Source organism: Peromyscus californicus, unplaced genomic scaffold (assembly GCF_007827085.1).
Source record: "Peromyscus californicus insignis strain IS unplaced genomic scaffold, ASM782708v3 Scaffold_4__1_contigs__length_199733344, whole genome shotgun sequence".
In the NCBI taxonomy this organism is placed as follows: domain Eukaryota; kingdom Metazoa; phylum Chordata; class Mammalia; order Rodentia; family Cricetidae; genus Peromyscus; species Peromyscus californicus.
In genome coordinates this window covers 153,387,443-153,531,621 of record NW_026294562.1, presented here as the reverse complement: position 1 = coordinate 153,531,621, position 144,179 = coordinate 153,387,443, and the positions used below count along the sequence as shown (strand labels likewise).

General features: G+C 41.2%; 5 protein-coding genes across 5 annotated transcripts; all 5 read right to left on the bottom strand.

Annotated features, from left to right (window-relative positions):
- Positions 1 to 11,119: 11,119 nt before the first annotated feature.
- LOC128095308 (mas-related G-protein coupled receptor member X2-like) lies at positions 11,120 to 12,013 on the bottom strand. The gene has a single exon (XM_052714166.1). The coding sequence runs from the start codon at positions 12,011 to 12,013 to the stop codon at positions 11,120 to 11,122; it is 894 nt and encodes a 297-aa protein (XP_052570126.1).
- A 21,629-nt stretch (positions 12,014 to 33,642) lies between these two features.
- On the bottom strand, positions 33,643 to 34,536 carry LOC128095218 (mas-related G-protein coupled receptor member X2-like). Its single transcript, XM_052714011.1, has one exon. It carries the CDS (start codon positions 34,534 to 34,536, stop codon positions 33,643 to 33,645), a length of 894 nt encoding a protein of 297 aa, XP_052569971.1.
- A 39,664-nt stretch (positions 34,537 to 74,200) lies between these two features.
- LOC128095273 (mas-related G-protein coupled receptor member B1-like) lies at positions 74,201 to 75,037 on the bottom strand. Its single transcript, XM_052714101.1, has one exon. It carries the CDS (start codon positions 75,035 to 75,037, stop codon positions 74,201 to 74,203), a length of 837 nt encoding a protein of 278 aa, XP_052570061.1.
- A 13,494-nt stretch (positions 75,038 to 88,531) lies between these two features.
- Positions 88,532 to 93,752, bottom strand: LOC128123979 (mas-related G-protein coupled receptor member B2-like). Its single transcript, XM_052760228.1, has 2 exons — positions 93,742 to 93,752; positions 88,532 to 89,534 (listed from the first exon to the last, which is right to left on the bottom strand). Exons 1-2 carry the CDS (start codon positions 93,750 to 93,752, stop codon positions 88,532 to 88,534), a joined length of 1,014 nt encoding a protein of 337 aa, XP_052616188.1.
- Positions 93,753 to 110,697: 16,945 nt separating this feature from the next.
- LOC128095204 (mas-related G-protein coupled receptor member X2-like) lies at positions 110,698 to 117,889 on the bottom strand. The gene is made up of 2 exons (XM_052713997.1): positions 117,879 to 117,889; positions 110,698 to 111,706 (listed from the first exon to the last, which is right to left on the bottom strand). Exons 1-2 carry the CDS (start codon positions 117,887 to 117,889, stop codon positions 110,698 to 110,700), a joined length of 1,020 nt encoding a protein of 339 aa, XP_052569957.1.
- Positions 117,890 to 144,179: the final 26,290 nt, after the last annotated feature.

Here is a 144,179-nt window from a genome sequence, read left to right as displayed (position 1 = left end):
GATGTAATGCAGACACTAAGAGACCATGGATGTCAGCCTAGACTAATATACCCAGCAAAACTTTCAATCACCATAGATGGAGTGAACAAGACATTCCATGACAAAGCCAGATTTAAACAATACTTATCCACAAACCCAGCCCTACAGAAAGCACTAGAAGGAAAATTCCAACCTAAGGAAGTCAGATACACCCTCGAAAACACAGGCAACAGATAAAGCCACAGCAGTAAACCCCAACGTATAGAAGTACCCACACATCACCACCAAAAAATAACAGGAATGAACAATCACTGGTCATTAATTTCCCTCAATATCAATGGACTTAATTCACCTATAAAAAGACATAGGCTTACAGAATGGATACGAAAGCAGGACCCATCTTTCTGCTGCATACAAGAAACACATCTCAAATTCAAAGATAGACACTACCTAAAAATAAAAGGCTGGGAAAAGACTTTCCAATCAAACGGTCTTAAGAAACAAGCGGGTGTAGCCATCCTGATATCCAGCAAAATAGACTTCAAACTAAAATCAATCAAAAGAGATCAAGAAGGGCATTACATACTCATCACAGGAAAGATCCACCAAGATGAAGTCTCAATTCTGAATATTTATGCCCCAAACACAAGGGCACCCACATATGTAAAAGAAACATTACTAAAGCTTAAATCACATATAAAATCCCACACATTAATAGTGGGAGACCTCAACACCCCACTTTCACCACTGGACAGATCTCCCAAATTGAAACTTAACAGAGAAATAAAGGACTTAACTGATGTCATGACTCAAATGGACTTAATCGATATCTACAGAACATTCCATCCTAACAAAAAAGAATATACCTTCTTCTCAGCACCCCATGGAACCTTCTCTAAAATTGACCACATACTTGGCCACAAAACAAATCTAAACAGATACAAAACAATTGGAATAACCTCCTGTGTTCTATCAGACCACCATGGTCTAAAGTTGGATTTCAACAACAACAAAAACTACAGAAAACCTGCAATCTCATGGAAACTGAATAATACCCAACTGAATCACCAATGGGTTAAGGAAGAAATAAAGAAAGAAATTAAAGACTTCCTAGAGATCAATGAAAATGAAGACACCACATATCCAAATTTATGGGACACTATGAAAGCAGTACTAAGAGGGAAATTCATAGCACTAAATGCCCACATAAATAAGTTGGAGAAATCTCACACTAGAGACTTAACAGCATACCTGAAAGCTCTAGAACTAGAAGAAGCACAGTCTCCCAGGAAAAATAGACGCCAGGAAATTATCAAAGTGAGAGCTGAAATCAATAAAATAGAAACAAAGAGAACAATACAAAAAATTAATGAAACAAAGAGTTGGTTCTTTGAGAAAATCAACAAGATAGACAAGCCCTTATCCAAACTAACCAAAAGACAGAGAGAGAGCATCCAAATCAACAAAATCAGAAATGAAAAGGGGGACATAACAACAGACATTGAGGAAATCCAGAGAATCATCAGGTCATACTTCAAAAACCTCTATTCGACAAAACTGGAAAACCTAAAAGAAATGGATAACTTTCTGGATAGGTACCACATACCTAAGTTAAATCAAGACCAGATAAACTATTTAAATAGTCCAATAACCCCTAATGAAATAGAAACAGTCATTAAAAGTCTCCCAACCAAAAAAAGCCCAGGACCAGATGGTTTCAGCGCAGAATTCTACCAGATCTTCAAAGAAGAGTTAATACCAATACTCTCTAAATTGTTCCACACAATAGAAACAGAAGGAACATTACCAAACTCCTTCTACGAGGCTACAATTACCCTAATTCCTAAACCAAACAAGGATACAACAAAGAAAGAGAACTACAGACCGATCTCCCTCATGAACATTGATGCAAAAATACTCAATAAAATACTGGCAAACAGACTCCAAGAACACATCAAAACAATTATCCACCATGATCAAGTAGGATTTATTCCAGGGATGCAAGGGTGGTTCAACATACGAAAGTCCGTCAATATAATACACCATATAAACAAACTCAAAGAAAAAAACCATATGATCATCTCACTGGATGCAGAAAAGGCATTTGACAAAATCCAACACCCCTTCATGATAAAGGTATTAGAGCGATCAGGAATACAGGGAACATACCTAAACATAATAAAGACAATTTACAGCAAGCCAACAGCCAACATCAAATTAAATGGAGAGAAACTCAAAGCAATTCCACTAAAATCAGGAACGAGGCAAGGCTGTCCACTCTCCCCATACTTATTCAATATAGTACTTGAAGTTCTAGCCAGAGCAATAAGACAACATAAGGAGATTAAGGGGATACAAATTGGAAAGGAAGAAGTCAAGCTTTCCCTATTTGCAGATGACATGATAGTATACTTGAGCGACTCCAAAGATTCCACCAAGGAACTGATACAGCTTATAAACACCTTCAGCAACATAGCAGGATACAAGATCAACTCAAAAAAATCAGTAGCTCTCCTATATACAATGGACAAAGAAGTGGAGAAGGAAATCAGAGATACATCTCCCTTTACTATAGCCACAAATGGCATAAAATACCTTGGGGTAACACTAACCAAGCAAGTGAAGGACCTATTTGACAAGAACTTTAAGTCCCTGAAAAAAGAAATTGAAGAAGATGTCAGAAAGTGGAAAGATCTCCCATGCTCATGGATAGGCAGGACTAACATAGTAAAAATGGCAATCTTACCAAAAGCAATCTACAGATTCAATGCAATCCCCATCAAAATACCAACACAATTCTTCACAGACCTGGAAAGAATAATACTCAAATTCATATGGAAAAACAAAAAACCCAGGATAGCCAAAGGAATCCTGTACAATAACACAACTTCTGGAGGCATCACGATCCCTGACTTCAAGCTCTACTATAGAGCTACAGTAATAAAAACAGCTTGGTACTGGCATAGAAACCGACATGTGGACCAATGGAATCGAATTGAAGACCCTGACATTAATCCGCACACCTATGAACATATAATTTTTGACAAAGAAGCCAAAAGTGCACAATGGAAAAAAGAAAGCATCTTCAACAAATGGTGCTGGCAAAACTGGATATCAACATGTAGAAGGCTGCAAATAGATCCATATCTATCACCGTGCACAAAACTTAAGTCCAAGTGGATCAAGGACCTCAACATAAATCCAGCTACTCTGAACCTGCTAGAAGAGAAAGTAGGAAGTAGTCTTGAACGCATTGGCATTGGAGACTACTTCCTAAATAGAACACCAGTAGCACAGACTCTGAGAGAAACAATCAATCAATGGGACCTTTTGAAACTGAGAAGCTTTTGTAGAGCAAAGGATACGGTCAACAAGGCAAAGCGACAGCCTACAGAATGGGAAAAGATCTTCACCAACCCCACATCTGACAGAGGACTGATATCCAGAATATATAAGGAACTCAAGAAATTAGACATCAAAATGCCCAACAGTCCAATTAAGAAATGGGCTATAGAACTAAACAGAGAATTCTCAACAGAGGAAACTCAAATGGCCGAAAGACATTTAAGGAATTGCTCAACATCCCTAATCATCAGGGAAATGCAAATCAAAACAACTCTGAGATACCACCTTACGCCTGTCAGAATGGCTAAGATCAAAAACACTGAAGACACCTTATGCTGGAGAGGATGTGGAGCTAGGGGAACTCTCCTCCACTGCTGGTGGGAATGCAAGCTTGTACAACCACTTTGGAAATCAATATGGCGCTTTCTTAGAAAATTGGGAATCAATCTCCCCCAAGATCCAGCTATACCACTCTTGGGCATATACCCAAGAAATGCTCAACCACACCATAAGAGCACTTGTTCAGCTATGTTCATATCAGCATTGTTTGTAATAGCCAGAACATGGAAACAACCCAGATGCCCTTCAACTGAAGAATGGATAAACAAAATGTGGTACATATACACAATGGAATACTACTCAGCAGAAAAAAACAATGGCATCATGAGGTTTGCAGACAAATGGATGGATCTAGAAAAAATCATCCTGAGTGAGGTAACCCAGACTCAGAAAGACAAACATGGTATGTACTCACTCATAGCAGGATACTAGACATGAAACAAGGATGAATTGTCTGCTACTCACATCACCAGGGAGGCTACCCGGAAAACAGGACCCCAAGAGAGACACAGGGATCGCCCAATGACAGAGAAATGGAATGAGATCTACATGAACAGCCTGGACATGAGTGGGGGTAATGAAAGGCGAGGGTCGAGGGAAAGAGAGCTTGGGGGAGCGGGAGATCCCAGCTGGATCAACAACAGAGAGGATGAACAAGGAATAGGAGACCATGGTAAATGAAGACCACATGAGAACAGGAAGAAGCAAAGTGCTAGAGAGGCCCACAGAAATCCACAAAGATACCCACACAACAGACTGCTGGCAATGGTCGAGAGACAGCCCGAACTGACCTACTCTGGTGATGGGATGGCCAAACACCCTAATTGTTGTGCTAGAAACCTCATCCAACTACTGAGGGATCTGGATGCAGAGATCCATGACTAGGCCCTGGGTGGATCTCTGGGAGTCCAATTAACGAGAATGAGGAGGGTTTATATGAGCGAGAATTGTTGAGACCAAGGTTGGATAAAGCACAGGGACAAATAGCCAAATGAATGGAAACACATGAACTATGAACCAATGGCTGAGGGGTCCACACTGGATCAGGCCCTCCGAATGGGTGAGACAGTTGATTGGCTTGATCTGTTTGGGAGGCATCCAGGCAGTGGGACCAGATCTTGTGCTCATTGCATGAGTTGGCTGTTTGAAACCTGGGGCCTATGCAGGATTGTTTGGCTCGGCCTGGGAGGAGGGGACTAGACCTACCTGGACTGAGTCTACCAGGTTGACCTCAGTCTGTGGGGAAGGCTTTGCCCTGGAGGAGATGGGAATGTGGGGGGGGGGCGTTGGGGGGAAGGTGAGGGGTACAGGAAGGGGGAGAACAAGGGAACCCGTGACCGATATGTAGAACTGAATTGTATTGCAAAATAAATTAAAATAAATTTAAAAAAAAAAAAAAAAAAAAAAAAAAAAAAAAAAAAAAAGAAATAACACTTAGTTATTTGTAGTAGTACATGGCAAGAAATTAATCAATCTCAGGACTGAAATCAATAAAATATGAAATAAAACAATAAAGGGATCAGTGAAATGAAGAGTTGGTTCTTCAAGAAATTCAGTAAGATTGTAAACCCTTAGCCAAACTAACTAAAAGGCAAAGAGAGAAGATCCAAATTAACAAAACTAGACACAAAAGTGGGGGTATCACAACAGATATGAGGAAATCCAGAGAATAATTATGACATATTTTTAAAATATATACTCCACCAAATTAGAAAACCTAAAAGAAATTGGTAGATTTTTTTTTAATATACCCCTACCATAGTTAAATCAGGATCAGATAAGCAATTTAAACAGATCTGTAGCCCCTAAAGCAATAGCAGCAGTAATTAAAAGTTTCCCAAACAAAAAATATTTCACAACCAAATGGATACAATATAGAACTCTACAAGATTTTCAAAGAAGAATTAATAGCAATATTCTCCATATTATCCCCAAAGTAGAAACAGAAGGAACATTGTCTAATTCTTTTTATGAGGCCACAGTTTCCTGCTTTCCAAACAACACTAAGACCCAACAAAGACAATTACAGACCAATTTCCCATATGAACACAGATTCAAAAATATTCACTAAATTTCTTGTAAACTGAATCCAAGAAAACATCAAAAAGATCATCTACCATGATCAAGTAGGCTTCATCCCAGAGATTCAGGGCTTATTATATGAAATGAAATTATATTCTATATTAAATGAAATTATATTCATGGCTTATTATATGAAAAATCAATAAATGTCATCCATCATAAAAAAGATGAAAGAAAAAACACACAATCATCTCATTAGCAGGAGAAAAGGCTTTTTAACAAAATCCAGTAACCTTCATTGTATCTCTTGGAGAGACTAGATATACAAGGGACATACCTTTAAATAATACAGGCAATTTACAGCAAGCACACAGTCAACATCCACTAGAACACAGAGAAACTCCTAACATTTCCACTAAAATCTCATAATGCTTTGTCTAGAAACATTTTTTTCTGTTTTCCTTATAAGTCTTTTCTTATGTATTATGGCTTCTGATTTTACATTTTTATTGGAATTCCTGTGTGTGTCAATGTGTGTATCTCTGCACACAACTGTAGGCATTCTTGAGCTTTTTCTTTGGCTCTTTCTGTTTGTTTGTTTTGTCCTACTATGGTTTGTTTGTTTATTTGTTTTTGCTGTTTATTTGTTTTTCTGTTAAGAGAGAGAAAAGATACAGACTTGGATAGATGAGGTGGAAATAATTTGGAACAAGCTGGGGTAGGGACCCATGATCAAAATATATTGTATGAAAAATCTACCTTTAATAAAAGAAAAGTAGGTTAAAAAGACTGGATTGTATAAAACAAATCTATTAAAAAGCAACAAAAAATAAAAACAAAGACAGGATCAGAAAACCAGGCATGATCTATTTAACTGTGGCTGGAGGAAATGGGCAATTCATTGCTAGCTGGAGGTGAAGAACAGCCACAGCTTCACAAGAGAGAAGAGGCAGATGTCAGGACTGGAGGAGGGCAGAAGAAAAAGAGACTATATCGTGAGCACATTGGTCCACTGTCTCTGAATTAAGGGGCCCATTCATCCATGAGACATCATGTAATCATCTGGTTTTACTGAAATGTGGAGCCTTTTCCTACCAGAGGACAGCGCATGGCTTCTATGATGACTAAGAACACCAGACAAGACAGCCTCCTCTTTAAGGCTTTCCCCAGGCTGGAGGCTAGAAGTTCGTTTTAGATTCAAGCAATGGTCTCCTCCTTCCAGGCAGCTCAGAGCTGATGTTGTGAAGCAAGTTCCATCTAACTGAAGCAAGTTCCTTCTAACTGAAGCAGTCCCTCCTAGTGGAAGGAAGGAGGCTCTGGGGCTCTCTCACCAGCTAAGGCTGCCTGGAGAAGACTCAGAATGAACATGTCCTACTGCCTTTAGTTCAACAGGGAGCTCCAAGACTGCAGCTTTTGTGAGTTGTCATCCTTGCTCCTGTAAGGAACCCTTCATCTACACTCCACAAGTAATTCATCACTCATAATCCTATAAGACAGTCCAGTAAACTAATTGGTTCACTAAACTGAACTTTGGTAGAATTCTTACTTTGCTCTTCATGGGTTTCCTGGGTAAGTAGATCTTTATTCACATCTCCTCTGAAAAGTCACACAGCTGCTTGGTGTCCAAACATGTCCATCAGAATCAAAGAAGAGTTTGACAGCAGGGTGCAATGGCCTTGCTATGAACAAAACTGAATGCATCTGACATTCTGAAAAGCACATGAACATCTAGGTTCAAGAGCAGAATATTAGGTTTGAGCAGGAAAAACATTCTACAGGTTTACATGCTTTAAATGCTTCCTCTCCAGGTGCTGGAGCTACTTGGGGAGACTGCAGGAACTTTAGAAGCCAGAATGTACTAAAGAAGTAAGTCACTGGGAGGAATGACTTGTCCTTCCTGTCACAGTCTGCATCCTGTCTTCCAGAGTGAGACCTTCATCTTCTGCTCTGTGATCTCATTTCCATTGTATTCTGCTCAGAATCCTTGTAACATAAAATAAGTAAACTTTTCTTCTCCAGTTATTCTGTAAAATATTTGATCATAGTGAAGCAAAAACTAATCAAGCACATTTACTCCTCAGCATATGCTGAAGCATCTTTGTTCTACAATAATTTGTGATTATTGTAGTGAATAATCTTTCTAGGGTAACATTTGTAGGAGACACAGAGGTTCTTGTGCTCACAGATAAGCACCAGCAAAAAAGGACTATTAAACACATATGTTTTTCTTTTTAAAGGGAGAAAACAGTAATGTGTTATCTACCAGAAGGCAAGGAGAGGATGTGGTTAGTAGCCTGGTGACTTTTGTGCTTTCTATAAGACAAAGACCACACAGGATCCTCCACTACACCCTTAGCATGAGCTTGGTTTTTCATCAGTCAATCTATAGAACCCATCTGTATGGAAGATGTCGCATGTTCTGTCAAAAGACTTTCTATGTAGTCATGTCTTAAGCTTTATTGTGAAGATTGGATTGAATAATCACCAGAAAACTTTTTTCTCAAAGTGTTCCATGCTTAAATATGCTTAAAATAAACTACCCAGTGTCAGATTCTCACAGTGTGTACCAACATGTGCTACTGAATCATGTTAAACTAAATTTCCTACATGCCTCCCCTGGTTTGACAATCTGCTGGACATGGTGTTTGAAGAGCCCCCACCCAAAGTCTCTAACCATTGGATTTGCTTTACTGTTATTTTTTTGAAGATTTTTGCAAGTGTTTTCTTCAAAGATATTGGTCTGTAGTTCTTCATGGAACTCATGTCTGTTCCTCACTAATTGTTAGGTGAAACTCAACAGCGATCTGTGTGATTCTGAGGTTTTCTTGGACTGACTTTTAATTTTGGATTTGGGATCATTTTTGTGGGGGGGATCATTGTTTGTTTTAATATTTCATTTTATATATAAATCTGTGTGTGTCTGTATAATTGCGTGGGAGGGTGATATTTCTGGCTCTCATGGAAGCCAGAAGCGTGATATTCTTTTGGAACAGAAGTTTTGGGTAGCTGTGAGCTACATGGTATGGATGCTGGAACCTACTCTAGTCCTCCACAAGAGGAGTGTGTGCTTTTAACTTTTGAGTCACATCTTCAGCTTCATCACTAATTTGTGTCTTCATGAATGTATCATAGTGAGTGGTGATGTATACATCTGCAGGTCTGTCCATTTCTACTAGGCTACCAATCTTTTATCATCTATATGCTCATAAGAATCTCTAGCATTGTTCTCCCTCTCTGTTATTGATCCAGGTGGGATCTCCCACTCCCCTAAGCTCTCTTTCCCTCAACCCTTGCCCTTCATTACCCCCCACACATCCAGTTTGCTCATGTACATCTCATCCATTTCTCTGTCATTGGGCAATCCCTGTGTCTTTCTTAGGGTCCTCTTTTCTAGGTAGCCTCCCTGGAGTTGTGAGTCTAGTCATCCTTTGTTTTACATCTAGTATCCACCTATGAGTGAGTACATACCATGTTTGTCTTTCTGAGTCTGGGTTAACTCACTCAGGGTGATTTTTTTTCTAGATCCATCCATTTGCCTGCAAACCTCATGATGTCACTGTTTTTCTCTGCTGAGTAGTACTCCAAGGAAAAAGAGACCACAATAAATGAAGACCCCATGGGAATAGGAAGAAGGAAAGTGCTAGAGAGGTCCCCAGAAATAAACAAAGATACCTCCACAATAGACTACTGGCAATGGTCAAGAGAAAGCCCCAACTGACCTACTCCAGTGATCGGACGGCCAAACACCCTGTCGTTCTAGAACTCTCATCCAATGACTGATGGAAGCAGATACAGAGATCCATGGCCAGGCCCCAGGTGGAGTTCTGGGAGTCCAATCGGTGAGAAAGAGGATGGATTGTATGAGCGAGAGATGTTGAGACCATGATTGGAAAAAGCACAGGGACAAATAGCCAAACTAGTGGAAACACATGAACTATGAACCAATAGCTGAGGAGCCCCCTTCTGGATCAGGCCCTCTGGATAAGTGAGACAGTTGATTAGCTTGAACTGTTTGGGAAGCCCCCAGGTGGTAGGAGCGGGACCTGTCCTTAGTGCATGAGCTGGCTGTTTGGAGCCTGGGTCCTATACAGGGACACTTTGCTCAGCCTGGGTAAAGGGAGGAGGGGACTGGACCTGCCTGGACTGAATCTACCAGGCTGAGCTGATTCCCCAGGGGAGTCCTTGCCCTGGAGGAGATGGGAATGGGGTGTGGGGTGGGGAAAGGTAGGGGGCAGGAAGAGGAAGGAGAGGGGAATCCGTGACTGATATGTAAAATTAAATTAAATTATAAAATAAAATTTTTTTTAAAAAATCTCTAATATTCTTTTGCATTTCATTGGTATCAGCCCTGAAGACTTTTCACCAATGATAGTATGTATTTGAGTCCTATACCACTTTTTCTGTTAGTCTAAGTAAAAGCTTTTCAATTCAGTTTCCCTTTTTAATCTGGAGTCAGGCAAGCTACCACATCACTAATTGTTTTTTTTAATTTGTTTTGTTTATCGTTTTGTTTGAATCTTTACTTCACTCATGTCTTCTGTGATCTTCAGTACTTATTCTCTTCTACTAATATTGATTTTGGTTTTTCTATCTTGTTTTTTTGGACATCCTTGAGATGTCCAGATAATTTTTCATTATTTGCTTATTTGAAAAATGCATTAAGTCCAACTTGAAAAGTCCTCATAGTCTTTCACAGTCCCAACACAGTTTAAAAGTCCAAAATCTCTTCTGAAACTTCAGTTGTACATGGATGTTAATGGACCTCATTACAAAACCTGACCACACTCATCCTACGCTAAAAGTGGAAGACACAGTGAACTTGAAGGTAAGGACTTCATTGAGTGAATAAAGATTTAACACAGACTTCTCTTGAGAATGCATATTTGTTTAATTAGAAATTTATATAAGAAAAACATTTCTCCATAAATTCTCTAAAATCTACAAAAAATAATAGGGACTTGGATTATAATATTTTACAATAATATAGTATTATATTATAAACATAATCAGTATTTAACACTTCAAACATTGAGAAAAGGGTTGGTTTAAAAAAGGAAAATTTGCAAAATATAAGATAGATTTAACTACTGTCAAGTTCAGTGACCAAAAATATGCAACTCTTTACTTCATTTCCTTGACCCTTCTGCAGATGGAGGGATTTGTCAGTAGTGGTCAACAGCTCTCCAGGACCCCAGAAGGCTCCAAGGAGTCCCATCAAAAGGAGATGATGAAGCCCTGAGCAAGACAGCTCCAGAAATACTGCAGTCTGTATTTGTATAACAAGTCCAGTATCAATCAACTTCCACAAGATTGACTACTTCCCCAAATGATTTAACTTCAGATCACCACTAAACAAGGTTATAAAAATGCCATGAAGTGATAAGGACAAAGTTGTTTCTCAATGCTACTCCTGAATGATCAGAGCAGCTTGTAGTCACTGCAAGACTGTTTTCATTTCCCTAGATCTTCCTGAAGAATCCCCCTCTCCACTTTCTTCCTCCACAGGAGTGTCCTGCATGGCTCTCTGCAGAAGTAGCTTGATAGTGTTTCTCCGGAACCTACGATGCCTGATAGAGCCAACAAGGAAGTAAATGATGGGATTGGCACAGCTGTTAAAACAGGACAGACATATTGTCACTGGATAAAAATTACAAAGCATTACAGATTGAAAATTGTCAATCCATGATAAGAGGAACCAGAAGATCCCATAGGGCAAACCAAAGAGCAGGAAGACCAGCACTGTGCACACAATGGTCACATACAGCCTAGTCACAGGAATCCTCTGTGAGCCACAGAAGATAGTAACCATTAAGGCCAGACTGGACCCCAAGAGAACCACAAATAAAACAATTAACCATGTAGCAGTGATGAAATCAAATGTCATACACCAACCAGGGCCAAGACTATCAAATAACAAGCCACATTCTTTCCCTTCCAGGAGGTTTAACAGCAGGGACAAAAACCAAAGCAGGGTACATATGACAGCTGATGTGTGCCTTGGGCGATGGCAGCGATACCAGATGGGCCACATGACAGACAGGCACCTTTCAATGCTAATGACACTGAGCATGCTCAGGCCACAAAGATAAGCAGAGTTTGACACAACAAAAGAAAAGAGAGGCAAGTCAATGGTCTTGGAGTTGAAGAAATACAAAATAATATGAATACAATATACAATTTGAAAGCAGAGGAAGAAGAAGTCAGCCCCAGCCAGGTTGAGGATATAGACAGAGAAGGCATTCCTGTGCATGTGGAATCCCAGAAACCACAGCACTATGGCATTTCCAACCAGCCCAACCAGGGCAATGATGAGGGAAAGGAAAAGCATGGTACAGGACAAGATTTCACAAAATGAAAGTCCAGTGTAGTTGCTTCCATTCACTGCTGTGACGTTAGTGCCCCAGTCTGGGGTGTTTGAATTCACACTTAGGAGATCTTCAATGCTGTAACTAGAAAGAAAAAGAAGATATGAGCACCTGCTTATAATCTTTGATGGTCAGGATATCTTGCTCTGTGTGAATGACTGACCTGGCTCATAAAGAGAAGGAAACAGAATTGTAGAGACTGAGTAATTTATCAAAACCAATAAATATGGAGCCTTAATTTAAATCCAGTTTGTATTTCTTTCAGCTACCTACAAACCAGGTACTATATGGATATGAGAGTAATTTGTGGCCCTAATACAGAAACTCAGTGTCTTGGGCTGTGTCAGAAAGAAATAGAACTCTGAACCCAATTTTTTTTCTGTTGTTAGGCTGGTTCTCTGCTGCAGAAACTTGGAAGCCAGAAGCCTGACCAACAGCTGCTCTTAGTCCTGGCAGGGGAAGGCTATCAACTTGGAAAAAATTAACACCTGAATGAGAGTCACAAAGGGAATGACAAATCTTACCAAGACCAGTATGACAAGAACCATAACTGCAGACTGAAGTCAGTCTTCATTTCAGATTTGAAACTAGAAAGCAGGAAAGCCTTTGAGGACATTAGAAACTTTTCTGTTGTCTGTTGCTTTATCATAAGTGTCCATCTCTTTGTAGGAGCACACTGAGTAGGTGAGAATTTTCACTAAACAATTGAATACATGAATCGTAAACCCAACAGTAGATGGACATATTTTAGAGCAAGTTTAGTACCAAAAAAATGCATAGAAAATGAAGAAAATATCATTGCTGATGAGTCTGTGAGTGGGACTCAGTCTCTAGTGTACTTGGAAGAATGGCATATGGTGCAGAGATGGCTAACAATGGCCTTTGTCATTTTCCAATCTGGGAATGTCCAATTATTAGCTGTAATGAGGAGAACCTAGAACAGCAGTTCTCAAATTGTGGGTTGTGACACTTTGGGGTAAAATTGTAACAACAAAAAGATATCCTGCATATTGGATATTTATATTACATTTCATAAGAGTAGCAAATTTACAATTATGAAGTAGCAACAAAAATAATTTTATGATTGGGGGGTCACTATAACCTGAGGAACTGTATTAAAGAGAAGGAGCATTAGGAAGGATGAGAACCTCTGACCTTGAAGAATTAGGCATAGGATTCTGAGATGAACTGAATTTATAGCACTCTTCAGGAGGTAAAAATTTAATATGGGGAAACAGAGAGAGAAGAAAAGAAGTGGAAACTGTACTAAGTAGATGGTATTGTAACACAGAATCATCTGCAGGGCTTGAAAACAGAAAAAATCGCTAGGAGGGGGATAGAAACTCCCCTACCAGCCATGTTAGCTTACTTGTGGAATATCAACACTCTAGTGGCTAAGGCAGCAAGAATTCCATGAATTCAAAAACAGTATGAGCTACATAGTGAGTCAAAAAAGTCTGAGCTGTGAGAAAAAGCATGCGAGAAAAATATAATGTGAGACTCAATTTGGAGACCTAACCTACAAATCCTATGTTCAAAGGATAGGAATGAGACCCAGACTAAAGCACGTAAAAGAAATTCCATGAACTAGAACATGGGTTTTCCTTGATCTAAAGTAGGATATGGTTATTCAAACCGAGGAGGTGTTCCAAATGGACATGACAAGAAATGAGCCCATACACAGCAAGCTATAGTGATGAATGTCAAGGGCAGATGGTACATGAAGAATGCTGGTGTAAAAGACTGAAGGGTCATGTGGCACTTTACTTGCAAAATGAAACCTGTGAAAAACAGTAGATGTCTGAAGCTGAGAGACCATGGTCTCCACGTCCTGAGAGCAAATGACTGCCAATCAAGCTGCACAGCCTTCCTGGAATGAAACATCTAGCACTTTTCTCTTGTTTGTTGTTACACTATAAACAAAACCAAAAGTAATGAATCTGGAAAAGGGTCTAGTACAGATGAAGGAAGATATTGAAAAGGATGAAATGGATGTAAGAGCAGGGAGGGGAGGGGAATCAGAGTACATTGAATACAGAAATCAAATTATCAAATAACAAAATTAATAAATGAATAAAATTAGTTTGTATATCTAGGGAAGCACAACTACACCTACATCCACAGTAACACCAAGCTCATGGTTCAGATGACTATTACTGTTGATACGCTCCATGTGGTCTTCTAAGATTTGAGTTGTGTTTAACATTTTCTGTAATATTCCCTAAATATGTACATTACTGATAAATTATACTTAACTCTGCTCTTCTCAGTTGCTCATTTTTTAGATCATCATTTTTCTACTGAGAGAAATACAAAGGGATGGAAACTTTCCATTGCAGGAAACACAGATGACTAAGTTTATGACAGAACTGTACTTTTAGAGACAAAACCTGTACCTGTACAAATCCATGTCAAGGAAAGCAGCGGAATTCTCACAATAACAGAACATTTGCATAGTTGAGATGAGAGCAGAAAAGGAGACTTTACAAGAAGTGGGCACTGCCTTGATTTACAGGATTCTAATCTCCCAAAATCAAGTCTGCCTGTCCACACTGCCAAAGAATGACTTTTGTACTTCCTATGTCTTTAGGAACACCTGAGACTCCTTGGCTTCTCCACCTCAAGGTGTAGCTATACGGTCACAGACGAAGAAAAATAGATAAAAATTTGGGGGAAAGGGTTTCCAAAAGCCTCTTACCTTTCCTCCATTTTCTTATGGGAAATGGTGAGCTGGTCGGTGGCAAACTGAAGGGTCCCCTGAGTAAGCTGTCAACATGAAACACTTCTGTCACCCAGAGAGTGCTGTGAGCCTGGTGCTTGAGGAAGGGTGATCTAGATGGCAGAGAGATCTGTGGTTTCCCGTGCTTGGATCTGCTGGCATATGAGCATCACCCCTTTGAATCATGCTCTTCACGAGGCTGTTCTGGGCAGTTGGCCTGGCTCCTATCTATCATTCTCTGGTTATGCCAACCACTGTGACCCCCCTACCCTGTTAGTTTCTGTTGAAACAAGAGCCTTGCTATTAAGGTAGTCTAGGTATCCATCTTTCCCCAGGGACTCCCAAGGGCTGGGGCTACAGGCAGGCCATAACCAGCATCAATGTGGGTAGTAGTAACTTGAGCTCAGGTCATTACAATTTCAGGGCAAGTTCTGTACTCACTGAGCCAACTCCAGGACTATCTAAGAATATTTTTGTAAAGGAGGAAATCCAATTCAGCTCCTCCATCTTTTTAATATGAAAGATTTTTTAAGGAAAAAGATTATTCCCTGAGTTTGCATGTTAGTGTGCTAGGATGATTGGCTGGTTGGTTGTCTTCCTTGATAACCAGGAAACAGCAGAACACGAATTAAAGGAGAATTTCATTATCTCCTGCTTCAGCTTTACATTTCATAGGGTAAACAGGTTAAATTTCTCATTCAACAAATCAATGCACACTGAGGTTAAACTGAAATTCAAGCACTACATTTACCATGTCTAAAATACTTTAAATTATTTCTATCCCCATGTGACATTTTAGTAGATTTGCTTCCTAAGTACAGTCACTGCTTGATCTTTGCTCTGTCAGAACTATGTGAACTTTATGCCTTTGGTTGTGGTATCACGTTTTCCTGATTTTGTTAAAGGGATATGAAAGAAAATGTGAGTATGTGTTATATATGATAGAAAACTGTGAATTGGTGAGACTTATGTAAAATTGTGTCAGTACTTGGAAGTAATGGCACTTAAGGAAAATCTCCTCTGAATGTGAAAGTGAAAAATTCCTGAGGTAACTTGACAAGAATTATAGGAGATGGCTCTTTAGATTTTTGGTGCTGAATTAATTAACAGGTCTCCGCATATATCTATCAAATTGCAGTCATGAAAAAAATATATCAGTGCTCTTTAAATTACTTACATCACTTATTGAAGTAACATTTATTAGCTGGAGGTGTGCTGCAAGGGCTGCCTACACCCTTTGTGGAGACATTCAAAATGAAATCATTAGTTTTAATGAGACAGAAATTAGAATAAATTAAAAGAAGCTCATTAGAAATAGGACAGTTGTTCTGTGTCTATTAAGTGCTGTGCCCTAAGGAAACTGGGCATTTTCTGCACTGCTTTCAGGATTCTCCAGGAGAGGAAATTGTCCAATAGTAGGGACAGTGGAAGACACAAGAGTTGGTGATGCTCACATAGGATTGAGGTGAAGCCATAATAAGATGATTCTAGGGACACTGAAGTCACATTTAATCAATCAACAATCCTTGTCTTCTTTAAAACTCATATGTTTTATTTCATCTCTTATATGAGATCAGGGAGCAAGGAGGAGAGAAAGTAAGAAAATCCTCCAAATTGATGAGGGCATTGTCTCTCAAAGCATATCTGTCTACCAAAAGCAGAGACCACTCCACTGCTTCCATACCTCTCCAGGGTTCCTTAAGAAGAACATCTCCACATTCACACTCTATAGGAGTGTCCTACAAAGGCCTCTGGAGAAAAGATCTCAGCTAGGTCTGTCACTGATGAGGTGATGACATAGAGTTAAGAGTCAACACAGAAATAACTGATGCTGTTGGCACATCTGTTGACAGAAAATAAAATAGACATGAAGTACAACCAAAGCATTTGCTCAAATTATACTGAACCTAGAAGAGTAGGGCACAAGAAATGCTGAGAGGCCTCTGTAGAAGAGAAAGAGCAGCATCTTGAGCATGAGGGTCACATAAAGCCTGTCATGCATTTCTACCTTGAACCTCAATGGTCCTGACTGGCAAAGGCTGCCAAAACCCAGAGAACTAATAAAATAATCAGCCACAGGGTTGTGATGAAATAATTAGACAGATGTGATTCATAGCCAAGTGTTTTAAGTAGCCAGCCATATCAGGCTCTTACAGGATGCTAAAAAGTAGAGCTATAATGCAAAACAGAGTAAATACTACCTGACCAGTGTTTTAGATAGAATTAGTAATCCAAGAGGGGATAAAAGACGGACAGGCAATTATTGGTGAAATTATTAAGGCCACTCCACATAGTTAAAAGGGAGGTTTATTTAGTGGCATAACTTACAAGTGAAGGGATAGGTAGGTTGCAGGGTCTGGGAAAGGTGTGTCACAGTCCAGCATTGTTCTCTGGAGAACTCTGCTCGGTCTACCTCCAGCGTCCAGGGCCCAGGAACCAAGAGAGCCGGCGCATCCAGATCTCAGGTCTTCAGGGTCATCTCTTGGCCCCACCTTGCAGGTGTGACAGTTACCAAAGCCTCAATGGGGGTTGGAACTTCCAGATCAAGGTTGGAATGGCACCCAATACAGGCAATGCTCAGAGATAATGACACTGAGCATACTCAGGCCTAGAGTATAGGGAGAGACACACAGGAAGTGAATCTAGAGATGAAGACAAGGTGATGGCAAATTTATATAATGAGACCACATGAGGTAGAAGTCAGCCATTGATCATTTTTAGACATAGAAGACACCCTTGCCTATGCAGAATCTCAGTAGCAGAGAACAGTCTATTTCCTCCCAGCCCCACCACGGTATTCCATTATCATCAAGACAATAAATACAATTTCCTTATCCTGGACTCCCCTATACTTTGACAAAAATCTTCTAATGACAATAGAATGTTCAATAGTCCCAATATTCTAACCACATATCCTAAGCCACATTATGTCTTGAAAGCAGGACAAAATTCTGAGCATGCTGAATGCAGCAGGGATATAACTCTGGCCTCATCTATGCTACTGTCATGGAACAGGGGCAGAAAAACTGAAACTCTCAGTAATGATTAATGGCCACTCTGACTGAGAAGGTCCATCTAAGATATAATAAGGAAATCATGATTGAGATTAATGAAGGTAATAGCACCTCTTGCTAAGACAGAGGGAGAGATAGCCATACTTCATGAGTGTGGAATGGCTATGCATACAGGAAGATGTTTTACATATTGTGTACTACAAGAGCCTATTTCTATGTACACGTTAGAGTGAATAGTCATGAAATATAGACTCAACAAATAAATAATGGAAGAAGGAAAGGAAGGAAGGAAGGATAGAATTCATAAAGGAAGGAAGGAAGGAAGGAAGGAAGGAAGGAAGGAAGGAAAGAGGGAAGTGGGAAGGAGGAATTAAGATGAAGTCTTATTGCAGTTGAGAATTTGAGGCAACATCACAGAAATATTTTCATTAATACATTTAGTTCTTTGAGAAGTGTTGTCAAAAGTTTCTGTCCCACAGCAGCTCCCAAATAAACACACTGAGGCTTATATTAATTAGAAATGCTCTGCCAGTAGCTCAGGCTTATTACTAACTAGCTCTTACAACTTAAATCAACCCATATTTCTTATTTAAGTTCTATCACATGGCTCATGGCTTGTTACCTCATCTTGTACATGTTCAGCTTCTTTGATGTCTGCTGGCATCTCCCCTGACTCTGACCTTCTTCATCTCAGCATCCTTAGTTTGGTTGTCCCACTAATACTTCCTGCCTGGCTACCAGCCAGTCAGATTTTTATTAAACCAATTTGAGTGACAAATCTTTACAGTGTACAAAAGAATTATTTCACAGCAGAGAAGGTCATACGCAGATGACCATTCTTGTTATGGTCCTTTCCAACCCTCTATATCTTCCCTCTCATCCTTGCCAGTCTCACTTCTTCCTCACAGACTTCTTTTTCATATTCATGATTTGTTTTGTTTTATGTTTCAGAGTTTGCAACTAGCCATCTCAGCTAGACAACTAGATACAATAATTTCCCTTCTTCAAAATCTGATGTCTGCAATAGTTCAGCGGCAAGTGGGAGGGCCATGTAAGCCACTTCTCTATCCAAAGCTGACTGTTCAGAGGCCTCAACTTGTGGAGGTACAGTGTCAGTAGACCCAAATTCTGTGAGTTTATGATTTACATCTACATGTCATGCTTACAGGATGGCATTCCATAGCCCTTCTCTCTACAGTTCCTATATTATTTCAACCTCCTCTTTATGACATTCCCTGAGCCTTATAAAGGTAATAAAATGTCTTGTTTAGGACTAAGTCCTGCATCATACTTTTTCTAAATAACTTGGAGAAATTTCTAAGATTAATGCTGAGAGTAGCATTTTTCTTAGTTGGTGACTATAAATATTTGAAGATGTTTTGATACTATGTTAAAGGAGATAGAAAAGAGTAGTTGGTTCCTATCAAGGGATCAAGATCTCCTCCATAATTGATTCTTGCCCTGTGCATGGATCTCTATTTTAGAAAGGCCTCAATTCCAACCAGGGAGCAGTTAGTTACTCACATAACAGTCATGCCACAATTGCACCAATAGACACATCTTGCCTGGCAGTTTGAGATTATTTTTCATGCAATTTTTAACTGGGTAAATAAACCACTCCTCATGATTCCTTCAGTGCAGAGTTCTTGTTCTGTGTACAGAGTTCCTCCTGTTTACAGATCTGTAGCTGATAGTTTACCTGTGTCCTGCCTGGTCCACAGCCACTCAGACCCAAGTAAACACACAGAGGCTTATATTAATTAAAACTAATCAGCCATTAGCTCAGGATTACTGCTATACAGATCTGGCTAATATTGGTTATGGGCAGGTCTACCAAGTGGGGAGATGCAGTAGAATGTGCTAGAGAGAATCTAAGGTAATAGTTTATTAATGTGTTCAATAATTAACTGTGTTTCTGCCACTATTGAGGTATTTAAAGTAAATGTGGAGAAGCTGGCCTATGAAGGTGAGGCAAGGTAGTGTCAGGGTAATTATTTACTGATTTCTATAAGGTCTTATTATAAACCAGCCATTACTTTCTCTAGGTAAATGTAGTGAGGTTTTATTCCTAATTTAAATATTGGGAAGGAGAATTCATTAAGGAAACTACTGGGAATGAAAAATAGGCCTATTGGTAAGCTGAGAAATACTATTAGAGACAAGATAAGCATTCACAAGAAACAAGAGTTTCAGACTGGTAAGAGTAATGAGACTTTTGATTTGCATTTCCCTGATGACTACCGATGTTGAGCAATTCCTTAAATGTCTTTTGGCCATTTGAGATTCTTCTGTTGAGAATTCTCTGTTTAGCTCTGTGGACCATTTTTTAACTGGATTGTTCAATATTTTAATGTCTAGTATCTTGAATTCTTTATATATTTTGGAGATCAGCCCTCTGTCAGATGTGTGGTTGCTGAAGATCTTTTCCCATTCTGTATGCCATTGTTTTGTCTTTTTGACCGTGTCCTTTGTCCCACAAAAGCTTCTCAGTTTCAAGAGATCCCATTTCTTAATTGTTGTTCTCAGTGTCTGTGCTATGGGTATTATATTTAGGAACTGGTCTCCTGTGCTAATGTGTTCAAGACTACTTCCTACTTTCTCTTCTATCAAGTTCAGTGTAATTGGATTTATGTTGAGGTCTTTGATCCACTTGCACTTGAGTTTTGTGCATGGAGATAGATATAGATATATTTGCAATCCTCTACATGTTTTGACATCCAGTTATGCCAGCACCACTTGTTGAAGATGCTTTCTTTTTTTCATTGTATAGTTTTGGCTTCTTCATCAAAAATCAGGTGTTCATAGGTGTATGGTTAATATCAAGGTCTTCAATTTGATTCCATTGGTCCACATGCTGATTTTATGTCAATACCAAGTTGTTTTTATTACTATAGCTTTATAGTAGAGCTTGAGGTCAGTGTTGGAGATGTATTCAGAGGTGGCCTTATTGTACAGGATTGTTTTTAGCTATCTGAGTTTTTTGTTTTTACATATGTAGGTAGGTATTGTTCTTTCCAATTCCATGAAGAATTGTGTTGGGATTTTGTCTTGGGATTGCATTGAATCTGTAGATTGCTTTTTGTAAAATTACCATTTTTACAATGTTAATCCTATGTATCCATGAGTATGGGAGATCTTCTCATTTTCTGATAGTTTCTTCAATTTCTTTCTTCAGAGACTTAAAATTCTTGTCATACAATTTTTTTCACTTGCTTAGTTAAAGTTACTCCAAGGTATTTTATATTATTTGTGGCTATTGTAAAGTGGGTGTTTCTTTACTTCCTTTCTCAGCCCATTAATCTTTTGTATTTGGGAGGGCTAATGATTTCTTTTTAGTTAATCTTGTATCCTGCCATACTACTGAAGGTGTTTATCAGCTGTAGGAGTTTCCCTGGTAGAATTTTTGCAGTAACATGTATATTATCATATCATCTCCAAATACTAAAAGTTTAACTTCTTCTTCTCTTACATGTGTCAGAATGGCTAAGATCAAAAACACTTATAACAGCTTATGTTGGAGAAGATGTGGAGCAAAGCGACCACTCCTCCACTGTTGGTGGGTGTGAAAACTTATACAGAAACTTTGGAAATCAGTATGGCATTTTCTTAGAAAATAGGGTATCAATCTTCCTCAAGACCCAGCTATAACACTCTTGGGCATATACCCAAGGAATGCTCAACCATACCACAAGGACACATGTTCTACTACGTTCATAGCAGCATTATTCATAATAGCCAGTTTTACATATCAGCCATGGATTCCCCTGTCCTCCCCTCCCCCCAGCCCATGCCCCATTCCCTTCTCCTCCAGGGCAAGGACTCCCCTGGGGATTCAGCTCCACATGGTAGATTCAGTCTAGGCAGGTCCAGTCCCCTCCTCCCAGGCTGAGCAAAGTGTCCCAGCATAGGCCCCAGGTTCCAAACAGCCAGCTCATGCACTAAGGACAGGTCCTGGTCCCACTGCCTGGGTGCCTCCCAAACAGTTCAAGCTAATCAACTGTCTCAGTTATCCAGAGGGCCTGATCCAGTTGGGGGCTCCTCAGCTATTGGTTCATAGTTCATGTGTTTCCACTAGTTTGGCTATTTGTCCCTGTGTTTTTTCCAATCTTGGTCTCAACAATTCTCGCTCATACAATTCCTCCTCTTTCTCACTGATTGGATTCCTGGAGCTCCACCTGGGGCCTGGCCATGGCTCTCTGCAACCACTTCCATAATAGCCAGAACCTGGAAACAACCTAGATACCCCTCAACTGAAAAACGGATGAAGAAAATGTGGCACATATACACAATGGACTACTACTCAGCAGTAAAATAAATGACATCATGAAATTCACAGGCAAATGGATGGAACTAGAAAATATGATTCTGAGTAAGGTAACCCAGACTCAGAAGAACAAACATGGTATGTACTCACTCATAAGTGGATAATAGATGTAACGTGAAAAATAACCAGACTACAACCCACCACTCCAAAGAAGCTAGGTAACAAGGAGAACCCTAAAAGGGATGCATGGATTGCCTAGGAAGGGGAAATATATCAGATCTTCATGAGCAAACTGGGGGTGGTGGGAGGCAATGAAGGGTAGATGGAGGATGAGAACATAAGGAAACAGGACTGTCAAGCTGGAACAGGGACAGAGTGGGAGAGCAAGGAAAGAGATGCCTTGATAAAGGGAGACATCATGGGAACAGGGAGAAACAGAGTGCTAGGGAAGTTCCCAAGAATCCACAAGGATGACCCCACCTTAGACTACTAGCAATAGTGGAGAGGGTACCTGAACTGACCTACTCCAGTAATCAGATTGGTGAATACCCTAACTGTCATCACAGTGCCTCCATCCAGTAACTGATGGAAGCAGAGATCCACAGCCAAAACCAGGCCAAGTTTGAGCAGCCCAGTTGAAGAGAGGGAAGAGGGATTCTATGAGCAAGGGACATCAAGATCATGATGGGGAATCATACAGAGACAATCAAATCAAATGAGTGGGAACTCATGAACTGTGGACCAATAGCTATGGAGCCTCCATGGGACCGGACTAGGCCCTCTGCATAGGTTAGGCAGTTGTTTAGCTTGACCTGCTTAAGAGGCCCCTAGAAGTGGGACCAGGATTCATCCCTGCTGCATGAGTGGTCTTTTTGGAACCCAGTGCCTATGGTGGGACACCTTACACAGCCTTGGTTCAGGAGGAAGGGCTTGGACCTTCCTCAAGTGAATGTACCAGGCTCTGCTGACTCCCCATGGAAGGCATTGACTTGGAGGAGATTGGAATGGGGGTTGGGTTGGGGAGAAAAATTGGGAGGTAGGAGGAGGGAGGAGAGGGGCATCTGTGGTTGGTATGTAATATAAGCAGAAATTTCTTAATAATTAAAAAAAGAAAAAGAGTGATGAGTCAATATGTGTATTGGAAGCTAAATGAGTGTTTCCCAAAGCCCATGAGCTGACTACTGGTCTTATTCTCATTTTACTGGTAAGAAGGTAAGGAGAAAAGCTTGAAGACATGTTCCATAAACTTGTGTCCATGGGGCTGGGTCACTTTGTTAGTCCTGTAGATCCAATAACTCAGTATCTTGGCCAACTACACACAGAGAGGCAGACAGCAAGAACGAATGAGCCAGTCAAATCCAACACATGTGTTTTTCAACAGATGTCTGAAATCAAGGATGAGGATGCAATTAAATGAGTGGAGGAAATGCAAATGGAGCCAACTGATGTAGGAAGCTGAATGCATGAGCTCTTCCTTGCTTCAGAAAAGGCAGTCTTCAGTCATCCACATTGCTAAGGACTCACCCGGCAGGCAGAGTCTAAGTGGAGAGAGGTGGCATATGCTATTAGAGAGGAGAATAGCATCAGACTGAGGCATTCATCACATGCTCCTCCAATCCTGCACTGTGGCTGCTTAATGAGTTGAAGGAAAACCACAAGATCTCTTTTTCTTTCTCAGGTCATCTTTGTCTTTTTATTGTCTGCAGTGAATGCACTTTGCATTTCTATTTATTAATGTGGTTTTGTTCCTGCCCCTTTCTTTAAACTCAATGCACTATAAACTCTAGACTTCTCTGGTGTTTGTGGCTGTAACAAAACCCTCTAGTACTTGTGCATTAGAGAATCCCAGGCTTGATGTACAGTAATGTTGCTGAGATCACAAGGTCTAGAGCAGGTTCAAAAACAGCTTCAGTAAACAGGATCCCTGTTCTAAATTTACCCATTAGAGAGCTATGAGAAATGTTACCTTGCTGTGTTCCTGAGAAGAACTTTCACATGTGTGTAGAAGGTCACTGTCAATCAGGTGGTTATAGACACTCTCAATATCCCATCAACATCTGTCTTCTACTGCAACATGATGATTTTTAAAGGTTACACTCTGTAAATGGTCACAGTTCTCACCCTCTCTTCAAACTGAATGACAGCATTTGACTTGATGCTGAAATAGAGGTGGATAGAGGTTTTTTTTCAAATATCCCCTGGGTGCTGGTCACTGTGTGAGGATCACAGATTCCTCTTTCTCAAACCAGAATGCTGATCCATTTCAGAGTCAGGTGGAGCCAGGGAGATGAGAGAAGTTCTCGCCAGATGTGTCAAGGCCTAACAAACTTCTTCTCTCCTTTTAGTCCCTATTCATATATACAGAAACATACCTCATGGTGTAATTAATTCAAAACACAAATACCTATGTACTCCCATCTTATTCACTTCCTTCCATTCTCAAGGTAGCTATGGTGGCAGTAAGATCATTCCACAGAAGTGGCAATTTGTAAGAAGCACATGCTATCTTGTAGAAGATAATAGGAAAAGCAAGTTTGTCAACTGTGGTAGAGAAAGTTCTTGTAAATACACACTTTATCAAGGCTCCAGAAAGACATAAAATATTTCATTTTCTATTAGTATCTTACATTTTCTCTTCACACTCTTCAGCATCCTGAGAAAAGTTATCACTGGGCCTTGTCACAGTCAAGGTTGAATTCTCACTTTACATAGGTACAGGCACACATTGACAGTAGTCAGGAAGAGAGCAGCTTGGTGTTGCATATACTGTTTTCTTTGCTTTACTATTAATTCTCTTTTTGTCTCAGTTTCACTCTGTCTGATTTTGTCTATCTGACTGTCTCTCTTTTTCTCCTCTCTCTCTCTGTCCCTCTCTCTCTCTCTGTCTCTCTCTCTCTCTGTCTCTCTCTCCGTCTCTCTCTCTGTCTCTCTCTCTGTCTCTCTGTCTCTCTCTCTGTCTCTCTGTCTCTCTCTCTGTCTCTCTCTCTGTCTCTCTCTCTCTCTCTCTCTCTCTCTCTCTCTCTCTCTCTCTCGTGTGTGTGTGTGTGTGTGTGTGTGTGTGTGTGTGTGTGTTTGTTAGGCTGTGAATTGACAGAGCCATAGAAACCCTGCCTGAGTAAAGCAACACTGCCTTCCCAATGGCCTGATCCCACAACCACGGGTATCTACAAACAATTCTGAATTCTTATAGCTTCTCTCCATTCCTTCAGTCCTGGTAATAGTAATGCTTCTCTGCTAAAATATGCTACCTGTTTCTCTCAGGCCTCCCTGTATCATAGTAAAGAGACTGCATTGAAGACATCTCAGTTACCCTTTTGTTTCCTGCCTTCTCTTTCTGGAAGTGATTACAGATATGAGGCATGTCATGGTAAATAGCAGTTAATAACAAGAAAATCAAAGAAGCCTAAGGTCATTACAAAAGTAGAAGTTTGACTTCTGTGACCTCATCTCCTCTTAAAACCAGACATGGCTGGATTAACTGTGGACAGTCTCATGTAGCTGGAGGAAATGGAGCGATTTGTTTAAGCTTCCTAGCTGGAGGTGAAGAAAAGCAACAGCTTCACAGAAGGAGAGAACAGGCAGATGTGGAGACTAGAGAAGCAGGAGATAAAAAAAGAAACCATGTCATGAGCACATGGGAACACTATCTCTTAATAAGATGCCCAGGGCATCACATGGGCATCAGGCTCTTACTGAGTAAGAAACCCTTCACAAACAGAACAGCACATGGTCTTCTGTTGTGCCTGAGGACACCAGATAAGACAGCGTCTTTCTTAGGGTTGTCCAAACTCAGAAGACAGAAGTTCATTTTAGGGTCAAGTAATGGCTCCTATTTTCAAGCAGCTCTGGGTTGTGAAGCAAGATCCTTCTAACTGAAGCAGTCCCTCTTGTAGGAAGGAAGGAGGCTCCTGAGGCTTTCTGACCTTCTGACGCTGCCTGGAGAAGACTCTCCAAATTAACAAGTCTTACTACTTTCAGGTCCTGCAGAGAACACCGAGACTTCAGCTTTCATGAGTTGTCATCCATGCTGGGGTGGCCTTTTTAAGGTGCACATGTCCCTGTGTTATCCATGCTCCTATAAGGCCCTTCATCCACACTCTGCTAGTAATCTCTCACCCATACTGCTGTAAAGTCACTCCAGTGAAGCAATTGTTTCACCACACAGAACTTTGGTAGAATTCTTACTTTGCTCTTCATGGGTTTCCTGGGTAAGTAGATCTTTATCCACATCACCCCTGAAAAATCAGTTATTTGGTGTCCAAGCGTGGCCAAGAAAATCAAAGAGGGATTTGAGAAGAGGGTGCATGGGCCCTGCTATGAACATAAATGAACACATCTGGCATTCTGAAAAGCACATGACCCTCTAGTGTCAAGAGCAGAATGTTAAGGTTTGAGTATGGAAAACACTCTATAGGTTTACATGCTTTAAATGCTTCCTCTCCAAAGGCAGGAGCTAGTTGGGGAGATCACAGGAACTTTAGAAGCCAGAATATACTAAAAACGTAAGTCACTGGGAAGAATGACTTGTCCTTCCTGTTACAGTCTGCATCCTGTCTTCCAGAGTGTGACCTTCATCTTCTGCTCTGTGCTGTCATTTCCAATATATTCTGCTCATGTGCATGGACCAAAACCTCATAACATAATATGAGTAAACCATTCCTGTAGATGTAACCAACCTTCTTATTAAATAAGAAACACAGAACCAATGCAAAGAAGAAAGCCAAGAGGTCAGAGCTAAGAGCTAAAACCTTACCCTTCCTCCTGCAGTGGTCCTACCTCTCCAAACCAGAGCTACCCCTGTGTTAAAGTCTTTATATAGAGTTCCTGTTCTGCCTTCTCATTGGTTGTAAACCCAACCACATGACTGCCTCGTCACGGCCTGTCTGTATAGGCCTCCAGGTTTTCCATGATTGGTATTGAGATTAAAGGCATGTGTATCCAATAATGGCTGTATCCCTGAACACACAGAAACTTACCCAGCTCTGCCTACCAAGTGCTGGGATTACAAGCGTACGCCACCACTGCCCTGCTTTCCTATGGCTTGCTAATAGCTCTGACCCCCAGGCAACTTTATTTATTAACATACAAGTAACATTTTAATACAAATAAACTATCACTATACATTCCTCTCTAGTTATTCTGTAAAATATTGATCATAGTGAAGCAAAAATTGATCCAGCACATTTATTTACTCCTCAGCATATGCTGAAGTACCTTTGTTCTACAAATACCTACGATTATTGTAGTGAATAATCTTTCTAGGACAACATTTGTAGGAGACACAAAGGTTCTTGTGATCACAGATAAAACCAGGAATATTTCTTTTTCACTTTTCCATTTCTGTTTATTTGAAAGAAATGTTTCTGATTGCACTGGAGATCTTTGAAAGAAAGAAATGAAGAATTATTTACTTAACATGAAAACGAATATCCCCTAGTTCTGTTGCTCATCTTATCATTATCGCTTTGTTCTAGGATGAGTGTATATTTTGCTTTTAGAGTTTATGAATATGTGGTTATTTATTGGAGGTTATTTAAATGCAGAGGAGGTCAGAGAACAACAATAACAATGAATTTAGTTGATGATACCGAGGGCTTGCTAGGGCCAGTTTCAGAAACAGAGCATTGATCTGTCTGGTTCACATATGAGTAACTCAAGGGCAATTGCCAAGTGTCCTTGAGTTTGACTGATACAAAGCTTTGGATTGTAAAAACACCAGTAGCATAGGCACTGAAAGAAACAATCAATCAATGGGACCTCTTGAAACGGAGAAGCTTTTGTAGAGCAAAGTACACGGTCAACAAGACAAAATGACAGCCTACAGAATGGGAAAGGATCTTCACCAACCCCACATCTAACAGAGGGCTGATATCCTGAATATATAAAGAACTCTAGAAACTAGACATCAAAATACCCAACAGTCCAATTAAGAAATGGGTTATAGAGCTAAACAGAGAATTCTCAACAGAGGAAGCTCAAATGGCTGAAAGACATTTAAGGAATTGCTCAACATCCCTAATCATCAGGGAAATGCAAATCAAAATGACTCTGAGATATCACCTTACACCCGTCAGAATGGCTAAGATCAAAAACACTGAAGACAGCTTATGCTGGAGAGGATGTGGAGCAAGGGGAACACTCCTCCACTGTTGGTGGGAATGCAAGCTTGTACAACCACTTTGGAAATCAATATGGTGCTTTCTTAGAAAATTGGGAATCAATCTTCCCCAAGACCCAGCTACACCACTCTTGGGCATATCCCCAAGGAATGCTCAATCATACCACAAGGGCACATGCTCAGCTATGTTCATAGCAGCATTGTTTGTAATAGCCAGAACCTGATGCCCTTCAACTGAAGAATGGATAAATAAAATGTGATACATATACACAATGGAGTACTACTCAGCAAAGGAAAACAATGACATCATGAGGTTTGCAGGCAAATGGATGGATCTAGAAAAAAATCATCCTGAGTGAGGTAATTCAGACTCAGAAAGACAAACATGGTATGTACTCACTCATAGGAGGATACTAAATATAAAACAAAGGATGACTAGACTCCTACTCACAACTCCAGGGACAGGGAGGCTACCTAGAAAACAGGACCCTAAGAAAGACAGAGGGATCTCCCAATGACAGAGAAATGAATGAGATCTACATGACCAAACCAGATGTGGGGGGGGGGGGTAATGAAGGGCAAGGGTTGAGGGAAAGAGAGCTTAGGGGAGAGGGAGACCCCATCTGGATCAAGAACAGAGAGGGAGAACAAGGAAAAAAGACCATGATAAATGAAGACTCCATGAGAATAGGAAGAAGGAAAGTGTTAGAGAGGTCCCCAGAAATCCATAAAGATACCTCCACAATAGACTGCTGGCAATGGTTGAGAGAAATCCCGAACTGACCTACTCTGGTGACAGGATGGCCAAACACCCTAACTGTCATGCTAGAAATCTCAACCAATGACTGATGGAAGTAGATGCAGAGATCCACTGCCAGGCCCCAGGTGGAGCTCCAGGAGTCCAATCGGTGAGAAAGAGGAGGAATTGTATGAGCGAGAATTGTTGAGACCAAGATTGGAAAAAACACAGGGACAAATAGCCAAACTAGTGGAAACACATGAACTATGAACCAATAGCTGAGGAGCCCCCAACTGGATCAGGCCCTCTGGATAACTGAGACAGTTGATTAGCTTGAACTGTTTGGGAGGCACCCAGGCAGTGGGACCAGGACCTGTCCTTAGTGCATGAGCTGGCTGTTTGGAACCTGGGGCCTATGCTGGGACACTTTGCTCAGCCTGGGAGGAGGGGACTGGACCTGCCTGGACTGAATCTACCATGTGGAGCTGAATCCCCAGGGGAGTCCTTGCCCTGGAGGAGATGAGAATAGGGGGTGGATTGGGGGGAGGGGGGGGATGGCGAGAGGAGGTAGGACAGGGGAATCCATGGCTGATATGTAATATTAAATCAAATTATAAAAAATAAATAAATAAAATTTAAAAAACTTAAAAAGTAAAAATAAAAGAAATTTTAAAAAAATAGATTGATCTGACCCAGTGTCATTTGTTATTTATGAAAGTATCAATTTTTATTTAGCTGCAAGGCTTTTACTTAGAAGTGAGATAGTCGATTAGCTTGAACTGTTTGGGAGGCCCTTAGTGCATGAGCTGGCTTTTGGAGCCTGGGGCCTATGCTGGGACACTTTGCTCAGCCTGGGTGAAGGGAGGAGGGGACTGGACCTGCCTTGACTGAATCTATGAGGCTGAGCTGAATCCCCAGGTGAGTCCATGCCCTGGAGGAGATGGGAATGGCAGGTGGGGAGGACAGGGGAATCCATGGCTGAAAAAAAATAAAAAATAAATAAATGAAAAAAACAGGAATATTAAACACATATGATTTTCTTCTTAAAGGGAAAAAAACAGCAATGTGTTATCTACCAGAAGGCTGGCAGAGGATGTGGTTAGTAGCCTGGTGACTTTTGTGCTTTCTGTAAGACAAAGTCTACACAGGAGCCTCCACTACACCCTTAGCATGAGCTTGGTTTTTCCTTAGTCAATCTATAGAACCCATCTGTATGAAAGATGTCACAGGTTCTGTCAAAAGACTTTCTATGTAGTCACGTCTTAAGCTTTATTGTGAAGATAGAATTGAATTAATTACCACCAGGGAACTTCTTTCCCAAATTGTTTCATGTTTAAATGTGCCTAAAATAAACTACCCAGTGTCAGACTATCACAGTTTGTGCTACTGAGTCATGTTAAACTGAAATTCCTACTTGCCTCCCCTAGTTTGACAATCTGATGGCCATGATGTTTGAAGAGCCCCCACCCACAGTCACTAACCATTGGATTTGCTTTACTGTTATTTTCTTGAAGATTTTTGCAAGTGTTTTCTTCAAAGATATTGATCTGTAGTTCTTCATGGAATTCATGTCTGGTCCTCCCTAATTATTAGATGGAACTGACAGTGATCTGTGTGATTCTTAGTTTTTCTGGGACTAAGACTTTTAATTTTGGATTCAGGATCATTTTGTTGTAATTTTTGTTTTAATATTTCATTTTATGTGTGTGTCTGTGTATCTGTATAACTGTTTAGGGGGTGGTATCTGGCCCTCATGGAAGCCATAGGCATGATATTCTTTTGGAACCGGAGTGACAGGTGGCTGTGAGCTACCTGGTATGGATGCTGGAACCTACCCTAGTCCTCAGCAAGAGTAGCGTGTGATTTTAACTTCTGAGTCACATCTCCAGCCTCATCACTAATATATGTCTCCATGAACATATCATGGTGAGTGGTGACGTATACATCTCCAGGTCTGTCCATTTCTACTAGGCTACCAATCTTTTATCATCTATATGCTTGTAAGAATCTCAAGTATCCTTTTGCATTTCACTGGTATCAGCCCTGAAGACTTTTTCACCAATGACAATATGTATTTGAGTCCTACACAACTTTTTCTAAGTTAGTCTAAGTGAAAGCTTTTCAATAGAGTTTCTCTTTTTAATCTGGCATCACGCAAGCTACCATGTGCCACATGGCCACTAGTTCTTATTTTTAAGAAGCAGTTCTTTGTTTTGTTCATCATTGTTTTGTTTGGATCTTTACTTCACTCATGTCTTCTCCAATATTTATTACTTATTCTCTTCTACTAATATTTATTTAGGTTTTCTATCATGTTTCCTAGCTCCTTGAGAAGTTCAAATAATTTTTCATTACATGCTTAATTAGAAAATACATTAAGTCCTACTTGAAAAGTCCTCATAGTCTTTAATAGTTCCAACACAGTTTAAAAGTCCAAAATCTCTTCTGAGACTCTAGGCAATCTCCTAATTGTAAACCTTTCATCAAATCAAAATGCAAATTATATATTCCAACATGCAAAGTCAGATAGCATTCATTATCATTACAGATAGGAGATATGGGAGCATAAAATACTGGGAAAAAGAAAAATTAAAATTCAGCAGGGAAAACTCCAAATCCTGTAGCTCCACATCTTGATGTCAGAAGGCTGAGATGGCTCTGCCCTTTCAGCTTTGATGACTGCAGCACTCTTCTCTCTCTAGGACTGGTTTCCCTCACTCTATGTAGCTCCTCTTGACAGGTATCCCACAGTTCTGGCAGCTCCAACATCTTGGGGTCTCCAGCTAAATCTAGGGTTCACTTTCACAGCTTCACACAATGTCCTCTCCAGGACTCAATGCAGGGGATCCCCTGCCACATGCATGGCTTCAGTGGCTCTCCTTAACCATGAAAGAAGATTCCATGACCACTTTACTCCTGATTCCTTCTTGATTCAAAGGCCAGAACCACATGGCTGAATCTGCTAAGTTTTGTATTCTGCTTAGAATGGAACCTGATCTCTTCCTTGAATTACATTTACATAAGCTTTAATTTGTTGCTTTCATTTGTTGAATATCTTTTCTTTTGTTTTAGGAGAGACTTTAGACACTGGATTTTTTGCCAGTTAGAAGTTTAGCTGAATACATTCTTGCTCTGAGAGCAGCACTCCCTTTATTCCATGGCACATCAGGCCTTTCTTTCAACTACTATCTCTTTGAGCACAAGACTTGTTTCCAACATTAAATTTCCTGGTTATCTTTTTTTTTTCATTTTCCTTTTTGTATTTCTTTTTGTCCTGCTTAATCTTTTTCATTGTACACCTAACATCCTTTGCCAACAAAAGTGGTCCCTAAATCTTTCATTTAGACTCAGGCAGATACTTAGGACAAGAACAAAAAGCAGCGATATTCTTTGCAAAATATCACAAGATTAGTCACTAACACAGATGCTGATTAGGAGAGGTAAGAGAGTGTTTTGTGTCTTGATTGGATTCTGAGTCCTGTATTCATAGGAACTTAAGAAAGTTGGTTGATGTGTTTCCTTTGATCTGTGCATATTGTGCTCTCTTAACTGCACTTCAACTGAAATTATCACATATGTCATCTTTAGAATTGAAATAATATTCTATAAAAGTGTTACCAAAATAAGCATAATTCAAGTAGTAAATGCTGTGGCCTCTTGGGAATGGCATAAATTTAAAATAGGTTTGATTTCAAGGGAACCTAGTTATACTCGTTGGAACCTCATTGGAAATTTGTCATGAGAGATTATAAGGCAGAGAGAGGGCAAATCATGGCAAAAACAAGAGAGGAAAGAGAGAAGACTTATCATGGAATTCTAAGCAAGGAATTGTGGAAGGACCCAGTGGAGGACAGTCTCTCTCCCCCTTCAGTTGTACATGGATGTTAATGGACCTCATTACAAATCCTGACTGCACTCATCCTATGCGAAAAGTGGAAGACACAGTGAACTTGAAGGTAAGGACTTCATTGAGTGAATAGAGATTTAACACAGACTTCTCTTGAGAATGTATATTTGTTTACTTATAAATTTATATAAGAAAGACATTTCTCCATAAATTCTCTAAAATCTATAAAAATTAATAAGCATTTTGGTTATTAGATTTTTTTTTTTTTTTGGTTTTTCGAGACAGGGTTTCTCTGTGTAGCTTTGCGCCTTTCCGGGATCTCGCTCTGTAGACCAGGCTGGCCTCGAACTCACAGAGATCCGCCTGCCTCTGCCTCCCGAGTGCTGGGATTAAAGGCGTGCGCCACCACCGCCCGGCAGTTATTAGATTTTATAATATAATTAGGTCATATTATAAATATATTCAATATTTGACACTTCAAACATTGAGGAAAAAAGTTCTTTAAAACAGGAAATATTTGCAAAATATAGCATGGATTTAAGTACTGTCAAGTTCAGTGACCAAAAAAATGCAACTCTTTACTCCATTTCCTTGACCCTTCTGCAGATGGAGGGATTTGTCAGTAGTGGTCAACAGCTCTCCAGGACCCCAGAAGGCTCCAAGGAGTCCCATCAAAAGGAGATGATGAAGCCCTGAGCAAGACAGCTCCAGAAATACTGCAGTCTGTATTTGTATAACAAGTCCAGTATCAATCAACTTCCACAAGATTGACTACTTCCCCAAATGATTTAACCTCAGATCATCACTAAACAAAATTATAAAAATGCCATGAGGTGATAAGGACAAAGTTGTTTCTCAATGCTACTTCTGATTGATCAGAGCAGCTTGTAGTCACTGCAAGACTGGTTTCATTTCCCTAGATCTTCCTGAAGAATCCCCTTTTCCACTTTCTTCCTCCACAGGAGTGTCCTGCATGGCTCTCTGCAGAAGGAGCTTGAGAGTGTTTCTCTGGAACCTACGATGCCTGATAGAGCCAACAAGGAAGTAAATGATGGGATTGGCACAGCTGTTAAAACAGGACAGACATATTGACACTGGATACAAATTACAAAGCACTACAGATTGAAAATTGTCAATCCATGCTAAGAGGAACCAGTAGATCCCATAGGGCAAACCAAAAAGCAGGAAGACCAGCACTGTGCACACAATGGTCACATACAGCCTAGTCACAGGAATCCTCTGTGAGCCACAGAAGATAGTAACCATTAAGGCCAGACTGGACCCCACGAGAACCACAAATAAAACAATTAGCCATGCAGCAGTGATGAAATCAAATGCTTGACACCAACTAGGGCCAAGACTATTAAATAGGAAGCCACATTCCTTCCCTTCCAGGACGCTCAACAACAGGGACAGAAACCAAAGCAGGGTACATATGACAGCTGATGTGTGCCTTGGGCGATAGCAACGATACCAGATAGGCCACATGACAGACAGGCTTCGTTCAAAGCTAATGGCACTGAGGATGCTCAGGCCACAAAGATAAGCAAAGTTTAACACAACAAAACCAAAAGGAGGCATGTCAATGGTCTTGGAGTAGAAGATGTTCAAAATAATATGAAGACAAAGTACAATTTGAAAGCATATGAAAAGAAAGTCAGCCACAGCCAGGTTGAGGATGTAGACAGAGAAGGCATTCCTGTGCATGTGGAATCCCAAAAACCACAGCACTATTGTATTTCCAACCAGCCCAACTAGGCCAATGATGAGGGAAAGAGAAGTCATGGTGCAGGATAAGATGTCACAAAATGAAATTCCAGTGTGGTTGCTTCCATTCAGTGTCGTGAAGTTAATCTGCAAGTCTGGGAAGTTTAAATCACTAACTCTTAGGAGCTCTTCAGTCCTGTAAATGGAAAGAAAAAGAAGATATGAGCACATGCTGTATATTCTTTGAATCTCATGACATCCTGCTCTGTTGAATGACTGACCTTGCTCATTAGGAGAAGAAACAGAATTGTAGAGACTGAGTAATTTATCAAAACTAACATATATGGAGCATTAATTTAAGTTCAGTTTGTATTTTTTTCAGCTATCTACAAACCATGTTCTGTACTGATATGAGACTAGTTGGTGGCCCCAATATAGACACTCAGTGTCTTGGTCTGTGTCAGAAAGAAATAGAACTCTGAAGGCAACTTTCTTTCTGTCATTAGGCTGGTTCCTCTCCTTTGAAGGAACCTGGAAGCCAGAAGCCTGACCGACAGCTGCTCTTAGTTCTGGCAGGGGAAGTCTATAAACTGGGAAAATATAGAAATTGTGAATGAGAGTCATGGAGAGAAGGCCAAGTCCTACTAACACTAGTATGAAAAGACCCTAACCTAAAGGCTAATTTGACTCAGTCACAATTTCAGATTTGAAACTAGAAAGCAGGAAAGCCTTTGAGGCCATTAAGCACTTTTCTGTTGTCTGTTGCTATATCACAAGTGTCTATCTCTCCACAGGGGCTCAGTGACTAGGTGGGAATTTTCACTAAACAATTGAATAAATGAGTCATAAACCAAACAATGACTTAAATATTTTAGAGCAAGTTTAGTACCAAAAAATGCACAGAAAGTGTCATTGCTGATGAATCTGTCAGTGGGAATCTGTCTCTAGTGTACTTGGAAGAATGGCACATGGTGCAGAGATGGCTAACAATGACCTTTGTCATTCTCCAACATGGGAATGTCAAATTATTAGTTGTAATGAGAACCCACAACAGTGGTTTTCAACCTGTGGGTTGTGACCCTTTGGGGTAAATTTGTAACAATGAAAACATATCCTGCATATCAGATATTTACATTACATTTCATGACAATAGCAAGCTTACAGTTATAAAGTAGCAACAAAGATAATTTTATCATAGGGGAGGGACTACAGCATGAGGAATTATGTTAAAGGGCAGCAGCATTAGGAAGGCTGAGAACCTCTGACCTTGAAGAATTAGGCATAGGATTATGAGATGAATTGAATGTATAGCATGCCTCACAAGTTAAAAATTTAACAGGGAGTAACATAGAGAGAAGAAAAGAAGTAGAAACGGTGCTAAGTAGAGAGTATTGTGACACAGAATCATCTACAGGGCTTGAAGACAAAAACGGTCTCTAGGAGGGTAATAGAAACTCCACTACCAGCCATGTTGGCTTATCTTGTAGAATATCAGCACTCTAGAGGCTAAGACAGAAAGAATTCCATGAATTAAAAATAGTCTGAGCTACTTAGTAAGTCCAAAAAAGCTTGAGTTGTGAGAAAAGGAAGCATGAAAAAAGAGAAAAATATAATAAATGTGAGACTCAATTTGGAGACCTAACCTATGAATGCTATGTTCAAATGATAGGAATGAGATGCAGACTAAATCACATAAAAGAAATTCCATGAACTAGAACATGGGTTTTCCTTGATCTAAAGGAAGATATGGTTATTCAAACCGAGGAGGTGTTCCAAATGGACATGACAAGAAATGAACCCATACACAACAAACTGTCCTGACAAGTGTCAGGAATAGATGACCAATGAAGTATGCTGGTATTGACTTTTGAAGTGGCATGGGGCACTTTACTTGCAAAATGAAACCTTTCAGAAAAACAACAGATTTCCAAAGCTGGGAGACCGTGGAAAGGTGTGTTCCACATCCTGAGAAGAAACAACTGCCAATCAAGCTGCCCCCCCTTCTTGGGATGAAACATTAGGAACTTTTCTCTTATCTGTTGCTATATTACAAACAAAACCAAAAAATGATGAACTGGGAAAGGATCTAGTAGGGATGGAGGAGTTGAAGTTGAAGAGGATGAGATGGATGCAAGAGAGGGGAGGGGAGGGTAATCACCATACATTGAATACAGAAATCAAATTATCAAATAACAAAATTAATAAATGAATAAAATTAGTTGTATGTCTCGGGCAGCACAACTACACCTGCATACAAAGTAATATGCAGCACTTGTTTCAAATGAATATTACTGTTGATACATCTCCACCCTCTATGTGCTCTTCTTGCATTAGAGTTGGGTTAACATCTTGGGTAACATTCCCTAAATATGTACATTACTGATAAATTATACTTAACTCTGTTCTTCTCAGTTGCTCATTTTTCAGACCATCATTTTCCTACTGAGAGAAATAAAAAAGGATGAAAGCAATCCATTGCAAGAAACACAGGTGCCTGAGGTTCTGACAAAACTATTCTTTAGAGACAGAGCCTGTGCCCATATGCATGCCATGTCAAGGAAAGTGGCAGGATTCTCACAATGACAGAACACTTGCATGGTTGAGATGAAAGCAGAATAAGGAGAATTTACAAGAAGTGGGCACTGCCTTGATTTACAGGATTCTAATCTCCCAAAATCAAGTCTGCCTGTTGAGACTGCTAAAGAATGGCATGTGTACTTCCTGTGTCTTTAGGAACACCTGAGACTCCTTGGCTTCTCCACCTCAAGGTGTAGCTATATGGTCACAGACAAAGAAAAACAGATAAAAATTTGGGGGAAAGGGTTTCCAAAAGCCTCTTACCTTTCCTCCATTTTCTTATGGGAAATAGTAAACTGGTCTGTGACAAAGTGAAGGAACCCCTGAGCAATCTGTCACATGAACAGCTTGCTGTGTCCTCTGGAGAATGCTGTGAGCCTGGTGCCTGATGAAGGGTAATCTAGATGGCAGAGAGATCTGTGGTTTCCCGTGCTTGGATCTGCTGGCATATGAGCATCACCCCTTTGAGTCATGCTCTTCACGAGGCTGTTCTGGGCAGTTGGCCTAGCTCCTATCTATCATTCTCTGGTTATGCCAACCACTGTGACCCCCCTACACTGTTAGTTTCAGTTGAAACAAGAGCCTCGCTATTAAGGTATTCTAGGTATTCATCTTTCCCCAGGGACTCCCAAGGGCTGGGGCTACAGGCAGGCCATAACCAGCATCAATGTGGGTAATAGTGACTTGAGCTCAGGTCATCACAATTTCAGGGCAAGTTCTGTACTCACTGAGCCAACTCCAGGACTATCTAAGAATATTTTTATAAAGGAGGAAATCCAATTCAGTTCCTCCATCTTTTTAATATGAAAGATTTTTTAAGGAAAAAGATTATTCCCTGAGTTTGCATGTTAGTGTGCTAGGATGATTGGCTGGTTGGTTGTCTTCCTTGATAACCAGGAAACAGCAGGACATGAATTAAAGGAGAATTTCATTATCTCCTGTTTCAGCTTTACATTTCATAGGGTAAACAGGTTAAATTTCTCATTCAACAAAATCAATGCACACTAAGGTTAAACTGAAATTCAAGCACTACATTTACCATGTCTAAAATACTTTAAATTATTTCTATCCCCATGTGACATTTTAGTAGATTTGCTTCCTAAGTACAGTCACTGCTTGATCTTTGCTCTGTCAGAACTATGTGAACTTTATGCCTTTGGTTGTGGTATCACATTTTCCTGATTTTGTTAAAGGGATATGAAAGAAAATGTGAGTATGTGTTATATATGATAGAAAACTGTGAATTGGTGAGACTTATGTAAAATTGTGTCAGTACTTGGAAGTAATGGCACTTAAGGAAAATCTCCTCTGAATGTGAAAGTGAAAAATTCCTGAGGTAACTTGACAAGAATTATAGGAGATGGCTCTTTAGATTTTTGGTGCTGAATTAATTGACAGGTCTCTGCATATATCTATCAAATTGCAGTCATGAAAAAAATGCATCAGTGTTCTTTAAATTACTTACTTCACTTATTCAAGTAACATTTATTCACTGGAGGTGTGCTGCAAGGGCTGCCTACACCCTTTGTGGAGACATACACAATGAAATCATTAATTTTAATGAGACAGAAATTAGAATAAATTAAAAGAAGCTCATTAGAAACAGGGCAGTTGTTCTGTGTCTATAAAGTGCTGTGCCCTAAGGAAACTGGCATTTTCTGCACTGCTTTCAGGATTCTCCAGGAGAGGAAATTGTCCAATAGTAGGGACAGTGGAAGACACAAGAGTTGGTGATGCTCACACAGGATTGATGTGAAGCCATAATAAGATGATTCTAGGGACACTGGAGTCACATTTAATCAACAATCCTTGTCTTCTTTAAAGCTAATATGTTTTATCTCATCTCTTATATGAGATCAGGGAGCAAGGAGGAGAGAAAGTAAGAAAATCCTCCAAATTGATGAGGGCATTGTCTCTCAAAGCATATCTGTCTACCAAAAGCAGAGACTTTACCACCACTCCACTGCTTCCATGCGCTTCAGGGTTCCCTAAGAAGACCATCTCTACATTCACACTCTATAGGAGTGTCCTACAAAGGCCTCTGGAGAATCAACTAGGTCTGTCACTGATGAGGTGATGACATAGAGTTAAGAACCAACACAGAAATAACTGATGCTGTTGGCACATCTGTTGACAGAAAATAGAATGGACATGATGAACAACCAAAGAATTTGACCAAATCAGACTCAACCTAGAAGACTGGGGCACAACAGATGCATGAGAGCCCTCTGCAGATGAGGAAGAGCAGCATCCTGAGCATGAGGGTCACATAAATCCTGTCATGCATTTCTACCTGTAACATCAATGGTCCTGATCAGCAGAGGCTGCCAAAACCCAAGAACTAATAAAATAATCAGCCACAGGTTTGTGATGAAATAATTAGACAGATGCAATTCATAGCCAAGTGTTTTAAGCAGCCAGCCATATCAGGCTCTTACAGGATGCTAAAAAGTAGAGCTATAATGCAGAGCAGAGTAAATGCTACCTGACCAGTGTTTTAGATAGAATTGGTAATCCAAGAGGGGATAAAAGATGGATGGGATAAAAGATGGACAGGCAATGCTCAGAGATAATGACACTGAGCATACTCAGGCCTGCAGTATAGGGAGAGACACACAGGAAATGAATCTAGAGATGAAGACACGGTGGTGGCAAATTTATATAATGAGACCACATGAGGTGGAAGTCAGCCATTGATCATTTTTAGACATAGAAGACACCCTTGCCTATGCAGAATCTCAGTAGCAGAGAACAGTCTATTTCCTCCCAGCCCCACCACGGTATTCCATTATCATCAAGACAATAATTACAATTTCCTTATCCTGGACTCCCTATACTTTGACAAAAATCTTCTAATGACAATAGAATGTTCAGTATTGGTGAAATTATTAAGGCCACTCCACGTAGATAAAAGGAGATTTATTTAATGGCGTAACTTACAAATTAAGGGATAGGTAGGTCGCGGAGTCTGGGGAAGGTGTATCGCAGTCCAGCGGTGTTCTCTGGAGCTCTGCTTGGTACACCTCTCTAGTCCAGGGTCCCGCAACAGAGAGAGCGCCAGCCGATCCAGATCTCGGGTCCCCAGGCGCCTCCTTTCGCCCCGCCTTGTAGGCATGACAGTTGCCGAAGTCTCAATGGGGGTTGGAACTTACAGATCAAAGCTGGAATGGCTACCCACTACAGTTCAGTAGTCCCAATACTCTATCCACATATCCTAAGCCACATTATGTCTTGAAAGCAGGACAAAATTCTGAGCATGCTGAATGCAGGAGGGATACAACTCTGGCCTCATCTATGCTACTGTCATGGAACAGGGGCAGAAAAACTGAAACTCTCAGTAATGATTAATGGCCACTCTGACCAGGAAGGTCCATCTAAGATGCAATAAGGAAATCATGATTGAGATTCATAAAGGTAATAGCACCTCTTGCTAAGACAGAGGGAGAGATAGCCATACTTCATGAGCGTGGAATGGCTATGCATACAGGAAGATGTTTTACATATTGTGTACTACAAGAGCCTATTTCTATGTACATGTTAGAGTGAATAGTCATGAAATATAAACTCAAAAAATGAATAATGGAAGAAGGGAAGACCTGAATAATAGAATTGCAGAAGGAGGGAAGGAAGGAAGAAAGGAAGAAAGGAGGGTGTGAAGGAACAAGATGGAGTCTTATTGCAGTTGAAAATCTGAAACAATATCATAGAAATATTTTGTTAATAAATTTAGTTCTTTGAGAAGTGTTAAGTTTGTGAACTACTAGCAGCACCCAAATAAACACACTGAGGTTTATATTAATTATAAGTGCATGACCAATACCTCAGACTTATTACTAACTAGCTCTTACAACTTAAATCAATCCATATTTCTTATTTAAGTTCTACCACATGGCTCATGGCTTGTTACCTCATCTTGTACATGTTCAGCTTCTTTGATGTCTGCTGGCATCTCCCCTGACTCTGCCCTTCTTTATCTCAGCATTCTTAGTTCGGTTGTCCCACTAATATTTCCTGCCTGGCTACCAGCCAGTCAGATTTTTATTAAACCAATTTGAGTGACAAATCTTTACAGTGTACAAAAGAATTATTCCACAGCAGAGAAGGTCATACACAGATGACCATTCTTGTTATGGTCCTTTCCAACCCTCTATTTCTTCCCTCTCATACTTGCCAGTCTCACTTCTTCCTCACAGACTTCTTTTTCATATTCATGACTTTTTGTTTTGTTTCATGTTTCAGAGTTAAACTAGGATAATTTGTGTGACCACTTGTTTGAAACTAGTCATGTCAGCCTAGTTGGCTCCAAGGAGATAGACAACTAGATACAATAATTTCCCTGCTTCAGAATCTGATGTCTGCAATAGTTCAGCAGCAAGTGACCGGGCCATGTAAGCCCCTTCTCTATCCAAAGCTGACTGTTCAGTGGTCCCAACTTGTGGAGGTACAGTGCCAGTAGACACAAATGGCAAGAGTTTATGACTTACATCTCCTTGTCAGGCTTATAGGATGTCATGTAAGCACAGCCCTTCTCTCTATCTTCTGTTCTTATATTATTTCAGCTTTCTCTTTGTGACATTCTCTGAGCCTATGGGGGTAGTAAAATGCCTTGTTTAGGACTGAGCCCTACATCATTCTTTATTCTGAATAACTTGGAGCTGCTTCTCAGATTAAGACTGGGAGTAGCATTTGTCTGAATTGATAAACATCAATATTTGAAAGTGTTTTGATACTATGTCAAAGGAGATAAGAAAGAGTAGTTGGTTCACACCAAGAGATCAAGACCTCCTCCATCATGGATTCTTGTGCTGATTCACAGGACTGTGTCTGGATCTCTATTTTGGAAAGACCTCAAATCCAACCAGGGAGCAGTTGGTTACTCAGAAAACAGTCATACCATTATTGCATAAACAGGCACATCTTGCCTGGCAGTGTGGGATTATATTTCATAGAATTTATAACTGAGTAATTAAGCCACTCCTCATGATTCCTTCAGTGCAGAGTTCTTGTTCTGTGTACAGAGTTCTTCCTGTTTGCAGATGTGGCTAATATTGGTCATGAGCATGGCTACCAAGCAGTGAGATGCAGTAGATGGTGCTCTGAGAATCTAAGGTCATAGTTTATGAATATGTTCAGTAATTAACTGTGATTCTGCCACTATTGAGGTATTTTAAGCAAATGTGTATAAGTTGATCTATGAAGGTGAGGCAAGCCATGTCAGGGGTAATTATTTACTTATTTCTATAAGGTCTTATTATAAACCAGCCTTTACTTTCCCTAGGTGAACTGAGTGGGATTTTACTCCCAATTTAAATATTGGGGAGGAGAATTCATTACAGAAATTAGGGGAAATAAAAAATGGGCCCATTGGTATGCTGAGAAATACTCTTAGAGACAAGATAAACATTCATAAGAAACAATAGTTTCAGCCTGTTAAGTGTAAAGAGTCCCTTAAATGTGTGTATTGGAAGCTAAGTTAGTGTTTCTGAAAGCCCATGAGGTGACTACTGCTCATATTCTCATTTTACTGGTAAGGAGAAACGGTTGAAGACACCTTCCATAAACACGTGTTCGTGGAGCTATGTCACTTTGTTAGCCCTGCAGATCCAAAATCCAGGTATCTTGGCCAACTGCACATGGAGGGGGAGACATCAAGAAGAAATGACCAAGTCAAATCCAAAACATGATTTTTTTCTGCCAATTTCTGAAATCAAGGAAGAGGATGCAATCAAATCAGTGGAGGAAATGCAAATGGAGCCAACTGATATAGGCAGCTCTTGTATAATATTTGAGGGACCAGCCTCAATATTATATATCCCAGAGGCTCAGGAGAGAGAACTACTAATGGTGAGAACTATTTTTGGGAAATAGAATCTCAGCACATGGAGCTCTATAATCAACTTGCTTTAATTCCTCTGGCATAACATCCTTTATACACAGCTTCAGTTCTGTTCTCGTGCCTAGCTCCTTTCTTGTCTGATTTCTCTCTATATTTATCTACTGCTCCCTCTAAGTTCTGTCTTAATTCTCTCATCTTAACTCTTCCTCGTCTAGGTCCTTTTCATCTTGTTCTTACCCAGTTAGTACTTACACATCTGACTCTTCCTCATCTTCCATCTCGTTCCTCTAGTACTCTCTTCTAGCCCTTCAATCTAGATCTTCACCATCTCAGTTTGTTCCTCTCAAGTTCTTACCCATCTAGTTCTTCCATTCTCTTTTCTCTTCTCTCTCTCTCATGACCTGGAAGTCCCGGTATATAAAGGGAGGGTCTGAGCCAAGTTGTGTAAAGCTATTACTTAACGTCCTCCTGACCTAGGCAGTGTCTCCTTGTGGAATTTACCTTAAGTCAGGAGACTTGCACGTGGGCTGTTATCACTGTTATCCTCAGAAGTTGGGCACCCACCTGGGTGGTGTCTCCTTGTGGAATTTACCTTAAGTCAGGAGACTTGCACGTGGGCTGTTATCACTGTTATCCTCGGAAGTTGGGCACCCACCTGGGCGGTGTTTCCTGTAGTCCTTGAAAGTATCTAAGGGAGATATCTGATTCCAGAGAAAGCCTTTCCTGAGGCTGTTTTCCAAATACCTGGAATGTGTATGTCCAGAGAGTGATCAGTCCACACTGTTAGCCCTTCTTAGGGAAAAGTCTATTGGGAAAACTATGAAGACACACACGATTTTCATAACAGAATACAGCTGATATATAACAAGCCAAATAACACCAAAATCTCCTTGGAATTTGGCTTCCTCTGGAGGAATTCCTTGATCCTTCCAGGTCGTGACTTTGCCATAACCAGCTGAGTTCTTATGTTATATTCCTGTGGCCTGCAGCAGGCAGCTGAATGCATGAGCTCTTCCTTGCTTCAGAAAAGACAATTTTCACTCTTCCACACTGCTGAGGACTGACCTGGCAAGCAGAATCTAAGTGGAGAGAAGTGGCATACTCTATCAGAGATGGGAATAGCATCGGACTGAGGCATTCATCACATGCTCCTCCAGTCCTGCACTGTTGCTGCTTAATGAGTTGAAGAAAAACAACAAGATCTCTTTTTCTCTCTTGGGTCATCTTTGTCTTTTTATTCTCTGCAGTGAATGCACTGTGCATTTCTATTGATGAATGTGGTTTTGTTCCTGCCTCTTTTATTAAACTCAATGCACTATAAACTCTAGACTTCTCTGGTGTTTGTGGCTGTAACAAAACCCTCTAGCACTTGTGCATTAGAGAATCCCAGGCTTAACGTACAGTAATGTTGCTGAGATCACAAAGTCTAGATCAGGTTCATTAACAGCTTCAGTCACCTGGATCCATGTTCCAAATTTATCCATTATAGAGCTATGAGAAATGTTACCTTGCTGTGTTCCTGAGAAGAACTTTCACATGTGTGTAGAAGGTCACTGTCAATCAAGTGGTTATAGACACTCTCAATTTCCCATCAACATCTGCCTTCTACTGCAACATAATGATTCTTAAAGGTTACACTCTGTAAATGGTCACAGTTCTCACCCTCTCTTCAAACTGAATGACAGCATTTGACTTGATGCTGAAATAGAGGTGGATAGAGGTTTTTTTTCAAATATCCCCTGGGTGCTGGTCACTGTGTGAGGATCACAGATTCCTCTTTCTCAAACCAGAATGCTGATCCATTTCAGAGTCAGGTGGAGCCAAGGAGATGAGAGAAGTTCTCGCCAGATGTGTCAAGGCCTAACAAACTTCTTCTCTCCTTTTAGTCCCTATTCATATATACAGAAACATACCTCATGGTGTAATTAATTCAAAACACAAATACCTATGTACTCCCATCTTATTCACTTCCTTCCATTCTCAAGGTAGCTATGGTGGCAGTAAGATCATTCCACAAAAGTGACAATTCATAAGAAGACACAGCAAACTGGTAGAAGATAATAGGAAAAGCAAGTTTGTCAACTGTGGTAGAGAAAGTTTTTGTAAATACACACTTTGTCAAGGCTCCAGAAAGACATAAAATATTTCATTTTCTATTAGTATCTTACATTTTCTCTTCACACTCATCTACATCCTGGCAGAAGTTATCACTATGCCTTGTCAGTGGATTCTCAGTCAGTCTGAATTCTCGTTTGACATGGATAAAGCCACACATTGACAGTAGTCAGAGAGCAGCTTGGTGTTGTATATATTGTTTTATTTGCTTTACTTTTAATTCTCTCTCTTTTTCTCTCAATCTCACTCTGTCTCTGTCTGATTATGTCCACCTGTCTGCTCTCTCTCTCTCTCTCTCTCTCTCTCTCTCTCTCTCTCTCTCTGTGTGTGTGTGTGTGTGTGTGTGTGTGTGTGTGTGTGTGTGTGTGTGTGTCTGTCTGTCTGTCTGTCTGTCTGTCCATCTGTCTGTTAGGCTGTGAATTGACAGTGCCATGTAAACCCTGCCTTAGTAAAGCAGCACTATCTTCCCAATGGCCTGATCCCAGAACCATGGGTGCCTACAAGCAATTCTGAATTCTTATAGCTTCTCTCCATTCCTTAGGTTCTGGTAATAGTAATGCTTCTCTGCTAAAATATGCCACCTGTTTCTGTCAGGTCTCCCTACATCTTGGTAAAGAGACTGCATTGAAGATATCTCAGTTACCCTTTTATTTCCTGCCTTCTCTTTCTGGAGGAGATTACAGATATGATGCATATCATGGAAAATAGCAGTGAATAACAAGAAAATCAAAGAAGCCTAAGGACATTACAGCAGTAGAAGTTTAACTTCTGTGACCTCATCTCCTCCTAAAACCAGGCATGGCCAGATTAACTGTGCACAGTCTCATGCAGCTGGAGGAAATGGAGCAATTTGTTTAAGCTTCCTAGCTGAAGGCGAAGAAGAGTCACAGCTTCACAGAAGAAGAGAAGAGGCATATGTGGAGACTAGAGAAGCAGGAGATAAAAAAAGAAACCATGTCATGAGCACATGAGCTGCACTATCTCTTAATAAGATGCCCAGGGCATCAGGCTCTTACTGAGTATGGAACCCTTCATAAACAGGACAGTACATGAGCTTCTGTGGTGCCTGAGGACACCAGATAACACAGTGTCTTCCTTAGGGCTGTCCTCACTAAGAAGATAGAAGTCTATTTTAGGATCAAGTAATGGCTCCTATTTCCAGGCAGCTCAGAGCTGCTCCTGTGAAGCAAGTTCCTGCTAACTGAAGCATCCCTCCTAGAGGAAGGAGGAGGCTCCTGAGACTCTGTCACCAGCTGATGCTGTCTGGAGAAGACTCAGAATGAACATGTCCTTCGGCCTTCAGTTCAGCAGGGAGCTCCAAGACTGCACCTTTCATGAGTTGTCATCCATGCTGGGATGGCCTTTTTAAGGTGCAGATGTCCCTCTGTCACCCATGCTCCTGTGAGGCCCTTCTTCCACACTCTACTATTACTAATCCTTCACTCCAATAAACTAGTTGGCTCACCAAACTGAACTTTGGTAGAATTCTTTCTTTGCTCTTCACAGGTTTCTTGGGTAAGTAGGTGTTTAATCTCATTTCCTCTGAAATGTGACAAAGCTGCTTGGTGTCCAAACATGACCAACTAATCAAAGAGGAGTTTGAGAGAAGGGCCTGCTATGCATGGGCCCTGCTGTGAACATAACTGAACACATCTGACATTCTGAAATGCACATGACCCTCGAGGGTCAAAAGCAGAATGTTAAGGTTTGAGTATGGAAGACACTCTATAGGTTTACATGCTTTAAATGCTTCCTCTCCAGATGCTGGAGCTACTTGGGGAGATCACAGGAACTTTAGAAGCCAGAATGTACTAAATAAGTAAGTCACTGGGAGGAATGACCTGTCCTTCCTGTCACAGTCTGCATCCTGTCTTCCAGAGTGAGACCTTCATCTTCTGCTCTGTGCTCTCACTTCCATTATATTCTGCTCATGTGCATGGGCCAAACCCTCACAGCATAAATATAAGTAAACCATTCCTCTCTAATTATTCTCTAAAGTATTTGGTCACAGTGAAGCAAAAACTAACCCTGCACAGTTTCTGCCCAGCCTGTGCTGAAGCACCTTTGTAATGCAATGAGCTGCAAATATTGTGGTGAATAATCTCTCTAAGGAATTGTTGGATTTGCTTTACTGTTATTTTTGTTAATGTTTTGGCAAGTGCTTTTTTTTCAAAGATATTAGTCTATGGTATTTCATGGGACACACGTCTGTCCTCTTTAAATGTTAGATGGAACTGACAAGTGAACTGTGTACTTCAGAGTTTTTCTTACACTGATAATTAAATTATAGACTCAGTATCACTGTTTTTACTAAGATTTCATTTCAGGTATAATTCTGTGTGTGTGTGTGTGTGTGTGTGTGTGTGTGTGTGTGTGTGTGTGTGTGTATCCCTATATCAGTATCTGTGTGGTGGTAAAGCATGTGCTTAAGGAGACCAGAGTCCTTCCTTGCCCCAGACCCCATCCCTGGGCACCAGCCACTCCAGGGAAGACCTGCCCAACTTGGCCCCAGGTTCTGGCCACCGGGCAGGTTCCCTGCTAGCCCCACCGGGAAGGATCCCCTTCTCCAAGACCCCTGGCAGACCCTGCAGTCTCCACGCCCTGCCCCCACTCCCATCCCCCTGAGCCCCAAGCCTCTTCCTGAGACTTAGAGGCCGGCCCCCAGCTCCCATCTTGCTCCGGACTTCCCTTTTGGAAAACTGGTGAGTGCCCTTCCTTGCCCCGGACCCCATCCCTGGGCACCAGCCACTCCAGGGAAGACCTGCCCAACTTGACCCCAGGTTCTGGCCACCGGGCAGGATCCCTGCTAGCCCCACCGGGAAGGATCCCCTTCTCCAAGACCCCTGGCAGGCCCTGCAGTCTCCACGCCCTGCCCCCATGCCCATCCGCCTGAGCCCCAAGCCTCTTCCTGAGACTTAGAGGCCGGCCCCCAGCTCCCATCTTGCTCCGGACTTCCCTTTTGGAAAACTGGTGAGTACCCTTCCTTGCCCCAGACCCCATCCCTGGGCACCAGCCACTCCAGGGAAGACCTGCCCAACTTGGCCCCAGGTTCTGGCCACCGGGCAGGTTCCCTGCTAGCCCCACCAGGAAGGATCCCCTTCTCCAAGACCCCTGGCAGACCCTGCAGTCTCCACGCCCTGCCCCCACTCCCATCCCCCTGAGCCCCAAGCCTCTTCCTGAGACTTAGAGGCCGGCCCCCAGCTCCCATCTTGCTCCGGACTTCCCTTTTGGAAAACTGGTGAGTGCCCTTCCTTGCCCCGGACCCCATCCCTGGGCACCAGCCACTCCAGGGAAGACCTGCCCAACTTGGCCCCAGGTTCTGGCCACCGGGCAGGTTCCCTGCTAGCCCCACCGGGAAGGATCCCCTTCTCCAAGACCCCTGGCAGGCCCTGCAGTCTCCAAGCCCTGCCCCCACGCCCATCCGCCTGAGCCCCAAGCCTCTTCCTAAGACTTAGAGGCCGGCCCCCAGCTCCCATGTTGCTCCGGACTTCCCTTTTGGAAAACTGGTGAGTACCCTTCCTTGCCCCAGACCCCATCCCTGGGCACCAGCCACTCCAGGGAAGACCTGCCCAACTTGGCCCTAGGTTCTGGCCACCGGGCAGGTTCCCTGCTAGCCCCACCGGGAAGGATCCCCTTCTCCAAGACCCCTGGCAGGCCCTGCAGTCTCCACGCCCTGCCCCCACGCCCATCCGCCTGAGCCCCAAGCCTCTTCCTGAGACTTAGAGGCCGGCCCCCAGCTCCCATCTTGCTCCGGACTTCCCTTTTGGAACACTGGTCTGTCTGAACCAAGTGTGCGGATAAGGCCAAGAACGAACCACAAGGAGATGGGCAGACGTCAAGGCAGAAACATATACAACAAAATGAATAGCAATACAGCATCACCAGGCCCTAGCCCTCCTCCAACACCTAGACCTGAACATCAGAAATTGGAAGAAGCAGAAGAAAACAGCCTTATGAATGACATCATGAAGAAGCTAGAGGCTTGTGTAGAGGAAAAGACAAAAAAATGTGAAGAACGCTGTAAACAACTAGAGGAAAGGGCAAACAAATTAGAAGAAATCAATAAAGTCCTGGAAGAAAACAATAAAATACTGAGAGAAAATCAAGAAAAATCAATGAAACAAATGAAGGAAACAGTCCAAGACCTGAAAAGGGAAATAGAAAAAATGAAGAAGACACAAACAGAGGGAATGCTGGAAATAGAAAATCTGAGAAAACGATTGGGAACTTCAGATGCAAGTATAATCAACAGAATGCAAGAGATGGAAGAGAGGATCTCTAGCGTTGAAGATACAGTAGAAGAAATACATTCATCAGTCAAAGAAAACACTAAAGCCAACAAAGTCATGAACCAAAATGTCCAAGAAATTTGGGACACCATGAAAAGACCAAACCTAAGAATAATAGGGGTCGAAGAAGGAGAAGAATACCAACTCAAGGGCACAGAAAATATATTCAACAAGATCATAGAAGAAAACTTTCCCAACTTAAAGAAGGAAATGCCTATGAAGATACAAGAAGCTTATAGAACACCAAACAGACTAGACCCCCAAAAAAAGTTCCCTCGCCACATAATAGTTAAACAACTAAACGTACAGAATAAAGAAAGAATATTAAGAGCAGCAAAGGAAAAAGGCCAAGTGACATATAAAGGCAAACCCATCAGAATAACACCCGATTTCTCAATGGAGACTTTGAAAGCCAGAAGAACCTGGACAGATGTAATGCAGACACTAAGAGACCATGGATGTCAGCCTAGACTAATATACCCAGCAAAACTTTCAATCACCATAGATGGAGTGAACAAGACATTCCATGACAAAGCCAGATTTAAACAATACTTATCCACAAACCCAGCCCTACAGAAAGCACTAGAAGGAAAATTCCAACCTAAGGAAGTCAGATACACCCTCGAAAACACAGGCAACAGATAAAGCCACAGCAGTAAACCCCAACGTATAGAAGTACCCACACATCACCACCAAAAAATAACAGGAATGAACAATCACTGGTCATTAATTTCCCTCAATATCAATGGACTTAACTCACCTATAAAAAGACATAGGCTTACAGAATGGATACGAAAGCAGGACCCATCTTTCTGCTGCATACAAGAAACACATCTCAAATTCAAAGATAGACACTACCTAAAAATAAAAGGCTGGGAAAAGACTTTCCAATCAAACGGTCTTAAGAAACAAGCGGGTGTAGCCATCCTGATATCCAGCAAAATAGACTTCAAACTAAAATCAATCAAAAGAGATCAAGAAGGGCATTACATACTCATCACAGGAAAGATCCACCAAGATGAAGTCTCAATTCTGAATATTTATGCCCCAAACACAAGGGCACCCACATATGTAAAAGAAACATTACTAAAGCTTAAATCACATATAAAACCCCACACATTAATAGTGGGAGACCTCAACACCCCACTTTCACCACTGGACAGATCTCCCAAATTGAAACTTAACAGAGAAATAAAGGACTTAACTGATGTCATGACTCAAATGGACTTAATCGATATCTACAGAACATTCCATCCTAACAAAAAAGAATATACCTTCTTCTCAGCACCCCATGGAACCTTCTCTAAAATTGACCACATACTTGGCCACAAAACAAATCTAAACAGATACAAAACAATTGGAATAACCTCCTGTGTTCTATCAGACCACCATGGTCTAAAGTTGGATTTCAACAACAACAAAAACTACAGAAAACCTGCAATCTCATGGAAACTGAATAATACCCAACTGAATCACCAATGGGTTAAGGAAGAAATAAAGAAAGAAATTAAAGACTTCCTAGAGATCAATGAAAATGAAGACACCACATATCCAAATTTATGGGACACTATGAAAGCAGTACTAAGAGGGAAATTCATAGCACTAAATGCCCACATAAATAAGTTGGAGAAATCTCACACTAGAGACTTAACAGCATACATGAAAGCTCTAGAACAAGAAGAAGCACAGTCTCCCAGGAAAAATAGACGCCAAGAAATTATCAAAGTGAGAGCTGAAATCAATAAAATAGAAACAAAGAGAACAATACAAAAAATTAATGAAACAAAGAGTTGGTTCTTTGAGAAAATCAACAAGATAGACAAGCCCTTATCCAAACTAACCAAAAGACAGAGAGAGAGCATCCAAATCAACAAAATCAGAAATGAAAAGGGGGACATAACAACAATGAGGAAATCCAGAGAATCATCAGGTCATACTTCAAAAACCTCTATTCGACAAAACTGGAAAACCTAAAAGAAATGGATAACTTTCTGGATAGGTACCACATACCTAAGTTAAATCAAGACCAGATAAACTATTTAAATAGCCCAATAACCCCTAACGAAATAGAAACAGTCATTAAAAGTCTCCCAACCAAAAAAAGCCCAGGACCAGATGGTTTCAGCGCAGAATTCTACCAGATCTTCAAAGAAGAGTTAATACCAATACTCTCTAAATTGTTCCACACAATAGAAACAGAAGGAACATTACCAAACTCCTTCTACGAGGCTACAATTACCCTAATTCCTAAACCAAACAAGGATACAACAAAGAAAGAGAACTACAGACCGATCTCCCTCATGAACATTGATGCAAAAATACTCAATAAAATACTGGCAAACAGACTCCAAGAACACATCAAAACAATTATCCACCATGATCAAGTAGGATTCATTCCAGGGATGCAAGGGTGGTTCAACATACGAAAGTCCGTCAATATAATACACCATATAAACAAACTCAAAGAAAAAAACCATATGATCATCTCACTGGATGCAGAAAAGGCATTTGACAAAATCCAACACCCCTTCATGATAAAGGTATTAGAGCGATCAGGAATACAGGGAACATACCTAAACATAATAAAGGCAATTTACAGCAAGCCAACAGCCAACATCAAATTAAATGGAGAGAAACTCAAAGCAATTCCACTAAAATCAGGAACGAGGCAAGGCTGTCCACTCTCCCCATACTTATTCAATATAGTACTTGAAGTTCTAGCCAGAGCAATAAGACAACATAAGGAGATTAAGGGGATACAAATTGGAAAGGAAGAAGTCAAGCTTTCCCTATTTGCAGATGACATGATAGTATACTTGAGCAACCCCAAAGATTCCACCAAGGAACTGATACAGCTTATAAACACCTTCAGCAACATAGCAGGATACAAGATCAACTCAAAAAAATCAGTAGCCCTCCTATATACAATGGACAAAGAAGTGGAGAAGGAAATCAGAGATACATCACCCTTTACTATAGCCACAAATGACATAAAATACCTTGGGGTAACACTAACCAAGCAAGTGAAGGACCTATATGACAAGAACTTTAAGTCCCTGAAAAAAGAAATTGAAGAAGATGTCAGAAAATGGAAAGATCTCCCATGCTCATGGATAGGCAGGACTAACATAGTAAAAATGGCAATCTTACCAAAAGCAATCTACAGATTCAATGCAATCCCCATCAAAATACCAACACAATTCTTCACAGACCTGGAAAGAATAATACTCAAATTCATATGGAAAAACAAAAAACCCAGGATAGCCAAAGGAATCCTGTACAATAACACAACTTCTGGAGGCATCACGATCCCTGACTTCAAGCTCTACTATAGAGCTACAGTAATAAAAACAGCTTGGTACTGGCATAGAAACCGACATGTGGACCAATGGAATCGAATTGAAGACCCTGACATTAATCCGCACACCTATGAACATATAATTTTTGACAAAGAAGCCAAAAGTGCACAATGGAAAAAAGAAACCATCTTCAACAAATGGTGCTGGCAAAACTGGATATCAACATGTAGAAGGCTGCAAATAGATCCATATCTATCACCGTGCACAAAACTTAAGTCCAAGTGGATCAAGGACCTCCACATAAATCCAGCTACTCTGAACCTGCTAGAAGAGAAAGTAGGAAGTAGTCTTGAACGCATTGGCATTGGAGACTACTTCCTAAATAGAACACCAGTAGCACAGACTCTGAGAGAAACAATCAATCAATGGGACCTTTTGAAACTGAGAAGCTTTTGTAGAGCAAAGGATACGGTCAACAAGGCAAAGCGACAGCCTACAGAATGGGAAAAGATCTTCACCAACCCCACATCTGACAGAGGACTGATATCCAGAATATATAAGGAACTCAAGAAATTAGACATCAAAATGTCCAACAGTCCAATTAAGAAATGGGCTATAGAACTAAACAGAGAATTCTCAACAGAGGAAACTCAAATGGCCGAAAGACATTTAAGGAATTGCTCATCATCCCTAATCATCAGGGAAATGCAAATCAAAACAACTCTGAGATACCACCTTATGCCTGTCAGAATGGCTAAGATCAAAAACACTGAAGACACCTTATGCTGGAGAGGATGTGGAGATAGGGGAACTCTCCTCCACTGCTGGTGGGAATGCAAGCTTGTACAACCACTTTGGAAATCAATATGGCGCTTTCTTAGAAAATTGGGAATCAATCTCCCCCAAGATCCAGCTATACCACTCTTGGGCATATACCCAAGAAATGCTCAACCACACCATAAGAGTACTTGTTCAGCTATGTTCATATCAGCATTGTTTGTAATAGCCAGAACATGGAAACAACCCAGATGCCCTTCAACTGAAGAATGGATAAACAAAATGTGGTACATATACACAATGGAATACTACTCAGCAGAAAAAAACAATGGCATCATGAGGTTTGTAGACAAATGGATGGATCTAGAAAAAATCATCCTGAGTGAGGTAACCCAGACTCAGAAAGACAAACATGGTATGTACTCACTCATAGCAGGATACTAGACATGAAACAACGATGAATTGTCTGCTACTCACATCACCAGGGAGGCTACCCGGAAAACAGGACCCCAAGAAAGACACAGGGATCGCCCAATGACAGAGAAATGGAATGAGATGTACATGAACAGCCTGGACATGAGTGGGGGTAATGAAAGGCGAGGGTCGAGGGAAAGAGAGCTTGGGGGAGCGGGAGATCCCAGCTGGATCAACAACAGAGAGGGAGAACAAGGAATAGGAGACCATGGTAAATGAAGACCACATGAGAACAGGAAGAAGCAAAGTGCTAGAGAGGCCCACAGAAATCCACAAAGATACCCACACAACAGACTGCCGGCAATGGTCGAGAGACAGCCCGAACTGACCTACTCTGGTGATGGGATGGCCAAACACCCTAATTGTTGTGCTAGAAACCTCATCCAACTACTGAGGGATCTGGATGCAGAGATCCATGACTAGGCCCTGGGTGGATCTCTGGGAGTCCAATTAACGAGAATGAGGAGGGTTTATATGAGCGAGAATTGTTGAGACCAAGGTTGGATAAAGCACAGGGACAAATAGCCAAATGAATGGAAACACATGAACTATGAACCAATGGCTGAGGGGTCCCCACTGGATCAGGCCCTCCGAATGGGTGAGACAGTTGATTGGCTTGATCTGTTTGGGAGGCATCCAGGCAGTGGGACCAGATCTTGTGCTCATTGCATGAGTTGGCTGTTTGAAACCTGGGGCCTATGCAGGATTATTTGGCTCGGCCTGGGAGGAGGGGACTAGACCTACCTGGACTGAGTCTACCAGGTTGACCTCAGTCTGTGGGGAAGGCTTTGCCCTGGAGGAGATGGGAATGGGGGGGGGGGGGGCATTGGGGGGAAGGTGAGGGGGACGGGAGGGGGGAGAACAAGGGAATCCGTGACCGATATGTAGAACTGAATTGTATTGCAAAATAAATTAAAATAAATTCAAAAAAAAAAAAAAAAAAAGGAGACCAGAGTCATTGGATCACTCTAGCTGTAGTTACAGATGGTCATGAGGGGGGGCCTGGTGTGGATGCTGGAACCAAACTCCTCACTCTGCAAAAACAGTGTGTGCTTTTAACTGCTGAGTCACATCTCCATCTTCTTCATTTTTGTGTTTCATGAATGTTTCTTGGTGAGGGTTGATGTGTATGTCTCCATGTGTGTCCATTTTTATTAAGCTATCACCTTTACACATCTATATTCTCATAACAATCTCCAATGATCTTTTGCAGTTCCACGACATCAGTGCTAAAGTCTTTCACCAATGATATTGTTTATTTCTGTCCTATATCTCTCTTTCTAAGTTAGTATAGATGGAAGCTTTTCAATTCAATGTCTCTTTTCTCAGAAGCAGTTTTTTTTGTATTGTTCATCACTGTTGTGTCTGAATCTTCATTTGTGTCTTCTCTGATCTTTATTACTTATTCCCTTCTACTAATTGTGATTTTAGCTTTCTTTCTTGTTTTCTATATCCCTGAGATGTCCAGATGTTTTCTTCATTATTTACATACTTGTGTAGGTGAGGGGATGCTGCGCACATCAACAACAGTGCATCTGCAGTGGTCAGAGAACAAATTTGAGGAGGCAGTTCTGACCTTACACTGTGTGAATCTAAGAAATGGGACTCAGGTGTTCAGGCACAGTAGCAAGAGACTCCAAATGAGTCCTGTTGATGCTTATGACTTGTTCACAGGTTTTGGGTCGTTCTTTGGATACAGAAAACCTACCTGCTGCCAGTGGCCATACCCCCAGTGAAAATTCAGTCTCCTTCCCCAGCAACCATCTACTACCAAGAATTCCTCGGATAGAATGGTTCCTTGGGAGTCCCTCTTAACTCCATGATGGAATACAAATTTTTTTTTTGAATATGTCATACATGAGTACTGAATTTACATATTTCCATACCTTTTCTACCACAACTTGTTGTGTGCCCCCCTACTCTCTTTCAAATTCAAGAGACTTTTTGTTAATTATTAGGATAAACACATAAATTGATATGTATATCTCTATGTATGTATACAACCTACTGAGATTTTTAGTGCTGTTCCTACGTACATGTTTTTAAGGCTGACTAGCTTGGGTTTAATAACCTGTCAGGGAATCATCCCTGAAGAAGACTGATTCTCCCTCTCTCAGCAGCCATTCATTGCTCATAGCTCTTCATCTAGGAGTGAAACTCTGTGGGATTTCTCCTACTCACATTGGCCGATCTACTGGTGTTGACACTGTATGGATGTAGCCTCCCTTTCATATCTAGAAGACATTATCTAGCAGCAGTTTTCCTGGTCCTCTGGATCTTGAAATCTTTCTGCCCAATTTACATAATATTCCCTGAGGTTGTATTGTAGACAAAATTCTAGAGGAAAATTTATCTAACTGGAGGAGGGCGGGAGATAAAAAAGAAACCATGTCATGAGCACATGGGGTTCACTATCTCTGAATTAAGGGGCCTATTCCTCCATGAGACATCATGTTGTCATTTGGTTTTACTGAATGTGGAGCCTTTTCCTACCAGAGGATAGCACATGGTTTCTAAGATGACTAAGAACATCAGACAAGATACATTGTTCTGTAGGGTTGTCCCCAAACTGACGACTAGAAATCCATTTTAGGGTCAAGCAATGGCCTCCTCCTTTTAGGCATCTCAGAGCAGCTGCTGTGAAGCAAGTTCCTGCTAACTGAAGCATCCCTCCTAGAGGAAGGAAGGAGACTCCTGAAGCTCTGTCACCAGCTGAGGCAGCCTGGGGAAGACTCAGAACGAACATGTCCTACTGCCTTCAGTTCAGCAGGGAGCTCCAAGACTGTAGGTTTTGTGAGTTGTCATCCATGCTGGGGTGGCCTTTTTAAGGTGCAGATGTCCCTGTGTTATCCATGCTCCTGTGAGGCCCTTCTTCCACACTCTACTATTACTAATCCTTCACTCCTAATAGTATAATTCACTCCAATAAACTAGTTGGTTCACCAAACTGAACTTCGATAGAATTCTTTCTTTGCTCTTCACAGGTTTCTTGGGTAAGTAGACGTTTATTCACATTTCCTCTGAAATGTCACACAACTGCTTGGTGTCCAACCATGGCCAAGAGAATCAAAGAGGAATTTGAGAGGAGGGTACATGGGCCCTGCTGTGAACATAACTAAATGCATCTGACATTCTGAAATGCACATGACCCTCTAGAATGTTAAGGTTTGAGAATGGAAAACATTCTATAGATTTAGATGCTTTAAATGCTTCCTCTCCAGGTGCTGGAGCTACTTGGGGAGACTGCGGGAACTTTAGAAGCCAGAATGTACTAAAGAAGTAAGTCACTGGGAGGAATGACCTGTCCTTCCTGTCACAGTCTGCATCCTGTCTTCCAGAGTGAGACCTTCATCTTCTGCTCTGTGCTCTCACTTCCATTATATTCTGCTCATGTGCATGGGACAAACCCTCACAGCATAAATATAAGTAAACCATTCCTCTCTAGTTATTCTGTGAAATATTTCATCACAGCTCAGCAAAACTAATCTGGTACATTTACCGCTCAGCATAGGCTGAAGTACCTTGGCACTGGAATGAACTGCAATCATTGTTATGAATAATCGTTCTCGCCTACCATTTAAGAGAACAGATGTTCTTGTGCCCACAGAGAAGCACCAGCAAAACCAGGAGTATTAAACACATAGGATTTTCTTTCTAAAGGGAGAAAAGAGTAATGTGTTATCTACCCAGAAAGCTGGGAGAGGATATTATTAGTAGCCTGGTGACTTTTGTGCTTTCTGTAGGACAAAGACTATGTCCTTATCATGAGCTTGTTTTTTTGTTAGTCCATCTATAGAACCCATCTGTATGGAAGATGTCACAGGTTCTGTAAAAACACATTCTATGTAGTCACATCTTAAGCTTTATTGCAAAGATTGGATTGAATTATCACCAGGGAACTTTTTTCCCAAATTGTTCCATGTTTAAATGTGCCTAAAATAGGCTTCCCTGTGTCAGACTATCACAGTTTGTACCAACATGTACTGAGTCATGTTAAACCGAATTTCCTACTTGCCTCACCTGGTTTGACAGTCTGACGGCCATGGAGTTTGAAGAGTCTCTACCCACAGCCTCTTACCATTGGATTTGCTTTACTGTTATTTTCTTGAAGATTTTTGCAAGTGTTGTCTTCAAAGATATTGGTCTGTAGTACTTCATGGAATTCTTGTCTGTTCCTCACTAATTATTAACTAGAACTCACCAGTGATCTTTGTGATTCTGAGATTTTCTTGGACTAAGGCTTTTAATTGTGGATTCAGAATCATTTTTTGTTGTTTCTTTATTTTAAGATTTCATTTTATGTATATATAATTCTGTGAGTGTGTGTGTGTGTGTGCCTGTGTGTCTGCGTCTCTACGTATGTCTGTGTAACTGTATATGTGTGTGGTGGGGAGTATTTCTGGACTTCATGTGTGGGGCGTTTACCCAACCACCCCCACAGTTCCCCAGAGTTTTCTTGAGTGCGAGCAGCAGGAAATATTAGATAGAAGGATTTATTGCGGAGAATATCGCGGAGATAAACAGATAGAAAATAAAGGATAGCCTCGAGAGGGCCTGGAACCTATTGCAACGGGCCCCGACTGTCTCTGCCCCAGGGTTTTTATAGAGACGCCAAGGGGTGGAGCAAAAGACCTCCTCCCCCAGCACAGCCAAGAGCAGACCATCTCAGACACCTGCACTCAGGCCCGTGGTCCTAATCATCCTCTATGCGGACCTGCTGGGTAAAGCCACGAGGAACCCAAGAACGGGCTCCCACAGGTCCCCCTTTCTTAATATATAAAAAAAATAACTATTAGTGGCTTACAGCAATCTTCATAGCTGTTACACCTCCCAGTATGGGAGTAGAGGATGATAAAGATGGCATTTCTCTTTTGAATTAGGTCCAAGGTGACTACAGCAGTCTTAGCTGCCTCAAGCCCTTTCTAAATCAAAAACTCTTAAGGCGACTACAAACTTAAAGAATCTTTTAGCTTCATCATTACCATTAACAGGTTAACATAAATATTGCTATACATATTCACAATTTTCTCAATCTTACACCACAAAGCAAACTCTTAACAGAACCATTTGAATTAGCATATATGGTGCTAAATATAGTTAACAATTTTCTCCATCTTACAACTTTAACTCAATCATTTGAATTTTCTTGCTAACAGAACATAGGAAAAACTTGGATGTAGCCGGGCAGTGGTGGCGCACGCCTTTAATCCCAGCACTCGGGAGGCAGAGCCAGGCGGATCTCTGTGAGTTCGAGGCCAGCCTGGGCTACCAAGTGAGTTCCAGGAAAAGGCGCAAAGCTACACAGAGAAACCCTGTCTCGAAAAACCAAAAAAAAAAAAAAAAAACTTGGATGTATTCACAACTTAAATATTTCCTTAACTCCACAAAACCAGGGTGCATCAATATCAATAGGTTAAACATAATTTCTGCAAACATAATTCAACCTCATAACTCCTTTTCTTTATAATTTTTTAAACAAAATCTCAAACCTAGTTAGAAGACCCCAAACTCATACAATTCCTACAAACCCATATTGAAAAGCAATAATTTTCAATCTAACCATGAACACTTTGAAAACTTTTAGCAAAACATTCAAAAGCAGTTTCTTAATAAAACTCTTTACACACTTTAAAAGTAGTCTCTTAGTATACCCCATTTGCATTTCTTACTAACAAAACATGACATTAATCCACCAAACAACTTTTGAAATTAGACTAAGGAATATTAACTCTCCCCCTTTTCTTTATAATTTAAGCAAAATCTCAAGCCTAGTTAGAAAACCCAAACTTTTCCATTTAAACAGTTCCATTTGTAACACAAAACCAGTTCTGTAAGTAATTCCATTTTCACATTAACAGTTCCACAAAACAATTCATGAATCACAAATTAATAAAGCATATATGCATATACAAAACTGCATCTTGATTCTAGGTAGAAATAATAAATTTCTTCATTTAAACAGTTCCATTTTTAACCCAATTCCAGAAAACAGTTCCTAGGTCATTACTATAAGTAAACTCAAAATTGTCCCATTGCAATGAAATCTCTACTGTTCATTTCATTTCTTAAGTCCCAAAATTCAAATGATAAATTCTGGTACTAGCCTTCCAAATATGAAGAAATCCATAACCAAAATCTTTTTGTAGTTTTATCTCATTTTAAGTTCAAAAAGTTCAAACAAATTCTGGTATTAGGCTTTCACTTCAAAATATGAAGAGACGTTTTTCAACCAAAACTTTTCGCAGTTAACAATTTTTGTTCAAACAAGCGTCTCTGAACTTTTATTCTCAAGCCAGAGACCTTTTTAGGTACAGTAGTATTCTAAACCACACCGTTTTTTGATGTTAGCTCAGGTTTTTCTGTGTTCAGTGGATTTTCCACAGATTTCAGCTGCGGATGCCTTGTGCTGGTTCTCATGTCCACCATTCTTAGCTTCTTAGCGGCTTCTGGAGCTTTTGAAACCATTTAGACTGCCTACTTTGCAGTCTACTGGGACACTAATCTTCTGTGTCTCGGGTTCTTTCACCATATACATTAAAAATAGACTCACTCTTAACATTTTTTGCCTTGCAAAGCATTTAGACTCACATTCAACATTTACATTGTACAAACTCACATATAACATATTAACATCTACTTATTTATACTCCTTAAGGAAACTATAGAACTACCTTAGCAAATATATTTCTTATTATTTATTCATTCCATCTTATTCTTATTTAAACCTACACTTACAACTAGCATCTTTACTTCTTACAAGCTTATTACTACATGTCTTAAGACTACCTTAGATATTTCTTGCAAGCTTATATTCTTTTTTTTTTCTTTTTTTTTATTAATTTATTTTGCAATACAATTCAGTTCTACATATCAGCCACGGATTCCCTTGTTCTCCCCCCTCCCGTCCCCCTCACCTTCCCCCCAACCCCCCCCCCCATTCCCATCTCCTCCAGGGCAAAGCCTTCCCCACAGACTGAGGTCAACCTGGTAGACTCAGTCCAGGTAGGTCTAGTCCCCTCCTCCCAGGCCGAGCCAAACAATCCTGCATAGGCCCCAGGTTTCAAACAGCCAACTCATGCAATGAGCACAAGATCTGGTCCCACTGCCTGGATGCCTCCCAAACAGATCAAGCCAATCAACTGTCTCACCCATTCAGAGGGCCTGATCCAGTGGGGACCCCTCAGCCATTGGTTCATAGTTCATGTGTTTCCATTCATTTGGCTTTTTGTCCCTGTGCTTTATCCAACCTTGGTCTCAACAATTCTCGCTCATATAAACCCTCCTCATTCTCGCTAATTGGACTCCCAGAGATCCACCCGGGGGCCTAGTCATGGATCTCTGCATCCAGATCCCTCAGTAGTTGGATGAGGTTTCTAGCACAACAATTAGGGTGTTTGGCCATCCCATCACCAGAGTAGGTCAGTTCGGGCTGTCTCTCGACCACTGCCAGCAGTCTGTTGTGTGGGTATCTTTGTGGATTTCTATGGGCCTCTCTAGCACTTTGCTTCTTCCTATTCTCATGTGGTCTTTATTTACCATGGTCTCCTATTCCTTGTTCTCCCTCTCTGTTGTTGATCCAGCTGGGATCTCCCGCTCCCCCAAGCTCTCCTTCCTTCAACCCTCGCCTTTCATTACCCCCACTCATGTCCAGGCTGTTCATGTACATCTCATTCCATTTCTCTGTCATTGGGTGATCCCTGTGTCTTTCTTGGGGTCCTGTTTTCCAGGTAGCCTCCCTGGTGATGTGAGTAGCAGACAAGTCATCCTTGTTTCATGTCTAGTATCCTGCTATGAGTGAGTACATACCATGTTTGTCTTTCTGAGTCTGGGTTACCTCACTCAGGATGATTTTTTCTAGATCCATCCATTTGTCTGCAAACCTCATGATGCCATTGTTTTTCTCTGCTGAGTAGTATTCCATTGTGTATATGTACCACATTTTGTTTATCCATTCTTCAGTTGAAGGGCATCTGGGTTGTTTCCATGTTCTGGCTATTACAAACAATGCTGATATGAACATAACTGAACAAGTGCTCTTATGGTGTGGTTGAACATTTCTTGGGTATATGCCCAAGAGTGGTATAGCTGGATCTTGGGGGAGATTGATTCCCAATTTTCTAAGAAAGCGCCATATTGATTTCCAAAGTGGTTGTACAAGCTTGCATTCCCACCAGCAGTGGAGGAGAGTTCCCCTAGCTCCACATCCTCTCCAGCATAAGGTGTCTTCAGTGTTTTTGATCTTAGCCATTCTGACAGGCGTAAGGTGGTATCTCAGAGTTGTTTTGATTTGCATTTCCCTGATGATTAGGGATGTTGAGCAGTTCCTTAAATGTCTTTCGGCCATTTGAGTTTCCTCTGTTGAGAATTCTCTGTTTAGTTCTATAGCCCATTTCTTAATTGGACTGTTGGGCATTTTGATGTATAATTTCTTGAATTCCTTATATATTCTGGATATCAGTCCTCTGTCAGATGTGGGGTTGGTGAAGATCTTTTCCCATTCTGTAGGCTGTCGCTTTGCCTTGTTGACCGTATCCTTTGCTCTACAAAAGCTTCTCAGTTTCAAGAGGTCCCATTGATTGATTGTTTGTCTCAGAGTCTGTGCTACTGGTGTTCTATTTAGGAAGTAGTCTCCTATGCCAATGCGTTCAAGACTACTTCCTACTTTCTCTTCTAGCAGGTTCAGAGTAGCTGGATTTATGTTGAGGTCCTTGATCCACTTGGACTTAAGTTTTGTGCACGGTGATAGATATGGATCTATTTGCAGCCTTCTACATGTTGATATCCAGTTTTGCCAGCACCATTTGTTGAAGATGCTTTCTTTTTTCCATTGTGCACTTTTGGCTTCTTTGTCAAAAATTATATGTTCATAGGTGTGCGGATTAATGTCAGGGTCTTCAATTCGATTCCATTGGTCCACATGTCGGTTTTTATGCCAGTACCAAGCTGTTTTTATTACTGTAGCTCTATAGTAGAGCTTGAAGTCAGGGATCGTGATGCCTCCAGAAGTTGTGTTATTGTACAGGATTCCTTTGGCTATCCTGGGTTTTTTGTTTTTCCATATGAAATTGAGTATTATTTTTTCCAGGTCTGTGAAGAATTGTGATGGTATTTTGATGGGGATTGCATTGAATCTGTAGATTGCTTTTGGTAAGATTGCCATTTTTACTATGTTAGTCCTGCCTATCCATGAGCATGGGAGATCTTTCCATTTTCTGACATCTTCTTCAATTTCTTTTTTCAGGGACTTAAAGTTCTTGTCATATAGGTCCTTCACTTGCTTGGTTAGTGTTACCCCAAGGTATTTTATGTCATTTGTGGCTATAGCAAAGGGTGATGTATCTCTGATTTCCTTCTCCGCTTCTTTGTCCATTGTATATAGGAGGGCTACTGATTTTTTTGAGTTGATCTTGTATCCTGCTATGTTGCTGAAGGTGTTTATAAGCTGTATCAGTTCCTTGGTGGAATCTTTGGGGTCGCTCAAGTATACTATCATGTCATCTGCAAATAGGGAAAGCTTGACTTCTTCCTTTCCAATTTGTATCCCCTTAATCTCCTTATGTTGTCTTATTGCTCTGGCTAGAACTTCAAGTACTATATTGAATAAGTATGGGGAGAGTGGACAGCCTTGCCTCGTTCCTGATTTTAGTGGAATTGCTTTGAGTTTCTCTCCATTTAATTTGATGTTGGCTGTTGGCTTGCTGTAAATTGCCTTTATTATGTTTAGGTATGTTCCCTGTATTCCTGATCGCTCCAATACCTTTATCATGAAGGGGTGCTGGATTTTGTCAAATGCCTTTTCTGCATCCAGTGAGATGATCATATGGTTTTTTTCTTTGAGTTTGTTTATATGGTGTATTACATTGACGGACTTTCGTATGTTGAACCACCCTTGCATCCCTGGAATGAATCCTACTTGATCATGGTGGATAATTGTTTTGATGTGTTCTTGGAGTCTGTTTGCCAGTATTTTATTGAGTATTTTTTGCATCAATGTTCATGAGGGAGATCGGTCTGTAGTTCTCTTTCTTTGTTGTATCCTTGTTTGGTTTAGGAATTAGGGTAATTGTAGCCTCGTAGAAGGAGTTTGGTAATGTTCCTTCTGTTTCTATTGTGTGGAACAATTTAGAGAGTATTGGTATTAACTCTTCTTTGAAGATCTGGTAGAATTCTGCGCTGAAACCATCTGGTCCTGGGCTTTTTTTGGTTGGGAGACTTTTAATGACTGTTTCTATTTCGTTAGGGGTTATTGGACTATTTAAATAGTTTATCTGGTCTTGATTTAACTTAGGTATGTGGTACCTATCCAGAAAGTTATCCATTTCTTTTAGGTTTTCCAGTTTTGTCGAATAGAGGTTTTTGAAGTATGACCTGATGATTCTCTGGATTTCCTCAATGTCTGTTGTTATGTCCCCCTTTTCATTTCTGATTTTGTTGATTTGGATGCTCTCTCTCTGTCTTTTGGTTAGTTTGGATAAGGGCTTGTCTATCTTGTTGATTTTCTCAAAGAACCAACTCTTTGTTTCATTAATTTTTTGTATTGTTCTCTTTGTTTCTATTTTATTGATTTCAGCTCTCACTTTGATAATTTCCTGGCGTCTATTTTTCCTGGGAGACTGTGCTTCTTCTTGTTCTAGAGCTTTCAGGTATGCTGTTAAGTCTCTAGTGTGAGATTTCTCCAACTTATTTATGTGGGCATTTAGTGCTATGAATTTCCCTCTTAGTACTGCTTTCATAGTGTCCCATAAATTTGGATATGTGGTGTCTTCATTTTCATTGATCTCTAGGAAGTCTTTAATTTCTTTCTTTATTTCTTCCTTAACCCATTGGTGATTCAGTTGGGTATTATTCAGTTTCCATGAGATTGCAGGTTTTCTGTAGTTTTTGTTGTTGTTGAAATCCAACTTTAGACCATGGTGGTCTGATAGAACACAGGAGGTTATTCCAATTCTTTTGTATCTGTTTAGATTTGTTTTGTGGCCAAGTATGTGGTCAATTTTAGAGAAGGTTCCATGGGGTGCTGAGAAGAAGGTATATTCTTTTTTGTTAGGATGGAATGTTCTGTAGATATCGATTAAGTCCATTTGAGTCATGACATCAGTTAAGTCCTTTATTTCTCTGTTAAGTTTCAATTTGGGAGATCTGTCCAGTGGTGAAAGTGGGGTGTTGAGGTCTCCCACTATTAATGTGTGGGGTTTTATATGTGATTTAAGCTTTAGTAATGTTTCTTTTACATATGTGGGTGCCCTTGTGTTTGGGGCATAAATATTCAGAATTGAGACTTCATCTTGGTGGATCTTTCCTGTGATGAGTATGTAATGCCCTTCTTGATCTCTTTTGATTGATTTTAGTTTGAAGTCTATTTTGCTGGATATCAGGATGGCTACACCCGCTTGTTTCTTAAGACCGTTTGATTGGAAAGTCTTTTCCCAGCCTTTTATTTTTAGGTAGTGTCTATCTTTGAATTTGAGATGTGTTTCTTGTATGCAGCAGAAAGATGGGTCCTGCTTTCGTATCCATTCTGTAAGCCTATGTCTTTTTATAGGTGAATTAAGTCCATTGATATTGAGGGAAATTAATGACCAGTGATTGTTCATTCCTGTTATTTTTTGGTGGTGATGTGTGGGTACTTCTATACGTTGGGGTTTACTGCTGTGGCTTTATCTGTTGCCTGTGTTTTTGAGGGTGTATCTGACTTCCTTAGATTGGAATTTTCCTTCTAGTGCTTTCTGTAGGGCTGGGTTTGTGGATAAGTATTGTTTAAATCTGACTTTGTCATGGAATGTCTTGTTCACTCCATCTATGGTGATTGAAAGTTTTGCTGGGTATATTAGTCTAGGCTGGCATCCATGGTCTCTTAGTGTCTGCATTACATCTGTCCAGGTTCTTCTGGCTTTCAAAGTCTCCATTGAGAAATCGGGTGTTATTCTGATGGGTTTGCCTTTATATGTCACTTGGCCTTTTTCCTTTGCTGCTCTTAATATTCTTTCTTTATTCTGTACGTTTAGTTGTTTAACTATTATGTGGCGAGGGGACTTTTTTGGGGGGTCTAGTCTGTTTGGTGTTCTATAAGCTTCTTGTATCTTCATAGGCATTTCCTTCTTTAAGTTGGGAAAGTTTTCTTCTATGATCTTGTTGAATATATTTTCTGTGCCCTTGAGTTGGTATTCTTCTCCTTCTTCGACCCCTATTATTCTTAGGTTTGGTCTTTTCATGGTGTCCCAAATTTCTTGGACATTTTGGTTCATGACTTTGTTGGCTTTAGTGTTTTCTTTGACTGATGAATGTATTTCTTCTACTGTATCTTCAACGCTAGAGATCCTCTCTTCCATCTCTTGCATTCTGTTGATTATACTTGCATCTGAAGTTCCCAATCGTTTTCTCAGATTTTCTATTTCCAGCATTCCCTCTGTTTGTGTCTTCTTCATTTTTTCTATTTCCCTTTTCAGGTCTTGGACTGTTTCCTTCATTTGTTTCATTGATTTTTCTTGATTTTCTCTCAGTATTTTATTGTTTTCTTCCAGGACTTTATTGATTTCTTCTAATTTGTTTGCCCTTTCCTCTAGTTGTTTACAGCGTTCTTCACATTTTTTTGTCTTTTCCTCTACACAAGCCTCTAGCTTCTTCATGATGTCATTCATAAGGCTGTTTTCTTCTGCTTCTTCCAATTTCTGATGTTCAGGTCTAGGTGTTGGAGGAGGGCTAGGGCCTGGTGATGCTGTATTGCTATTCATTTTGTTGTATATGTTTCTGCCTTGACGTCTGCCCATCTCCTTGTGGTTCGTTCTTGGCCTTATCCACACACTTGGTTCAGACAGACCAGTGTTCCAAAAGGGAAGTCAGTGTTCCAGCAGGGAAGTCTGGAGCAAGATGGGAGCTGGGGGCCGGCCTCTAAGTCTCAGGAAGAGGCTTGGGGCTCAGGCGGATGGGCGTGGGGGCAGGGCGTGGAGACTGCAGGGTCTGCCAGGGGTCTTGGAGAAGGGGATCCTTCCCGGTGGGGCTAGCAGGGAACCTGCCCGGTGGCCAGAACCTGGGGCCAAGTTGGGCAGGTCTTCCCTGGAGTGGCTGGTGCCCAGGGATGGGGTCTGGGGCAAGGAAGGGTACTCACCAGTGTTCCAAAAGGGAAGTCCGGAGCAAGATGGGAGCTGGGGGCCGGCCTCTGAGTCTCAGGAAGAGGCTTGGGGCTCAGGCGGATGGGCGTGGGGGCAGGGCGTTGAGACTGCAGGGTCTGCCAGGGGTCTTGGAGAAGGGGATCCTTCCTGGTGGGGCTAGCAGGGAACCTGCCCGGTGGCCAGAACCTGGGGCCGAGTTGGGCAGGTCTTCCCTGGAGTGGCTGGTGCCCAGGGATGGGGTCTGGGGCAAGGAAGGGTACTCACCAGTATTCCAAAAGGGAAGTCCGGAGCAAGATGGGAGCTGGGGGCCGGCCTCTGAGTCTCAGGAAGAGGCTTGGGGCTCAGGCGGATGGGCGTGTGGGCAGGGCGTGGAGACTGCAGGGTCTGCCAGGGGTCTTGGAGAAGGGGATCCTTCCCAGTGGGGCTAGCAGGGAACCTGCCCGGTGGCCAGAACCTGGGGCCGAGTTGGGCAGGTCTTCCCTGGAGTGGCTGGTGCCCAGGGATGGGGTCTGGCAAGCTTATATTCTTAAAGGAACTCTATAGATCTATTTTACAAACTTATATAGGGCTACCATTAGCATATATTTAACTTAGCAAACACCTAAAGATTTCTTAACACAGAGATATAACAAGAGAATAATTTCTACAAACTCACATATCTTATTTTCATCTTTTTCTATTTCTTACTCTTAATTATTATCACTATATTAGAAAGATTCTCTTAACTAGACAGGAAGTACATATATCATTTCTAAAGTTTAGAGTTTATAGTCAGCTTTGTTATAAAGCATTGGGATTTAGTGAGTGTTGTTGTTATAGAGTTGTGATACTTGTTGTTAGGGGACTATAACCTTCCCAGGGTGACGCCACACTCCAAAGTTGCCAGTTTGGTCTCAGTTTATCCCCTCTACCCCAGAAACAGTTTCCGACACTACAGTGGCGGCTTTCCCTGCTACTGAAGGTATGGGTTTTTTGTCCGTTTCTGTTTTCAGGGTCTGTGTGGTTTGCGTACAGACTGAAAATCTAACAAGGGAGGTTTTTTGCCATCTCTAAACTCCCATTAGGACAGGTGTTTTGCCTCATCAGGCTTTCACCTGGCCCAGTCCCCCAGTGGGTTGGGTTTGCTTGTCTGGGTGCTTAAGGACAGAGCTTATGCCAGAGGCAATCACCCCTCAGGGCTACACTCCCTCATCTCAGGGAGTCAGTTGAAACAAAGCTTTTCTCAAAGAGGTGCTTTCTCTGACAGAAAAGAAAGCTTTACTCCTGGATAGTTCTGTTCTGCCCTGGCTGGGCTCTTTCCCCAGACAGCATTCTGACTCAGCAGCATAACTGCTTCAGACACAGTTCAGCTTTACTGTTTTCCCAGAAAGGTCCTTACTTTGATAGAAAAGCTTTTTCTCAGATTTCTTTTTGCAGTTGTGGACCTATCAACCCGGGACTTGTAGGAAAGTGGATAACTGTGCTGTTCCCACCGGCTTTAGTTTTGTTTGTTCATTACCAATCTTCCCCTGGGTCCCTGCACCTTCCTGCCTCAGCTCTGTGCTCCAGGAAGTTTGCAACTGCAGGAACTCTAGTATCCCTGAAATGCACCCCAACTCAGAGACGCTGGCCAGTCACCTCTGGGTTTTTGGTCAGAAGCGGGGATACAATGCTAACAGTTTGCATGCTTCAGGGGATCTTTGCATTAGGATGATTAGGAGCACCTTGTCATAGCTCACTCAGAAACAAAGCCCTTGATGCCTCAGCTTGGCTGCAACTGAAAAGTTTGGCTTTTTTGCTTTTCTCAGGTAGTTTCCTGCCCTTTTGGGCTCTCTGTAGCTCTTTACCCACACTCTCCCAAGCGTTTCCCTCAGGGTACTCTGACCCACTGTCTTTTACCAGCTTGAAGAGACAGCTTAGAAGAGAGGTTTTTAGGAACTTGTCCCTGCCTCCTGCATTGCAGGGTGGATTTTTAAAGCTTGAAAGAACTTGGAGGTTTTGCTGTCTTAAGAGGTTTGTTGTTTTCCCTTAGAGCTAATCACAGGTGGTCCGCATACTAATATCTTCAGGTGATTCTAATTTTTGTCCTTCTGAGAGAGAAAGTTAAAGGCTTTAGTTTTTGAGAGCTTTTAGTTTAAGATTAAGGCTTTTTAGAGAGATTTTTCCCCCAAATTTTCCAAGAAAAGCTTTTAGTTTAAAAGATTTTTTCCCCCAAGAGAAAGACCAACTTTTCCCAAAACTTCCCAACTTTAAACTTTTTGGCTTTTTACACCCCCATTTTTGCCTCAGGGAGAAATCACGTTCTCCTGCCGCTTGGACTTATCATTTCAGCTGTCCCCAGGTCAAAAGCTTCCATAGGAAACTTTTTCTTCCCCATAAGCTCAGAGAAGAGCTTTTATACTACCCGTAAAGCCCAAAGAAAGTTTTCCCCCAGTTTGCATTCACAGCCCCCAAATTTAGAAAATTGAAGAGTTTTTCTGTCTAGTTGCCTTTTTTTCTACACAATCTTACACTTCTAAGTTTTTCCTATACTATATTACTACCCTATGCCTTATACTTATTTTTCACAGATAGAAATTGAGAAAGGGATAGAAGATAGAAAATTTTGACAGAAGAGAATTTCGCTGCAGCATTTTTCTCTCGAGGATAAAACCCCTGCCTCTCAATAATATATATATATATATATAAAATATATATTTTCCATAACACCGGCATGCCTTTCCACTGGCAGGGCTGAACTCAGCACTTTCGCCAAAAACTCTGTAATAAAACTATTATTTTCCTTTATCTTTAGTCCCTATTACTTTGTCTTTAGTCCCTGTTCATTTGTCTTTAGTCCCCTTTTTTTTTTCTTTAGTCCCCTTTTTTTTTCTTTTTTCTTTAGTCCCTGTTCGGGCGCCATTCTGTGGGGCGTTTACCCAACCACCCCCACAGTTCCCCAGAATTTTCTTGAGTGTGAGCAGCAGGAAATATTAGATAGAAGGATTTATTGCGGAGAATATCTCGGAGATAAACAGATAGAAAATAAAGGATTGGCCGGGCGGTGGTGGCGCACGCCTTTAATCCCAGCACTCGGGAGGCAGAGCCAGGCGGATCTCTGTGAGTTCGAGGCCAGCCTGGGCTACCAAGTGAGTTCCAGGAAAAGGCGCAAAGCTACACAGAGAAACCCTGTCTCGGAAAAAAAAAAAAAAAAAAAAAAAAAAAAAAAAAAAAAAAACAGAAAATAAAGGATAGCCTCGAGAGGACCTGGAACCTATTCCAACGGGCCCCGACTGTCTCTGCCCCAGGGTTTTTATAGAGACGCCAAGGGGTGGAGCAAAAGACCTCCTCCCCCAGCACAGCCAAGTGCAGACCATCTCAGACACCTGCACTCAGGCCCGTGGTCCTAATCATCCTCTATGCGGACCTGCTGGGTAAAGCCACGAGGAACCTGAGAACGGGCTCCCACATTCATGGAAGCCAGAAGCTTGGGATCCTTCCAGAACTGGAGTTAAAGGTGACTGTGAGATACCTGGCATGGATGCTGAAACCTACTCTAGTCCTCTGCAAGAGTAGTGTATGATTTTAATGCTGAGTCACATCTCCAGTCTCATCACTAATTTGTGTCTTCATGAATTTATCATGGTGAGCAGTGATGTATACATCTCCAGGTCTGTCCATTTCTATTGTGCTATCAAGCTTTTATTATCTATATGCTCATAAGAATTTCTAATACTCCTTTCCATTTCAGTAATATCACCCCTGAAGTCTATTTCACAAATGATACTATGCATTTGAGTGTTACATCTCTTTTTGTAAGTTAGTCTAGATGAAAGCCTTTCAATTCAGTTTCCCTTTTTAATATAGAGTCAGATAAGCTACCATATGCCACAAGGTCACTAGTTCTTTTTTAAAGATGTAGTTCTTTGTTTTATTTGTCACTATTTTGTTTGAATCTTTACTTCATTGATGTCTTCTCTGATCTTTATAACTTATTCTTTTCTAGTAGTTTTGATGTTGGTTTTCTATCTTTTTTTTTAGCTCCTTGAGATTCATTATTTACTTATTTGGAAAATGCATTAAGCTTAACTTGAAAAGTCCTTGTAGTCTTTCACAATCCCAACACTGTTTACAAGTCCAAAATCTCTTCTGAGACTCAAGGCAATTTCTTTATTGTATATATACCCTTTGTCAAATCAAAAATCTATTATATATTCCAACATACAAGGCAGAGAGCATATATTATTATACAGAAGGGAGATATGGGAGCATAGGCAAGAAATACTGGGCAAAAGCAAAATCAAAATTCAGCAGGGTAAACTACAAATCCTGTAGCTCCACATCTTGATGTCAGAAGACTGAGATGGCGCTGTCCTTTCAGCTTTGATGACTGCAGTACACATCTCTCTCTTGGACTGGTTCCACTCACTCTATGCAGCTCTCCTTGGCAGGTACCCCAAAGTTCTGGCAGCTCAGACATCTCCAGCTAAATCTAGGCTTCACTTTCACAGCTTCACACAATGTCCTCTCCAGGCCTCCATGCAGAGATTCCCCTGCCACATACATGGTCTCAGTGGCTTTCCTTAACCATGAAAAAAAATTCCATGACCACTTTACTCCTGAATCCTTCTTGACTCAAAGACCAGAACCACATGGCTGATGCTACCAAGTTCTATATTCTGCTTAGAATGAAACTTGAACTTTTCCTTCAATGACATTTACATAACCTTAAATTTGTTGCTCTCTTTTGATTAATAAGTTTTCCTTTCTTTTAGGAAAGTCTTTAGGCACTTGCTTTTTTCTAGTAGGAATTTTAGCTGGATTAGTTCCTACGCTGAGAGCAGCACTCCCTTTATTCCATTGCACATCAGGCCTTTCTTTAAACTACTATCTCTCTGAGCAAAAGACTTAGTTCCAACATTTAATTCCCTGATATCTTTTTTTCTTCAATTGTACATTTTAAATTTCTTTTTTTGCCCTGCTTTCTCTTTTTCATTGTAAACCTAATGTCCTTTGCCAACAAAAGTAGTACCGAACTCTTCCATTTAGCCTCAGGCAGATACTCATGACAAGAGGAAATAGCAACCACATTCTTTGCAAAGTATCACAAGAATGGTCTCTAGCATAGATGCTGATAGTGTTCCCCTGTTGAGCTGGACCACCACAGTCTACAATGCTCTCAGCATTACTATCGCCCAAGTTCCTACTAGAATGGTCTGTTAAACCTCACTTACAACATTCAACTGCTTCCCTAGTTCAAAGACCCATACATAGACCTCAGCATTCCTTGAAAAAGCAGCATGGGCAGTTCTTTTACAGCAATAGCACACTCATTGGTACCAACTTCTGTTTTAGTTACATTTCTATTGCTGTAATGAGAAACAACGACCAAGGCAATTTATAAAAGGAAGAATTTAATTTGGGAGATCACAGTTCCAGAGGGTTGGAGAGCATGACCACTATGGCAGGAAGCATGGCAGCATAAAAGTAGGCATAGCTTTGGAGCAGTAGCTGACAGCCAACATCTAATCCAAAGATATGTGGGGTGGAGCTGGAAATGGGCCAGGTATTTGAAATCCTAAAGACAACCCCTAGTGCCATGCCTCTAACAAAGCCTCACCTCCTAATCCTGCCCAAATATTCCCACCAATTAGTGGTAAACATTCAAATATATGAGCCTATGGCAACCATTCTCATTCAAACCACAAGAGCATGGGATCTCACTGTAATAACAGTAAACTGTACTCAGGAGTTTTTCTAAGTATGAAGTATTGGTCACAGGGGAAAAAATGAATATTTAAATGTGATAATTATGTGTTAGTGTGTTTAACTATAACAACCACATGTATATCAAGCATTATGTTGCACTCTTTCAATTTGCACTTTAAGTTTTAGTTTAGAACAGAAATATGGACAGCACTGACCTCTGAAGCAAAAAGTTTTGACTGGAGGGAAAGTGCAAATTAGAAGAGTGTTTTGTGTCTTGATTGGGTTCTGGGTCCTGTAGTCACCAGAACTTGTGAAAGTTTGTTGGCCAGGCAATGGTGGTGCATGCTTTTAATCCAGCAATTAAGAGGCAGAGACTGTGGATCTCTGTGAGTTCAAAGCCAGCCTGGTCTACAAAATGATTTCCAGGACAGCCAATGCTGTTACATGGAGAAATCTTGTCTTGAAAAAAATAGAAAAAAAAAGCTTATTTGATTCCTTTGATCTGTGCATATTGTGCTCTCTTAATACATTTCAATTAAAATTATCACATATTTCATATTTAGAATTAAAATAAAATTTTATAAAAAAATTTTACTAAAATAAGTATAATTCAAGTAATAAATACTGTGATCTCTTGGGAATGACTGAAATCTGAAACAGGTTTGATTTCAAAGAAACCCCATTATGCTAATAGGAACCTCAGGGAAAATTTGTCATGAGAGATTATATGGGCAGAAAGAGGGGGAATCATGGCAAAGACAAGAGAGGAAAGAGAAAAATCTTGACCATGGAATGCTAAGCAAGTCATTGTGGAAGTAACCAGTGAAGGACAGTCTCTCTCCTCCTTCAAGTGTACATGGATGTTGACGGATCTCATTACAAAACTTGGCTGCACTCATCCTATGCTGAAAGTGGAAGACACAGTGAACTTGAAGGTAAGAACTTCACTTGGTGAATAGAGGTTTAACACTGACTTCTCTTGAGAATGTATATTTGTTAACTTAGAAATTTATATAAGAAAGACAATCCTCCATAAAATCTCTGAAATCTACAAAAAAATAATAAGGACTGAATTATAAGATTTTATAATATAACAAGATTATATTATAAATATAAATGATATTTGACACTTCAAACATTGAGAAAAAGATTGTTTTTACAAAAGGAAATATTTGTAAAATATAACATGGTTTCAACTACTGTCAAGTTTAGTGACAAAAGAAATGCAACTCTTTACTCCATTTCCTTGACCTTGTTGCTCCTGGAAGGATTTGTCAATAGTGATCAGCAGCTCTCCAGGACCCCAGAGAGCTTCCAAGGGGTTCCATCAAAAAAAGTTGATGAAACACTGAGCAAGACATCTCCAGAAATACCGCAGTCTGTATTTGTATAACAAGTCCAGTATCAATCAACTTCTGCAAGATTGACTACTTTCCCAACTGATTTAGCCTCAGGTCATTGTTATGAAAATGCCACAAACTAATAAGGACAAAGTTGTTTCTCAAAGCTATTTCTGAATGTTCAAAGGTGTTCTCAAGTTGCTGCCAAACTGTTTTCACTTCTCTAGATAGATATTCCTGAAGAACCCCCCTCTCCACATTATTCCTCCTCAGGAGTGTCCTGCATGGCTCTCTGCAGAAGGAGCTTGAGAGTGTTCCTCTGGAACCTACGATGCCTGATAGAGCCAACAAGGAAGTAAATGATGGGATTAGCACAGCTATTAAAACAGGACAGAATTCTTGTCAATGGAAGAAAATAACAAGACAAAAAATCATCAAAATTCTCAATCCATGATAAGAGGAAATAGTAGATCCCAAAGGGCAGTCCAAAGAACAGGAAGACCAGCACTGTGCACACAATGGTCACATACAGCCTAGTCACAGGAATCCTGCGTGAGCCACAAAAGATAGTAACCATTAAGGCCAGACTGGACCCCAAGAGAACCACAAACAAAACAATTAACCATGCAGTAGTGATGTAATGAAGTGTCTGACACCAACCAAAGCCAAGACTGCCAGATAGGTAACCACATGCCGTCCAGTCCAGGAGACTCAACAGCAGTGATAAAAACCAAACAAGGGTACATATGACAGCTGATGTGTGCCTTGGGCGATGGCAGCGATACCAGATGGGCCACATGACAGACAGGCACCTTTCAATGCTAATGGCACTGAGGATGTTCAGGCCACAAAGATAAGCAAAATTTGACACAACAAAAGAAAATGTATAGATGCCTGTGGGGATGTAATAGAAGATTTCCAAGATAAAAAGAAGAGAGTGTACAATTTGAAAGTACATGAAGAGGAAGTCAGCCCCAGCCAGGTTGAGGATGTAGACAGAGAAGGCATTCCTGTGCATGTGGAAGCCCAGAAACCGCAGCACTATGGCATTTCCTACCAAGCCAACCAGGCCAGTGATGAGAGAAAGGAAAATCATGGTACAGAACACAATGTCACAAAATGAAATTCCAGTGTGGTTTCTTCCATTCACTGCTGTGACGTTAGTGCTCCAGTCTGGAATATCTGAATCCACTCTTAGGAGCTCTCCAATGCTATAACTGGAAAGAAAAAGAAGTTATGAGCACATGTTTATAATCTTTGATTCTCAGTACATCTTGCTCTGTGTGAATGACTGACCTGTATCATAAAGAGAAGGAAACAGAATTGTAGAGACAGTAATTTACCAAAACCAATATAGAGAGCTTTAATTTAAATTTAGTTCCTATTTCTCTTGGCTATTTACAAAGCAAGTTCTATACTGATATGAGAATAGTTGATGGCCCCAATATAGATACTCAGTGTCTTGGGTTGTGTCAGAAAGAATAGAACTCTGAACCAAACTTTCTTTCTGTCATTATGCTAGTTCTTCTTCGGTTCAGGGACTTGGAAGCCAGAATCATGAACAACCGCTGCTCAAAGTCATGGCACGGGGAGGATATCAACTGAGAAAATATATAAATCATAAATGAGTCATAAATGGAATGCCAAGTCCTACTAAGACCAGTATGAAAAGAACCAGACCTACAAGCTAATGTGACTCAGTCTCTATTTCATATTGGAAACTAGAAAGCAGGAAAGCCTTTGAGGACATTAAGCACTTTTCTGTTGTCTGTTGCTATATCACAAGTGTCCATCTCTCTGTAAGCACACAGTGAGCATATGGAAATTTTCATTAAACAACTAAATAAATGAATCATAAACCCAACAGTAGATGAAAATGCTTTAGAGCAAATTGAATACACAAAATGCATGGAAAATGAATTTGCCATTGGGAAACTCTAGTATGCTTGAAAGAATGGCATATGGTGCAGAGATGGTTAACGATGGCTCTTGTCATTCTCCAACCTGGGAATGTCCAATGGTTAGCTGTAATGAGAACCTAGAGAGTGGTTCTCAACCTGTGGATTGTGACCTTTTGGGGTAAATTTGTAACAATGAAAATATACCTGCATATCAGATATTTACATTACATTTCATAACAGTGGCACTTACAATTATGAAGTATCAACAAAAATAATTTTATGATTGGGGGGTCACTACAACATGAGGAACTGTATTAAAGGGTAAGAGCATTAGAAAGGCTGAGAACCACAGACCTTGAAGATATAGGCATAGGATTTTGAGATGAATTGAATTTCTAGCACTCTTTAGGAGGCAAAAAATTAATCTGGGGAAACAGAGAGAGAAGAAAAGAAGTGGAAACTGTGCTAAATAGAGGGTATTGTGACACAGAATCATCTACAGGGCTTGAAGAGAGAAACAGTCTCTAGGAGGGTGATAGAAACTCCTCTACCTGCCAGGTTAGCTTACACGTGGAATACCAGTACTCTAGAGGCTAAGTCACAAAGAATTCCATGAATTCAAAAACAGTATGAGCTACATAGTGAGTCCAAAAAAGCCTGGGCTGTGAGAGAAAACAAACAAGAAAAAGGAGAAAAATACAAGAAATGTGGGACTCAATTTGGAGACCTAACCTATGAATCCTATGTTCAAATGATAGGAGTGAGATGCAGTCTAAAGCACAGAAAGGAAATTCCATGAAATAGAACATGGATTTTCCTTGATCTACAGGAGGATATGGATATTTAAACAGAGGAGTTCCAAATGGACATGACAAGAAATGAACACATACACAACAAACTATAGTGACAAGTGTCAAGGGTATATGATACATGAAGAATGCTGGTGTTAAAGACTGAAGGGTCATTTGGCACTTTACTTGCAAAATGAAACCTGTCAGAAAAACAGATTTCTAAAGCTGGGAGACCATGGAAAGGTGTACTCTACACCCTTAGAGCAAACAACTGCCAAGCAAGCTGTACACCCTTCCTGGGATGAAACATCAAGCACTTTTCTTTTGTCTGTTGCTATATTATAAACAAAACAAAAAGTGATGAACTGGGAAAGGGTCTAGCAGGGATGCAGGAGGAAGTTGAAAAGGATGAGATGGATGTAAGGGGGAGAGAGGGTAATCAGCACACATTGAATACAGAAATCAAATTATCAAATAACAAAATTAATCAATGAATAAAATCAGTTGCTTGTCTGGGGCAACACAACTATAAACTATATCCACAGTAACACCCAGCTCTTGGTTCAGATAACTATTACTCTTGATACATCTCCACACTCCATGAGGTCTTCTTGGATTGGAGTTGGGTTTAACATCATGTGTAACATTCCCTGAATATGTACATTACTGATATTTTACATCCAACTCTGCTCTTGTCAGTTACTCATTTTTAAAGCATCTTTTTCCTACTGAGAGAAATACAAAGGGATGGAATCTTTCCATTGCAGGAAACACAGGTGATTGAGTTTCTGACAGAACTGTACTTTCAGAGACAGAGCCTGTACCCATATATATGCCATGTCAAGGAAAGTGGCAGGATTCTCACAATAACAGAAGATTCGCATAATTTAGAAGAGAGCAGAATGAGGAGAAATTACAAGAAGTGATTTACAGGATTCTAATCTCCCAAAGTCAAGTCTGCCTGTCCACACTGCTAAAGAATGATTTTTGTACTTCCTGTGTCTTTAGGAACACCTGAGACTCCTTGGATTCTCCACCTCAAGGTGTAGTTATATGGTGACAGACTAAGAAAAAAGACAAAAACTTTGGGGAAAGGGTTTCCAAAAGCCTCTTACCTTTCCTCCATTTTTCTTATGGGAGGTGGTAAGCTGGTCTGTGGCAAAGTGAAGGGTCCCCTGAGTCAGCCGTCAACATGAAACACTTCTGGTGCCCGGAGAATGCTGTGAGCCTGGTGCTTCAGGAAGGCTAATCTAGATGACAGTAAGACCTGTGGTTTCCCGTGCTTGGATCTGCTGGCATATGAGCATCACCCCTTGGTCTCATGCTCTTCACGAGGCTGTTTTTGACAGTTGGCCTGGCTCCTAGCTATCATTCTCTGGTTATGCCAACCACTATGACTCCCATTCCCTGTCAGTTTCAGTTGAAACAAGAACCTAGCTATTGAGCTAGTCTAGGTATCCATCTTTTCCCAGGGACTCCCAAGGGCTGGGTATGCAGGCAGGCCACCAACCAGCATCAATGTGGGTAATAGTGATTTGAGCTCAGGTCATCACAATTTCAGGGGAAGTGCTTTACCCACTGAACATCTCCAGAACTATCTAAGAATGTTTTATAAAAGGGGAAATCCACTTCACCTTCTCCATCTTTTTAATATGAATGATTTTTCAAGCAAAAGGATTATCCACTGAGTTTGCATGTTTGTGATTAGGTTGATTGATTGCTTGGTTGTCTTCCTTGATAATGAGGGTGCAGTAGGATCTGAATTACAGGAAGATTTCATTATCTCCTGCTTCAGCTTTGACATTTCATAGAGTAAATGGGTTAAATTCTCATTCAACATTTCAGTGTATACTAAGGGTTAACTGAAATTAAGTACTGCATACTATCTAAAATACTTTAAGTTATTTCTCCCCCCATGTAACATTTTAGTAGATTTGTTTCCTAAATATAGTCACTGCTTGATCTTTACCCTGTCAGAACTATGTGTACATTATGCCTTTCATTATGATATTACTTTTTCCTAATCTTTGTTAAAGGGATATGAAAGAAAGTGTGAGTATGTGTTATATATGATATAAAACTGTGCATTGGTAAGACTTATGTAAAATTTTATCAGTACTTGGAAATAATGGCACTTAAGGAAAATCTGCCTCCAAATGTGAAAGTGAAAAATTCCTGAAGTAACTTGACAAGAATTATAGGAGATGGATGTTTAGATTTTGGGTTCAGAATCAATTGACAAGTCTCTGCATATATCAAATTTCAGTCATGAAAATGCATCAGTGCTTTTTACATCACTTACTTCACTTATACAAGTAACATTGATTAGCTGGAGGTATGCTGTGAGGCCTGCCTAGAGCCAAGAAGACTACCCTTTTAATGAGATAGAAATTGGAATAAATTAAAAGAAGCTCATTAGAAACAGGGCAGTTGTTCTGTGTCTATTTAGTGCTGTGCCCTAAGGAAACTGGGCATTTTCTGCACTTCTTTCAGGATTCTGCAGGAGAGGAAATTGGTCAACAGTGGGGACAGTGGAAGACCCAAGAGTTGGTGATACTCATACAGGGTTGAGTTGAAGCCATAATAAGATGATTCTAGGGACACTGAAGCACATTTGATCAGCAAGTCCTGTCTTCTTTAAAGCTCAAGAGGATATGTTTTATCTCATCTATTATGAGATCAGGGAGCAAGGAGGAAAGAAAGTAAGAAAATCCTCCAAATAGATAAGGGCATTGTCTCTCAAAGCATATCTGTTTACCCAAAGCAGAGACTTTAGAACCGCTCCACTGCCTCCCTAGCTCTCCAGGGTTCCTTAAGAAGACCAGTTCCACATTCACTCTCTATACAAGTGTCCTACAAAGGCTTCTGGAGAATAAAATAGAAGGTCTGTCACTGATGAGTTGATGACATAGAGTTAAGAGCCTTCACAGAAATAATTGATACTATTGGCACATCTGTTGAGAGAAAATAGAATGAACATGAAGAACAGCCAAAGAATTTGCTCAAATCAGACTAAACCTAGAAGAGTAGGGCACAAAAGATTCATGAGAGCCTTCTGCAGATGAGGAAGAGCAGCATCCTGAGCATGAGGGTCACATAAATCCCGTCATGCAAATCTGCCTGGAACCTCAATGGTCCTGAACAGCAGAGGCTGCCAAAACCCAGAGAACTAATAAAATAATCAGTCATAGGGTTTTGATGAAATAATTAGACAGATGCAATCCATAACCAAGTGTTTTAAGTAGTCAGCCATATCAGGCTCTTATAGAATGCTAAGAAGTAGAGCTATAATGCAGAGCAGAGTAAATGCTACCTGACCAGTGTTTTATGTAGAAAAACTAATCCAAGATGGGATAAAAGACGGACAGGCAATGCTCAGAGGTAATGACACTGCGCATGCTCAGGACTATACTGTGGGGAAAGGGAAACACAGAGATAGTGAATCTAGACATGAAGACAAGGTGATGGCAAATTTATATAATGACACCACATGAGGTGGAATTCAGCCCATTAAAGCTTGCCAATTAAACATAGAAGACACCCTTGTCTATGCAGAATCACAGTAGCAGAGAACAGTCCATTTCCTGCAAGCCCCACCATGGTGTTGCATTATCACCAAGACAAAAATGAGTCTCCTTATCCTGGGCCCTCTATTCTTGGACAAAATTCCTATAATGACAATAGAATATTCAGTGGTCCCAACACTCCAACCCCATGTTCTAAGCCACATTATGTCTTGAAAGCAAGACAAAAGTCTGAGCATGCTGAATGCTTCAAGGATATAACTCTGGCCTCTTCTATGCTTCTGTCATAGAACAGGGGCAAAAGAAATGGAACTCTCAGTAATGATTGATGGCCACTCTTAGTGACTGGGAAGCTCCATCCAAGATATAATAAGGAAATCATGATTGAGATTCATGAATGTAATGTCACCTCTAGCTAAGACAAATTTAGAGATAGCCATACTTGTGAGTATGAAATGGCTATGCATACACAAAGACGTTTATATATTATGTATTGCAACAGCCTATTTCCATGTACAGGTTAGAGTGAATATAGTTATGAAATATACCCAACAAATAAATAATAGAAGGAAGCTATTATGAATAGTGCTGATATGAACATAGCTGAGCATGTATCCTTGTGGTAAGATTGAGCATTTCTTTGGTATATGCCCAAGAGTGGTATAGCTGGGTCTTGAGGAAGACTTATCCTCAATTTTCTGAGAAACCACCATACTGATTTTCAGAGTGGCTGTACAAGTTTGCATTCCCACCAACAGTGTAGGAGTGTTTCCCTTGCTCCTCATCCTCTCCAACATAAGCTGTTATCAGTGTTCTTTTTTTTCTTTTTTTTTATTTTAATTTATTTTGCAATACAATTCAGTTCTACATATCAGCCACGGATTCCCTTGTTCTCCCCACTCCCGTCCCCCTCACCTTCCCCCCAACCGCCCCCCATTCCCATCTCCTCCAGGGCAAAGCCTTCCCCACAGACTGAGGTCAACCTGGTAGACTCAGTCCAGGTAGGTCTAGTCCCCTCCTCCCAGGCCGAGCCAAGCAATCCTGCATAGGCCCCAGGTTTCAAACAGCCAACTCATGCAATGAGCACAAGATCTGGTCCCACTGCCTGGATGCCTCCCAAACAGATCAAGCCAATCAACTGTCTCACCCATTCAGAGGGCCTGATCCAGTGGGGACCCCTCAGCCATTGGTTCATAGTTCATGTGTTTCCATTCATTTGGCTATTTGTCCCTGTGCTTTATCCAACCTTGGTCTCAACAATTCTCACTCATATAAACCCTCCTCATTCTCGCTAATTGGACTCCCAGAGATCCACCCAGGGCCTAGTCATGGATCTCTGCATCCAGATCCCTCAGTAGTTGGATGAGGTTTCTAGCACAACAATTAGGGTGTTTGGCCATCCCATCACCAGAGTAGGTCAGTTCGGGCTGTCTCTCGACCATTGCCGGCAGTCTGTTGTGTGGGTATCTTTGTGGATTTCTGTGGGCCTCTCTAGCACTTTGCTTCTTCCTATTCTCATGTGGTCTTCATTTACCATGGTCTCCTATTCCTTGTTCTCCCTCTCTGTTGTTGATCCAGCTGGGATCTCCCGCTCCCCCAAGCTCTCTTTCCCTCGACCCTCGCCTTTCATTACCCCCACTCATGTCCAGGCTGTTCATGTAGATCTCATTCCATTTCTCTGTCATTGGGCAATCCCTGTGTCTTTCTTGGGGTCCTGTTTTCCAGGTAGCCTCCCTGGTGATGTGAGTAGCAGACAAGTCATCCTTGTTTCATGTCTAGTATCCTGCTATGAGTGAGTACATACCATGTTTGTTTTTCTGAGTCTGGGTTACCTCACTCAGGATGATTTTTTCTAGATCCATCCATTTGTCTGCAAACCTCATGATGTCATTGTTTTTCTCTGCTGAGTAGTATTCCATTGTGTATATGTACCACATTTTGTTTATCCATTCTTCAGTTGAAGGGCATCTAGGTTGTTTCCATGTTCTGGCTATTACAAACAATGCTGATATGAACATAGCTGAACAAGTGCTCTTATGGTGTGGTTGAGCATTCCTTGGGTATATGCCCAAGAGTGGTATAGCTGGATCTTGGGGGAGATGGATTCCCAATTTTCTAACAAAGCGCCATATTGATTTCCAAAGTGGTTGTACAAGCTTGCATTCCCACCAGCAGTGGAGGAGAGTTCCCCTAGCACCACATCCTCTCCAGCATAAGGTGTCTTCAGTGTTTTTGATCTTAGCCATTCTGACAGGCGTAAGGTGGTATCTCAGAGTTGTTTTGATTTGCATTTCCCTGATGATTAGGGATGTTGAGCAATTCCTTAAATGTCTTTCGGCCATTTGAGTTTCCTCTGTTGAGAATTCTCTGTTTAGCTCTATAGCCCATTTCTTATCTTAGCCATTCTGACAGGTATAAGATAGTATCTCAGAGTCATTTTGATTTGCATTTCCCTGAAGACTAAGGATGTTGAGCAATTCTTTAAATGTCTTTCAGACATTTGAGATTCTTCTGTTGAGAATTCTCTGTTAAGATCTGTAGCCCATTTTTTAATTGGATTGTTCAGTATTTTGAAGTCTAGCTTTTTGAGTTCTTATATATTTTGGAGATCAGCCCTCTATCAGATGTGGGGTTGGTGAAGATCTTTTCCCATTCTGTAGGCTGTCCTTTTGTCTTATTGATCGTGTCCTTTGCTCTACAAAAGCTTCTCAGTTTCAGGAGGTCCCATTTATTAATTGTTTCTCTCAGTGTCTGTGCTATTGGTGTTATATTTAAGAAGTCATCTCCTGTGCCAATGTGTTCAAGACTACTTCCTACTTTCTCTTCTATCAAGTTTAGTGTAAATGGATTTATGTTGAGGTCTTTGATCTACTTGGACTTGAGTTTTGTGTATGGTGATAGATATGGATCTATTTGCAATCTTCTGCATGTTGATATCGAGTTATGCCAGTACCATTTGTTGAAGATGCTTTCTTTTTTCCATGGTACTATTTTGGCTTCTTAGTCAAAAATTGTATGTTCATAGGCATGTGGATTAATGTCAGGGTCTTCAATTCCATTTCATTGGTCCATGTGTCTTTTTTTTTTTTTTTAGCAAGAAACTGGAAACAACCTAGATGCCCCTCAACTGAAGAATGGATAAAGGAAATGTGGCACAAATACACAATGGAGTAGTACTCAGCAGTAAAAATACAATGACATCATGAAATTTGCCGGCAAATGGATGGAACTAGAAAATATCATCCTGAGTGAGGTAACCTAGACTCAGAAGGACAAACATAGTATGTACTCACTCGTAAGTGGATGCTAGATGTGAAGGAAGGGATGGCCAGACTGCAACCCACAGCTCCAGAGAGGCTAGCTAACAGGGAAAGACCCTAGGAGGGACACATGGATGACCCAGCAAAGGAGGAGTGGATGAGATCTACATGAGAGGACTAGAAGTGGGGCAGGTAGAGGATGAGGAGTGGGGCATGAGAACATAGGGAAATGGGAGGGTTGAGCTGGAACAGGGACAGAGTGGGAGGGCAGGAAGGGAGATACCATGATAGATGAGGACATCATGGGAAAAGGAAGAGGCAGTGTGCCAGAGAGGCTCTAAGGAATGCACAGGGATGACCCTATCTTTCACTGCTGGCAGTGGTCCAGAGGGTGCCTGGACTGGTCTACTCTGGTGGTCGGTCTAACAAATACCCTAACTGACATCATAGAGCCTTTGTCCAGTGACTGATGGAGGCAGATGCAGAGATCCATGGCCAGGCACCAGGCTGAGGCCCGGGAATCCAATTGATAAGAGAGAGGAGAGATTCTGCAGGTGGGGGACATCAAGATCATGATGCAAAGCCGTGCAGAGATGACAGGCCACACTAGTGGAAGCCCATGAACTGTAGACTAGTGACTGTGGAGCCCCATGGGACTGGATTAAGACCTCTGGATAAGGAAGATGGTTGTTTGGCTAGAACTGTTTGGGAGGCACCCAGGCACAGGGATCGGGATCCATCCATGGTTCATGAGCAGACTTTTGGGAGCCCCATGCCTGTGGTGTGACGGGTTGTGCAGCCTTAGTGCAGTGGGGAGGGGCTTGGACCTGCCTCTGCTCAGTGTGCTGGGCTCTGCTGACTCCCCATGGGAGACCTTGATTTGAGGGATGTGGGGATGTGGGATGGCTTGGGAGGGAGGACTAAAGGGTGGGAGGAGGGAGGAGGTGAGATCTGTGGGTGGTATATAGAGTAAGTAGAAAATTTCTTAATGAAAAAAAAAAAGAGCAAGGAGTCCTAGTCATTAGCTGGACTACAGATAATTTAATGTACATTATGCTATGAAGTATAAGATAAGGAGAAAATATACTTAATTCATATACAAGTGGACTGCAAATTAAAGAGTCAATACATAGAGAATGACAATATAACAGTTAACAAGTCTTTTGGCGAGCAAGGGACAGAAAAGTAAAAGCGTAGGTGAATAATATTGAGTGATATAAATATAAGATGAAGTGAAAGTCATTGTGTTAGTTCATTTTCTATTGCTGTGATGAGACACCATGAACAACATGAACAAGGCAACTTTCTAAAGAAAACATTTAATTTGGGTACTCATAGTTCCAGAGGATGGAAATCCATGATCATCCTGTTGTTGGATCCTACAGGCTCCCTGGAGGGAAGAGGTGAGAAGGTGCAGCGTCAACAACACAGACACCAGGAGTCAGTTGAAGGCAAACTGCAGACTTATTTATTCAATTAACAGGAAAAGCCTTATATACCCTCCTCCCAGCACCCAAGCTGTGTTCCTATCTGGAAGCATGGAATAAGGCAGGCAGGCAAGCATGAAACTGGAGCAATAGCTTACATTTGGTCTTACTTCTCTTCTATAAACATGAAGCAGAGAGATGGAGTGAGAACTAACTGGGAATGGCACAGGTTTTTAAAAACTCAAAAAACTACCTGAAGTGAAATACCTCCACCAACAAGGCCTCACCCCATGATCTTTCTCAAAACATTCCATCAGCTTTGAACCAATCATACATTGTCACTCCAAAAGGGAGGTATAGTGAAGAAATGCTAGGCCAAAGCAGGATCAAACCAGTAGAGCAAACTCCAAATCCTGTAAATCCATGCCTGATGTCAAAGGGCTGAGATTGATCTCCACTTCCAGCTTTGCTGCCTGCAGTGCACCACTCTCCTAGGATGGACCATTCCGTGTAAGACACTCCTAGGCAGATATCCCATGTCTGTGATGTCTCCAGAACCTTGAGGTCTCCAATGTAATCTGGCCTTCACTTACACAGCTTCACACAATGGTCTACATGGGCCTCAATGCAAATACTCCCCTGCTGAGTGCCTGGTCTTGACAGACCCCAGACCCAGACTACCTTCTTGAGTGGGCACCCCAAGAACCCAGACTCCGGTCCAGTTGATGCAAACAGCAGGAGGTTTATTGATGCGGCTGTACAGTTGGGCCACTCTTGTTCTGAGAGCAAGTGTTGCATCCTACTGCAGCCACATAGGTACTTTTAAAGGAAAAACCCACAAAAACCACAAGATTACAATTCCCATACAATTTCTTTTCGATTGATTTACGTGTAGAGGCTAATTTCTCAAGATCATGGTCTGATCACAGAGGGGGTATAGTCATGTCCGCATGCACATTCTTCCCTAAACCTCAAGGGGGGTATCAGGGTGGGAGTGAGAGTTACATAAAGGTTATAGTGGTCTTTCCTGGAACACTTGCAATTATCCCAGTCACAGCTGAGCGCATCTCTTAATAGTAATCTCTTTACATTGTTACATTGTGGCAGGGGTGGCTGAGTCAGTTTGTCCTTGAAACTAGATTTTTAGTTCCTCATTTTCTTGGGGCTTGGGAGGTGTAAGGGTCTTTCAGTCTCAGTAGTTTTCCTTAACCTCAGAGATAGATGTTGCAACCTCTCTACTCATGCATCCATCTTGATTAAGCCAATGCCACATACTGATGCTGTCAAGTTCTCCTGCATACTTGGGATGGAACCTGGACCCCCTCCTTGAATTACAATTGCCGAGGCATTGATTTATTTCCAATGTTGACTAAGTTTTCCTTTGTTTTAGGAAAGTCTTTAGGCATTTTCTTTTTATGAATTGGAAGCTTATCTGGGTGGGGTCTTGCTTGAGAATAGATCTCCTTGTATTCCATTTCACAACAGGACTTACTTTCAACTTCTCATCTCTGTGAGCACAAGACTTAGCTCCAACATTAAACTTCCTGGTGCTATTTTGCTTCTCAAATTGTACATTTTGTGATTCTTTTTGCCATGCTTTCTCTTTTGCATGGTTGACTTACTCCTCTCTGCAAACAAAAGAAGCCAAAACTTTTCAATTTAGCTTCAGGTGATTCTTAAGACAAAGGCACAACCAGCCACATTCTTCACCAAAATATCAAAAGAATGGTCTCTAGCCCATTGTTCCCTTCTGAAACCTCTTGAGTTGATCTTTATAGTCTTTTATAGTCCTTGGCATTTACAGCGTTACTGACTTCCAAGCTCCTACTTGAGGCCCACTTATAGCATTCAACTGATTTCTTATCTCAATGTCCCCAAATCTTCCACATTTCTCCAAAAAAGAAGCAAGGTCAGCCTCTCACAACAATATCCCACTCCCTGGTACCAACTTATGTCTTAGTTACTTTTCTACTTACGCTGACCAAAGAAGCTTCTAAAAAAATAATTTGGGGGTCATGATTCCAGAGAGTTAGTGTCCATGACCATCATGGCAGAGAGAATGGTGGTAGGCCAGTAGGCAGGCAGGCATTGCACTGAAGGAGTAGTTGACTCCATGCATCTGATCCACAATCATAAGACAGAAAGAGAGAGGGGGGGATGGAAATAAAGTGGGCTTTTAAAACCTTAAAGTGCACCCTCAGTGACATATATCTACCAATGAGGTCTCACCTCTTAATCATTCCCAAACAGCTCCACCAAGTGGAGACCAAGATTCAAATACATAGCCTTTTAGGGGACATTGTCATTCAAACCACCACAGTAATAAACAGCATGAGATATCTATGTGATAACAGTGCATTGCCAATAGAACCTTTTCTAAATATGAAGTTTTTGCCACAAGAAGAAAAATGAATATTTACATGAGATGACATATACATTATTTTGTTCAACTGTTAACAATCATTTCACCACATGTATACCAATCTTCATGTTTTACTCTTCCAGTATGGACTTTAACTTTTATTTCAGAAGAGAAATATGGACAGAACTGACCTCTAAGGCAAAGAGTTACAAATGAAGAGGAAATGGAAGTGTAGAGAGGTAAGAGATCTTTCTGTGTCTTGATTGCTTCTCAGTCCTGTAGCTACACTCACTTAAGAAAACTTGTTCATTTGTTCCCATTGGTCTATTCATATTACCCTTTCTTAATTGTGCTTCAATTGAAATTATCACATATTTCATCTTTAAAATTGAAATCGTATTTTATAGAACATGCTACTAAAACAAGCATAATTCAAGGAATAAATGCTGTGGGCTCCTGAGAATAGTATAAATTTGAAACAGGTTTCGTTTCAAGGGAACCTAGTCTAAAGGACCTCATTAGAAACTTGTCTTAAAGGATTAGACAGTCAAAGAGAGGGCAATCTTGGCAAAGATAACAGAGGAAGAGAAAGGACTTGAACATGGAATGATAAGCAAGACATTGTGAATGGAACCACAGAGGACAGTCTCCCTCTACCTTCAGATGTGCATGGATGTTGATGGATCTCGTTACAAAATACGGCCAGACTCTTCCAATGTGGAAAATGGCAGACACAGTGAACTCTGGGGTGAGGACTCCACCAGGTGATAAGAGATTTAATACAGACTTCTCTTGAGAATGCATATTTGTTTACTAAGCAATTTATAAAAGAAAGACTATAGCTCCACAAATTCTTCAAAACATGTAGAAATTAATAAGAACTGGGATTATAAGTATATCTATTTAATACTTGAAACACTGAAAAACAGTTCTTTTTAAAAAGGAAGTTTTGAAAAACATAACATTCACCTAACCACTATAAATTTCAGTGACTAAAGAAATGCAACCATTTCCTGCATTTTCTTGAATCTTCAGATGAAGGAGGGATTTGAAACAGTACGAGCAGTCTGTGGCTCCAGAGAATTTACAAGGAGCCCCATCAAAAAGAGGTGATGAAGCCCTGAGTAAGACAGTTCCAGAAATACTGTGGTCAGTTGTTTGTATAAAAAGTTCTGTGTCATTCAACTTCCACAACGATGATTTTTTTTAAACTGGTTAAGATCTGGTAGCAAACTCAAAAATGTTATAAAAATAGCCCAAACATAAAGAAAAATTTCTCTCTCAAAACCACTCCTCTTTGACCAGAGTATCTCCCAGCTGCTGCACTAGAGTGTTCCCAGTTTTCTGGACTCTCCTGAGGAACCCTTCTTTCCACCTGCCTCCTCCTCAGGAGTGTCCTGCAAAGCTCTCTGCAGAACCAGCTTGAGAGTCTTTCGCTGGATCCTGTGGTACCTGATGGAGCCAACAAAGAAGTAAATGATGGGGTTGGCACAGCTGTTAACACAGGATAGGAGAACTGTCACATGATAAAAATCACAAATTTTATCATAATAAATCCCAATCCATTGGAAGAGGAGCCAGTAGACCCCCATAGGAAGACCAAAGATCAGGAAGAACACTACTGTGAGTACAATGATTACATACAACCTAGTTACAGGAATCCTCTGTGAGCCACAAAAGATCCTCACCAACAGAGTGAGGCTGGACCCACAAAGAACCACAAATAAAGTAACTGACCATACAGCCATGATGAAATCAAATATTGGACACCAAAACAACTCAAAATCATTAAACAGTAAGTCACATGCATTCCCGTGCAGGAGACTCAACAGCAGGGACAGGGCCCAAAGCAAGGCACATGTGACAGCTGATGTGTGCCTTGGGCGTTGGCAGTGGTACCAGATGGGCCACATGACAGACAGGCATCGCTCAATGCTAATGGCACTGAGAATGCTCAGGCCAGAAAGATAAGCAAATGTTGACACAACGAGGCAAAGCAAAGGGATGTGGATGGAAATGGGGTAGAAGATGTGAATGACAAAAAGAAGACAATATACAAACTGAAAGCAGAGGAAGAGAAAGTCAGCCACCGCCAGGTTGAGAATGTAGACAGAGAAGGCATTCCTAAGCATGTGGAAGCCCAGAAGCCACAGCACCATGGCATTTCCTGCCATCCCAACCAGGGCAAAGATGAGGGACAGAAAACTAATGGCTTGGAACATGATGACACAGTCTGAAAAGTCAGTGTAGATGTTTCCGTTTGGTGCTGTGATGGTAGTCTCCCAGGTTATGCTGATATTCTTGTATAGGAAATCTCCAGTAGTGTTTCTGGAACAAAAAATAAAAATAAAAACATAAGCACATGCTGCATACTTTCTGATTCCCAGGACCACCCTGCTCTGTGGTAATGACTGAGCAGGTTTATAAGGAGGAGAAACAAGATTGAGGAGAGTAAGTAATTTATCAAAACCAATGATTTCTAGAGCTTTAATTTAAATCCAGTTTGTATTTATGTGGGCTATCTACAACCCATGTCCTATACTGATATGAGTAGTTGGCTGTCCCAGTATAGACACTCAGTGTGTTGGGCTGTGTCAGAAAGAAACAGAACTGTGAACCCGAATTCTTTCTGTCCTAAGACTGGTTCTTCTCTGATGCAGGAACTTGGAAGCCAGAAGTAGAGTACTGTGTAAACATCTCAGAGCTGGAAAAGCAGTGAAAGATAATGTTCCACACCCTGAGAGAATATATAACTGCCAATCAAGTGTCACACCCATCCTAATAGAAACCACTTTCTTTGTTTACACCCTTTAGGACTACCCTAGATATCCAGCTAGACACCCCACCTTGGTCTTCTCTGTAAGTACTCATAGGCCCTTGGTAAGAGACTCCCTCTGCCAAAAATTGTTCCTTGGGATTCCCCCAAAAGTATGTAGTCTATGACCCACTTCAGGACTCAAAAATGGTCAGCAAAACTAAAGGTACGACCAAGAACCAAACTCTAGATGCCCAAGTCCCATAATAAAATTACAAGCAATAGGAAAAACAGTATGTCTTTCCTAAAGATCATGAATCTTGTAGCATGTATCATCAGGGAGTACAATAGATGAAGCTCAGGACACGGGATTCAAAAGAAGAGTTAAAAGCATGTTCAGGAGGTCAAGGAATTCAAACAGGATTTGAATAAACACCTGAAAGACCTTAAAGAAAACAGGAATGAACACTGGACTGAAGTAAAAACAACACAATTATCCAGCTATACACACAGCGAAGACTACTGTCTAGAAAACATAAAGAACTCAAAGAGCAAAACATCAAGAAAAGAGGCAACACAATCAAGGAATGGACTATAAATTTGAACAGACAAATCCCCAAAGAAGAAATATGAATATCTGCTACCATTTTGAAAAGTATTCAACATCAGCAGCCATCAGGAAAATGCAAGTTAAAGCTGCTTTGAGAGTCTATCTTACCCAAGCAGAATGGCTATCATCAAGAATCCAAAGAGCAAGAAATGCTGATAAAGATATGGAGACAGAGGAACATTCATTTACTGTTGTTGGTGAGAACTAAAACTGAAACTACCACAAGAGAAATCAGTATGATTATTCCTCAGAAAATGAGATAGAACTGTTATAGTACATGTACTGGCTAGTTTGATGTCAGCTTGACATAAGCAAGCATCATGGGGGAGGAAGAAGCCTCTACTGGGGAAATTCCTCCATTAGATTAAGCTGCATATAAGCCTGGAGGGCATTTTCTTAGTGATTGATGGAGAAGGGCCCAGCCCACTGTTAGTGGTGCCATCTCTGAGCGGATAGTTCTGGATTCTGCAAGAAAGCAGGTTGAGCAAGCCATAAAGAGCAATCCAGTAAGTAGTACTCCTCTGTGATCTCTGCATCAACTCCTGCCTCCAGTTTCCTGAGCTGCTTTTGTCCCTGTCTTGACTTCTTTGATGATGAGCTGTGATGTGGAAGCATAAGACAAACAAACAATTTCTTCCCCAAGTTGCTTTGGTCATCGTGTTTCATCACAGCAATAGTAATTTTAACTAAGACAGTACCTGATATACCATGCTCTGACATATATCTTAAAGACTTACTATGCTAATAAAAATAATCCTTCACTATCCATATTAATTGTTGCCATTCTATTTACAATACCTAGGGTAGAGAATCATCAAAGATGTTCATCAACTGATGGGTGAAAAATGAAGTAGAGTACACATATACAGTTGGACATACTAATCTGTAAACACATGTTATATTTTGCAGATTTCATGAAAATGGCTGGAACTGAAAAAAAAAATGTGTTGAGAGAGAAAACCCAGGAACAACAAAACTACAAATGCAACATATTCTGCTCAATTTGTGGATCCTAGCTTCAAATCTCTAATTCTTTGTGATCTCTTTGGATTATTTGTGGAAGCTAGGACACTAGAAAACCTTCTTTGGAAGGAATATGCCTTAATAGTTGCAAAAGAATGGATGTAAGGAAATATGAAAATACCAAGAGGGATATGGGATAAAAAGAAGGAGGGGAGGGATGGAGGAATAGGGAAATAAGAGTAGATTAAGAGGGTTAATCAAAATGAAGGGCACAAAGAAATCTACAATTTTGAAACTGAACTTTAAATTATTATTCTTGAAAAATAAGGTTAAAGGGACTACATTATGCACCTGAAGGAAGCTGCTTTGAGGATCCATGAGCTGTTAAACAGAATACCCTGCCAGACATGTTATAACTCTCTATGAGTTATTGGGCAAGGGGTCACCACAGGTGCCCAAAATAATATAGATTCTTGTCATTCCTTCAGTATTTTTCATCATCACTACATGTTCAGACCCTATTGCTAAAGATACCACACACCTTGATATACATGCATAGAATAAGCTAGTGACAAGGTGGAAACTTCCTCCCTGCTAGAGCTAGTTTTCACAATCCCAGAAAGTGCTATGCAGAATCCTGAGGGACAAACCACATCCATGGTCCAAGCCAGCTATGAATCCTGTAATCTATGAGAGCAACTTTGCAGGAAAGAAATGCATATGTTTGCAATAGTGGCAGTATTGTTATGGGGGAAATAACTGCTTTCTGGTTGGATAGGAAGCCCACTACATATGAAAGAATACTTGCTTTGTGCTGGAAATCAGATCAAACACATAAGATTAGGGAGATCATATGCCCTGTGGTGAAACTGAATTCAGTTGTTGAACTAAACTGACAGCATAGTGCTGCTCTCTGAACATTTATGTTAATGCTAGTTATGGATATTACATTGAGCTTTAATGAAAGAAGCTTCTCTTTCAAACCAATGGTCATAAAAGAAGAAAATCATTACTAGACACAGTACTAAGATTGGGCAAAGGTTGAGAGTTTCCCCCTAAGAAAGTCATTTATTCCATTTTTCCCTAAAGCTCAGGTAACACTGCAGAAGGAAGAGCAGAAAGAATGTAAGAGGAGGAAAAATAAAGAGTAGAACTTCAAAATGACATCCCCTTGACAAGACACAGTCATTCCAGTCACAGACTCACAGCAGTTTGGAATGGACACATAAATTCTACACAAAAATATTCCAATCAATAGCCAGGCATATATGAAGGATGGATTCTGGAAAGACGACTGCTCCCAGCTGAATAATTGACGTACAACTGATACGAGAAAAGGAGTAGTCATTGTCTTCAATCAGGTACCCACTAGTAAACAATCTAGGAGTCAATAGATAGTTTAAACCACCAAATGGGCATGCAGAATAAATATTACAAAACCACACTAAATCATGTTCTCAATAAGAAACAGAGAGAGGGAGATCAACAGAGATAGGAGGAATAATTGAGAGTTCAGGAGAGTAATCAGCATACACTGTATGCATAAATTAAATGACCAAAAAATAAAATTGATCAATATTGAATGACTGGGGAATAGCATGGGAACCCTGCAATCACAGTAACAGCCAGCTCTGGGTTCAGATGACTTCTACTATACTAACAATTGGTAAAGCCCCACACCCTTTGTTCCTTTTCTGGGTTGGAGATGGGTTCAACATCTCATGTATCTTTCCCTAAATATGTACATTGTTGATAAATTATACTTAATTGGGTTAGTTGCTCATTTTTAGACCATCTGCTTCCTACTGAGACAGAAAGACACAAAAGATGGAAACTTTCCATTGCAAGAAACACAGTGACTGAGGTGCTGACCGAACTGAGCTTTTAGAGACAATGCCTGAACTGTATTCTGGCCATGTCAGGGAAAATGGCAGAATTCACACAGTAGGAGCGTGTGTGAATAGTTGGGGTGAGAGTAGAAGAGGAGAAAGTACAAGGAGAGGGCACTGCCTTGGCTCACTGGCTTCAAACCTCCCACACTGCAGTCTGCCAGCCCACAGAGCTGACATGAAGGACCTTAATGACTCCTGTTTCTGCAGAAATGCATGAGGTTCCTTGGATTCTACACCTCTGGTGTAGTTATATGGTCATGGACCAAGAAAAAATGGATAATAGCTTCAGGAAGAATGTCACAAAAGGCATCTTACCTTTCCTCCATTCTTATGGGAGGTGGTAAGCTGGTATGTGACAAGCAGAAGCGTCCTCTGACTCAGCCGTCAGAATGAAACACATCTGTAGTACAAAGACTGTAGAGAGACTGGTGCTTGAGGAAGGATAATCAAGAGGGGAAGAAAGGCCTGTGGTTTCCTGGACATGGATGTGTGTGTCACTCCTATGAGTCATGCTCTTCACAAGACTGTTCTCAGTATTTGGTCTGGCTCCCATCTCTTACCCTCTAGCCATGCCAACCCATATGACTCCTCTTCCCCATTAGTGCTTGTTGTTTTTTTAATTTTTTGCATTCAGGAGGTGAGAAATGTCAAGGAATATGAGCCATTGCAGTATCATTATCTGAGTATCCAACCTAACTTCTTTCTCTTGCCAGAATGTTTTTATTTAAAAGAAAATTAAGCATAATTCTACTGTATTTCATCAGTGGTGATTATGGTTGTATTTTACATTCAAATTATTTGACAAACATACCACCTAAATAAAAATAACTACAAAAATAAACATGCATTTTTTAATTTTACTAAAAATTATCTAGGAGAACATGCGGATTTTTTTATAATTTTTTATCTTAAAAAATTATCTTTCCTTTTACATACTAACCCCTCTTCCCACTCCCTCCTCTTCTTCTGCTCTCCCCTCATCTACCCATCCCATCCTCATAGAGGGTAAGGCCTCCCTTGGGGAGTCAACACAGGTTGGCATACCAAGTTTGAGCTGGTCCTAGCCCCTCCCCACTGCACCAAGGCTGAATAAGGCATTGCACCATAGGGAAAGGGCTCTAAAAAGTCAGTTCTTGGACCAGGTATAAGTCCTGGTCCCATTGCCAGGGGACCCACAAACACATAAAAGCCATGCAACTTTCACCACATTCAGAGGGCCCAATTTGGTCCCATGCAAGCTCCCCAGCTGTCAGTCCAGAGACCATGAGCTCCCATTTGTTTGGGTCAGCTATTTCTGTATTTTTTTCCATCATGATTCTGGTCTCCCTTGCTCTTACAATACTTCCTCCATCTCTTCAACTGAACTCCAGGATTTTGGCCAAGTGGGCAATGGGTCTCTGCATCTGCTTCTATCAGTCACTGTATATAGATTCTATGATGACAATTAGGGTAGACATCAATCAGAGTGCATGGGAAGGCTAGTTCAAGCACACTCTCTACCACTGCTATGAGTCTTAGCTGGAGACAATCTTGTGAGTTCCTAGGGTTTTCCCTAGCTGCAGATTTCTCCCCATCCCTTAATAGTATACTCTGTTAAAATATCTTGTTCATTACTCTCCCTCCCCGCCTCTCCCCAAAGTTCCTAACTCCTATCACCTCCCATTCTCTCCGCTCTGTTCTCCCTCCCTGTTTACCCAAGAGATTTTAACCCTTTCCCCTTCCTGGGGTGATCCATGTGTGTCCCTCTTAGTGCCCTCCTCTTTACCTAACTTCTCTGGGGTTGTGGGTTGTAGCATGGTTATCCTTTGCTTTGCATCTAACATTCACTTATGAGCAAGGACATATTATGTTTGTCTTTCTGGGTATGGGTTACTTCACTTAGGACGGTTTTTTCTAGTTTCATCCATTTGCCTACAAATTTCATGATGACATTGTTTTTACCACTGTGTAAATGTACCACATTTTCTTTTTTTTTTTCCTTTATTAAGAAATTTTCTACTCACTCCTCATGCTATCCACAGACCCCCCTCCTCCTTCTTCCCACCCCCCAGCCCTCTTTCCCAAGCCACCCTGCATCCCCACATCCCCCAAATCAATGTCTCCGATAGGGAGTCAACAGAGCCCAGCACACTGAGCTTTGGCAGGTCCAAGCCCCTTTCCACTGCACCAAGGCTGTGCAAGGTGTCACACCACAGGCACTGGATTCCCAGAAGCCTGCCCATGCACCAGGGACAGATCCCGATCCCTCTGCGTGGGTGCCCCCCAAACAGTTTGAGCCAAACAACCATCTTCCATGTCCAGAAGGCCTAGTCCAGTCCCATGGGGGCTCCACAGCCACCAGTCCACAGTTCATGGGTTTCCACTAGTGTGGCCAGTCATCTCTGCACATCCTCCCATCATGATATTGACGTCCCTCGCATGCAGTATCTCTGCTTTCTCTCATCAATTGGATTCCCAGAACTCAGCCTGGTGCCTGGCTGTGGATCTCTGTATCTGCCTCCATCAGTCACTGGACAAAGACTCTATGATAACAGCTAGGTTATTTGTTAGGCTGGTCACAAGAGTAGACCAGTCTAGGCACCCTATGGACCACTGCCAGCAGACCAAGGTGGGGTCATACCTGTGGATTCCTGAGAGCCTCCCCAGCACCCTGCCTCTTCCTATTCCCATGATGTCCTCATCTATCATGGTATCTCCCTTCCTGCCCTCACACTCTGTCCCTGTTCCAGTTTGACCCTCCCATTTCCCTATGTTCTCATCCCCCACTCCTCACCCTCTGCCACCCCCCACACACCCAGTCCACTCATGTAGATCTCATGCATTTCTCCTTCACAGGGTCATCCATGTGTGTTGCTAGAGTTTTCCTGCCTGGCCCACAGTCAGGACAAATCTTTGTCACCCACCAGTCCCACAGCCGCTAAGACCCAACCAAGTAAACACAGAGACTTATATTGGTTACAAACTGTATAACCGTGGCAGGCTTCTTGCTAACTGTTCTTACAGCTTAAATTAATCCATTTCCATTAATCTATACCTTGCCACATGGCTCGTGGCTTACCGGCATCTTCACATGCTCTTTGTCATCATGGCGGCTGGCAGTGTCTCTCTGACTCAGCCTTCCACTTCCCAGCTTTATTCTCCTCCTTGTCCCGCCTATACTTCCTACCTAGCCACTGGCCAATCAGTGATTTATTTATTGACCAATCAGAGCAACACATTTGCCATACAGAACATCCCACAGCACATGTGTCCTTCCTAGGGTCTTTTCCTGTTAGCTAGCCTCTCTGGAGTTGGTACCACATTTTCTTTATCCATTCTTCAGTTTAGGGGCATCTAGGTTATTTCCAGATTCTAGCTACTACAAATAATGCTGCCATGAACATAGTTGAGTAAATGTCCTTGTAGTGTGGTTGAGCATCTTCTGAGTATATGCCCAGGAGTGGTATTGCTGGATCTTCAGGTAGGTTGACTCCCAATTTTCTGAGATACTGCCATAGAGATTTCCAGAGTGGCTGTACAAGATTGCATTCCCAACAGCAGTGAAGGAGTGTTCCCCTTGTTCCACATCCCCTTTCTGTGAAGTAGCTGGATACAAAATTAACTCACAAATATCCATAGCCCTCCTGTATACAAATGGCAAATGGACCAAGAAAGAAATCAGAGAAACAATACCTTTCACAATAACCTCAGAAAACAAAATAGCTTGCAATAACTCTAACTGTGGGGATTTGAAAGAAAATGTCCCCAAAAGGGAGTAGCATTATTAGGAAGTGTGGTTTTGTTGGAGTGGATATAGCCTTGTTGAAGGAAGTGTGTCACTGTAGAGGTAGGCTTTGATGCCTCCTATATGCTCAAGCCACACCTGATGTCTCAGTTCACTTCTTGTTGCTTGTGGATCAAGACAGATAACTCTTCACTCATTCTCCAGCACCATGTCTGCCTGCAAGTCTCCATGTCCCACCATGATAATAATGGACTAAACCTTTGAACTGTAAGTCACCCAACTAAATGTTTTACTTTATCAGAGTTGCTGTGGTTATACTGTCTCTTCACAGAAATAGAAACTCTAAGACACTAACCAAGCAAATGAAAGACTTGTATAATAAAAACTTTAAGACTTTAAAGATAGAAATTGTAGAATATATCAGAAGGTGGAAAGATCTCCCATGTTCATGGATCAATAGGACTAACATCATAAAAACGGCCATCCCACTAAAAACAAGGAACAGATTTAATACAATTCCCATCAAAATTCCAACACAATTCTTCACAGAAATTGAAGGACAATATGGTGATATTTTAATTGTACTGAAATGTGCTTTTATTTCTATGTTAATAAATAAAGTTGCCTGGGGGTCAGAGCTAATAGCAAGCCATAGCAGAAGCTGGGCGGTGGTGGTGCACGCCTTTAATCCCAGCTCTTGGGAGGCAGAGCTAAGTGGATCTTTGTGTGTTCAAGGATACAGCCATCATGGAGACACATGCCTTTAATCTTAATACCAACCATAGAAGACCTGGAGATCTGTACAGACAGGCAGTGATGAGGAGGTCATGTGGTTGGGTTTACAACCAATGAGAAGGCAGAATAGAAAGTCTATAAAAAAGACAAACAGACAGGAAGTAGCTGGCTTGCTGAGAAGGACAGAAGTGACAGTGAAGGGTAAGGTTTTTAGCTCTTAGCTATTGCTCTAACCTCTTGGGCTTTCATCTTTGCATTGGCTCTGTGTTTATTTAATAAGACGGTTATACCTACAGGACAATTTTCAGCTTCATGTGGAAACAACCCCCTGACAGACAGACAGACAGACACACACACACACACACACACACACACACACACACACACACATACACACCAAGATAGATAAAACAATCCTGAATAACTGAATAATAAAATAATAAAAGAACTGCAAGAGGTTGGATGTATCACCATCCCCTATCTCAAGTTTGCTACTGCACAAAACTCAATGCCAAATGGATCAAAGACCTCATCATAACACCAAATACACTGAATCTAACAGAAGAGAAAGTGTGAAATAGTCTTGAACTCATTGTCACAGGAAAATACTTTCTGAACAGGACACTGGCAGCACAGGCACTAAGAAGAGTTAATATAGGGGACCTCATGAATCTGAAAAGCTTTTCTATGTAGCAGGAAACTAGGAGAAGATCTACCTTAACATCCAGCTATGCCACTCTCAGGCACATACACAAAGTACTCTACATCCTCTGCAAAGACACTGGCTCAACCCTGTTCATTGCATCTTTTTTCATAACAGCCAGAAATTGAAAAAAACCATAGTCTCCATTGATGGATGAGTGGATAAGGAAAATGTGGAACATTTACACTGAGCTGTTAAAATAAAATTATGAAATTTCACAGGTAAATAAATGGTGCTAGAGAAAAATCATTCTGAGTGAGGTAACCAGAACCAAAACACAAATGTGGTATATCTTTTCTTATATGAGGATGGTAGATGTTAATTATTTGATAAGTGGACTACAATCTGTATAACTACAGAGGCTAGATAGAGAGTAAGGGTTTAGTGGGGAGGGAAGGAACTCCGCAGGAGGGAAAAATAGAATTTACAGTAATGGATTGATGCGTGGGAGGTGGAACCGGAACATTCAAATGAGAGGTAAGGAGGGGGGAAGTATGGTGAGGGACAGCTAAAACTAAGGGTCATTTGAAGGTTCATATGGAAATCTGTTACAGTAGAAACTTCTTTAAATATATACATATTTTAAGAAATCTAAATGGAATCAGCAAATAACATGGAAGACCAAGCTCCAACTAGACCTTTCTTGCCATCAAATGAAACCTTCAGTGCCAAGAATGGGTTATACCTAATTGAATAGTTGGCCAAAGGAGACCCTTGGAAACTCTCAAACAACCAAACTATTGCTAAACTATTAGTAGCTCTTCACAAACTGATGGTAAGGTCATATTTCTGAAGACAACACCTACACAACTCGTTGAACATGGTGAAGTCAAGCTGGTGCCTACTTAGAGCCTTCATCCCTACTGACTTGTGTTCATGGTACTGAAAGATACTCTGCACACTACCAGAAGGAATTGGGAAACACCATCCCAGCTTTAAACACTTTGCCCTACTATAGTGACCTATCATGCGTGATACACTAATGCAATAGGACATCAAAAATTGTGGGAGTTACCAACTACTATCTGGTTGGGCTTAAGGCCTACTCCATGAAATGGAATTCATACCTGATTCCACTTGTTGTCAAAGACTACCTGGAATAGATAAGCCATGAACTAAGGGGGAAACAAATACTACAACTCTGCTACAAAATGTAGCAATAAATGACTCCTAACAACATTTTGATACATTCCTAGATGGGTGTCTTGTTCAGCCATCAGTGAAGCTTCTTTCTAAAGTACATGAGAACAAACACAGAGACCAAAATTGGACAATCTGATGGAAATGAGAAACTTTGGAATACTAGGTCCTTAATGGAATTTCTCCATCAAATCCTTCCCCTGGAGGCTCATGAAACTTTGTGGAAGAGGAGATGGAAAGACTGTAGGATCCACTGAGGAGGGAGAACACCAAGGAAACAAGGCCTTCTTGACAAAATAGGACAGATGCACATATGAATTCATAGACACTATGCCTGTACAAGTCTTAGATGGCATCTCAGAACTGAAAGGGGAAGTGGACACTAGCTCCCATCCCCATCTTAGAAGTTGTCTTCAATTGATATCTGCTCACAAAAGAAAAACTAGTTTTCTTCAATGGAATCTCACTGGGTATACAAATAACACTTAAGGGAAAACCTCATTCCTGACAGAAGCTGACCCACACAAAACAAGCTCAATGGTACAATTGGAAGACTGTTGTAATGCTCTGTCTGGGCAATTGTTTTCTCTTTTCCTTGAATCTTTGCTAGTTATGGCTTCCAGTTTTATGATTTTATTGGGATTCCTGTTTGTGAATGTGTGTGTGTGTGTGTGTGTGTGTGTGTGTGTGTGTGTGTGTGTGTGTGTGTATCTCTGCATATGTAGGTGTTTCTTGTGCTTTATCCTTGGCTCTTTCTGTTTATTTGTTTTGCCCTATTCTTCTCGTTTGTCTATTTGCTTTCTGGTAAAAGAGAGAACATGAATGGACTTGAGTGATGGAGAAGGTGGAGAGAATTTGAAAGTAGCATGGGGAAGAACCAAATTCTATTTTAAATATAAGAAAAACATGGGAAAAAAGAATATATTGTATGAATAATCTATTTTAAAACACAACAATAGCAAAAAAACAGAAACAGAAACTTCAACAGGACAAGAAAACCAGGCATGGTCAGTTTAACTGTGGACAGTTGTCACATGTGTGGCTATAGGAAATGGAGCAATTCATTTTAAATTGCTAGCTGGAGGTGATGAACAGCCACAGCTTCACACGAGAGAAGAGGCAGATGTGGGGACTGGAGGAGGGCAGGAGATAAAAAAGAAACCATGTCATGAGCACATGGGGTCCACTATCTCTGAATTAAGGGGCCCATTTCTCCATGAGACATCACATTGACATTTGGTTTTACTGAATATGGAGCCTTTTCCTACCAGAGGACAGCACACGGCTTCTATTATGACTAAGAACACCAGACAAGACACATTCTTCTGTAGGACTGTCCCCAGGCTGAAGACTAGAAGCCCATTTCAGGGTCTAGCAATGGCCTCTTCCTTCCAGGCAGCTCAGAGCTGCTCCTGTGAAGCAAGTTCCTGCTAACTGAAGCAGTCCCTCCTAGAGGAAGGAAGGAGGCTCCTGAGGCTCTGTCACCAGCTGAGGCTGCCTGGAGAAGACTCAGAATGAACATGTCCTACTGTCTTTAGTCCAGCAAGGAGCTCCAGGACTACAACTTTTATGAGTTGTCATCCATGATGGGGTGGCCTTTTTAAGGCACATATGTCCCTCTGTCATTCATGCTCCTGTAAAGGAACCCCTCATCCATACTCCACAGGTAATCCCTCACTCATCATCCTGTAAGACACTCCAATAAACTAGTTGGTTCACCAAGCTGGACTTTGGTAGAATTCTTATTTTGCTCTTCATGGGTTTCCTGCATAAATGTTTGTTCACATCGCTTCTGAAAATTCACACAGCCACTTGGTGTCCAAACATGGCCAAGAGAATCAAAAAGGAGTTTGAGAGGAGTGTGCCTGATGATAACTAAACACATCTGGCACTCTGAAAGGCATATGACCCTCTATGGTCAAGAGCAGAATGTTAGGTTTGAGTATGGAAAACACTCTATAGGTTTACATGCTTTAAATGATTCCTCTCCAGGTGCTGGAGCTACTTGGGGAGACTGCAGGAACTTTAGAAGCCAGAATGTACTAAAGAAGTAAGTCACTGGGAGGAATGACCTGTCCTTCCTGTCACAGTCTGCATCCTGTCTTCCAGAGTGAGACCTTCATCTTCTGCTCTGTGCTCTCACTTCCATTGTATTCTGCTCATGTGCATGGGACAAATTCCCACAGCATAAAATATAAGTAAACTATTCCTCTCTAGTTATTCTGTAAAATATTTTATCACAGTGAAGCAAAAACTAATCCAGCACAGTTACTGCTCATCCTATGCTAAAGTACATTTGCATACTTCAAATGTGATGAGCTACAATTATTGCAGTGAATAATCTCTCCAGAGCAACATTTGTAGGAGACACAGAAGTTCTTGTGCTCACAGATAAACAGCAGGCAAACCAGAAATATTAAACGGGCAGGGTTCTGTGTAAAGGGAAAGTTCATAACTTGTTATCTGTCCAGAAGGCTGGGAGCAGATGGGGTTAATAGCCTGGTGACCTTTGTGCTATCTGTATGATGTAGACCACACTGAATCCTCCCCCAGACCCTTACCATTAGCTTGTTTTTCTCAATCTATAGAACACATCTGTTCTATAAATTATAGAAGATGGCACATGTTCTGTACAAAAACTTCTGATGTAGTCATGTCTTATTGTGCAGGGATTTAGGTAATTATCACCAGGAAATTTTTTTCAAGTTTTTCCATGTTTTAATATGCCTAAAATAAGCTACCTGGTGTCAAATGTGATCCAGCATTGGCCACTGAGTTGTGTTACCTTAATTTCCTTTTTGCCTCCCCTGGATTGACAGTCTGCTGGCCATAGAGTTTGCAGAGACCCTCTACAACAGTTGGGTTTGCTTTATTGTTATATCCTGAAGATCTTTGCAAGTGTTTCCTTCAACGATATTGGTCTGTAGTTTTTGTGGAATTCAGGTCTGTTCCTCCCTAATTGTTAGATGGAACTCACTAGTGATCTGTGTGGTTCTGAGATTTTCTTACACTAAGACTTTTTTCGTCCACAAGTATCACATTCAGTATCATTAAATTTTTTAAGAGATTTCATTTTATGTATAATTCTCTCTCTCTCTCTCTCTCTCTCTCTCTCTCTCTCTCTCTCTCTCTCTCTTCCATCTCTGTCTCCCCTCTCCTCCCTTCCTTCCTCTCTCTCCATGTATGTGTGTGTGTGTGTGTGTGTGTGTGTGTGTGTGTCTGGGTGTGTAGCTGGAGAGTTTCTCTCCGGGTCCTGCCATGCCCCCACAGTCCTGCAGCCCACTTATAAAATAATCATTCAGAAGCTTATATTACTTATAAACTGTATGGCCATGGAAGGCCATACAGGGTAGATTGTTGAACCTACTTTTAAAGAGCAACTTTTTTAAAATGTTTTACATTGTTATGGATTTTAGTTTATTGATACAAGTTTAAACTTAATTTGTTATACTGTATGTATATTTCTGCTCTCATTTGAGGTATTATGCTTATGTAACTCATTTAGATTGTAGTAGATAATTAAGAAATACAGATTAATAATTAGTCTTCTTTGATAGTCAAACTTATAGTCATGTTAAGTTTTCTAGGTATACATAGATATAATTCAATTAGGTAGGTAATCTTCAAACACTTCAAAGACCTACAGAATATGGCATTTAAAATGGCATTTTAAAATGTTTTAAAATTTAGACTTTCTGGACAGTGAAACATGTCTTCTCCTGGCAGCACCAATTTACTTCAGAGAGGAGGATGGGCATTGAAGACACTCTACATGGGGTTTATCTTCTTCTTGGTATAAATAGCCATTTTGGCAAGAAACTGTTCTTGCCTGGACTGCTTGATTGACTGGACATGCAGGACCCATAGGAAGGTGACCACTGAACTTTGCTTGGCAAAATGGTCCTTCAGGTTCTTGCTTCACAGAGGAAACTGCCAGATATTCTACAGGACACAGAGAGAAGTGACTGAGAGACTCTAGACCTGTGGGCTGAAGACAGAGGCCCCAACTTTACAGAGAAAATTTGGGTGACTGTCCAGGCTGCCAGCTGTCTCTGTCTACTCTTGTAAGACTCCCGAAAGTTGTTTGTGTCCTTCTCCTGTTTCTCTGGTAATAGTATATCTTTCTGAGGTCTTTGATATAGTTGAAGACTAGATAGTTATAATTTCCTTAGTTATGATAAAAGATAAGTTAGATATAAAACCTTAGACTCACAAATATAGGATAGATAGACTATCTTCTTTAATTTTGCCAAATACAAATAGATTAGATATTATAAATAGACTAGATATTGTAACTGTAATTCTTGCTTGATAATTGTTTTGTTATATGTAATTTTACTATGTGAAAGTTAAAAACCTTCCTTTTTGAAAAAAGAACAGGGGAAGTGCTGTGGGATGTTCTCTATGCTGTGAATGTGTTGTTCTGACTGGTTAATAAATAAAGGGCTGATTGGCCAGTAGCCAGGCAGGAAGTATCTGCGGAACAAAGAGAGAGGAGAATGCTGGGAACAGGAAGGCTGAGTCAGAAGATGCTGCCAGCCACCGCTGCCATGAGAAACAAGATGGAAGGTACCAGTAAGCCACAAGCCACGTGGCAACTTATATATTAATAGAAATGGGTTAATTTAAAACATAAGAACTAGATAGAAAGAAGTCTAAGCCATTAGGCCAAACAGTTTAAATAATATCGGCGTCTATGTGTTTATTTGGGTCTGAGCGGCTGCGGGTCTGAGAGGGACTGGAGAAAACTCCAACTACAGGTGTGTGCCTCTTATTTGTGTCCATGTGTTGAGGGGAATATTTCAGGTCCATCTGGAAGTCTGGAGATTTGGATACCTCTAGAACTGGAGTTTCAGGTGGCTGTGAGTTAACTGGTATGGAGCTGAAACCAACTAGTCCTCTGCAAGAGTAGTGTGTGCTTTTAACTACTGCACCAACTCTCCAGCATCATCATTTTTAAGTCTTTGTGAATGTATCTTGGTGAGGAGTGATGTGTATGTCTCCAGGTGTGTCCATTTCTATTAGGCTACCAACATTTTGCCATCTATATGCTCATAAGAATCTCTAATACTCCTTGCATTTCCATGGTATCAGCCCTGAAGTCTTTTTCACCAAAGATAGTACACATATTTGAGTCCTACATCTTGTTTTCTAAGATAGTCTAGATAAAGTTTTTCAATTTAGTTTCTCTTTTCTAAGAAGTAGGTCTTTGTTTTGTTCATCATTGTGTTTGAATCTTCACTTATGTCTTCTCTGATCTTTATTACTTATTCCCTTCTAATAATTTTGATTTGTTTCCTTTTTGTGTTCTAGTTCCTTGAGATGTCCAGACATTTTTTCAATATTTATATATGTGTGTATGTAAGGGGATGCTGAACACATCCACAGTCCACCTGTGGAGAAGAGGACAACATTTAGTGGTCAGTTCTGTCCTTCCACTGTGTAAATCTCTGAAATGGAACTCAGGAGGTCAGGCTTAGAATCAAGAGACTCCCACTATGCCATTTCACTCTCATATATATTTTCGGAACCAATGTTTCCAATTGATACTAAGGATATGTGCATGTGTGTGGGGAGGAGATGTTTGAGATACAGGCAACATACCTATAGGTTTCACACACTCAAAGAAAAGAAGAGTCTCCCTCCCTGGGTTTCATCAACTGCCAAGAAAACCTCTTAAATCCAGGCAGGATTTTATTTTATTTTTTATTTTTCGAGAATTTCAAACATGAGTACTATTTTTGCGTTATCCCCCTCACAACTCTTCTCATGTTCCCACTCCCTCTCAAATTCAAGACTTTTTCTTCTTTATATTATTACTGTTACAAACTTACATACAGATAAATATCTGTGTGTGTGTGTGTGTGTGTGTGTGTGTATGTGTGTGTGTGTGTGTGTGTGTGTATAACCATTTGAGTCTATTTACTGTTGCTCATAAATACAGATCATGTTTAAGGCTGACCACTTTGGACTGAGTAACCCATGGGAGGCTCATCCCTGAAGAACACTGATTCTCCTTCTCTCAGTAGCCACTGATTGCTTGTAGCTCTTCATTTAGGAGTGAGTCCTTGTAAGATTTCCTGATCCACATTGGCATGTCCACTGTGGGAGCCCATTCTCGGGTTCCTCGTGGCTTTACCCAGCAGGTCCGCATAGAGGATGATTAGGACCACGGGCCTGAGTGCAGGTGTCTGAGATGGTCTGCATTTGGTTGTGCTGGGGGAGGAGGTCTTTTGCTCCACCCCTTGGCATCTCTATAAAAACTCTGAGGCAGAGACAGTCAGGGCCCGTTGGAAAAGGTTCCAGGCCCTCTCGAGGCTATCCTTTATTTTCTATCTGTTTATCTCCGCAGATTCTCTGCAATAAATCCTTCTATCTAATATTTCCTGCTGCTCACACTCAAGAAAACTCTGGGGAACTGTGGGGGTGGTGGGTAAACGCCCCACAGTCCACTGATGTTATCATTATGCAGGTCTTGTTTAAGCAACCATATTGTTGAAATTGTATGGATGCATCCTCCCTGCCATGTCTAGAAGACACTATCTAGCAGCAGTCATCTGGTATTCTGAATATTACCATCTTTCTTCCCCATAATCCTCATTGTTCCCTGGATCTTAGGTGTAGTGGTTACTTTGTAGATGTACAAAATGGGGCTGGGCAACACTTGATCCCTTATTTGTTACACATAGACCTGCTGTGGATTTGTAGTAGCTTCTGTATACTGCTACCTTGTTGTAACTAGAGGTTGAATTTAAGTTACCAGGCATGTGGGGCAGAGTCTCTGACCTTGAGGCAGCCAATAAATGAAAATTTAAAAGAGTGTCATGACAAAACAGAAAAAAAATGCAGTAATATAAAATATTCAATTAAACCTGAGAAGAACAAAATAGATTTGAATGCCAGCAAACAAAATATTGAATAGTACTCAGAGTGTAGCTCACTGTGAGAACCTGTACCCTGTAGCTAGAACTACAAACACAAATAGGTGAAATGATGACAGCTAGGATATTCACCGCTCTGATTACTGCCACATGCCTGGCCTCACTGGCTTTCATAACTATGGAGGGAGATTCCATGACCACTTTACTCCTGAATCCCTCTTGACTCAAAGGCCAGAACCACATGGCTGATGCTGCCAAGTTTTGTATTATGCTTAGAATGGAATTTGGCATAAGCTTTAATTTGTTGCTTTCATTTGTTGACTAGTTTCCTTTGTTTTTAGGAGAGTCTTTAGGCATTTCCCTTTTACAAGTTGGAAATTAACTGGATAATGTCTTGCCCTGAGAGCAGCACTCCTTTTATTCCTTTGCACATCAGGACTTTCTTTATAGACTACTTATCTCTTTGAGCACAAGACTTAGCTCTGACATTAAATTCCTTGGTGATCTTTTTCTCTGCAATTGTGCATATTATATTTCTTTTTTTCCCTGCTTACTCATTTTCATTGTAGACCTAATGTCCTTTGCAAACAAAATTAGTCCCAAATGCTCCAATTTATGCTCAGGCAAATACTTAGGACAAGGGTAAAAAGAGGCAGCATTCTTTAAAAAAAATATAAAGCAATAATAGTCTGTAGCACAGTTGCTAACATTGTTCCCCACTGAAACTTCTTAAGCTGGCCCTCCATAGTCTACAGTGCTTTCAGTATGACTGTTGTCCAAGTTCCTACTAGGATGGTCTGTTAAGCCCCACTTACGACACTCAACTACTTCCCTAGTCCAGAGATCCATAGTCTTCTGCATTCTTTGAAAAGCAGCATGGTTAGGCTTGTTATAACAATAGCACACTCACTGGTATCAATTTCTGTTATAGTTACATTTCTATTGATGTGATGAGAAACCATGACGAAGGCATTTATAAAGCAAAGCATTTAATTTAGGGGATTACAGTTCTAGAGGGTTAGAGTGCATGCCTACCATGACAGGAAGCATAGCAACAGGCAGGCAGGCAGGCAGGCAGGGCACAGGAGAAGTAGTTGAGAGCTTACACCTAATCCACAGGCATGGGAGTGGTCACTGAGAATGGCCTGGGTTTTTGAAACCTCAAAGACAACCCCTAGTGCCTTTCTTCCTCCTAAAAGCCCTCACCTAATCCTGTCCAAACAGTTCCCACCAATTAGGGGTAAGCATTCAAATATATGAGCCTATGGCAGCCATTCTCATTCAAACCACAGCAGTAAGAAACAGCATGGGATCTCTTTGTAATAACAGCAAACTGCACTCAGGAGTTTTCCTAAGTATGAAGTTTTTGCTACAAGGTGAAAATATGAATATTTACATGAGATAACGTATAGGTTAGTTTGTTCAACTATAACAAGCATGTAACCACATGTATATCAAGCATTATGCTGCACTCTTTCAATTTCCATCCTAAATTTTAGTTTAGAACAGAAATGTGGACAGCATTGACTGCTGAAGCAAAAGGTTTTGACTGGTGGGGAAACGTAAATGAAAAGAGGTAAGAGTGTTTCATGTCTTGATTGGGTTCTGAGTCCTGTAGCCACACGAACTTAAGAAAACCTGTCGATTCCTTTCCTTTGATCTGCTCATATTATGCTGTTTTAATTGTACTTCAATTGAAATTATCACATGCTGCATCTTTAGAATTGAAGTATTATTTTATAGAAAAATGTTACTCAAACAAGCATAATTTAGCTAATAAGTGCTGTGGTTTCTGGGAATGGAATGAAGTTGAAATGAGGTCAATTTCAAGGGAACCTAGTCTAGAGGACCTCAATGGAAATTTGTCATGAGGTATTAGACAGTTAGAGAGAGAGGAATCATGCCAAAGACAAGAGAGGAGAGAAAAAAGACTTGACCACGGAATGCTAAGCAAGGCTTTGTGGAAGGACCCAGTGGAAGGGTGTGGATGGATGCTGATGGATCTTATTAAAAATTTGACCATATTCTTCCAATGCTGAAAAAGGCAGAAACAGTGAACTTGAAGGTGAAGACTTCACTGGGTGAACAGAGATTTAACATAGACTTCTATTGAGAATTTATATTCATTTACTAAGCAATTTATATACAAAAGACTATTGCCATAAATGTTTTAAAGCCTACAGAAATTAATAAGGACTAGAATTATAAGGTGTATCTTTCTAACCCTTCAAACACAGGGGAAACATTGCTTTTTAAAAGGAAATGTTACAAAACACAACAGTTAATAAATCACCACTGGGTTGAGAGAGATGAGAGAGGTTCTAGACCAGAACATAGCTATTTAGAAGGCAGTTTCTGATTACACCATTTGTTAGGTGTGTGCAGTTTATTTACTGAACTGTACATGTACTGGTGAAGCTGATTATTGGAAACATCTAGTCTTTAGACTTTTAAGAGCATGGTGTGGTAATGCATGTTTTTAATCCTAGACTGAGGCAGGTGTATCTGAGTTCCATGTAAGCCAGGGATACATAGACTTTGTCTCAACGCAGTAAGAAAACATGCATAATGGACTCATAGGGTGGCTCAGGAGGTAAAGCTGCTTGCACCAAGCTGGTGACATGAATTTGATCTCCAGGACCCACATGATAAAAGGAGAAAACTGATTCACAATTTGTCTTTTAGTCTCCATAAAAGTGCAATAGCATGCATGTGCTCACATGCATACACTAATTCATAAATGTAACAGATGCATAACATGGAAAAAAGAGAGGGATAAGACCACCTTTTAAGGATTGTTTTGTTATTTCATAAGAATGGTTACACTGGGGAAATGGAATTGCTAAACTTGGTCTTGAATAGATGCTGTTATCAGGTGGTGGAGGTGGGTAGGGGAAAGATTAATGCAGAATAAGGCACTGTACCTGTTGGTTAGTTCCAATTGTCTAACCATATGGTTAAAATGATAGCTCATGAATATGGTAGAAATGACAAGAAGGTTCCTCTTGAACATAGAATTGTTGAGTCCTTTCTAGAAATTGTGAGGTAATTTATGTTGCCAGGCTGACTGTGAAAGGGCAGAGGGAGACTCAAGGGATGAGATTTGCAATACTGTGTTGAGACTTACATCCTGAAAACTTGTGTCAAAAGTGCATCTTCCAACTATTTCATAGGAATACATTTATTAAGCAGGAACACGTCTTCTTCCTCATATGTTAGTACATAGATCTGCATATAACTTAGGAATGCTATACTTGGTGTGGTTTGTTGCTTTGCATTTCCTTGTTAAACTGAGCATTGAGGGAATGCAGAATTTTAATTGTAACTTCACCAGTACTTCTATATAAAGGCCCACTGCCATTTTTATCTTCTATGAAATTTTTGTTGCCAAGGAAGAGAGGATTACAATTTTGTCTGACAGATTAAGATGTCATGGTGTATTCTTAGTTATCAAAATACTCATGTAGCATGGGGTTATTAGTTGGTGAATAGTTACAATGTGGGAGAAGGTGTTGTAAATACTGAATAATCTCAACTACCTCAATGTATGCACACTTACTTGTAGGATCTAGAAGGACACATCAAGATGAGCTGCTTGTGACTGGGTGACTTTATTCTTGGCCTCTTGTGTTTTGTTTCATAAAATGCACATATTAAAAAATAAATAAAACCATATTTTAAAGCTTAAAAAAAGAAAAGAAAATTGATGCAAAATATAACATGGATTTAACCACTATCATGCTCAGTGACCGAAGAAATGAAGATCTTCACGGCATTTCCTTGACCCTTCTGCTGAAGGAGGGATTTGTCAATAGTGGTCAACAGTTCTCCAGGACCCCAGAGAGCTTCTAAGGACTCCCATAAAGAGGAGATGATGAAGCCCTGAGTATGACAGCTCCAGAAATGCTGCAGTCAGTATTTGTATAACAAGTCCAGTATCAATCAACTTCGACAAGATTGACTACTTTCCCAACTGATTTAACTTCAGATCATCAACTAACCAAGGTTATGAAATTGCCATAAACTGATGAGGACAAAGTTGTTTCTCAAAGTTAATTCTGTCTAAACAAAACAGATCTAAGTCACTATCAGACTCTTTTCATTTCTCTAGATCTTTCTGAAGAACTCTTCTCTTCACATTCTTCCTCCTCAGGAGTATCCTGCATGGCTCTCTGCAGAAGGAGCTTGAGAGTGTTCCTCTGGAACCTACAATGCCTAATGGAGCCAACGAGGAAGTAAATTACAGGATTGGCACAGCTGTTGACACAGGAGAGAAATAGTGTCACAGAATAAAAATCACAAGACACAACATAATCAAAATTTTCAATCCATTCTAAGAGAAACTGATAGATCCCATAGGGCAAACCAAAGAACAGAAAGACCAGCACTGTGCAAACAATGGTCACAAACAGCCTGGTCACAGGAATCCTGTGTGAGCCACAGAAGATAGTAACCACTAAGGCCAGACTAGACCCCAAGAGAACCACAAATAAAACAATTAACCATGCAGCAGTGATGAAATCAAATGTCTGACACCAATCAGGGCCAAGACTATCAAGTAGCAAGCCACATCCTTTTCCTTCCAGGAGGCTTAACAGCAGGGACAAAAAACAAAGCAGGATACATATGACAGTTGATGTGTGCCTCGGGCGCCGGCAGCGATACCAGATGGGCCACATGACAGACAGGCTTCGTTCAATGCTAATGGCACTGAGCATGCTCAGGCCACAAAGATAAGCAAAGTTTGACACAACAAAAGAAAACAGAGGTGTGTCAATGGTCTTGGAGTAGAAGATGTCCAAAATAATATAAATACAATGTACAATTTGAAAGCAGAGGAAGAGGAAGTCAGCCCCGGCCAGGTTGAGGATGTAGACAGAGAAGCCATTTCTGCGCATGTGGAATCCCAGAAGCCACAACACTATGGCATTCCCAACCAGTCCAACCAGGGCAATGATGAGGGACAGGAAAATCATGGTACAGAACATGATGTCACAAAGAGGAATTCCAGTGTGGTTTCTTCCATTCGGTGCTGTGATGTTAGTGCCCCAGTCTGGGATGTTTAGATCCACTGGTAGGAGCTCTCCACTACTGTTCCTGGAAAGAAAAACAAGATATGAGCACATGCTGTGTTCTCTCTGATTCTTAGGACCACTTTGCTCTGTGTGAATGACTGACCTGGTTCACAAAAAGGAGAAATAGGACTGTAGAGACTGAGTAGATTATGAAAACCGATTGTTTCTGGAGCCTTCATTTAAATCCAGTTTGTATTTGTTTGTAGTTGGTGGCCCCAATAAAGAAACTCAGTGTCTTGGGCTGTGTCAGAAAGAAATAGAACTCTGAACCTAACTTTCTTTCTGTCATTAGGCTAGTTCTTCTCTGGTGTAGGAACTTGGAAGCCAGAAGCAGGACCATCAGCTGCTCTTAGTCTGGCAGGGGAAAATATGGAAATCATGAATGAGAGTCAAGATGGGTATGCCAAGACTTACTAAGAGCAGTATGAGAGGAACCAGATTTACAGGTTAATGAGAATGAACCTGTCTGCATTTCAGATTTGAACCTAAAAAGCAGGAAAGCCTTTGAGGACATCAGAAACCTTTCTGTTGTCTGCTGCTACATCACAAGTGTCCATCTCTCTATTTAGACTTGGTGAGTAATTGAGACTTTTCACTGAACAAATGAATGAATTAATCATAAACTGAACAGCAGCTATACTTAGATTGAATGTTTTTGCAAATATTTTATACCAAGTTAGTACCACAAAACACATAGAAAAGGAAGAAAATATCACTGCTGAGGGTTCTGTTGGTGGAAAATTCTAGTGTGTTTGAAAGAATGGCTTATGCTACAAGATGGTGAATAATGACTTTTGTCATTCCCCAACCTAAGAATGTTCAATAAATGACTGCAATGATAGCCTGAAAGAGTTTCATACCGGAATTTGGACATTGATTTGAGGCTAACTGAACTTCTGACATTCTTGGAGAATAAAAAGGAAAATGTGCAGAAAGAGGGAAAGAAGGGAAGAAGTGATGGCTGTGCTAAGCAGAGGGGTTGTGACCCAGAAACATCCACGTGGGAAGACAGAGTATAAAGCAAACTACCGACCAGGCATGATAGCTTACTTGTGGAATACCAGATCTAGAGGCTGGGCCAGGAAGAGGTCCCTGAGTTCAAGCACAAACTAAACTACATAGTGAGGTCCAGAAAAGCCTGGGCTGACAGAACAAAAAGGAAGAAAGGAACAAAGAAAGAAAGGAAGGGAGGGAGGGAAGGAGGGAGGGAGGGAAGAAAGGAAGGAAGGAAGAAAGGAAGGGAGGAAGGAAGGAAGGAAGGAAGGAAGGAAGGAAGGAAGGAAGGAAGGAAGGGGAAAGAATGGGAGAGAGAGAGGGGGGAAGGAAAGAACAAAGGAGGGGAGGACGGAACCAGGAAAGAAAGAAAGAAAGAAAGAAAGAAAGAAAGAAAGAAAGAAAGAAAGAAAGAAAGAAAGAAAGAAAGAAAGAAAGAAAGAAAGAAAGAGGGGGAGGGAGGGAGGAAAGAAGGAAGGATCTCAACTTTGGAGACCTCTGGAACTCCCCAGTATCCTTTGGACAAAGGAGGGGTCTGAGATGCAGGCTAAAGCACAGAACACTAATTCCATGTTATAGTATTAAGGATTTCCCTTAATCTACAAAAATATAGGGACATTCCAACAATGGAGGCCTTCCAAATGGATATTAATAAAAAGAACCTATAACAAAATATAGTGGCAAGTGTCAGGAGTAGATGACATAAAGCAGATGCTGATGTTAAAAGATGCAGGAGCATGAGTCAGTTCACCCAAAGAGTAAAACCTATTAGCAAAGTAACAGAGTCTAGTGTAAGCATTTTAGAGTTGGAACTGAATGATAATGTTCCACACCCTGAGAGAGTATGTAACTGCCAATCAAGTGTCACACGCATCCTGATAGAAACCACTCTCTTTGTTTACACCCTCTTAGGACTACCCTAGATATCCAACTAGATATCCCACCTTGGTCTTCTCTGTAGGTACTCACAGGCCCCTGATAAGATACTCCCTCCCAAACTTTGTTCCTTTGGGATTCCCCAAAAGTATGTAGTCCAAAACCCACCTGGGGACTCCAAAATGGCAGTCAAAAACTTATACCAAAATATATAACCAAGAACCAAACCCCAAATGCCCAGGTCCCGTTATAAAATTACAAACAATATTTAAAAAAATATGTCTCTCCTAAAGATCATGAATCCTATAGCATGTATCCCAAGTGAATACAATTTAGATGAAGCTCAAGACGTGGCATTCAAAAGAACAATTAAAAGCACGCTCGTGAGATTAAGGAGTTCAAAGAGGATTAAACCCCTGAATGAACTTAAAGAAGACAGGAGTAAACACCTGACTTAAGTAAAAAAACACAGTTGGCCAGGTATACATACAGCAGAAAACTCGTGTCTAGAAAACACAAGGAACTCAAAAAAGAAAACACCAAGAAATGAAGGAACACAATCAATGAATGCACTATAGATTTGAACAGACAAATCCCCAAAGAAGAAATATGAATATATGCTACCATTTTGAAAAATGTTCAATGTCAATGGCCATCAGGAAAACAAAAGTTAAAACTGCTTTGCAATTCCATCTTACTGGCTCTGGGTATGACAAGAGTGATGCTAAAATAAGCTTTCCCAGGACATGGCGGGGGGGGGGGGGGGGGGGGGGGGGGGGGGGGGGATGTGTGAAAAAAGGGTTGATAAAGAGGATGACAGAACTGAAGACTTGGAAAGAATGACTTCCTTGGGCAGCCTAGCTAGGGGAGAAGGAGGAAATGAAGCTGGTGATCCTCAGGGGGCCCCTACAGTCTGCTACCATGGGAGTTGAGCTGGGCCCTGGAGGCAACACCTTGAAGTAAGACAAAGGACTCTGGCAGATCTCTCTTAACTATATTTATTTGTATTTATTACAGAAAAGTATTATTAAAATATATGTGGAAATTTTCAAGTTCAAAGTGTAACATTCAGAGAACTTGTACAACATGAACCCACACATGTAGTCTCCTCCCAGATCAAAAATCATATTATTACCTGCAACTCAGACGCATCCCCTGTTGCCCATTGTGAGCCCCATGTACATCCTGAGTGGTAATCACAACCTTGTGTTCTAGCAACAGGATAAACATTACCTTTCTTCATCATAAAAAAAAGATTCCATCTTATCCCAAGCAGAATGGTTATCATCAAGAAGCCAAAGAACAAGAAATGCTGTAAAGGTATTGGGAAAGAGGAACACTCATTTACTGTTCTTTGTGAGAATGCAAACTGATACTACTGCTATAGAAAATGGTATGGTGATTCCTCAGAAAATGAGATAGAACTGTTATAGCAAGTATACTGGCTAGCTTTATATCAACTTGACACAAGCTAGTGTCATCAGAGGGGAGGGAGCCTCTACTGAGAAAATTCCTCCATAAGATCAGGCTGTATACAAGTCTGTGGGGCATTTTCCCAATTAGTGATTGATGGAAAGGACCCAGCCCATTATGAGTGGTACTGTTTTTGGGCTGATAGTTCTGGATTCTATAGCAAAGCAGGTTGAGCAAGCCATAAAGAGCAATCCAGTAAACAGCCCTCTTCTGTGGTCTCTGCATCAGCTCCTGCCTCCAGGTTCCTGCCCTATTTGAGTTCCTGTCTTGACTTCCTTTGATAATGACCTGTGATGTGGAAGCATAAGATGAACAGTTTCTTCCCCAAGTTCCTTTGATCATGGTGTTTCATCACAGCAATAGTAGTTTTAACTAAGAGAGCACCTGACTATACCATGCCTTGTCATGTATGCTAAAGACTTTACGTGCTACTAAAAAGAATCCTTTATTATCTATGTTAATTGCTGCCATTCTATTCACAATAACTAGAATAGGGAATCAGCCTAGAAGTCCATCAGCTGATGGGTGGACAGTAAAATGTTGTACATATATACAGTGGGACTAATTCAGTTGTGAAGGAAAATTATACTGTGAAATTTTCAAGTCAATGGCTGGAACTGGAAAAAAATATATTGAGGGAGGAAACCCAAGAACAACAAAAAGGCAAATCCCATATGTTCTGCTCCACTCTTGGATTCTAGCTTAAAATCTCTAATTTTGTGTGATCTACATGAATTACTTGTGGGAGGCAAGACATTAGAGAGAGGTCTTTGGGAGGAATATGCCTTAATGGAGGCAAAATATTGAAATGAAGGAAATATGAAAGTACAAAAAGGGATATGAGGGTAGAAAGGAGGAGGGGTGATGGAGGAATGGGGAAATAAAAACAGAAAAAGAGGGTTAATCAAAATTAAGAGTATAGAGAAATCTAATATCTTATAACTAAACTTTAAAACATTATTTTTGAAAAAGAGAGTTGCAGGGGAGCTACATTCCGTACCTGGGGGAAGCTGCTTTGAGGAGCCATGGGGTGTTAAAAAATTTCCTGCCAGACATGCTATAACTCTTTATGAGTTATTTGTCAAGGAGTCCCCAGGGCCCCCAAAACAATACAGATTTTTGTCATTCTTTCTGTTTTTCATCATAACTACATGTTCAGACCCTATTGCTGAAAACACCCCACACCTTGAGTGTACAAATTACAAGGAACAAGCTAGTACCAAGGTGGAAGAATCCTCCCTTCTAGGGCTAGCTTTTGTAATCCCAGAAGGTGTTATGCAAGATCCTGAGGGACAAACCACATCCATGGTCTTACCCAGCTATGAATCCTGCAATCTATGACAGCAACCTTACAGGTCAGAAATGCACACTTGTGCAATAGTGGCAGTATCGTTACGGGGGAACTGACTGCTTTCTGGTTGGATTTGAAGCCCACTACATATGAAGGAATACTTGCCTAGTGCTGGAAATCAGATCAAACACACAAGATTAGGGAGATCATATGCCCTGTGGTGAAACTGAATTCAGTTGTTGAACTAAATTGACAGCATAGCACTGCTCTCTGAATATTTATGTTAATACTAGTTGTGGACATTACATTGAGCCTTAATGAGAGAAGCTTCTCTTTCAAGCCAATGGTCATAAAAGAAGAAAATCATTACCAGACAAGGTACTGAGACTGGGTAAAGGTTGAGAGTTTACCCCTAAGAAAGTCATTTATTCCATTTTCCCTGAGGCTCAGGTAACATTGCAGAAGGAAGAGTGGAAAGAATGTAACGGCAGGAAAAAGAAGAGTTTCAAAATGATATCTCCTTGACAAGACATGGTCATTACAGTCACAGACTCAGAGCAGTTGGGAATACACATACAGATTCTACACAAAAATATTCCAATCAACAGCCAGGCATGGATGAAGGATGGATTCTGGAAGGGCTATTGCTCCCAACCGAATAATTGACTTACAGCTGATTCAAGGAGAGAAGAAACCATTGCCTTCAATCAGGTACCCACTAGTAAGTAAACCAGGTCTCAATAGGTAGTTCAGATAACCAAATAGGCATATATAATAGATGTTTCAAAACAAAACTAAAAATCATGGTCTCAAAAAGGAACTGGTAGAGAGGGAGATTGATAGATATGGAAGGAATAGTTGAAAGAGTTGGGGAGAGTAAGCAGAGTAAATAGTGTGCATATATAAAAAGATCAAAGAACAAAATTAATCAGTATTGAATGCCTGGGGCAGAGCATGGGTACTTTTGCAGTCACAGTAACAACCAGCTGTGTGTTCAGATGACTTCTACTTTACAACAATTGATAAAGCTCCACACTCCATGTTATTTTTAGGGGGTAGGAGATGGGTTCAATATCTCATGTATCTTTCCCTAAATATGTACATTGTTGATAAATTACACTTAATTAGGTTAGTTGCTCATTTTTAGACCATCTGCTTCCTACTGTGACAGAAATACACAAAAGATGGAAACTTTCCATTGCAGGAAACACAGTGACTGAGGTGCTGACAGAAATGTGCTTTTAGAAACAGTGCCTGTGCCCATATGCTGGCCATGTCAGGGAAAATGGCAGAAAGCTCACAATAGGAGCGTGTGTGAATAGATGGGGTGAGAGAAGAATGGGAGAAAGTATAAAGAGAGGGCACTGCCTTGGCTCACTGGCTTTAAACCTCCCACACTGCAGTCTGCCAGCCCACAGAGCTGACATGGAGGACCTTCATGACTCCTGTGTCTGCAAAAAAAAAAAAATGTGTGAGGCTCCTTGGATTCTTCACCTCAATGGTCACAGACAAAGAAAAATAAATAATAGCTTTGAGAAGAATATCTCAAAAAGTATCTTACCTTTCCTCCATTCTTCTTATGTGAGGTCATAAGCTGGTCTGTGGCAAAGAGAAGAGTCCCCCGAGTCACCTGTCAATATGAAACACATCTGTAGTTCAGAAACTGCAGAGAGACTGGTGCTTGCAGAAGGATAATCAAGAGGATAAGAAAGACCTGTGGTTTCCCATATTGGATCTAGGTATATGAGTGTCACTCCTATGAGTCATGCTCTTCTCAAAACTGTTCTCAATATCTTGCCTGGATCCTAGCTCTCATCCTCTGGCCATGCCCACCCCTACGGCTCCCCTTTCCTGTTAGTGTTTCTTGCAGCCAGAAGGCCAGCATTGCCAAGCAATGTGAGCCAGTACTGTAACATTATCTGGGTATCAGACTTATCTTTATGTTTGCAAAACCAGACCATGACTAAGCAACAGACAAAGATAATGATCAAATTAAATGAATTTGCAAAATAGTGACTTTAGACAGGAGTCTCAGTTTTGAAACTAAAACAGTTGCTTCTGTCAGATGCCCAACCTAAGGAAGGATCTAGGGAATGCATGGTCTACAGTTTCCTGGGACAACCTCCTTACTGCTAAGATGCCAAAGAGGAAGGTCAACTCAGCACTCAGCAGTGGGGCCATGAAGAAAGAACTCAAGATGTTATCTGCAAGAGTGCTAGCTAAACCTGCTTCTGCATAGGTGGAAATAAACAAAACCAAAAAGACAGCAGAAAAGGATAAATCTTCAACAAAAATCAAGCCACCAGAAAGAGAAGAGAGGAAAAAGGAAAATAGATCAAAACATGAAATCTTGTTATGCATATCTGCCTGGAACCTCAAAGGTCCTGACCAGCAGAGGCAGACAAAGCCTAGACAGAACCAACAATAAAATAACAGCCACAGGGCTGTGATGAAATAATTCGACAGATGTAATTCATTGGCAACTGTTTTAAGTAGGCGGATTCATCAGGCTTTTACAGGCTACTAAGCAGCAGACAGAATCTAGAGCAGGGCAAACGTTAACTGGCCAGTATTTTGGATAGAACTAGTGATCCTAAATGGATTACAAGACAGACAGGCAATGCTCACAGGTAACAACACTGAGCATGCTCAGGCCTATAGTGTAGGGATGAAGACAGTATAGTACACATGGTGATGGTGAATTTATATCATGACACCAGAGGATGTAGAAGTCAGCCCAGAAAAGCTTGACATTGTTAGACAAAGAAGACATCCTTACCTATTCAGAATCCCAGGAGCCAAGAACACTTCCTGCCAGCCCCACCAAGGCATTCAGGTTAGGGAAGCCCATAACCGGAGTCTCCCTATCTTGGTCTCTCAATATTTTGACAAAAGTCCTCTAATGACATTGGAATATTTGTAGTCCCAACACTTTAACCCATGTCCTAAGTCATATTATGACCTGAAAGCAGCAAAATGGTCTGAGCAGTCTCTATGAGGCAGTGGTAAGACTTAGGGCCCATTAATGCTTCTATCATGGAACAGGGTTAGAGAACAGGAACCCTCAAATCATGATGCATGGCCATTCCCAGGAACTGGGAAGGTACATCCAAGAGATAGAAAGATATCATGATGGAGATTCATGAAGGTAATGTCATCTTTTGTAAAGGCAGATGTGAGGATGGCCATACTTCCTAACTACAAAGTGACCATGGGGGCAAGAAGACCTTCATATATATTGTATATTTCAGGAATCTATTTCCATGTGAAGGCTATAGTGAATAATCATGAAATATAGGATCAACGAACAATGGAAGAAAGGAAGGAGATAAAGGCAGGAAGGAAAATGGAAGGAAAGAAGAAGTAATAGAAAACATTGTAGTTGAAAATTTTAGCCAAATCACAAATATTTAGTTAATAAATCTTGTTCTTTGACAAGTTCATACATATTCATAACTCCTCTGGTTACTCTCCTCTCCCACCCTCTCTTCTTTCCCTCCCACCCTGCCAACCCCACTTCTTACGACAACTATCTTTTGCATATTCATAACTCTCTCTGTGGTGTGTGTGTGTGTGTGTGTGTGTGTGTGTGTGTGTGTGTGTGTGTGTGTGTGTGTGTGTAAATTAGGGTCATCTGTGTGGCCACAGTTTGGGAACTGTCCATCACTGCCCAATAGAATACAATGCTTTCCCTTGTTGATACAGAATCTGATATCTGCCAATAGTTCAGCAGCACATGGCTGGGCCCTCTGAGCCCTTTCTCGATCCATAGCTGACTGTCCTATGTGTCTAACTCATGTAGGCCCAGTACCAGGAGACAAAACAGCTATGAGTTAATGATTGCTTCAACCATGTCATGCTTAGAAGACAGCATTTCACAACCCTTCTCTATCTTCTGCTCTTACACTATTTCAGCCCCCTCTTTGGTAACATTTCCTGAGCCTAAGGGCGATGGTATAAATGCCTGGTTTAGGACTGAGCCCTGCACCATCCTTTATTCTGAATACCTTGTGCAGCCATGGGTCTCTGAATTCCCTTGCATGCACTGCAAAAAGAGATTTCTCAGACTAAGACTGGGAGTAGCCGCTATCTGAGTTTGTACACATCCGTATTTGAAGGTATTTGGATACTATGTCAAAAGAGATAAGAAACACTAGTAGGTTCCAGCCTAGGGCTTAAGACGTTATCAACCATAGGTTCTTGACTGAATTTACAGTACTGTGTATGCATTGGTTCCTGTGGAGCAGGCCTCAAATATAACCAGAGAGCAGTTGGTTACTCTCATAACAGCCATACCACTGTTGCACCAACAGGCACATGTTGCCTGGCAGTTTGGGATTGTTATTCACAGAGTTCATAGCTGGATAGGAAATCACTCTTTATAATTCTATCAGCAGAAAGTTCTAGTTAGTTGTGAAGAATTCCTTGTGCTTGCCAATATGACTAATATTGTTCATGGGCATGTCTCCCAAACAGGGAGGTGCAGTAGCCATTTGCTGTTGAGAATCTAAGGTAGTATTGTATGAATGTGTTCAGTGATAAACTGTGTTTCTGGTACTGTTTAAAGCAAATGTGGGGAAGGCAATGCAGCTGATCAAGGAAGGTAAGTCAAGGCAATGTTGGGGGTAATTATTAAGTGATTTTCTCTATGCTCTTATTATAAAATGACCTATTTCTCCCCCACCCAGATGAACAGAGTGGAATTTTGATCCCAATTTAAATACTGGAGAAGATACTTCATCACAGAAGTGAGTAGAAACAGAAAATGGACTTCATATGCTGAGCAAGACTGTAGGTGATAAGACAGATTGTGAATTTCAGTCTGGGAAAGAGTAATGAGTCACTAAGTGTGTACATTAGAAGCTGACTGAGCTCTTTCAGGGCCCATTAAGGTAATTAATGTTAATATTCTCATTTTACTGGTAAGTAGAAAGAAGCACAGAGGAGTTGATTTTTTTGTTTTTTTTTCTTTCATTTTTCTTTATTAAGAAATTTTCTACTCACTCCACATACTATCCACAGATCTTCCCTCCTCCCACCCCCCAGCCCTCTTTCCCAAGCCACCCCGCATCCCCACATCCCCCAAATCGAGGTCTCCCATGGGGAGTCAGCAGAGCCCAACACGCTGGGCCTAGGCAGGTCCAAGCCCCTTCCCACTGCACCAAGCCTGTGCAAGGTGTCACACCACAGGCACCAGATTCCAGAAGCCTGCCCATAGACCAGGGACAGATCCTGATCCCCCTGCCTGGGTGCCCCCCAAACAGTTCAAGCCAAACAACCATCTTCCTTATCCAGAAGTCTCATGAGGACTCCACAGTCCTCCACCAGTCCACAGTTCATGGGCTTCCACTAGTGTGGCCGGTCATCTCTGCACATCCTCCCATCATGATCTCGATGTCCCTCACCTGCAGTATCTCTCCTCAATTGGATTCCCGGAGCTCAGCCTGGTGCCTGGCCATGGATCTCTGTATCTGCCTCCATCAGTCACTGGACAAAGGCTCTATGATGACAGCTAGGTTATTTGCTAGGCTGATCACTAGAGTAGACCAGTCCAGGAACCCTCTGGACCACTGTCAGCAGACCAAGGTGGGGTCAACCTTGTGGATTCCTGAGAGCCTCCCCAGCATCCTGCCTCTTCCTATTCCCATGATGTCCTCATCTATCATGATATCTCCCTTCCTGCCCTCCCACTCTGCCCCTGTTCCAGCTTGACCCTCCCATTTCCCTATGTGCACAGAGGAATTGAAAACATATTCTAAGGATATAAACTTGTATCTACGGGGCTGTGTCAGAGTCTTTGTCCTTAATTAATCCTGCAGATCCATTTCCAGGGTCAATGGCCAATTATACATGGAGGGAGAAACACCAACAAGATAGAACCAAGTCAAATCTACAAAGGATTATCAGACATGATAGATTTCAACAAATTTCTGAAATGAAGGAATAGGAGACAATCAAATAAGAAAAGGAAATGCAAATAAGGTCAACTAATATAGGCAGCTGAATGCATGAGCTCCTTCTTGCTTCAGAAAAGACAGCTATTGGCTTTTTGGAGCCCACTTCCTATGGTGGGACACCTTGCACAGCCTTGGTGCAGGGGGAGGGGCCTGGACCTGCCTCAATTGAATGTACCAGGCTCTGCTGACTCCCCTTGGGAGGCCTTACTTTGTTGGAGGAGGGAACAGGGTGGGAGTTGGGTTTGGGGGGAAGACTGGAGGCAGGAGAAGGGAAGAGAGGGGGATCTGTGGTTAGTATGTAAAATGAATTAAAAAAAATTCTTAATAAAAAAATTAAGAAAGAAAGAAAGAAAAGACAGCTGTCAATCATCAACAGCTCAGGACTCACCAGGTCTGGAAGAATCTGAGTGGAAAGAAGTTGCATTCTCTATTAGTGATGAGAGTCAGGCTGAAGCTTCAGTCACATGCTCCTCCAGTCCCACATTGTGGCTGGTTAATGAGTTGTAGGAAAGCCACAAGGTCTCTTAATCTCTCAGGCCAACTTTGTCTTTTTATTGTCTTCAGTGAACACACTTTGCATTTCTATTTATGAATGTGTTTTTTCTTGGTCCTTCATTAAACTCAAACCCCTATGAAGTATAGACTTGTCTGGTATTTGCGGTTATAACCACAGCCTCCAGCACATGTGCAATAGAGAATCTGCAGTTCAGCATACAATGATGTTACTGACATCACTATGTCCAGAGCAGGTTCAATAACAGCTTCAATCACCTGGATCCACGTTATAAATTAAACCATTACACAGCTATGAAAAACATTACCTGGTGGTGTTCCTGAGAAAAACCTTCACATGCATGTAGAAGGTGACTGTCAACCAGAGGCTTATAGACAATCCCGGTTTCCCCTCACAATCTGTCTTCTGCAAAACAGTGCTTCTTAGAGTTTAAGCTCTGCAAAATGACCACAGTTCTCAGCGTCTCTTGATAATAGATGACAGCTTGTGACTTAATGCTTACAAATAGGAACTGGATAGAGGTTCTTGCAAATATCACCTGAGTCCTGGTAACTGTATGAAGATCACAGATTCATCTTCCCTCAGTCCAAAATGCTGATGCATTTCAGAGTCAGGTAAGACCAGAATGTTGTGAGAAGTCCTCCCCAAGTGCATTAAGACCTAACAAACTTTTCCTTCTAGTTAAGTCACTGTTCCTGTATATAGAACCAAACCCCATAAGTTTTTAAAATACAAATACCTATGCACTCCCATTTTGTTCACTTCCTTCCATTCTCATGGTAGCTCTGGTAACAATAAGATTTGCACAAAAATGACACTACATAGGATGCAATCAAACTGGTAGAAGACAATAGCAAAAAAAAAAAAAAACAGTGAGTCGCACTGAGACAGAGAAAGTTCTTGGAAATACAAACTGTGTGGATGCTCCAGGAAGACACAAAGACACAAATTTTCCATTAGTATCATTAATACTAATTAATTAATACTGCTATCAAGTTAATGCCACTAATACTAATAAGTTAATACCACTGAATGAGAAAGAATAAATAACATTACCCAAATTCTTTGGGCAAACTTCAGCAAGCTTTATTTTCTGTCAGACAGAGCTATCTCCCTGAAGTCAGTTGTAGCTGAAGTTTTCTGGTCCTGCCTGGCCCATGGTCAGGACAAATCTTTCTCACCTGCCAGTCCTGCAGCTGCTCAGACCCATACAAACACACAGAGACTTCATTATTTATAAACTGTATGGCCATGTGGCTCAGGCTTCTTGCTATCTAGTTCTTATATCTCAAATTATCCCATTTCTATTAATCTATACCTTGCCACATTGCTTGTGGCTTACTGGTACTTTACATCCGGCTCCTCATGGTGGCTGCTGGCAGCGACTCCTCACTCAGCCTTCCCGTTCGCAGAATTCTCCTCTCTTCTTGTCCTGCCTATACTATACTTCCTGCCTGGCTACTGGCCAATCAGCATTTTATTTACCAATCAATCAGAGCAACACATTCACAGCATCCCCTGCAGTCAGGTTTGAAAACACAGCATTGAACATAGAAGAAATTTGGGTTTATAGCGTTCAAAAAAATGCAAGAATATGGGGTTTTCAAGGGTTGATAGATTTCCAGCAGAATTTTGGTTACATAGGAATTTGGCTGTACATTTCAAAATTATTTGGTAGAACATCATATCTTATTAGGGTACATTCAAGGTATAAGTCAAACTCCACTGGGTATGGAGCATGTCAAATTCCAGAACAGGTTAAAACAATGGTCAAGCTTGAATTTTGCAGCAAACAGAACTTATTCTGACCTTTTAACAAAATAGCTTCTATAGCATGAATCTTCCTGGGAAAGGAAAATAAAATGGATTTGTGGGTGGATGGGGGTGGGGGCAGGGGAGTGGGAATAAGAGGGATCAGTTGGAAGAGGGTGGAGGAAGGGATGACTGGAATTAGAGGGCATTTGAGGGGCCGTGTGGAAACCTAGTGCAGTAGAAACTCCCAGGAATCTCCAAGGGTCACCCTAGTGAGGATTCCTAGAAGTGGAAGAAACAACCTGAACTGGCCATTTTCTGTGACCAGGCAAGGCTTCCAGTAGTGGGACTAAGACACCAACCCAGCCAAAATACCTTGAACCTTCAATCTATCCTGTTGCAAGATGTGCTGGAGCAATGGAGGCACAGAACTTTTGGGAGTGGCCAGCAAATAACTGGTCTCATTTGAGACCTATGCTAAAAGAGGGAGCCCATACTTGATACTGCCTGGATGGCCAGGAACTTGAGGCTGGATAGTCCAGAGACCTAGGATAGAAGGGAGAAAATGAATAATATGATTCCTAATGATATTTTGCTATTCTCATAAATCAGTGCCTAGCCCAACTGTCATCAGAGAGGCCTCTGCCAGCAGCTGATGGGAACAGATGCAGAGACCCAGAGCCAAACATTAGGTGGAAAGAGAGCCTAAACTGGAGACCTCCATCAGGCCCCTCCACTTGGAATTCAGTGAATCCCATAGAAGAGGGGATGGAAGAGTTGCAAGAGCCAGAGGGGTCAAGAACACCAGGAAAAGATGACCCACAGAATCAACTGAGCTTGTCTTACAGGGACTCATAGAGACTGAAGAGGCAATCACAGAGCCTGCATGAGTCTAAGCTAGGTCTTCTGCATATATGTTATGGTTGCTAGCTTGGTGTTCTTGTGGGACTCCTAAGAGCAGGAAAGGGGGAGTCTCTGACTCTTTTACCTGTTCATGAGACCCATTTCCTCCTATTGGGTTTGTGCCTAGTCTTATTACATCTTGTTATGCAGTGTTTGGTTAATATCCCTGGGAGGCCTGCTTTTTTCTAAGGAAGAGCAGATCTGGGAGAGAGGAGGCAAGAGACTGGGAGGAGTAGAAGGAGGGGAAACTGAGGTCAGGGAGTATTGGAAAAAATAAGGAAAAAACTGTTGCATGCCTAATCAGCCTTTTTACTTATTCTCTGTGCTGGCATCCCTTTCTGTACAACTCTGTTGGCTAGTTTTATGTCATCTTGACACACTCTAGAGTCATCTGGAAGTGCGGAACTCAGTTGAGAAACTGGCTCCATAATATCTGGAGGTAGGGCATTTTCTTAATTTGCAATTGATGGGGGAGGACCCAGCCCACTGTGGGTGGTACCATCCCTGGACTGGTAGTCCTGGGTTCTACAAGAAGTCAGGCTAAACAAGGCATGATGAGTGAGCCAGTAAGCAGCACTCTTCAATGGCCTCTGCATCAGCTCCTGCCTCCAGGTTCCTGCCCTGTCTGAGTTCCTGTCCTGACTTCCTTTGGTAATGAACCATGATATGGAAGTATAAGCCAAATAAATCCTTTCCCCCACCCCCCGCAAAAAAAAAATGGCCTCCATCCTTAACATGGAGTCGGGCTGCTCTACCAGTATCTTGGGTGTCCTATTCATATTCTTCTTCATTTTAGGGAAAGACATCACTGTGTCTCATCAATGGCTTCTCATTTGGGCTGATTTCTCTTTGCACATAGGTAAAGCCATATATTGACAGTAGTCAGGAGGAAGGCAACTTGATGGTGTGCTTATTATTTTGTTTGCTTTTAATTCTCTGTCATTCTCTCTTTCTCTCTCTCTCTCTCTCTCTCTCTCTCTCTCTCTCTCTCTCTCTCTCTCTCTCTCTCTCTGTGTGTGTGTGTGTGTGTGTGTGTGTGTGTGTGTGTGTGTGTGTGTGTTAGACTGTGAATTGACAGTGCACAGGTAGTCTGCCAGAGCAAAATAATACTACCTTGCCAGTGGTCCTTTCCTACAACCATGGCTACTACAGCCAATTCTAAATTCTTATAACTTCTCTGGATCCCTTCAGTCCTAGTAATAGTAATGCTTCTCCACTAAAATATGCTACATGTTTATCTCAGCCCTCCCTACATCTTAGTAAAGAGTGTGCATTGAAGATATCTCAGTTACCCTTCTATTTCCTGCCTTCTCTTTCTGGAGGAGATTACACATATGAGGCATATCATGGGAAATAGCTGAAAATCAATGAAGCCTAAGGATATGACAACAGTTTGGGAAGTGGGCTTCACTAACCTCATTTCTTACTAAAACCAGGACCAGAAAGTCAGTCATGATAAGTTTAACTGTGGGCAATTGTCACAGGTGTGGCTGGAGGAAATGGAGCAATTTATCTGAGCTTGCTAGTTGGAGATGAAGAACAGCCACAGCTTCACAGGATGAGAGAAGAGGCAGATGTAGAGACTGGAGGAGGAAGGAGATAAAAAAGAAACCATGTCAGGAGCACATGGGGTGCACCATCACTGAATTAAAGGGCCCATTCCTCCATGAGACATCACGTTGTTGTCTTGTTTGAGTAAGAAGCTCTTTCCTACCACAGGACAGCACATGGGCTTCTGTGGTACCTGAGAACACCAGATAAGACCACATCTTCTATAGGGCTGTCCTCACTCAGAAAACAGAAGTTCATTTCAGGGTTAAATAATGGCCTCCTGCTTCCAGGCAGCTCAGAGCAGCTGCTGTGAAGCAAGTTCCTGCTAACTGAAGCAGTCCCTCCTAGAGGAAGGAAAGAGGCTCCTGAGGTTCTCTGACCTGCTGAGGCTGCCTGAAGAAGACTCCAAATTAACCTGCCCAGCTGCTAGTGGGTCCTTCAGGGAGTCTAAAGTAGTTTTCATCCCTATGTGCTGTGTGGTGGTGTGCATTCTTGCTTTTTTGGTGGCTTCATGAGCCTTGGATGTGAGATGTATAACTTAGGTGAACCGTTTTGAGGTAAAGTTGTCTGTGGGAGAAGTTGTCATCCATACTGGAGCAGCCTTTGGTGACGCAGCTGCCCTTGAGTCACCCACGCTTCTATAAGCAACCCCTCATCCATGCTCTACTAGGAATCCCTCACCCCCAGACTTTTATAAGTTACCACATCAAAATATTTGGTTTGCCAAGATGAAATTCAGTAGACTTGTTAGTTTTGTCTGTTATCAAGTTTCTGACCTGTAACGAATAGATATTTATTAATGTATTATGAGGAAAAATCACAAATTTGTAACCCTAACAGGGACTGACAAAAACAAAGATGAGTTTGGAAGCAGCAGTTACACACCCCTGTGATGACTCCTGAGACATGCAACAGAAACAGAGCCATCTGAGGAGGTCTGCAAAGAGAATCATGGTATGGTTACCTGTGTGCTGTGTGGTGGTGTGCATTCTTGCTTTTTTGGTGGCTTCATGAGCCTTGGATGTGAGATGTATAACTTAAGTGAACCATTTTGAGGTAAAGTTGTCTGTGGGAGAAGTCCAGGGTGCTAGTCTTCTTTGTGGTATAGAGTGGCATGCCTCTTCATGAGTAGGACTCCCCATATGAGTATTGGAGACACCCTAAGAATGGTTCAAGATTTAGAGCAAACTGTGGTAGCCAGATAACCCTTAGCACGTGTACTGCTTGTGTTGGGAAGGACTTTAACACAATCACTTAAGGAGCCTCTCACAACCTATTTATGAGGCTGTGGACATGGCGGGGAGGATTGGATCAGTCTGAGTGCTGTGGAGGCTGCAAAACTGAATAACTACCCATGTTCCATAAGAAAATGTCTGCATAACCTGAGATTATCTGAGAGAAAGCAATCCCTGTAGGGCTGGCTCATACAAGCATTAGGGACACTTGATTATAACGGCTAAGGTTCTCATGAATATCAAGGGGAGACAATGGAGGAAGGTCAGGCATTACTAAAGAAACTGAGAATCAGAGAGTTGGTGTTTGATACCCTGTGTATACAAGAGGAATGGTTAAGAAAGAAGTTGATCCCTCAAGGACCATGAGACTGGCATGGGGCTTTAGTGGCTTTGTTGAGTCCTACAGTGGAGTGATCTTACCAAGTTGGAGAGGCTTTGGTGACCATGAACAATCCAAACCAGTGGCTCATCAAAAAGTTGACGGCAGTAGAATATATGAAGATACAGACAGTCTCCATTGTACTCTCTGCTGTGGAAGATGCCCTGGGTGGGAACCACCAAAGCCCCTCATCCTCCAGGCTTCCTAGAAATTGGGGCCATAAACTGTGGCCTAAAGCCACATATCAAATCACAGATTTATTTGTTGCCTATTAATGTGCAAAATACTTGGGCTTCAGTGGATACTGGAGCAGAGTTTACCTTAGTTCATAGCAACCCCCAAGAGCACCAGGGTCGATGAACAGCAACGAGTGGATATGGCATGAAAAAAGAGAAAATAGACAAAATGGTGTGTCTTGAATACTCAAAGTCAAGTGTGGCAAGATTTGAGTTGGGCCAGAATTCCTAGGGAAAATTAACAGAAAACCAAATGCTGTGCTAGTGAACCTCCTGGAAGCTTTAAATCCTGAACAGCAGTTCACAAAAAAACACAATTGATGAATCAACATAGGTTTATTTAAAAATATATAAAAAAAAGATTAAACTTAAGCTGGGAATGGGCTTTTACCCCCCTCTCCACCCCATAGTACGTGGTATAAAGTATCCTGGAGATGAAATTTGTTCACCCAGCCCAGGTCCCTTTCAGAAGCTAGATGTGGTTAATAAAAAGGCAAGGGCAGTGGTGCTGGCCCAGAGCCTCTCAAAATCAAGGCCCTGACTCTAGCGGCAGGCATGGCAGGCTAGAACACTTCCCTTAGACCTGATCCATGCCAAGTCATGCAAGCTAGCTCAGCCAAAACCATTAGAAATAGGGATATGCAGATCATCACTCTGGTAAGAGCAGCACATGAGGATAAGGAGACAGACTAGCTCAAGGAAAATGTCTGTGGATTAGGTAGGGCTAGATGGAGTAGTGTTTCCTACTCATGCTCTTAAAGTCAACATTGATCTTTTGACTGAAGAAGGGATGAGACATTTTTATACTGTATTAGACTTTGCTAATGATTTTTGTTTTATATCCTTGGTTACACAAGACCTTTCTTGGAAAGGATGGTGGTGGGCCTTCAGCTATCTTGCCCTTTTATAGAAAGGTGTCACAACATAGTAGTAGCCCTTGAGTGGCGGTAGCCTGTATCTGTTTGGGTGCTTCTCTGACCAATAACTGGCCCACCCCTGTTACTGAGATCTTCACCCAACATTATGACTTTTTTTTTTACTCAATAAGGATGCTTTTGTTTGAACTCTTTAACTGTTGTCTTACTGGATTTTGGAAAGAAGTATCAAGTCACCTACAAAGGAAAACCCACCAGGATGGTAGTGGACTTCTTGACCTGAAATGTCTTGATCTGATGCTGTGGTGGCTTGAATGAGAAATCTCCCCATAGGCTCAGGTATTGAGCACTCAATCCTCAGCTGGAAGTGCTGTTTGGGAGGCAATGGAACCTCTGGGTGACAACAGCTTGCTGGAGGAAGTCCAACACAGTAGCAGGACCTGAGAGTCTAGAGCCTTACCCTTCTCTCAGTCCACTCTCTCTCTGCTCTCTGCAGGTAGCTGAAACTTGGTCGTTCAGCTTCCTGCTCCAGTCACCTGCGGCCATGCCTCCCCACCTCTGTGGACACTCCCACGGGAACCATAGGCCAAAATAAACTCTTCCTTCCATAGTTGCTTTTTCCTGGTATTTTATCACCACAACAAAAAGGAACTAGTACAGAACATACATTTCAAGTGCCAAAAGAAAACAACTGTCAGCCAAGATTACTGCATTCAGCAGTAATTCAATGATAGGCAAAGACCTTTGAAAACAAGCATAAACCAAAGCCATTCATGAGTGAACCACCATTGCAGATGATATAAAAGAGATTACGCGAAGAAGGAAACTTCACATAACTGTAAGCACTTGGGAAAGAATAAATCTTGCTAGAAAATAGATAAACAATTCAGAATCTGGATATAGAAATAAACAACTCAGGAAACTAGAAAACTTCTAAGATAAAGGAGAAAAAAAGAACACAGAGTAATTGGGGGAAATGGGAAAAACACAATGAATTATAAAACTAAGTAAGCAAGCAAGCTTACAATAACCAAAATTTTCCAATAGCCATCTATCTTCTGCACATCTCACATAGTAGAGGTAAGTATAGATATAATGTGAACATGCATCCTTGGGTACTTGGTGGTGGTAATAAGCTCTGCAATATCCCAGCATCCCAATACTAGTTTGGGTTTACTGTTCTCCCAAGGGAGGGATCCCTAATCATTTTCATTTGGCCTTCCCAACCATAAAATCCTTTTCCACATGTCAGGGAACCAATATATTATCCTTCCAACTTTTAAATGTGTCTATCCAAATTATGTATTCTGAGACTGGAGAGATAGTCACAGGATGACTTCATGGACCAACTGAATAGTCTGAGAGTCAGGTTCTAAATAAAACTCTGATCACCTGTCCTCCATAAATCCTTACTTTGACCAGAAAGCTACAATGCTGTTGGGATCTCCCAGAATCAATGACAATTCAGAGCCCAAGTCTAGTGGTTCCTAAAAGTCCAGTTGTGCCCTTCATTCCAATACACAATCACCATGGTAAAAGGCTCTAGGTCACTTGGGGCAGGATGGAAGAATGGCTGACAACAAAGCTTTATGGTAGGACAACAGGGTTCTTCCTCATGGGTCTGGCCTCCCTATCATTCAAAGAGTTCTAGGCCCATAAAGTAGTATGTCTGAAATTGTTTCAAAGGCTGCAATTCTCTGTTGCTGTGATTCAAAGTATAGGCTTTCCTTCATTTGCTCTGGATCTTTTCACTGTTGAAGAAAGATTTGTAGGCTTTCTATCTGTTTCAGTTCTGGGAACATTGTGATATTAGCCAGCACCATGGGTCCACAGGAGTAAGACCATGGAAGAAAAAGACCTGATTTTTGAACACTTTCTGGATGCCCTTGGGCATAGCTCCATGTGGCACATTGTTTTCTCAATATTTCCTCAAAGAATAAAAGGATGAATGAGGATCATTGTGGTAGTGAATGGCTTGAATTTAGTAGAGAATAAACATGAAAAAGTGGTTCAGCACAGACATACACTGTGAGAATGCAAATTTCACTTATTGTAATTATTTTTGTGAGCATCTCTGTGTTCGGAAGTATGTGTATCCAGGTAACTGAAGTTGACTGTTGAGGTACCTTGGTAGTGAGACTTTGATGGGGCTGTTTATCAGCACCTAGAAGCATTTTGACATAGAGAGTAGGGTAGGGCTTGTTCCTGTGCTGAGTTTCTCAGCATTATAGAAGAGGAAGTAGTAAGATAGGGTGAGGTCTAAGTGCTACTGAGGAAGTATGTGAAGCATGGAAGTGTCTATGGAGATCTATTAAGTGATGCGATGTGGAGTGTACAATGTAATCTTATGCCATCCATCCTATTCCATTCTGTCTCCCAGGATATCTTCAACAGAGCCTCTTTGCTGATGAAAGCTTTTTGTCAGGGGAGACTATGGAAGAAAGCACAAAAAGTGCGAGGTTTTGTAATGCAAAGAGATATGTCCATGCAGATAACAAATGGAGGAAGAGAATAGTTCACACCTGTGTGATTAATAATAGATGTTTGAGAGTTCATGAGAGATTCTCATAAACTTCTCAAGGAACTATGAGTTTGGAATTAATATTTTGCATAAAATGCAATTGGATCACAAAAAGAATGATTTTCTTTTTGTCTAACAAGTGTAAATCTGAAGGCAACATATCATCAGTAGGGTCTACCCTTTCGACCAATCTTTTGGACCTACCACTAGTGTGGCCATCTAGATAAGGGAAATACAGAGAAATGATGCCCATGGGGGAATAATTCCCAAAGAACATCTAAAGACAGAAACTAATGTTCTGGAAGAAAATAAAATCTAGCATAAGCAAAGGCAAACAGGAAAAAAAAGCAGTTGCGTGGGACACAAAAGAGAAAATGCATAGAATTCAATTGGGAACTGATAGGAGAATTCTTGGGGTCCTTCCTGTCTGATAAAGGGAGTCACTGCTTCAGAACCCAGAGCACTAGGTGGGCAAGATTTCTCTCAGAAAGACAATGTGTCCTCCTCAGGAGGTGCAGAGAGTCATTCAGAGGGAAATGCATCCATCATAATCTCTTTAGATACACAAGATCTTACAGATATGGATGACTTGAACAAGGAAGGTCAGAAAAACAAGTTCTGCCATCCCCACTCAAGCACTTTACAGCTTGTTCATCTTTTAGGGTGAGTGTCTTCTTCACCAAAATGGTCACTCTATGAGGATTAGACTGTTCCTGTTTTATCCATTTCACCCCTCAGTACTTAGCAAGTGTTCCCTAAAGACCATCTCTTGTGACATCTTCACACATGAAGAATCTGAGGCTTATATAGGTAAAGAGATACTTCTGAAATCAGATGAAGAGAATGTCCATTACCATTCTATGGTCTCCTGGAGTCCTCTCTGAAGCTTTCTCACTGTTCTTACTTAGCCCAATAAGCCCTTACTTCTGAAGAGCACTCTCCCAGAACATATCCATATAATCACTGAATCTGAGACAATTAGGAACTGGAGAGACCGATAGTACTCTAAATATCCATTTGCCTTTTGTGTGACATAATAGCTGTCTTAGTTTCATTCTGTTGCTATGACAAATACCATAACCAAAAGCAATCTAGGAGAGGAAGGACTCATTTCAGCTAACAGGTTATGGTTCATTACTGAGAAAAGTCAAGGCAAGAACTCAAGCAGGAACTGAAGGTGGGTCTGCTTGCTATTTCACATCACATTATCTCTGACTAAGGAACTCTCTTTACAGCCCAATAAGTGCCACAAAGGCCATGAAGGATGCCTCTTGCTGACTGGCTCACAATACAGGTTATACTCCACTACCTTTTTTTTTTAACAGTACAAGACAACCTGCCTAGGGAATGGTGCTGCCCACAGTAATCTGGGCTCTCCTACATCAATTAGCAATCAAGATAATCCCCCACAGACAAGTCCCACAGACCAATTTGATCAATAGAAACAGCCTCAGTTGAGTCTCTCCTCTCTGGCTGTTTCTAGGTTGTGTGAAGTTGACAATTAAAGCTAATCAGGACAGTAGTTCTCTGAATTTTATACCCCAAGAACAGTGACCCTCAACCTTCCTAATGTTGCAACTCTTTAATACAGTTCCTTGTACTGTGTTGTGGTAACCCCCAATCACAAAATTATTTCATTGCTACTTCATAACTGCAATTATGCTACTGTTATAAATCATAATATAAATATCTGATATGCAGAATACCTGATATGAGTCCCAAAGCGGGTTGAGAACTGCTGCCCAAAAAAATATCACTTTCCAGTCTCATTGATGGTAAATGAGGCAGTGTCACTAGGCTCTGATCAATAGAAACAGCTAAGTCTGATTTATTAACTCCTGGATCTCCCCCTCTTCCCCACAGGCTGGAATGTGATGTAGCTGGGCTGGAAGTCATGTAGGATCACATGAGTGAAGAAGCCTTCCAGTGCTTGGGAAGCAGCAATTTTGACTGCTTTGGCCCAGGTCTAAAGTCCTTCTTGATAAGGTCGTCCATTCCCTATTTGAGTAGCCAAACTTATAATCCAACAAATAAGGAATGTTTTTTATTTGCTTCTCCTCTTCCTCTAATGCACATTTTAACACCTTTTTAAAACCTCAGGAGGCTGTAGTTATGTTGCCCTATGGAGTCCTCTCTTCCATTCTGTTGATCCCTGTGTCTATACTGTGAGTTACCATGCCTTTTTTATTACTATGGTTTTGTAATATAACTTGAAATCCAGTATGGTGATACTCTTTTTGGTCAGAATTGCTTTGGCTATCTTAGTCTTTCCTGCTTCTTCAAAAACCTTAAGATTTTTTTGAATCTATAGATCATTTTTGTAGTATGGTCATTTTCACTATTTATTCTTCCAATCCACAATCATGGAAGATCTTTCCATCTTCTGGTTTCTTCCTTGACTTCTTTTTTCCTTCTTTTCTTTCTTTTTTTCTTGGTGTCTTAAAATTTGGTATTTTCTATAGAATTATGTATTTTTCTTCCCATGATCCAGAAATTTCTCCAGATTGTTTTATCTCAGAAAACAAAATCATATGTTTGGGTTTTTTCATAATATTTTAATGACTATTTGGGAATTTCACATCATACACCCCAATCACACTCATTTCCCACTCCTCACAGGTCTGTCCATACCCTCTAACCTGTCCCACAGGACAAAAAAAAAAACACAAGTCTTATTTGGGTTGCCTATATACTCCCTGAGGTATGGTCAAACTACCAGTACCCAGCCCCTTAAAGAAAACTGAGCCTTCCCCCACCCGTACACACACACACCCAAAAAGTTCTCAGTTGTGGAAAGCTACATATCAGCATTTTTATCACAGTTTTTTGGAGTTCTCTTTGATGGTTTCCTGTCTAAGCTGTTGCTTTGGGGAAGGTAGGGGTTATCACCAAAGCCATGTTTGCCTGCACACTGCCATGCTTCCTGCTATGACTAAAATGGACGAAACCTCTGAAACTGTGAGCTAACACTTTATAAGAGTTACTGTGGTCATGGTGTTTCTTCACAGCAATAGAAACCCTAACTAAGACACTATCAGACTTTTAAAGAAGAGTTAATGCCAATATTCCTCAAATTACCCACAAAATAGAAACAGAAGGAACATTGCCAAATTTATTTTATGAGGTCACAGTTACCCTAATACCCAAACCACACAAAGATTCAATAGGAAAGAGAATTACAGACCAATTTCCCTTATGAATATAAATGCAAAAATACTCAATAAAATACTTGCAAACTGAATCCAAAAACACATCAAAAGATCATCTACCATGCCTGAGGAAGCTTTATTCCAGAGAAGAAAGAATGTTTCAACATAAAAAAAAAAAAAAAATCGCCGGGCGGTGGTGGCGCACGCCTTTAATCCCAGCACTCGGGAGGCAGAGCCAGGCGGATCTCTGTGAGTTCGAGGCCAGCCTGGGCTACCAAGTGAGTTCCAGGACAGGCGCAAAGCTACACAGAGAAACCCTGTCTCAAAAAACCAAAAAAAAAAAAAAAAAAAATCAGTCACTGTAATCCACCATCTAGACAAACTAAGACAAAAAAAACTACATGATCATCTCACTAGATGCTGAAAAATCCTTTGAAAAAAATCCCAAATTTTTTCATACTAAAAGTCTTGGAAAGATTAGGGTTACAAGGAACATATGTAAATATAATAAAGACAATTTGCAGCAAGCCTATATCCACCATCAAATTAAATGGAGTGAAACTCAAAGCAATTCCACTAAAATCAGGAACAAGAAAAGTCTATCTACTATTGCCATGTCTATTCAATATAATACTTGAAGTTCTAGCTAGAGCAATAAGACAACTGAAGGAGATTAAGGGGAAACAAATTGGAAAGGAAGAAGTCAAAGTATCGTTATTTGCAGATGATATGACATCATACATAAGCAACCCCAAAAAGTCTACCAAGGATAAACACCTTTAGTGAAGTGACTGCATACAAGATTAACTCAAAAAAATCAGTAGCCCTCCTATACACAAATGATAAATTGGCTGAGAAAGAAACCAATGAAACAACATCCTTCACAATAGCCACAAGTAATACAAAACATCTTGGGGTAACTCTAACTAAGCAAGTAAAAGACTTGTATGACAAAATTTCAAATCTTTGAAGAAAGAAATTGAAGAAGATATAAGAAGATGAAAAGATCTCCCATGCTTATGGATCAAGTAAAACACAGTAAAAATGGCAACCCTAACAAAATCAATCTACAGATTCAATCCCCAATACAATTCCAACACAATTCTTTACAGACCTTGAAAGGACAATACTTAACTTCATATGGAAAAATAAAAAACCCAGGATAGTTAAAACAATCCTGACAATAAAAGAACCTTCTCTAATTTCAAGCTATACTGCAGAGCTATACTAATAAAAGCCACATGGCATGGCATAAAAACATACACATTGATCAAGCAAATAGAATTGAAGATCCAGACATAGATTCATGTGTCTATGAACACCTAATTTTTTTATAAAGAAGCCAAAAATACATAATGGAGAAAAGAAAACATCTTCAACAAATAGTGCTGGTCTAACTGGATTTCTGCATGTAGAAAATACAAATAATTCCATATTTATCACCCTGCATAAAACTCAAGTACAAGTGGATCAAAGACTTCAACATAAAACCACACACACAGAGCCCAATAGAAGAGAAAGTAAGAAATAGCCTTGAACGCATTGGCACAGGAGACAATTTCATAATTAGAACATCAATAGCACAGGCACTAAGATTGACAATTAATAAATGGGACCTCATGAAACTTGAAAGCTTCTGTAAGACAAAGGACACCATCAACAGGACCAAACAGCAGCCAACAGAATGGGAAAAGATTTTCACCAACTCCACACCAATAGAGGGCTAATAATCAAAATATATAAAGAACTGAAGAAACTAGACATCAGCAAATCAAACAATTAAAAAATGGGGTATAGACCTGTCTTAGTTAGGGTTTCTATTGCTGTGAAGAGACACCATGACCATGGCAACTCTTATAAAGGAAAACCCTTAATTAGAGCTGGCTCACAGTTTCAGAGGTTTAGTTCATTATCATCATGTAGGGGAAGCATGACAGTGTGCAGGCAGACATGGTGCTGAAGAAGGAGCTGAGAGTTCTACATGAGGATCAACAGGCAACTGGAAATGAATGTCAAACTAGACCTGGTTTGAGCATTTGGGACCTCAAAGCCCACCCCCTAGTGATGCACTTCCTCCAACAAGGCCACACCTCCTGATAGTGTCACTCTCTATGAACCTATGGGGCCATTTTCATTCAAACCACCAAAGACCTAAACAGAGAATTCTCAATAGAGGAATCTCAAATGGCTGAAAAATACTTAAAGAAATGTTCAACATCTTTAGCCATCAGGGAAGTGCACTTCAAGACTACTTTGAGGTTCCATCTTACACCTGTCAGAATGGCTACTATCAACAACATAAATGACAGCTCATTTGATGAGACTGTGTAGCAGTGGGGACACTCCTCCATTGCTGGTGAGAATGCAAACTCATACAGCCACAACGGAAATCAATATGGCAGTTTGTCAGAACATTGGGAATCAATTTACTTCAAGACTCAGCTATTCCACTTGGGTATACACTGAAAAGATGCTCCATCATACCACAAGGACTTGCTCAACTATATTCATAGCAGTTTTATTCATAATAGCCAGAAACTGGAAACAACCTACATGCTCTGTAACCAAAGAATGGATAAAGAAAATGTGGTGTATTGACACAATGGAGTATTACTCACCTATTAGGAAAAAAAAAATGGCATCATGAAATTGGCGGGCAAATGGATGGAACTAGAAAAACAGTCATCCTGAGCAAGGCAACCTAGACTCAGAAATACAAACATGATATGTACTCACTTAGAAGTTAGTATTAACTATTAAATAAAGGATAATCATGCTATAATCCACAGATCCAGAGAAGTTAGATAAAGAGGTCTAGGGAGGATGCATGGATCTCTCTGGGAAGGGGAAATAGAATAGATTTTGTGGGTGGACTGGAGATGGGTGGGGATGAAAACAGAGGGAATCAGGTGGGGAGTGAGGAACAGAGGGAGAGAGTATGGAGAGAGTTGACTAGAATTGGGGTGGGGCATTTAGGAAGTGATATGGAAACCTAGTGCAGTGGAAACTTTTAGGAGCCTATGAGGTTGACACTCGTGAGGACTCCTAGGAATGTAGGATATGCAGCCTGAACCAGCCATCTTCTGTAACTAGGCAAGGCTCCCAGTGGTGGGACTGGGACACCAACCCAGCCACAAAATCTACAACCCACAACCTGTCCTGCTGCAAGATGCTGTGGGGCAATGGTGGCTTAGAGCTTGTAGGAGTGGCCAAGCAATGACTGGTCTAACCTGAGGCCCATGCCATGAGAGAGAGCCCATACATGACACTGCCTACAGGCCAGAATCTGGAAGCTGGATTGCTTAGAATCCTAGGGTAGAACTGAACACAATTGACAGACAAAAAAAAAAAACCTCAATGATTCCTAATGGTATTCTGCTATACTCATAGATCAGTGCCTAGCTCAATTGTTAGAGAAGCTTCCTCCAGCAGCTTATGGGAGCAGATATAGTGACCCACACCCAAGCATTAGGGGGAGCTCAGGAAACTCCAAAGAAGAACTGAAGGAAGGATTGTAGGAGCCAGAGGGGTTGAGGATACCAGGAAAACACACAGCCCACAGAATCAACTAAGCAAGGCTCATAGGGGCTCAGAGACCGAAGTGGCAACCACGGAGCCTACTCAGGTATGTACCAGGCCCTCTGCATATGTGCTATGGTTGTTTAGCTTGGGGTTTTTGTGGGACTCCTAACAATGGGAGAGGGGGTGTCTCTGTCTTTTTTGCCTGCATGTGGGGACCCTTTTCCTCCTATGGTTTGCCTTGTCTAGCCTTGATACAAGTGAGGGTCTATGCCTACTCTCATTGCACCTTGTTAGGCTGTATCAGTTGGTATTCCTGGGAGGCCTGTTGTTTTCTGAAGGGAAATGGAAAAACAGTGGATATGGGGGAGGTGGGGCCTGGTAAGAAGGAAGAGAGGGGAGGCTGTGGATGTATTGTATGAGGGAAGAATAACTAAAAAACATAATAAAATAAAAATAAAATAATACATGTCTGCTGTGGGATGGTCTGTATGTCAAATCTGTTGCTCTGATTGGTCAATAAATAAAACACTGATTGGCCAGTGGCCAGGCAGGAAGTACAGGCGGGACTAACAGAGAGGAGAATTGAGAGAACAGGAAGGAGGAAGGAGACACTGCCAGCCGCAGCCACGACAAGCAACATGTGAAGATGCTGGTAAGCCACAAGCAAGCCATGTGCCACGTGGCAAGGTATAGATTTATAGAAATGGGTTAATTTAAGATATAAGAACAGTTAGCAAGAAGCCTGCCACAGCCATACAGTTTGTAAGCAATATAAGTCTCTGTGTTTATTGGTTGGGTCTGAGTGGCTGTGGGACTGGCGGGTGACAGAGATTTGTCCTGACTGTGGGCCAGGCAGGAAAACTCTAGCCACACATGTCTTACATATATCTACTAAAATGAAATTAGTTACCTGTTGTAAATACATGCAATGAAATAACTGAATTAGCCTCATAAATGCTCATAAGGGAATACAGTAGCATGGATAAGCCCAAACATATATACATTAAATTAATCTAAGCAAACAAAGGAAAAGGCCAAGCAAAATTTTAATTGTAGAAGTATCTACAGTGGCTGGTTCTTAAGGTAGCAGGAACAGCAGGAGGTTTGAAAGGAATTTTTAGAGGAATGAAAATATTCTGTTTCCATTGAGACATATTCAAATGAATGTATCCATCTATAGAAACATATCAAATGTATGCTTATTCATCTTTGCATATCACTGTGCATTATAATTATGACTCAATTCTTTGAAGAATTTATGAGAAATTTTTATAATAATTGAAGTCTTGAGCTCTTGAACATTAAAGAGAACATTAAAATTTGTCCATCTTCTGTTAAGAAGCACGTAAATCTGGAGCCAGGTGGTGGTGGCGCACACCTTTAATCCCAGCACTCGGGAGGCAGAGTCAGGTGGATCTCTGTGAGTTTGAGGTCAGCCTGGGCTATAGAGTGAGTTCCAGGACAGGCACCAAAACTACACAGAGAAACCCTGTCTCGAAAAACCAAAAAAAAAATTAAAAAAAAAAAAGAAGCATTGAAATCTGTCACAAGGGACTGAAGGGAGGAGGGTTGGGGCATCAGGGAAGGCCTGGGAAGAGTGCAACTGGGAATTAATGGAGGATGTGTGTGAAACTCTGGGAGACAAACTACCTCCAACCCTAGCTGTGCATGGACATTGGCTTCCTGGTTACAAAATTCCATACTTGTCAAACTTGCAGATAGTGAAAGGGATCAATGTAAAATGGTGATTCAAATTTCTGAATGGAGATTTCATGCAAGCTTCTCTTATAAGGGTAGGAGCATGGGGCTGGAAAGATGTCTCAGAAGTTATGGGCATTTGCTCTTGCCAAGGACCTGAGTTCAGTTCCCAGCACCAATGTGTGGCTCACAACCATCTGTAAACCCTAATTCTAGGGGATCTGTGCCCTCTTCTGCCCTCGTCTGGCCTCTTCAGGCACCAGACATGCACGTGGTACACATGCACATGTAAAGGCAAACATTCACACATAAAATAAAAATAAAATCTTTTATAAAAGAAAGCAGAGGCTACATTTATTCATTAAATTATTTATTTGTTCAATAGTCCTACCATATTAAAGAAAAGTAGGATTTTTTTTTTATTCTATGTCTTTTACATCATGTATTTTGATCCCATTCATTTCCCATTCCCTTCGCATCTGCCCTCCACCCCTGCACCTCCCCCAAACAAAGCAAAATTTAAGAGGAAAAAAGTTAAAAAGTGAAAAATTAAAAATCTTGTCATGGAAGCTGCAGTGTGACACAGTAAGTCAAGCCATAAACCCCTTTTGTCCACTTATTTTTACTTACAAGTGTTCATTGCAAAGTGTCATCGGTCTGGTTCCAGTCCTCTGGTTTCTACTACACTGTCAATGCTGGGCACTCACTACAACCCCTCCTGGGTATCCTGTTGTTGTCCTGGGTTGTGGAGATCCTGCAGCTTTGGGTCTACAGATCAGGTTCCTTCATGTGCTCCAGCAGGCCATAGACGGGGTGGATGGGTAACTAAGATTATGTAGCTAATTAATTCTTGCCCTATAATCAAGACAGAACGTATAAGGAATGGAAAGAGAATCATATCAAAAACATCGGGGCTACAGAGATGGTTCAGTTGGTAAAATTCTTGCTATGCAAGCATGGGGCTCTGAGCTTGCTCCCTAGAAACCACGTTTTTAAAAAAAATTTTGGGCACAGCAGAGCATCTCTGTAATCTCAGGGCTGGAGCAGTGGAGAGAAACAGAGCTCCTGGACTTGCTAGCCAGCTAGTCTAGTCAGATAAGTGATACCTGGGTTCAGTGGGAGGCTCTGTCTTTAAGAGGAATAAAATGGACAGTGATAGAAGATACCAGAATCAGTCAATGGCCACACATGTATACACACACACACACACACACACACACACACACACACACACACACACACACACCACTGTGACATCTATTAGTGTTATCAAGTACTGTAGGGAAATAAATTTAGACTTTTACTATGAACCAATGGCTGAGGGGTCCCCACTGGATCAGGCCCTCCGAATGGGTGAGACAGTTGATTGGCTTGATCTGTTTGGGAGGCATCCAGGCAGTGGGACCAGATCTTGTGCTCATTGCATGAGTTGGCTGTTTGAAACCTGGGGCCTATGCAGGATTGCTTGGCTCGGCCTGGGAGGAGGGGACTGGACCTACCTGGACTGAGTCTACCAGGTTGACCTCAGTCTGTGGGGAAGGCTTTGCCCTGGAGGAGATGGGAATGGGGGGGGGGGGGTTGGGGGGAAGGTGAGGGGGACGGGAGGGGGGAGAACAAGGGAATCCGTGGCTGATATGTAGAACTGAATTGTATTGCAAAATAAATTAAAATAAATTAAAAAAAAGATGCCAATAAAAACAAAAAATAAAATAAAATAAAATAAATTTAGACTTTTGCTACAATGCTTTAGGAAAGATTTTCCAAAAGAGGAAATGGTCCTCCACCCTAGTATTTGCTCACAGGGGGTGGAGGGGGCGGTGAGTCTCTGAGCGAAGCACTTGCAGAGACACTGGAGTGGGTGCTTGTTTGGCAGGTCCTATCTCGTAACTCATGAGGGTGATTATTATCTTAACCGCTTTCAGGTCAGCTGAACCACTGAACAAGGCTAGGAAAATCCTTCAAACGGATTGAGGAAATGCTGAGGCATATCTGTGTGTCCAAAGCAGAGGCTCTCAACTGCTCACCAGAACGTCTTATGATTCTGAAAGCCTGCTCTCCAAAGGGTCCTGCATGGTACATGGAGAAGCATCCAAAAATCTGCCGCATCAGCTTCCACTGCCTAAAGGCACAAACAAAGAAGTGAGGAACAGGGTTGAGACGGCTGCTATCACAGGACAGGAAACTGTTACCAGATAAAGAGGACAAGAGATACTGTGTGATGACATCCAAAAGAGAAAAAAGGAAGAACAAGATGTGGGAGATACAGGAGCACCAGATATACCCCAAGTCTGCAGCTTTCCTCAGCAGACATCCCGCGATCCTGGCAGGTCAAAGAGGGGAGAGACCAACACCATGCACAGGATGGTCTCCTGCAGCCAGGTTAATGGGATCCTGCGCAGTAGGGCCAGACCATGCCTGCAGAGAATCTCAGGTGGGACAATCAGCTATGCAGTAGTGACGAAATTAAAAGCCCAACACCAATCTTGATTAACCTCCTTAAACAGGAAGCTGTGACCTTCCCCTTCTGAGGTGTTCAGCAACAGGGAGGGAGTGCAGACTAAGGCACACACGATGTCCGATAGGAATTTCAGGCTGCATCAGAAGAACCATGTGGGGCCAGGTTTGGTGATGCACACCTTTAATCCGAGCCCTTGGAAGACAGAAGCAGGAGGATCTCGGTGAACTCGAGGCCAGCCTATATACATAGGGAGCCAGGACTACATATAGGGACCCTTTCTCAAAGCCCAAAAACAAAGGAAGAGGGAAGGGAAGAAGGAGGAGAAGGAGGAGGACGCATGTGTGTCGTTAAACGGACATGCAGTGCCTGGAGGTAAGGGCACTGGGCATGTTCCAGCCTGCACCATAAACAGAGAGTTATGAGATAGCGAAGAGCTGGAGATGCAGACACGTAGAAAGGGAATAGGTAAGTGAGATTCTCCAGTTCATCACTAGTCTGGAAATGTAGACAGGGAGGCGTCTGAACGAAATATAAACTTACCACACAAGAAAATAACTGGAATTTCACTCAACTAAACCAAGCTGTTCCCTATGTATATTTGCAGATTTGTGTTTAGTGGATGTAAATATGACAGGCACTTGAATTTTAATCTGGCTTGCTTACTTTGTGTTGTTGTTTTGGTTTTTATTCATTTTCTTCATTCTTAGAATTTCATACAATGCATTTTGATCATTCTCAACCCCTTCAAATCCTCCTAGATCTATCCCCCTTCCCGACCCACCCAACTTTACATCCTCTTTTTTTTTAATCTTTTTTTTTAACCCAAGTCCAATTTGTGCTGCCCCTATATCCTTGGGTATCTGTAGATCCTCTGGAGCATGCTCAACCTACCAGGGACCACGCTCTTAGAAAGAGTTCAGGGATCTTTGCAGGCAGGAGGCAGAAAGGGTGTGGGAGCCAGGGGCAGTGGACAACTAGAAGGAAGGGATGCTTTCCAGACACAGCGGGGCAGTTGTCTAAATGAGCTCCTAGCAGTTGTGACAGCATGCAAAGGCCTCTGCAAGCTCCAGCAGGACAAAGTTCCATCATGGAGACTGGAGGTAAGCACAAAG

Bases quoted from the DNA above. Each gene is read 5' to 3' on its own strand.
- LOC128095308 (XM_052714166.1), bottom strand. From the start codon at position 12,013: ATGCTTTTCCTTTCCCTCATCATTGCCCTGGTTGGGCTGGTTGGAAAT.
- LOC128095218 (XM_052714011.1), bottom strand. From the start codon at position 34,536: ATGACTTCTCTTTCCCTCATCATTGGCCTAGTTGGGCTGGTTGGAAAT.
- LOC128095273 (XM_052714101.1), bottom strand. From the start codon at position 75,037: ATGATTTTCCTTTCTCTCATCACTGGCCTGGTTGGCTTGGTAGGAAAT.